The 127,884-nt window shown below is 41.2% G+C and overlaps 10 protein-coding genes across 26 annotated transcripts; 4 read left to right on the top strand and 6 right to left on the bottom strand.

Annotated features, from left to right (window-relative positions):
* Positions 1-14,762: 14,762 nt before the first annotated feature.
* LOC114766512 (F-box and leucine-rich protein 22-like) lies at positions 14,763-15,223 on the bottom strand. The gene has a single exon (XM_028957290.1). It carries the CDS (start codon positions 15,172-15,174, stop codon positions 14,836-14,838), a length of 339 nt encoding a protein of 112 aa, XP_028813123.1. The 5' UTR covers positions 15,175-15,223; the 3' UTR covers positions 14,763-14,835.
* Positions 15,224-20,083: 4,860 nt separating this feature from the next.
* On the bottom strand, positions 20,084-30,357 carry usp3 (ubiquitin specific peptidase 3). Of its 2 annotated transcripts, XM_028957287.1 has the most exons (16): positions 29,394-30,357; positions 29,179-29,315; positions 28,053-28,113; positions 27,688-27,825; positions 27,313-27,396; positions 26,720-26,792; positions 25,789-25,871; positions 25,590-25,703; positions 25,263-25,376; positions 24,941-25,081; positions 23,320-23,426; positions 23,166-23,246; positions 22,969-23,087; positions 22,399-22,512; positions 22,197-22,258; positions 20,084-21,975 (listed from the first exon to the last, which is right to left on the bottom strand). In XM_028957287.1, the coding sequence occupies exons 2-16, from the start codon at positions 29,267-29,269 to the stop codon at positions 21,792-21,794; spliced, it is 1,566 nt and encodes a 521-aa protein (XP_028813120.1). In that variant the 5' UTR covers positions 29,270-29,315; positions 29,394-30,357; the 3' UTR covers positions 20,084-21,791. The 2 variants fall into 2 exon arrangements, with proteins under 2 accessions (XP_028813120.1, XP_028813121.1); XM_028957288.1 differs by having other exon boundaries at positions 28,053-28,839; positions 29,179-30,357.
* LOC114767232 (uncharacterized) lies at positions 30,122-33,220 on the bottom strand. The gene is made up of 4 exons (XM_028958817.1): positions 33,170-33,220; positions 32,521-32,993; positions 32,192-32,289; positions 30,122-30,175 (listed from the first exon to the last, which is right to left on the bottom strand). The coding sequence occupies exons 2-4, from the start codon at positions 32,981-32,983 to the stop codon at positions 30,122-30,124; spliced, it is 615 nt and encodes a 204-aa protein (XP_028814650.1). The 5' UTR covers positions 32,984-32,993; positions 33,170-33,220.
* Positions 33,221-45,903: 12,683 nt separating this feature from the next.
* Positions 45,904-56,280, top strand: ca12 (carbonic anhydrase XII). The gene is made up of 9 exons (XM_028959291.1): positions 45,904-46,281; positions 47,305-47,325; positions 48,992-49,171; positions 51,556-51,698; positions 53,724-53,819; positions 53,896-53,959; positions 54,043-54,200; positions 54,286-54,412; positions 54,953-56,280. Exons 1-9 carry the CDS (start codon positions 46,221-46,223, stop codon positions 55,594-55,596), a joined length of 1,494 nt encoding a protein of 497 aa, XP_028815124.1. The 5' UTR covers positions 45,904-46,220; the 3' UTR covers positions 55,597-56,280.
* A 4,996-nt stretch (positions 56,281-61,276) lies between these two features.
* man2c1 (mannosidase, alpha, class 2C, member 1) lies at positions 61,277-69,759 on the top strand. 3 transcript variants are annotated; one of them, XM_028958113.1, is made up of 26 exons: positions 61,277-61,431; positions 61,528-61,653; positions 61,764-61,887; positions 62,248-62,318; positions 62,418-62,595; positions 62,679-62,868; positions 62,946-63,052; positions 63,129-63,239; positions 63,386-63,478; positions 63,603-63,719; positions 64,109-64,204; positions 64,374-64,519; positions 65,589-65,712; positions 65,843-65,964; positions 66,528-66,613; positions 66,776-66,922; positions 67,023-67,105; positions 67,208-67,302; positions 67,379-67,483; positions 67,988-68,144; positions 68,209-68,352; positions 68,433-68,542; positions 68,629-68,708; positions 68,786-68,928; positions 69,035-69,138; positions 69,540-69,759. In XM_028958113.1, the coding sequence occupies exons 1-26, from the start codon at positions 61,331-61,333 to the stop codon at positions 69,649-69,651; spliced, it is 3,072 nt and encodes a 1,023-aa protein (XP_028813946.1). In that variant the 5' UTR covers positions 61,277-61,330; the 3' UTR covers positions 69,652-69,759. The 3 variants fall into 3 exon arrangements, with proteins under 3 accessions (XP_028813946.1, XP_028813948.1, XP_028813949.1); XM_028958115.1 differs by having other exon boundaries at positions 61,296-61,431; positions 61,528-61,630; XM_028958116.1 differs by lacking the exons at positions 61,277-61,431; positions 61,528-61,653 and having other exon boundaries at positions 62,393-62,595.
* On the bottom strand, positions 66,582-73,172 carry neil1 (nei-like DNA glycosylase 1). 6 transcript variants are annotated; one of them, XM_028958119.1, is made up of 11 exons: positions 73,085-73,172; positions 72,270-72,733; positions 71,859-71,978; positions 71,539-71,623; positions 71,334-71,424; positions 70,653-70,774; positions 70,509-70,536; positions 70,341-70,405; positions 70,117-70,273; positions 69,918-70,031; positions 69,675-69,852 (listed from the first exon to the last, which is right to left on the bottom strand). In XM_028958119.1, exons 2-11 carry the CDS (start codon positions 72,707-72,709, stop codon positions 69,803-69,805), a joined length of 1,272 nt encoding a protein of 423 aa, XP_028813952.1. In that variant the 5' UTR covers positions 72,710-72,733; positions 73,085-73,172; the 3' UTR covers positions 69,675-69,802. The 6 variants fall into 6 exon arrangements, 5 of the variants coding, with proteins under 5 accessions (XP_028813952.1, XP_028813950.1, XP_028813953.1 ...); XR_003742865.1 differs by having other exon boundaries at positions 66,582-69,852; positions 69,918-70,213; XM_028958117.1 differs by having other exon boundaries at positions 69,675-70,031.
* A 627-nt stretch (positions 73,173-73,799) lies between these two features.
* On the bottom strand, positions 73,800-75,677 carry commd4 (COMM domain containing 4). The gene is made up of 8 exons (XM_028958938.1): positions 75,584-75,677; positions 75,291-75,362; positions 75,132-75,197; positions 75,013-75,052; positions 74,819-74,938; positions 74,622-74,702; positions 74,361-74,537; positions 73,800-74,216 (listed from the first exon to the last, which is right to left on the bottom strand). Exons 1-8 carry the CDS (start codon positions 75,584-75,586, stop codon positions 74,176-74,178), a joined length of 600 nt encoding a protein of 199 aa, XP_028814771.1. The 5' UTR covers positions 75,587-75,677; the 3' UTR covers positions 73,800-74,175.
* Positions 75,678-75,722: 45 nt separating this feature from the next.
* On the top strand, positions 75,723-85,819 carry sema7a (semaphorin 7A (JohnMiltonHagen blood group)). Of its 2 annotated transcripts, none has more exons than XM_028958919.1 (13): positions 75,723-76,131; positions 76,714-76,844; positions 77,392-77,433; positions 77,897-77,992; positions 78,150-78,240; positions 79,655-79,765; positions 80,173-80,315; positions 81,307-81,488; positions 82,349-82,457; positions 83,070-83,265; positions 84,031-84,188; positions 84,263-84,378; positions 84,472-85,819. In XM_028958919.1, exons 1-13 carry the CDS (start codon positions 76,050-76,052, stop codon positions 84,881-84,883), a joined length of 1,869 nt encoding a protein of 622 aa, XP_028814752.1. In that variant the 5' UTR covers positions 75,723-76,049; the 3' UTR covers positions 84,884-85,819. The 2 variants fall into 2 exon arrangements, with proteins under 2 accessions (XP_028814752.1, XP_028814753.1); XM_028958920.1 differs by having other exon boundaries at positions 75,961-76,131; positions 84,031-84,143; positions 84,233-84,378.
* Positions 85,820-87,406: 1,587 nt separating this feature from the next.
* On the top strand, positions 87,407-99,948 carry islr2 (immunoglobulin superfamily containing leucine-rich repeat 2). The gene is given in 10 exon segments (XM_028958816.1): positions 87,407-87,768; positions 88,070-89,110; positions 89,690-89,871; positions 90,730-90,838; positions 91,451-91,646; positions 92,412-92,569; positions 92,642-92,757; positions 92,851-93,255; positions 96,262-96,538; positions 97,063-99,948. Coding segments are annotated over 10 exon segments (4,707 nt in total). The 5' UTR covers positions 87,407-87,675; the 3' UTR covers positions 99,193-99,948.
* Positions 99,949-100,558: 610 nt separating this feature from the next.
* Positions 100,559-113,793, bottom strand: stra6 (signaling receptor and transporter of retinol STRA6). 8 transcript variants are annotated; one of them, XM_028958914.1, is made up of 19 exons: positions 113,566-113,793; positions 110,834-112,877; positions 110,563-110,757; positions 110,159-110,225; positions 109,745-109,827; positions 109,436-109,569; positions 108,528-108,694; positions 107,420-107,545; positions 106,579-106,652; positions 105,799-105,875; positions 105,627-105,688; positions 105,372-105,534; positions 104,789-104,864; positions 104,223-104,356; positions 103,813-103,930; positions 103,528-103,629; positions 103,227-103,390; positions 102,126-102,263; positions 101,085-101,326 (listed from the first exon to the last, which is right to left on the bottom strand). In XM_028958914.1, the coding sequence occupies exons 3-19, from the start codon at positions 110,640-110,642 to the stop codon at positions 101,085-101,087; spliced, it is 2,007 nt and encodes a 668-aa protein (XP_028814747.1). In that variant the 5' UTR covers positions 110,643-110,757; positions 110,834-112,877; positions 113,566-113,793. The 8 variants fall into 8 exon arrangements, with proteins under 8 accessions (XP_028814745.1, XP_028814751.1, XP_028814747.1 ...); XM_028958910.1 differs by having other exon boundaries at positions 110,563-110,960; positions 112,738-112,877; XM_028958912.1 differs by having other exon boundaries at positions 100,559-101,326; positions 110,563-112,877; positions 113,566-113,791.
* Between the last annotated feature and the right edge of the window lie 14,091 nt (positions 113,794-127,884).

The following is a 127,884-nucleotide window of genomic DNA, read 5'->3' as shown; positions in this document are numbered from 1 at the left end:
TTCCAGGGGAAATTTTGATGGGCCTGTCCGGGCGTTTTTCGTAGGAGCGCGGGCATGCTAACATCAAAAATGCTAACAGGGCTTGGCCAAGGTGCTTCACATGAAATTTGGGTGACGTTTGGAGCATGTTTAAAAATTAGCATGTTTAGCATGCTAATGCTAGCATGCTAACATCAGAAACGCTAACAGGGCGTGTCCAAGATGCGTGACGTTAAATTTGGTGATGTTTGGAGCATGTTTAACAATTAGCATGTTAGCATGCTAACGCTAACATCAAAAACGGTAACAGGGGCGTGGCCGAGATGCGTCACTGTAAATTTGGTGACATTTGGAGCATGTTTAAAAATTAGCATGTTAGCATGCTAATGCTAGCATGCTAACATCAGAAACACTAACAGGGCGTGTCCAAGATGCGTGACGTTAAATTTGGTGATGTTTGGAGCATGTTTAACAATTAGCATGTTAGCATGCTAACGCTAACATCAAAACGGTAACAGGGCGTGGCCAAGTTGCGTCACTGTAAATTTGGTGACGTTTGGAGCATGTTTAAAAATTAGCATGTTAGCATGCTAATGCTAACATCAAAACCGCTAACAGGGTGTGGCCGAGATGAGTCATGTTAGATTTGGTGATGTTTGGACAATGTCCCTAATAAAGCAGCCAAAGGACCAGGGGGTCTTAATAATGTGGATGATTGTCATCCTAATGAAGCTGCTGGTTTAATCTGCCATTGAATTACAGTGCTGTCGCTGCTGCTGTATCAGTACCCCCTTGTAGGACCCCCTTTGCTGGCAATGACACAGTAGCAGTACCACTTAAAAGGGGCCCCATTTTACCAATGCTACCAGTGCTAAAACTAGCATTCAATACATTTCAATGGGAAATGACCGTGTTTGATCGTTAATAGCTCGGCCACGCCCACTCCGATCGCTTATAAAGTAATAGCACACCTCACACAATAAAGAACTAATTTTTGATATGTAGCACGCCGGTGTGCGTGCTTCGGTACGACCCGCATTAAGTGCCGAAAAAAGGCTGAAATAATAATAATAAATAAATTTTTGTTTTTCCCATTGACACTTTTTTGTTTTTTCAAATTTGTGCATAATCCGTAAATCAGACAGAGACAAACCATACGTCAAAAATTAGATCTTGATGAGATCTACGAGACACCATTAAAAACTTTTTTCTATGTCAAACCATCTGGACACAAAGTCCAAAAAAGTCCAATTTTGGACTAGGATAAGATACGCGTTCCGAAAACGCTTTTTGGCGAATTGCGCGCGGACCGTAAATCCGGCCGAGCCGAGCCATACGTCAAACCGTGCGGAAGGAAAAGCCGCACGACCTGATATGAGACTTGTGTGTGTGCTGTGAAGCGTTTGTTCGCAAATCTTAAGAAACCAAATTTTTTCACACTTTTAATGTTTTGATCACAATTTGTGGCCCTCCTGTAGTCCCCAAACAAGCAATCAATACGTCATTTTGTGCGGAGAGGTCAGGCCTTCGGCCTGACCTCTCCGTTTTTTTTGTGCGTCTGACGGCCTTAGCGTGGCAGCCACAAATGCGAGACATGGCATTTTTGCCCTTCTTCCCTATGTCCCATGTTTTCCTGACCACTGTTGCTGGTAGCAACACATCCAATATGTCAGATTGTGTGTCTCGGCGAGGCCTTCGGCCTCGCCTCGACTCCCGTGTCTCTAGCTTTTACGGCTGGTCACAGGGAGCCAAAAACCTGTTCCCAGAACGATAGTAAACGGTACTTTTTACACTTTGAACCCGATTTGTGGGCGGGCCGTACGAACCTACCAAATAAACAATACGTCATATTGTGCGGAGTGGTCAGGCCTTCGGCCTGACCACTCCGTTGTTTCTGTACGTTTCACGGTTTTTGCGTGGCAGCCTTGAACGTAAGACGTGTCCTTTTTTGCTGGTCCAGCACAATAGTAAGTGGTCTGTCATGCTGACAGGCCCAAACTAGAAGCCAAAATTCCAGGGGAAATTTTGATGGGCCTGTCCGGGCGTTTTTCGTAGGAGCGCGGGCATGCTAACATCAAAAATGCTAACAGGGCTTGGCCAAGGTGCTTCACATGAAATTTGGTGTTGTTTGGAGCATGTTTAAAAATTAGCATGTTAACATGCTAATGCTAGCATGCTAACATCAAAAACGCTAACAGGGCGTGGCCAAGATGAGTCACTGTAAATTTGGTGACGTTTGGAGCATGTTTAAAAATTAGCATGTTAGCATTCTAATGCTAGCATGCTAACATCAGAAACGCTAACAGGGCGTGTCCAAGATGCGTGACGTTAAATTTGGTGATGTTTGGAGCATGTTTAACAATTAGCATGTTAGCATGCTAATGCTAACATCAAAAACGGTAACAGGGCGTGGCCAAGATGCGTCACTGTAAATTTGGTGACGTTTGGAGCATGTTTAAAAATTAGCATGTTAGCATGCTAATGCTAACATCAAAACCGGTAACAGGGCGTGGCCAAGATGCGTCACTGTAAATTTGGTGACGTTTGGAGCATGTTTAAAAATTAGCATGTTAGCATGCTAATGCTAACATCAAAACCGGTAACAGGGCGTGGCCAAGATGCGTCACTGTAAATTTGGTGACGTTTGGAGCATGTTTAAAAATTAGCATGTTAGCATGCTAATGCTAACATCAAAACCGCTAACAGGGTGTGGCCGAGATGAGTCATGTTAGATTTGGTGATGTTTGGACAATGTCCCTAATAAAGCAGCCAAAGGACCAGGTGGTCTTAATAATGTGGATGATTGTCATCCTAATGAAGCTGCTGGTTTAATCTGCCATTGAATTACAGTGCTGTCGCTGCTGCTGTATCAGTACCCCTTGTAGGACCCCCTTTGCTGGCAATGACACAGTAGCAGTACCACTTAAAAGGGGCCCCATTTTACCAATGCTACCAATGCTAAAATTAGCATTCAATGCATTCTAATGCGAAAATGACCCTGTTTGAACGTTAATAGCTCGGCCACGCCCAGTCCGATCGCTTATAAAAGTAATAGCACACCTCACACAATATAGTACTAATTTTTGATATATAGCACGCCGGTGTGCGTGCTTCGGTACGACCCGCATTAAGTGCCGAAAAAGTCTGAAATAATAATAATAATAACTAGAAGCCAAAATTCCAGGGGAAATTTTGATGGGCCTGTCCGGGCGTTTTTCGTAGGAGCGCGGGCATGCTAACATCAAAAATGCTAACAGGGCTTGGCCAAGGTGCTTCACATGAAATTTGGTGACGTTTGGAGCATGTTTAAAAATTAGCATGTTAGCATGCTAATGCTAGCATGCTAACATCAGAAACGCTAACAGGGCGTGTCCAAGATGCGTGACGTTAAATTTGGTGATGTTTGGAGCATGTTTAACAATTAGCATGTTAGCATGCTAACGCTAACATCAAAAACGGTAACAGGGCGTGGCCAAGATGCGTCACTGTAAATTTGGTGACGTTTGGAGCATGTTTAAAAATTAGCATGTTAGCATGCTAATGCTAGCATGCTAACATCAGAAACGCTAACAGGGCGTGTCCAAGATGCGTGACGTTAAATTTGGTGATGTTTGGAGCATGTTTAACAATTAGCATGTTAGCATGCTAACGCTAACATCAAAAACGGTAACAGGGCGTGGCCAAGATGCGTCACTGTAAATTTGGTGACGTTTGGAGCATGTTTAAAAATTAGCATGTTAGCATGCTAATGCTAACATCAAAAACGGTAACAGGGCGTGGCCAAGATGCGTCACTGTAAATTTGGTGACGTTTGGAGCATGTTTAAAAATTAGCATGTTAGCATGCTAATGCTAACATCAAAACCGCTAACAGGGTGTGGCCGAGATGAGTCATGTTAGATTTGGTGATGTTTGGACAATGTCCCTAATAAAGCAGCCAAAGGACCAGGGGGTCTTAATAATGTGGATGATTGTCATCCTAATGAAGCTGCTGGTTTAATCTGCCATTGAATTACAGTGCTGTCGCTGCTGCTGTATCAGTACCCCTTGTAGGACCCCCTTTGCTGGCAATGACACAGTAGCAGTACCACTTAAAAGGGGCCCCATTTTACCAATGCTACCAGTGCTAAAACTAGCATTCAATACATTTCAATGGGAAATGACCGTGTTTGATCGTTAATAGCTCGGCCACGCCCACTCCGATCGCTTATAAAAGTAATAGCACACCTCACACAATAAAGAACTAATTTTTGATATGTAGCACGCCGGTGTGCGTGCTTCGGTACGACCCGCATTAAGTGCCGAAAAAAGGCTGAAATAATAATAATAATAATAAATAAATTTTTGTTTTTCCCATTGACACTTTTTTGTTTTTTCAAATTTGTGCATAATCCGTAAATCAGACAGAGACAAACCATACGTCAAAAATTAGATCTTGATGAGATCTACGAGACACCATTAAAAACTTTTTTCTATGTCAAACCATCTGGACACAAGTCCAAAAAAGTCCAATTTTGGACTAGGATAAGATACGCGTTCCGAAAACGCTTTTTGGCGAATTGCGCGCGGACCGTAAATCCGGCCGAGCCGAGCCATACGTCAAACCGTGCGGAAGGAAAAGCCGCACGACCTGATATGAGACTTGTGTGTGTGCTGTGAAGCGTTTGTTCGCAAATCTTAAGAAACCAAATTTTTTCACACTTTTAATGTTTTGATCACAATTTGTGGCCCTCCTGTAGTCCCCAAACAAGCAATCAATACGTCATTTTGTGCGGAGAGGTCAGGCCTTCGGCCTGACCTCTCCGTTTTTTTTGTGCGTCTGACGGCCTTAGCGTGGCAGCCACAAATGCGAGACATGGCATTTTTGCCCTTCTTCCCTATGTCCCATGTTTTCCTGACCACTGTTGCTGGTAGCAACACATCCAATATGTCAGATTGTGTGTCTCGGCGAGGCCTTCGGCCTCGCCTCGACTCCCGTGTCTCTAGCTTTTACGGCTGGTCGCAGGGAGCCAAAAACCTGTTCCCAGAACGATAGTAAACGGTACTTTTTACACTTTGAACCCGATTTGTGGGCGGGCCGTACGACCTACCAAAATAAACAATACGTCATATTGTGCGGAGTGGTCAGGCCTTCGGCCTGACCACTCCGTTGTTTCTGTACGTTTCACGGTTTTTGCGTGGCAGCCTTGAACGTAAGACGTGTCCTTTTTTGCTGGTCCAGCACAATAGTAAGTGGTCTGTCATGCTGACAGGCCCAACTAGAAGCCAAAATTCCAGGGGAAATTTTGATGGGCCTGTCCGGGCGTTTTTCGTAGGAGCGCGGGCATGGTAACATCAAAAATGCTAACAGGGCTTGGCCAAGGTGCTTCACATGAAATTTGGTGACGTTTGGAGCATGTTTAAAAATTAGCATGTTAGCATGCTAATGCTAGCATGCTAACATCAGAAACGCTAACAGGGCGTGTCCAAGATGCGTGACGTTAAATTTGGTGATGTTTGGAGCATGTTTAACAATTAGCATGTTAGCATGCTAACGCTAACATCAAAAACGGTAACAGGGCGTGGCCGCGATGCGTCACTGTAAATTTGGTGACATTTGGAGCATGTTTAAAAATTAGCATGTTAGCATGCTAATGCTAGCATGCTAACATCAGAAACGCTAACAGGGCGTGTCCAAGATGCGTGACGTTAAATTTGGTGATGTTTGGAGCATGTTTAACAATTAGCATGTTAGCATGCTAACGCTAACATCAAAAACGGTAACAGGGCGTGGCCAAGTTGCGTCACTGTAAATTTGGTGACGTTTGGAGCATGTTTAAAAATTAGCATGTTAGCATGCTAATGCTAACATCAAAACCGCTAACAGGGTGTGGCCGAGATGAGTCATGTTAGATTTGGTGATGTTTGGACAATGTCCCTAATAAAGCAGCCAAAGGACCAGGGGGTCTTAATAATGTGGATGATTGTCATCCTAATGAAGCTGCTGGTTTAATCTGCCATTGAATCACAGTGCTGTCGCTGCTGCTGTATCAGTACCCCTTGTAGGACCCCCTTTGCTGGCAATGACACAGTAGCAGTACCACTTAAAAGGGGCCCCATTTTACCAATGCTACCAGTGCTAAAACTAGCATTCAATACATTTCAATGGGAAATGACCGTGTTTGATCGTTAATAGCTCGGCCACGCCCCACTCCGATCGCTTATAAAAGTAATAGCACACCTCACACAATAAAGAACTAATTTTTGATATGTAGCACGCCGGTGTGCGTGCTTCGGTACGACCCGCATTAAGTGCCGAAAAAAGGCTGAAATAATAATAATAATAATAAATAAATTTTTGTTTTTCCCATTGACACTTTTTTGTTTTTTCAAATTTGTGCATAATCCGTAAATCAGACAGAGACAAACCATACGTCAAAAATTAGATCTTGATGAGATCTACGAGACACCATTAAAAACTTTTTTCTATGTCAAACCATCTGGACACAAAGTCCAAAAAAGTCCAATTTTGGACTAGGATAAGATACGCGTTCCGAAAACGCTTTTTGGCGAATTGCGCGCGGACCGTAAATCCGGCCGAGCCGAGCCATACGTCAAACCGTGCGGAAGGAAAAGCCGCACGACCTGATATGAGACTTGTGTGTGTGCTGTGAAGCGTTTGTTCGCAAATCTTAAGAAACCAAATTTTTTCACACTTTTAATGTTTTGATCACAATTTGTGGCCCTCCTGTAGTCCCCAAACAAGCAATCAATACGTCATTTTGTGCGGAGAGGTCAGGCCTTCGGCCTGACCTCTCCGTTTTTTTTGTGCATCTGACGGCCTTAGCGTGGCAGCCACAAATGCGAGACATGGCATTTTTGCCCTTCTTCCCTATGTCCCATGTTTTCCTGACCACTGTTGCTGGTAGCAACACATCCAATATGTCAGATTGTGTGTCTCGGCGAGGCCTTCGGCCTCGCCTCGACTCCCGTGTCTCTAGCTTTTACGGCTGGTCACAGGGAGCCAAAAACCTGTTCCCAGAACGATAGTAAACGGTACTTTTTACACTTTGAACCCGATTTGTGGGCGGGCCGTACGACCTACCAAAATAAACAATACGTCATATTGTGCGGAGTGGTCAGGCCTTCGGCCTGACCACTCCGTTGTTTCTGTACGTTTCACGGTTTTTGCGTGGCAGCCTTGAACGTAAGACGTGTCCTTTTTTGCTGGTCCAGCACAATAGTAAGTGGTCTGTCATGCTGACAGGCCCAAACTAGAAGCCAAAATTCCAGGGGAAATTTTGATGGGCCTGTCCGGGCGTTTTTCGTAGGAGCGCGGGCATGCTAACATCAAAAATGCTAACAGGGCTTGGCCAAGGTGCTTCACATGAAATTTGGTGACGTTTGGAGCATGTTTAAAAATTAGCATGTTAGCATGCTAATGCTAGCATGCTAACATCAGAAACGCTAACAGGGCGTGTCCAAGATGCGTGACGTTAAATTTGGTGATGTTTGGAGCATGTTTAACAATTAGCATGTTAGCATGCTAACGCTAACATCAAAAATGTTAACAGGGCGTGGCCGAGATGCGTCACTGTAAATTTGGTGACGTTTGGAGCATGTTTTAAAAATTAGCATGTTAGCATGCTAATGCTAGCATGCTAACATCAGAAACGCTAACAGGGCGTGTCCAAGATGCGTGACGTTAAATTTGGTGATGTTTGGAGCATGTTTAACAATTAGCATGTTAGCATGCTAACGCTAACATCAAAAACGGTAACAGGGCGTGGCCGAGATGCGTCACTGTAAATTTGGTGACGTTTGGAGCATGTTTAAAAATTAGCATGTTAGCATGCTAATGCTAACATCAAAACCGCTAACAGGGTGTGGCCGAGATGAGTCATGTTAGATTTGGTGATGTTTGGACAATGTCCCTAATAAAGCAGCCAAAGGACCAGGTGGTCTTAATAATGTGGATGATTGTCATCCTAATGAAGCTGCTGGTTTAATCTGCCATTGAATTACAGTGCTGGCGCTGCTGCTGTATCAGTACCCCTTGTAGGACCCCCTTTGCTGGCAATGACACAGTAGCAGTACCACTTAAAAGGGGCCCCATTTTACCAATGCTACCAATGCTAAAATTAGCATTCAATGCATTCTAATGCGAAAATGACCCTGTTTGAACGTTAATAGCTCGGCCACGCCCAGTCCGATCGCTTATAAAAGTAATAGCACACCTCACACAATATAGTACTAATTTTTGATATATAGCACGCCGGTGTGCGTGCTTCGGTACGACCCGCATTAAGTGCCGAAAAAGTCTGAAATAATAATAATAATAATAAAAAAAAAAATAAAGTTTTTTTTTTTCCATTGACACTTTTTTGTTTTTTCAAATTTGTCAATGATCCGTAAATCAGACATAGATAAACCATACGTCAAAACATCAGTCTTGATGAGATCTACGAGACACCATTAAAAACTTTTTTCTATGTCAAACCATCTGGACACAAAGTCCAAAAAAAGTCCAATTTTGGACTAGGATAATAAACGCGTTCCGAAAACGCTTTTTGCCGAATTGCGCGCGGACCGTAAATCCGGCCGAGCCGAGCCATACGTCAAACCGTGCGGAAGCAAAAGCCGCACGACCTGATATGAGACTTTTGTGTGTGCTGTGAAGCGTTTGATCGCAAATCCTAAGAAACCAAATTTTTTCACACTTTTAATGTTTTGATCACAATTTGTGGCCCTCCTGTAGTCCCCAAACAAGCAATCAATAAGTCATTTTGTGCGGAGAGGTCAGGCCTTCGGCCTGACCTCTCCGTTTTTTTTGTGCGTCTCACGGTCTTAGCGTGGCAGCCACAAATGCGAGACATGGCATTTTTGCCCTTCTTCCCTATTTCCCATGTTTTCCTGACCACTGTTGGTGGTAGCAACACATCCAATATGTCAGATTGTGTGTCTCGGCGAGGCCTTCGGCCTCGCCTCGACTCCCGTGTCTCTAGCTTTTACGGCTGGTCACTGGGAGCCAAAAACGTGTTCCCAGCACGATAGTAAACGGTACTTTTTACACTTTGAACCCGATTTGTGGGCGGGCCGTACGACCTACCAAAATAAACAATACGTCATATTGTGCGGAGTGGTCAGGCCTTCGGCCTGACCACTCCGTTGTTTCTGTACGTTTCACGGTTTTTGCGTGGCAGCCTTGAACGTAAGACGTGTCCTTTTTTGCTGGTCCCAGCACAATAGTAAGTGGTCTGTCATGCTGACAGGCCCAAACTAGAAGCCAAAATTCCAGGGGAAATTTTGATGGGCCTGTCCGGGCGTTTTTCGTAGGAGCGCGGGCATAACCTGCTGAGCTGGTCTCAGCTGTGAAATCAGGCGGTGTTATTAAAGTATCCGATAGAGCAGGCAGTGACGTGAAATCTGTTGACGTATAGAACATGTTAAAAAATAGCATGTTAGCATGTTAATGCTAGCCTGCTAACATCAAAAGTGCTAACAGGGCGTGGCCAAGGTGCTTCACATTAAATTTGGTGTTGTTTGGAGCATGTTTTAAAATTAGCATGTTAACATGCTAATGCTAGCATACTAACATCAAAAACGCTAACAGGGTGTGGCCAAGATGCGTCACTGTAAATTTGGTCACGTTTGGAGCATGTTAAAAAAATTAGCATGTTAGCATGCTAATGCTAGCATGCTAACATAAAAAACGCTAACAGGGCGTGTCCAAGATGCGTCACGTTAAATTTGGGGATGTTTGGAGCATGTTTAACAATTAGCATGTTAGCATGCTAATGCTAACATAAAAAATGCTAACAGGGCGTGGCCAAGATGCGTCATATTAAATTTGGTGACCTTTGGACAATTTTGAAAAAATTTGCATGTTAGCTCAAGGCGTAGCATGTTAATGGCCGTAGGACAGGGCGTCCCTAATAAAGTTGCTGTAGGACAGGGCGTCCCTTATGAAATGGCCAAAGGACAGGGCGTCCCTAATTAAGTGGCCGAAGGACCGGGCGTCCCTAATGAAGTGGTTGTTGGACAGGGCGTCCCTAATGAAGTGGTTGTTGGACAGGGCGTCCCTAATAAAGTGGCTGTAGGACAGGGCGTCCCTACTAAAGTGACTGATGGACCGGGCGTCCCTAATAAAGTGGTTGTTGGACAGGGCGTCCCTAATAAAGGGGCTGTAGGACAGGGTGTCCCTAATAAAGTGGCTGTAGGACAGGGTGTCCCTACTAAAGTGACTGATGGACCGGGCGTCCCTAATAAAGGGGCTGTAGGACCGGGCGTCCCTAATAAAGGGGCTGTAGGACAGGGTGTCCCTAATAAAGTGACTGATGGACCGGGCGTCCCTAATAAAGTGGTTGTTGGACAGGGCGTCCCTAATGAAGTGCCTGAAGGACAGGGCGTCCCTAATGAAGTACCCGAAGGACAGGGTGTCCCCAATAAAGCAGCCAAAGGACCGGGCGGTCTTAATAATGTGTTTGATTGTCATCCTAATGAAGCTGCTGGTTTGAAATTCCATTGAATCACAGTGCTGTCGCTGCTGCTGTATCAGTACCCCTTGTAGGACCCCCTTTGCTGGCAATGACACAGTAGCAGTACCACTTAAAAGGGGCCCCATTTTACCAATGCTACCAATGCTAAAATTAGCATTCAATGCATTCTAATGCGAAAATGACCCTGTTTGAACGTTAATAGCTCGGCCACGCCCAGTCCGATTGCTTATAAAAGTAATAGCACACCTCACACAATATAGTACTAATTTTTGATATATAGTACGCCGGTGTGCGTGCTTCGGTACGACCCGCATTAAGTGCCGAAAAAGTCTGAAATAATAAAAAAAAAAAAAAAATAAAGTTTTTTTTCACCCATTGACACTTTTTTGTTTTTTCAAATTTGTCAATGATCCGTAAATCAGACATAGATAAACCATACGTCAAAACATCAGTCTTGATGAGATCTACGAGACACCATTAAAAACTTTTTTCTATGTCAAACCATCTGGACACAAAGTCCAAAAAAGTCCAATTTTGGACTAGGATAATAAACGCGTTCCGAAAACGCTTTTTGGGGAATTGCGCGCCGACCGTAAATCCGACCGAGCCGAGCCATACGTCAAACCGTGCGGAAGGAAAAGCCGCACGACCTGATATGAGACTTGTGTGTGTGCTGTGAAGCGTTTCATCGCAAATCTTAAGAAACCAATTTTTTTCACACTTTTAATGTTTTGATCACAATTTGTGGCCCTCCTGTATTCCCCAAACAAGCAATCAATATGTCATTTTGTGCGGAGAGGTCAGGCCTTCGGCCTGACCTCTCCGTTTTTTTTGTGCGTCTCACGGTCTTAGCGTGGCAGCCACAGATGCGAGACATGGTCTTTTTGGCCTTCTTCCCTATTTCCCATGTTTTCCTGACCACTGTTGGTGGTAGCAACACATCCAATATGTCAGATTGTGTGTCTCGGCGAGGCCTTCGGCCTCGCCTCGACTCCCGTGTCTCTAGCTTTTACGGCTGGTCACAGGGAGCTGAAAACCTCTTCCTCTGTGCATTAGTAAACCACACTTTTTACACTTTGAACCCGATTTGTGGGCGGGCCGTACGACTTACCAAAATAAACAATACGTCATATTGTGCGGAGTGGTCAGGCCTTCGGCCTGACCACTCCGTTGTTTCTGTACGTTTCACGGTTTTTGCGTGGCAGCCTTGAAAGTGAGACATGTCCTTTTATTGCCTTTTTCCCAGTGTTCCGGATTTATCCGGGTTTTCCAAACCCCCGTTGGTGGCACCGACTCGTCCCATATGTCAGATTGTGTGTCTCGGCGAGGCCTTCGGCCTCGCCTCGACTCCCTTGTCTCTAGCTTTTACGGCTGGTCACAGGGAGCCAAAAACTTGTTCATAGCACGATAGTAAACGGTACTTTTTACACTTTGAACCCGATTTGTGGGCGGGCCGTACGACCTACCAAAATAAACAATACGTCATATTGTGCGGAGTGGTCAGGCCGAAGGCCTGACCACTCCGTTGTTTCTGTACGTTTAACGGTTTTTGCGTGGCAGCCTTGAACGTAAGACGTGTCCTTTTTTGCTGCTCCCAGCACAATAGTAAGTGGTCTGTCATGCTGACAGGCCCAAATAAAAAAAAAAAAAATAAAGTTTTTTTTTTTCCATTGACACTTTTTTGTTTTTTCAAATTTGTCAATGATCCGTAAATCAGACAGAGACAAACCATACGTCAAAAATTAGGTCTTGATGAGATCTACGAGACACCATTAAAAACTTTTTTCTATGTCAAACCATCTGGACACAAAGTCCAAAAAAGTCCAATTTTGGACTAGGATAATAAACGCGTTCCGAAAACGCTTTTTGCCGAATTGCGCGCGGACCGTAAATCCGGCCGAGCCGAGCCATACGTCAAACCGTGCGGAAGGAAAAGCCGCACGACCTGATATGAGACTTTTGTGTGTGCTGTGAAGCGTTTGATCGCAAATCCTAAGAAACCAAATTTTTTCACACTTTTAATGTTTTGATCACAATTTGTGGCCCTCCTGTAGTCCCCAAACAAGCAATCAATACGTCATTTTGTGCGGAGAGGTCAGGCCTTCGGCCTGACCTCTCCGTTTTTTTTGTGCGTCTGACGGCCTTAGCGTGGCAGCCACAAATGCGAGACATGGCATTTTTGCCCTTCTTCCCTATGTCCCATGTTTTCCTGACCACTGTTGCTGGTAGCAACACATCCAATATGTCAGATTGTGTGTCTCGGCGAGGCCTTCGGCCTCGCCTCGACTCCCGTGTCTCTAGCTTTTACGGCTGGTCACTGGGAGCCAAAAACGTGTTCCCAGCACGATAGTAAACGGTACTTTTTACACTTTGAACCCGATTTGTGGGCGGGCCGTACGACCTACCAAAATAAACAATACGTCATATTGTGCGGAGTGGTCAGGCCTTCGGCCTGACCACTCCGTTGTTTCTGTACGTTTCACGGTTTTTGCGTGGCAGCCTTGAACGTAAGACGTGTCCTTTTTTGCTGGTCCAGCACAATAGTAAGTGGTCTGTCATGCTGACAGGCCCAAATAACATTGACACTTTAAGCACAGTTTGGACATTTTGACATTTTGTGTTGAGAAGAGGTTGAGGAACCTATTTCTCATTTAAGTATTTAAGTTTCTGCAGTTTTTAACAAAACAGTCATTTGTCTGACAAGGCCTTTCAAGCTGAAAACTGATATTTATAAAAAAACATTATATTCATTATATTCATAATATATTTAATTATATCATTCATTATATTCATAAAATTATATTCATACAAACTACATACATAGATATTTTATTTTAGTCTGGGTCTTAATTAGTGTTAAAAGGTCTCTGTGTGTCTGTGTGTGAAGACTCCAGATTAGCAGAACAGGCCGGCTGAGGCGCACATGTGCGAGTCCCCCAACAGCAACAAAGAGGCGATTGTAGCTCCACCTGCTTGTATAAATCATGTGGGCTGTCCAGATGTACAAGAGACATTCCCCTCGGCCATTATCCTTTCATAGTGTGAAGCTTGCCTTTATTCATTCATGTATTTTTTCCAGCACTGGTGTTATTAAAATTCTCTGTTTGGATATAATGTCATTTTCATATTCTTAATTAAGTAGGACCCTCCCTCTGGCAGGCTGAACATCCTGAATGTACACATTCAGCATCTGGATCCAGATGCTCTGTGATGGTTGATTCAGCTGCAGTCAATGCCGGCCACCCTGTCTCCAGCCATTACCCTCCTCCAGCGAAACACTGTGCAGAGACCTCCACCCGCCTGGGGAGAGTAATTCATCTCTACAGCTAAGCTGCACATCAGACCCCAAGTCAATTAACTTACGGCCAACCACCAATTCAATCAATGACAAATTTTGAAGCCTTATTAGTGGATATAAAGAGGAGTGGCTGGATTTTTTTGATATCCACCCTGTGTCCAGTCCCAGTATCCTGCCAGGTCCAGAGGAACACTGCAACCCAACTTCAGCTCTTCCTTACACAATTGCCTTTTTGTTTTGTTTTACCAGTGATGCCATGATTTTGTAATAAAACCCTCCATGCTGCTCATTTTTGTATATCAAATTACCATTGTTGGGGAGGTAATGGACATTATTATTTACCTCTGTATTTCTGAGCAATGTATTGGCCCAGATATAATTATTTCCTTAAAATGCCATAAAACGGAATACCACTTGAGGGTACCAGCAGAATATTTCTGTGCTTTAAGTGAGCCAGCTAGCACACCATACTTTTATTTGCATTATTTTACTCACATTAATGAAATGCTAATTCATTTAATTATCTTTAAAAAAAAAAACAACATGCCTTATTACCATTAAGTTGAGATTTAAAAAGTAAAAAATAATTGAGTTCTGCACGTTTCAGGAATGCTCCAAAAGAAACAACAAGTTCCAGTAGCAGATTTCATATCATGAGCAGGACTGCTGATCATTGTCAGCTGGAGGACTGGACTGACAGCACAGGGCTGCTATCACACAAGATTTTGTCAAATTCATCCAGATCAACTGACAAAACCTGATTACACATTTGATCTTTGCACTAGTTTGTCTTATTGGGCAATGTCTTCCAACTGGTGCTAATCACAGCAGTGCACCCTTAGCATGGGTCTGGTTTCCTTGCTGCGTTTAGCACCCATTGGTCCTATTGTCTAAAACGTTAAACAATCTTAAAAAGCAACATTTGAAACAATCAACTAGGCCAAGATGCTACAAGTCATCCGATGTTGAGTGCAGCATGTCCTGCTATAAGAACAGTCTGTCATGGGCATGCATGTCACTCTGGGACGTGACGTGGTGAAAGTGTCGTGAGGTGACACCAATGGGGAGAGCATGAAAACACTCACACGTGACACACGCGGGCCAGAAAGGCGCTGACAACATTCTTGTGTTTCCTGCAGAGGTCCTTCTGGAAGCTGCTCTTCATCCAGTCCTCGATGTTGCACACCTTCACCCGACTGGAGTGCCAGCACACGGCCAGATGCCTGAGGGAGGGGCCCAGGACAAAATTGTCCCTCAGCAGTTCACCCGGGGATCTGAAGCGGAGCAGTGACCATAGCCTGGGCTCCAGGAAGACGTCCCTCAGCCAGTGGCAGGTCAGGGACAGGCTAAGGCGGCTGTCCTTATCCAGGAAGGAGAAGAGGTGGAGCAGGCACTCCCTGTTGAGCTCCGTCAGCTGCATGTTGTGTGTCTGTATTGTGTGGCCTGGTTTACATGCTTCCTCCTCAGGCAGCTCCTGCCACAAACCCCCTTTGCACATATAAGGTCATGATGGAATGGAGGTTATTTTTGGTGGCAGGACAACTTCAGGCACAGTTCAAAAATGGAAATGTGTGAAGACACACAACACTCCTGCTCCATCTGTGTCAGCTCCGGGGGAGCCTGGCCCCAGACAGATGTTGGAGGCAGCGTCCCCCATTTGTCAGAGGAGATAAATATACACAGGATCTACACAAGCTCAGGGTCAGGAATGTAAGCTGTAAGGCTACAGGATAATGTGAAGATCCCCATCTTTAAAAGAACACCGCGAACTGAGCCTAATTGTGTTCATCCTGCACTGTGTGCTGGCACAGGAAGTAAATCTCAGGGAAAAAAGAAACACAATGGAATTTTAGACTGGGGATGACTGTTTAGCCAGAGGCCACTGAGTAAATGTTTATAACAAAGCACTTGGTTGCAGACTGGTTCCGTGTCAGCTTTAAAAAGGAGCGTTGGAATGGTTCCCGGAGGGTTCGCCATCCCAGTTTGTTCCTGATGACTCACCCTGTACTCGGTGATTCATGACGCAGGCGGACTGCGCTGTGCAACGTGAGCTTATCGCTGCTGCCCCCAACCCCCTCTCCTCAGGTGGGGAGTGGCATGGACATGGATGGGTGGGGGCCAAGGAAAAGGCCGACTTCTTTTAATGAGGACAGTGTCACGTTTCCTTCAACAAACACCTGTGTGAGTCGACAGAAAAGACCAGCTGTGCTCCCCCAATCCACAAAATTGAAGGATCTGTCCCACTGCCACCCTCCCACCAAGGAGGCTGAGCCTGTGGCATGTGTCACCAGGCCGGCCCCTGTGTTTGCTCTATGGATAGAGACACAGAGAATGAGTGTGTGGGGGAATGGGGGAGGGGGCCCCCATGAATGAAATTTAAAGAAGCAAAAACAAATTGGATGAGTCATGTCCAAAAGGAAACTTTCCACGTGAGCCGTGTGCTCGCACTCATGTTGTACATTCAGAGGACTGCTTTGACGCAGTCCCTCACCCGCCTGCCCACGCTGTATCTGTCTAATGCTTTGCAGCACTAAAAAAAGGAAGAAAACCATTGTCTTCTGTAGTCTTATACTGTCAAAAACACAGAGAAGCATAATATGGAAATGTGTTGACACACTTTAAGAGGAGCCATTGCTCCGTACCGCCCCAAAACCCTCCACCCCATCCCACCCCCACTGACAGGTGGCCAGTTGCTGCTGTTTGATGTTTCGCTCACATTCAACAGGTTTCAAGCTTCCTTCATTAAGGAAGGTCATGCCCCTAAAAAGGCCCTTGTGTTAGATGCTGTGTTGTAATAAAATATGCAGAATACAACAGTTAATAAACAATAAAAATGGGCTTGTTTGTCATTTACATAAGCATATTGTTCAAAGAAATGGGTTTTAATACAGATGCAAAAAATGAAACACCACACACAAATTGCCGAAGACACCTTAATTATACTTTTCACGTCCCTCCAGGTGATGGTCACCTAAGGGTGTAATCATGGTTATCTGAGATTACAGGAGAACAGGAGTGTCAACAGTGTTTTAGTCGCCTTTCTGTTGCAAAGCTGGGTTGGTGCTCAACTTGCAGTATTTTGGGCACATTTTAACACTTAATTAAAGAATAACATGCAGTGAGGTATTAGCATCTAGAATCACCTGTCATTATTTCACAATTATCCCTTTTATTTTTGTTTATGTCTGTTATTGGTTCATAAAAATTTTTCATTTCACATCCATGATGATGTAGTTCAGCACTGATTCAGATTTTCCTAAGCAAAATGCCTTTTGAGATCTGTTCACTTTTAATTACTGGCTCTCCTGTGTCTAAAACACTAACTCAGTTTTTGTGGGGATATATATATATATATATATTCCAAAATAATTGCTGATTGCAATGCATGTTTAGGCCTCTGGTTTTACAAATGAAACAAATAAATTCCCTTTCATCGCTAGTGGTTAAGGAAGTGGCCCTGTAATCAGAAGGTTGCCAGTTCGAATCCCGATCTGCCAAGGTGCCACTGAGGTGCCACCGAGCAAAGTACTTGTAGTGTAGTCGGAACTTGACATTTACATTTATCAGACGCCCTTATCCAGAGCGACTTACAATCAGTAGTTACAGGGACAGTCTCCCTGGAGCAACTTAGGGTTAAGTGTCTTGCTCAGGGACACAATGGTCTTCTGGTTCATAGCCGAGTGTGTTACCCACTAGGCTACTACCACAGTCCCCATACACTGCTCCCCGGGTGCCTGTCATGGCTGCCCACTGCTCATTCAGGGTGATGGGTTAAATGCAGAGGACAAATTTCACTGTGTGCACCGTGTGCTGTGCTGCTGTGTATCACATGTGACAATCACTTCACTTTAATAAATAAAAATGCTGATCTTAACTTATCTTATGTTGCCCTTATACCTCTGTTGTCACCAGAATAGTATGAACCAACAGATCCTGCTAGTATTGGTTCTTGAAAACCTTAAGAAAATTACAACAAATCAGGTTGGCCAGATTTCCAAGTCAGATTTATCAGAACATAACAAAATATCTGGACCTCACCAGCTGCAGTAAACCTAATCTCAGCTTTACAGTGGTTTCCACAGGTTATGTCTGATATCTTTGCAACACATCATTTATCCTGACTACACTTCCCCGTTGCCGTCATTAGCTTAGCTTTCTCAAATAAAGACAACACACCATAGGTTAACAGTCTCATTTATTTATTTACTTATTGTTAACCATCCTAGCAAAAAGTGAGGTACCCACTGCTTCAGCTTCATTATTCATCCATAGTTCCACACAATTACGCATACACACCGGTTACGTTTTCACCATGGTCTTCCTGGTCCGGCAGCATAAATGGTTGGGGAGCATTAGTGTTGTGAATCTGTATGTTTTGTCATATGTATATTGATGCCTATGATGGCCATTTCTGTTTTTCTTCAGTAAATGAGCACTTCCTGCACAGTACAGTACAGGACATGGATGTTTCATGGGGCCAACAAGCAGAATCCTTGAATGGAACAACAAAGTAGAGCTTGTGTAGAACTGCAGAGGAACTCTTCATATCTTGTTTTTTTGAGGTGGTGCTCTATTCAGACTGAATAGAGTAAGCAGGACAATTGACTGCAATCTTGATTATTAGCAACAATTGTTTCTTGGAGGTCAGTGCTGTTGTCTTGTCTAAATAGGACTTCCCTTACGTTCCCAGAGCACCAAATTGACAGAAATGATGACACTTGATTTTCAGTGTGTTTAACCAGCAGCACCCGGCTGCCAATGTGCTCCGCTGCAGAAACAGTTTGGCTGTCATTAATCATCCCCATGTGGCTCTGCATATACCTTCCTTCAGGCTGAATGAAGATTTACAGGGAGATCAGAGCTGCTGATTGCACCAGTGATGCACTCTAGACCCTAATTTGTATTTGAGAGTGTAAATGCTAAGTGTGGACAGTCATTATTTTCATGGTGCTGTAATAATATCACATCTAGTGTAACATCTTCAGAATTTGTTTCGGATACAAACCATAACTAGCAAAGCAACCATTAACTAGCAGTCCTATCTCGTTTTTGACATGAATTTTTAATAAATAAATAAGTAAATGGGGGAAAAGTCCACAGTGATGGCACTCACTCACACACAGCTCTAATTTCAAACCTGCTCCCATTAATTCATATGTTCATGTAAACAGACAGTGGAGAGAGAACAGAGTGTAAAAAAACTCTCTCTCTACACACAAAAGCACTGTATTCAAACCACTCCAACTTGATGTTACCTGGCAGAAAGAGGCATGACACAATAGAGGTTAAAAAATGAACAGTTTCTAATTTATTAACACCGGAAAATTATTATTGCAGTTACATGTGAATATTGTATGTAAGAAGGTACCAAAGTTACAGAGAAATCAAAAATGAGAAGAAAGAGTAAAGGGAGAGAGGGAGGGAGAGAGAGAGACATGAGAAAAAATTAGATGATAGAGCAGACTTGAAAACCGGAAAATCCGGTTTCGATGGAAAGACAGCTGGGAAAGAAAGTGCCCCTTCCCCACATGTGAACAGATCTTTATACCCTGGCCTACAGGAAGTTGTCACAGACCAATCAGAACCTGTTGTTTCTGACGTCACGCCCTCGGTGCCTCCTGTCTGGGGAAGACAAAGAGAGCAGGCGGTCCCGACGGCCGACATCTCACACGTTTGGCTCGGGGGCCTTCCATCTGGGGAAGACAAAGAGGGTAGGCGGTCCCGACGGCCGGCACCTCACATTTGGTTTGGGGGGTGTTGGAATGCAGTTTGACAAAGGGATGCAAAAACTGAGGTGTTGAATCTCTATGCACAACAAAGGCACAGGAGTATCATGTCTCCAAGACATCCCATCTTACATTCGTTATGAACCTCACAAACACAATCTCTCCACTAACCAACCACACATGCGTCTCTTTAAATATTCACCTTATTGCATTGTTTAAGGACATGTCCAGCATGCTGGACCACAGATGAATTCTTTATTTTGTTGTGGATTCTAAATAGAACGTTTTTCTGTATCATCCATGCACAGTTGAAACCCTATATTTACATAGGGGCTGGTGGTGGCCTATAGGGGCAGTGGTGGCCTAGCGGTTAAGGAAGCGGCCCTGTAATCAGAAGGTTTACGGTTCGAATCCCAATCCACCAAGGTGCCACTGAGCAAAGCACCGTCCCCACACACTGCTCCCAGGGCGCCTGTCATGGCTGCCCACTGCTCACTGCTCACTCAGGATGCAAGGACAAATTTCACTGTGTGCATCGTGTGCTGTGCATCACATGAATATCACTTCACTTTAGACTTCAGAAAGAAAAAAAACTGTCAAACATTTCATCAGAGTAAACTTTATCTGTTTAAAATTGTTGTATTGTTAAATGTCAGCAATTTAGCAAGAGAGACTATATATTTTCTTTATCACTTTCATCAGTCAGACACATACACAAGTTAATTGTGTCTAAACAAACAAAAAAAAAAAATCCAAATGAGTCAATTCTGAGCTTAAGTAGTTTCTGATAGGTTAATTGATTCAACTTAATTTCTGGAACACCTCAAACACAGAGCATATTTCTTTGACATCATGGGGAAATCAAGACAAACCAACCAAGACATCAGGAAAAGAATTGTGCACCTTAGATGCAATTTCCAGATGCCTTGAGGTTCCATGTTCATCCATTCACAGAATGAAAGCATTAAAACATGGGAATGTACAACCATCACACTGCTCAGGAGATGGATTCTTAGATCCAGAGGGGAATGTTTTTTGGCGTGAAATGTGTAAATCAACCCCAAGACCACAGCAAATTTCCTTGTGAAGATGTTAGCTGAAACTGGTAAGAGTCATTATCCACAGTAAAATGAGTCTGAAACTGTACATGGGAACAAAAATCTTAATTTTTTGAGACATGTCCTGTGGTCTGATGAAATGAAAATGAACCTGTTTGGCCATAATGACAAACTGTATATTTAGAGGAAAAAGTGGGAAGCTCTGAATATCTGCCTTCAACTGTACCTGGCTATGTTACACCTCTCCATCACTCTCATATCATGGGGCTAAAATGTTGATGGTGCTTCTGCAGCACCCATTTCACCGTCCAATTGAGTTGGCATAGACGTGCACAGTAATAAGGGAGAGAATGTGATTTTACAATGGGGTGATTTCACAATAGATTCAAGTCTAAAATGAAAAGTAAAAATGTGCCAGATTACCCAAATTCTCCTTACCCTGCAGAGTAAAACTGTGAAATGGACAGATGACTCACTGTTGTACTAAGAATTATTAGTTTTGCATTTCTGTACCAGAAACTAATGTGGTAGGTTACTGATAATTTTTCTAAATGACATTTGGGACAAACAAAAAATACAGCATCAGTAGATCACATTTTACCCAGCACTCCACATCAGTTTTATAATCCCTTACATAATTTCAAGTTTCAGAATGACAACCGAAAATATATAGATTTTTTTTGTAGAAAAAAATTTGGAACAACTTCAGTACTTACAACTTGCTATATATATCTGCATTAGTCAGCATCTGTCCTTTAACCAGTTAATCTTTTACAGGTAGCTGTCAATGGTTACCAGGCATATGTATCATAAGAAACACATGACAGACTGACCATTCTCTCTCTCTCACACACACCTCATTCATCTTTGGAATCACCAGGAAACAAATCTCAGAGAACATCAGCAAAAAAGTGAGGAGCGCTTTTTCATAAAAAATAAAAAAATAAAAAAAAACACACACACACACACACACACACAAACATTACATATGGTAAGCAGAGGTTTGGATTTGGACAGATGATGAAGTGAAAGTTCTTGTGGTGTTGCTTGAAGAGGTAACTAATCCCCTGTGTTTGTGTGTTGTGCTTTTATTCCATTGGCACTTTTAGCAGCACCAGGCTAATCTGCATTTCCATTAGGTGAACTGTGTCACAGAGCATAATCACATAAACCACCTGGGACTCTTCTATATTCACTGAATGACATCGGAAATCCTCTGTTGTGGTGGTTTTTACTATCTGTACAACTTCAGGTCAGTCTGAGCACGACTTAGTTTCTCTTGAGCCTGAGTCGGTCTGTATCTGCTGCACATAGAAGAGGATGTAAGCTTTGGCTTTGACCACAGCAGCCTCGTTGGTAAGGGTGACCGTGCTGTCGTTGAAATGGTACCACTGCTCTTTGTGGCAGCCATATGCGGTGTAATGTCCAGATCCCACCCTGACAAAAGCAGAAACAAATGCTAAACCGCTGATTGCACTTCCTCAGCGTGATCATGTCATCTTAACCCAAGAGGAGGAACATGGTTGATGAAAGCAACTGCTTTAGGCAATGCCCCCACTTACTGCAATATATGTGCATACATGACCAGGTACAAAAGATCAAGGAATGCAGATTAAGGTAATCACTGACTGACGCAGACAGGAGAGAACTCTACTCACCCAGAGCCGTGATGAACCACTACTGCAGCAAGGTCATAGAGGCATTTCTCAGTGTTCTCCGGCTGAATAAAGGGAGAACATCCACATGTCAGACACCATGTGTCAAAATTTACACCAACAACAGTGAAAATGCAAGGTCTTCCACTGTCCACTGCTCCTCTAGGACAAGAGAGGTCTCTCAGCTGTAGTGAACTGTTCTCACCTCCAGTAGGTAACTGCTCATGTCCAGGCCTCGAACTGGAAACTCCACATAGGTGTCAACCTTATTCCTAAGGAACGCAGTCCAGTGGAATCTTTTCAAGTGCAAACACAGGACCTGTCAGTCAAACAGCAGACATTTATGTCAGAGGTAACGTCAGGTAGAAAATGTGCAATAAATCCTTATATTATCAACACTCATTCAGACCAGTGGCTAAATTCATCCAACAGATATCATTTGGGATTTAGATAATTGAAGAATGGAGCAAAGCCTTTTACAAAAACATGCATAATGCTAAAACCAATAACAAACTTATATTCATAAGGATCAAATATATTTTTTATCATCTCGCTGCCAAACAGATTCAGTCTTCAAACTATTTTATGCAGTTGCCATGCAACAGAACATGCTAGCCGGTAGCTAGGAAACCACAGAGAGCTCATTGTGATATACAGGTTTGAGTACAGACAGAGCGAACACCTTGAACTAAACCACTCTTCACTGTGTAACAAGAGACAAATGTAATTACACTGTGACCGTCCACCCTTCTGTCCCTTCCAGTTCAGTTCACACCTTTGGCAGCTTCCGGATCCAGAATTTCTTGGTGGATTTCTGTCTCTTCATACATTTATGGCACATGTAGAGCTCTGTCTCATCCAACTCCTCCAAATCTGTGAAACTGCACAGACAGTCTGAAATAGAAACAGAGTGGGAGAGTGCTGAAAAGCAAGACAGGAACAAGCTGTGCTGGGACCAAGCGTGATACTTACCACGCAGGGTGCAGGTAGGTCCTGGATCCTGGTCCTTGCTTCGCTTGATCCTGAATTGGCTGGGAATGTCCAAGGACAGATCTGTGGACGGGAAATGCCAACCATTAAGACATGGTTGTACTTCACCAATGTGAAAATAGGATAAAGCTCTCACCAAGAAAAGGGTCAAACTTCCGAGACTCTGTACCACAAATCAGGCAGTTGACTTCGTTCTGCAACATACCACTGAATACAGATGTAACAACTGTGCAGGTCCCATTTCTGCCAGACAAACAGACAGTGCTTTTAGTAAGCATTATAAATTGAAAATGAAAACAGTTAGTAATAGCAATGTAGACAATGGACAATATGAAAAGCAAGAAAAATTGAATCCTGAAAGGCTAAAATCCAGCATCAGCATGGTCACATCACGGCAGTTATTATTAGCAACACATGAATCCTGTGTCCAAACATCTAAATGTATAGGTCCACAGAGATCCAATAATCACTAATGAAACAAAGTACAATGTTTTTTCAAGCATGTTTTTGACCATTGTATTGATACAGATCCCAGATAAGTAAATTAAACTGTGGTGCTCATTTAAAGCAAGAAACCAAAATAAGAATATTTAACCCTGACGTTTTTGTGACATCTTAGTTCAAAACAGTATTCTTTACAGAATTCCAAATTTTTATTCAACTGAATTAAACTAAACATCCCATTTCACATGACCCTGATGGGCCTATTTAGACTGTGTACACATGTGAGAACTGTACACTGTGTGGACGCTTTGAATTGCTACAATGAGCAGAAAAACATCTGGTTCAGTAGTCCGTGGTGTCAGGTACGCGTGACTGAACACAGACACAGAAAAAAAAAAGCCGTGTTTTTCTGAACTCCCAGTAAGACAACAATGTGGTGTTGTAGATCTCTGGAAACTTTTCCTCCATTCCTGCTTTGTGTGTGTGTGTGTGTGTGTGTGTGTGTGTTTCGAAGTGGTAGAAAGAAAACTCGCCCGCTTGGATTCTAAAATATGGCCGCTGGTTGACATGCCACGCAGCACCAAACTCAGACCCAGAGCGGCGCTGCACTCTGTAGATCAGGCCGCCAGTCACTACTGGCACAACATTTTAACAAGAATTTTTATGCCGCTGCCAGAAAATCATAACTACTCCCTTGTCCAAATATACAGTATAGAGACTAAGCATACAAACTGCGTAGCAAACTGTGGGAAGGACGTGTGGAGGTATTATAATTAAACAGAAAATTAATAAAACATACTATTAATGGTTCTGTTCTTATCTGCTATTTCATATCAAGATGCCTGTGATTGACAACATTCTACCAAGGCAAATGTTGGACTTGGAGATGGTTTTCAGATTAGTTTAGTGTTCAACCAAATAGATGGAAAAAAGCGTTTTAAAATAAGTTAAGATGTTGTGCCCCCTGCTGTTTGAAAAATCACTGCTGAAAAAGCTGATCGATGCACCTATAAATGTTTAAAATATTTTTTTTCTTTAACAGTATATACATGCTAATAATAAATTTGAATTTTTGAAAGTGACTGTTTTTGTCATTGGGAAAAACTGCAGCACAGCACACGGGGATGACAAAATGTGTCCTCTGCATTTTACAATCACCCTTGGTGAGCAGTGGGCAGCCATGTAAAGCTCCCAGAGAGCAGCATGTGGGGATCAAGGGGACAATTCAGGATTCAAAACTGCAACCTTACTGTTATGAGTCCACTTCATTTAAACCCTGACCTTTGATTATAGAAAGTGTAAACTCATCTTACATGCAACATTTGGCATCTGATGAAAGCCTGTCTTGTGCTGCAGAGGTGCTGAACGCTCCATTATTGCTGCCCTGAAGCTCTCGGTGCAGATGGTCCAGTAAGTAGCGCAGGAACTCATGAGCATCATGCTGCTGGTAACCTCTGTAGAGAGACACAGTCTCTGTGGATTTCTTATCCCGAGTAATGGATCGTTCATTCTGTTGTTCAGGGTCATGACCATAGTAACAGGATTTGTAAATGTGGGGGTCCCATTTATCACCCCTTCAGTGTTCCTGAATGAAACAATCATAATGCATAAAATGGGACCTTCACTGCAGGGTACCTGAAGTTAGGCATGACCTTCCAGATGACATAGAAGAGGGCGTCAGGACTGAAGGCCGTCTGGTTGCCCTGCCAGAGAGAGCACAGGGTCTTCCGGAACTCCTCCACCAACGAGCTATTCCACACAAGTAGAGAACAGGACCAGTCAGAAATGCTACATCTTCTAATTCCTTCAATATACTTGTTGGCTAACGATAAAGAAAATAGAACCATTTATTAAATTCCCCTTGCACAATGTCAAGATTAACTACCACCACATGAAAGGTAAGAGCAAGTCTCTCTATTTAAGCACCGAGCTCACCCCCCCACCACCTTAAGAGGACCTTACACACTGCTGTCCCCTTGGCTGCGTGTGTGGTACATCCGTCTTCCTGCTGTTTTCCCGCTGCGCAGCGCCACCACTGGCAGCTCCTTGAAGTAGCAGCTAAACTGTTCAATGTTACTGTAGAGAGGAAGTGAGGGATGCAGCAGGGATTATATACAGTCTACCAGGGCTACAGCATGGGCACCTACGACCCTGAACTCACCTGAGGGACTGGAGGATGGCATTCATGAAACAAGTGTTGCCAAGGTTACGTAGGCCAGTGGCAAACAGAGATGGCGATCCACTCTGCAATGACAGCAATAAAGAAAAGCCTGACTGAGTGACTGGCTATCACCAAGCATTGAAAACACTACACTATAGAGGTCAGGGGAGTACTGGAGCCCAGAGGGTAAAACCAGGTGACCACAGTGCTGCATGCTCACTGAGCCCCACCTTCTAGCAAGCTGCTCCAATGTGACCGTCTCAGAAACAAATTATTGTAGTTGCTCTGGATAAGAGCCAGACAAAGCCCCCTTATATTACTGCGTAGAAACATCCAGAAACAGCCACACACCCACCTGTTCATGGTGAATTCTCCAGACAATGACCTGCTCCAATGATCTCTCTATGATATAGCTTTCAGCATTTAGTTACAATCTGGCATCAATGATAAATAATATAACGCTTCTGAATCATGTAGAACACGATGAAATCTTTACACACTTGCCCCAAATCCCTTCTTACATAATGGCATACAGAACTGCTGAGACAGAAGAATTCAGTGTTGCAAACCCTTGATAGTATGGTTTGTGTATTTTTTAGTATGTTAGATAGAATGTTTTGATAGTATTTTTGCCAGTCCTTTGTGACTTTACCCCATTTGATCCTATAGAAGCGGTACCTCCCTACCAAATAAACAGCAAAAAAAAAAAAAAAAGCTTCACAGTATCTACATTTATCAGACACACTTATCCAGAGCGACTTACACTGGTGGCAGGGACTGTACCCCTGGAGACACTCAGGGTTAAGAGTCTTGCTCAGGGACACAATGGTAGTAAGTGGGGTTTAAACATGTGACTATGTACAAATACGAATAGAATACGCAAAGACCACCTCATGACATGTTATTTCTATTTAAATCTTACTTCACTTACATCATCTTTCAGCAGCTTACTGTTGAGAGGTGAAATTTCTAGAAGCTTGCGCTTCCTCTCATTCAAATTTGAACTGAAACAAAGCAAGGATTATAATCTTTATAAACTGTACAAGTAGGACAATCAACTCAGAATACTTTTTGAATATCTATTTATTCCCCACAAAGCATTAGATTATTCAAATATTTTAATCTTACAGATGTGCATTAAAAATTATTTAAAAGCAGCAGACACAAAATAATATTAATAATATAGCACTTCATATATTGTTCAAGCAAGGAACAATCCATGACTCACAGCAACAGGGCAGAAAAATAAAAAAATGATTCAATGAAATGCTTACAAATGTCATGGAAAAACTATTTTAGGGCCAGGTAAAATGGGAGCAGCTTGACATCCTCCCTAGTGGCTTCAAAAGCAAATTAATAAATCAACAATGACTACAGGGGGACTCTCTGTTCCAGACAAATCATTAACAAACCAAACAAATTTCCAAACAAAATTTAAAGACAACAAATACAGCATAGAACTGATGATGGTAATTCTAGAACAATTATCATTAAATTCTATATACAAAGACAAAAAGTACTCACTTTTCCAGACTCTGAAGATGCTCCCGTAGCTTCTGTACCTGTCCAAGCTTTGTGTCGTTAACCACAAACTCATCACATCGATAACTATGGAACACAAACGACAGTCAATAAACACAGAGAGAGAGAGAGAGAGAGAGAGAGAGAGAGAGAGAGAGAATCTATTGGCTTTGGCAAACGAATGCACGCAGAACTCAATGGAGACTAAAAATAAATACTGGGATATTTGTGCTCATTATTTTAGAGACTGTAATTTATTTATTAACAGTTCATGATACCCAGCAATTATTAGACTGCATCTATTCCTGGAGACTGGACCACTAAGAGATATTCTACAACATATGAAAAATCTGAACTCTGAATGTAGAAATCCCTCACCAGTATGTACTATAGCTGCTGCAGTCCATACACACAGAATGCTGAGTCCTGGCTTTTTCCAGATTCTCACATCTCTTCTGCCCAGTGGCTACACACTGAACATCTTCAAAATGCTTCTTGGCATGTCCATTAACATATCTTTGAAGTATATAAACAAGTAAATGTCAAGAGATCTCCACAAATCACAATTTTAGTAATCTAGAAAGGATTAACAATAACGTGTAAGAAAAACAGAATAACATGTGTAATTATGCCTTTTATTGCTAGTTAATATAAGTTGAGTAAGCTGAAAAGATGAAGTTCCATCAGGACAGCATTTGGTGTTCCTTAAAGTTTGAGGTCCAAGCAGCCAACTGAACACTTACCTTCCGCAGTGCACACTCAAGCAAGTCAGACACATCCATGTGCTTTTGTTTGATCGACAGACTGCAAAGAAAGATGAGAACACAAGCACTAAATGCACATTCTGGGGAGTTTTCTGTGTAACCCTTTCATCCAAATTGGCTTGACCACATTCTTCCTGAGAACACAACAGGCATCTGAATTAGCTGTTGCTAAGAAACACTGGATTCTCATGAATGCTGTGTCTGTGCAGGAGGGAATAAATGTGGTGGGTTTCATTAAAAAAAAAAAAAATCTATTGAGCCATGCTGTTCATAACAACCTTATCAATGTGCCATTAGGTCATTTTAAAAAGATCTGTTATAATGGCCTGGTGATATGAAACACAAACTACAGATCCCATAATTCAAGTGCTTCAGTTTCCTTGCCATACAGCATGCCTCAATTTCCCTGCTGCCAAGTAATGTTGAACCAAATAGTCACAACCAAATGCTCACTACACTCTGGTGACTTAAAAGCACAAAAAAAGATTTTTGAGCTGTTTCACAACCCATTTGCCACTGATATGGAACCTCCTCCTTTGCAGATGGAGTTGGTTGAGCTGCAGTGTAATGGAACACTACAGGGCCTGCAGATTATTTGCTCCATTCCTGAAAGAGTTTCCCAGCTCCATCTGCATGTTTGGTAGCACATGTCTGAGTGAGAAGCTCGTTCTCAGTGATGAAGATGAACGAAACAGCTCAGAAGTAGTCTCATCATCCTGAGCATCTCCACAATGCAGGAACACACCCCAAACCTAAACAATTAGCTCTGACAAAATGGCATAAGAAAAAAATAATTAACTCATATAAATCTTGAGTTTATGTATTTAGAAAAAATGTTCAGCGTGTTCAATAAATGTTTGTCTTGTTCGTTGCGCTTCGTTGACCTTTGGCCCCTGGATTTGACAACCCTGCATCAGTTCATCCGAATAACATCGTTCACTTCTACGTACAAAATGTCAAGATCAGGGTGAACTTGAACATTGCTTGTAGCCTTGTTAGGTTTAAGAACATGAGGCATCAACTCAGAATGAGTTTCATGTGATAACAGAGGGAAACGTGGTGCATTTCACTTCTGACCCTACGTATCCAAAAAGAACAGACTCACCGCTACAGCACCACGACGACGGGGATCCGCTGGGGAACCTGGCGGGCTCCACAGCGGCGAACACGCTGGTCATGAGGTGCGGGCACTCCATGGACGGGGCCGTTTGTGCCGGTTTAAAGTGCCCACTGTCTGGAGAGCTGATCCCGGGGAGAAAAATTACGAAATACGCAGACTTAAGTCAACTGGAGCTCCTGCTAGCTGGCCGGCTAACTCACCTATTACGAGCCTGCGCAGACTTTATCACTTTATAGTCCGATTTTTTTGTACTCTGCGTTGAACAACTCTTTAGATGGTATATTCGCTCCGTCACATTTCTATCAGCATCAGTTCCAGCTAGAGTGTAAAATTAGCAACGTCCCTCCTGAAATTCAGGTCGAGCTTATCCGCGTTCTGTTTGGAAAGCAATAGAGGACGTGACGTCACGAATACGTAGGCGTTGGCGTCAGAGTTCGCGCCTGTCAGTTTAGGACCGATTTGTGCTGATGTAGGACCAGCTTTTGCTACATACACACTTAGAGCTGTAATACTCGGATCCTTTTTAGGATTCGGCTCCCTCTGAGTCACTCACTAAACTGATCCGGGTGTGTGAGTCACTTGAGTCAGTATTGGCGCTAACCTGCTCTCTGAGCGGTTCAGATTCGGTTACAGGAGTCCGGCTGTTGAGGAAGTTAACCGCCAGGAGCGCTAACCCGCTCTCTAGGCGGTTCAGATTCGGCTGCAGGAGCTACCCGCTACCCGCTCTCTGTTCGGGTGCGTGAGTCACTTGAGTCAGTATTGGCGCTAACCCGCTCTCTGATCCGAGTCCGGTTGTAGAGGAAGTTAACCGCCAGGAGCGCTAACCCGCTCTCTGATCCGGGTGCGTGAGTCACTTGAGTCAGTATTAGGCTGTAAAGGAAGTTAACCGATGGATTCACTCGTGACTCAGGTCTGTGCTACAGGAGCGCTAATTCGTCTGTGAGCGATTCAGATTCGCCTGCAGGGCTATTTTCGGCTCTGACTGACACAAGGAGTCCACTAGGAGGATTCAACTTTGCGGTACGTTTGTAGGATAGACCTCATTTTTAAGTGTGGTCGTGCAAAGAAACAGGAAGTTGTGTAACTTTTATGGTAGTAATTGATGTTTTAATGATTATAAGATGTATTTATGTGATAGAGTTTACAATTTAGACATGGTGTAGTTAGGACTCGAAGGATTCGGTTCAATGGAGACCTCAGATTCGTGACTCATGAGTCATTTAAAGGATCCGGGTGATTAACCCGGGTGAGTCATGAATCGCACAGCTCTATACACACTTGATTATTGACAGACACACAGACACATATATATCTGTCAATAATCTAGTATATTCCAAATATGGAGTGAAAGACTGAATATATGGAATGTAAGTCTGTGTCCAGACAAACTTACCTCCAGGCTGTGTAAGGGCTATTTGACCAAGAAGGAGAGGGATTGAGTGCTGCGGCAGATGACCTGACCTCCACAGTCACCAGACCTGAACCCAATCGAGATGGTTTAGGGTGAAAACCATTGGAAAACCATTTCAGGTGACTACCTCTTGAAGCTCATTGAAAGAATGCAAAGAGTGTGCAAAGCAGTAATCAGAGCAAAGGGTGGCTATATACCACGTAAATGGTCATGAAAATAAAGAAAACTCATTGAATGAGAATGTGTGTCCAAACGTTTGGCCTGTACTGTGTGTGTGTGTGTATGTGTGTGTGTGTGTGTATATATATATATATATATATGTGTTCATTTCACCCTCTCATAGTCAAGGGAATGTTCCTCTTTGAACTGAGTACATTTCAGATTGCGTCTTTCCCTGCACCGTGCAGGGAGGTAGCCCCGGAGCCTCCAGCGACCGTTCCAGGCACCCCAGGCTGGTGCCTTCTGGGACCATGCAGCCCCTCTCACTGGTGCCAAGGGGGGGGCATGGCCAGACCATCCAGCTAGCCCCTTCTGCATCCGTTGGGACAAGCAGGCCCTCTTCCTGCCTGTCCCAGCTGGGTCCTCATGCCTACCAGGGGGCTCTATGGCGCTCCACCCCTCTGGAGGCTACCGGAGGATCCAGCTCTGTCGCTTCCCCACCTACCCTCCCCTCAGGAGGAGCCCCCAACCCAAACTGCACCCCCCCAAAAAATTCTTTGGGGGAGCACCCCCCCTGGCTGGACTTAGGGGTACCATGGGGCTCGTCCACCTCGCCTTGGACCGGTGCAGTCAGGTTGGGAACTCCATCGCTGGGGTTCGGCTCTGCTGCTGAGTCGCCATCTGGTGGACACAAAGAGGGGAAGTGGGGGCAACATACGGACACTAATGCTACGCACGCACACACACACACACACACACACACACAGAGACAGACAGAAGAGAGGGTCGTCTCTCTGGGCACTCCGGGACCTCCTCAGGGGGCACAGCCAGGATCTTGGGAGGCACGGCCTGCTCGTCGCCCGCCAGTGCTGGGTCTTCTTGCCCCAGATCCTGACTGGCACTGGATGTGGTGGAGGGGCAGAGTTCGATCCCTGGCTCAGGCGCTGGCCGATCAAACTCAGTCCTCAGTCTCTGCAGGAAGTCCCGAAAACTCCTTCTGTCTGTCTCTCCCTGCTACCAGAGGGCTGCGCCCCAGCTCCATGCTGACCCAGACAGACACGCGAGGATGGTGGTGATCTCATCCGTGTCTGCTGCCCCACTGAAGGGTCCTGGGGCCATTGGGCTGTCCCACACAGGGCTGGGCACGTCGCTGGAGATGGTGGTGGGTGTGTGGCGTGGAGGGGGGTGGATGTCTTCTCCAGGCGGGGGCACTGGTGATGCGCTGCCGTTCAGCTGGGGAACGTCCGGGCAGAGGGAAGGCAGGTTGGCGACCGGAGCTGCGAGGGCATCTTCCCTGCGAGGCTGTTCCGGCAGTGCAGTTGCTGGCTGGCGACCTCCTGTCGCCCTGTTCCACCAGCTTACCCCCGCATCGCTGTCTTCCTCCTCACTGTTGTCGCACCTCTGGGAGTGACGTGGGTTTCCACGGACCTCACGACGATCCTGGACTGGCACGATGGGCGGAGCCATCCCGGCACCGACTGCCCAATCGGAGTCATCCTCGTCGTAGGCCGTGTCGACCTCGTACCCTCGGAAGTCACGTGGGTCTTCACAAATGTCGCGACAATCTCGGACGTGCGCACTGGGTGGACCAATCCCGGCCCCGATCGGCCAACGAAAATCCACGTCATTGTCGCTCACGTCATCCGTGTCCTCCCACCGGTGACTCTGAGGGTCGTCCACCCTGCGGACATCCTGGACCCAGGGTGCGATCAACTCCCATGGGCAGTACTCGGGCTGGAGCCTGCCCACCTCCTCGCTGGAGGGACGCCGCCGTTGTCGCTTCTCACCCCCCTGGAAGTGACGTGGGTCCCCACGGACCTCGCGACGATCGCGGACTGGCGCGATGGGCGGAGCCCAACTCACGTCTCCAGTGCTTTCGTCATCATCGTCCGTGTCGTCCCAGTCCACGGGGAGCCTTGCCAGAAGAGCGCAGAGTTCCTGGCTCGACATGGTGAAGATCGTGGGGGTCGCATCCTCGCAGCTGTCGACGCCAACGTCTTCGCTCCGCCCACTCACCCGCCGATGTTGTCGCTTCCGGGTTTCGCGAATTTTCCCAGGGGTGCCGCCATCACGCGGCGCCGCGTACCACGGTTTATCGGGGAGAAAACGCTCCACCAGAATGGCCGGCGTGTCTCTCCCCTGGCGTCCGCGTTCGTCGCGCAGGGCTGCGTCCTTCGCGGCATTTCTTCTCCTCTGCGCTTTTGTCGAGAGGGATGACATTCTGTCATGACTACGGATTTACGGGGGAAGCAAGCGCAGAGTGGGAAGTGTTTTTATTATTAAACAAACAATAAACACAAATAAAGAATGGCGCGGTGGCCGAAAACAATTTAACTTCAATAAAGAACATAAATAAACCCGCAGGCATGTGGCAATTGCCAGAACTCAAAACACACATTCACATACGTGCACTCAGGTCCACTAAAATGTCGTCCCTTCCGCACCGTCAGGATTGGCCACCGGTGATGAGCACAGCTGCAGTCAATCCTGACAATTACAGTGAGATTAATCTAGATTAAGACAATTAATCTATGCCCACCTCTAATTAAAATGTGTAACTATTTTGAAGTAAAAGAAGCAAAAAAAAATGGCAGTTTTCTTGTTGTTTTTCCATTTTATTTATTTATGCATCAGTTGTTCACTCAACACACATACATTTACATTTTAAAACTGACTAATACTAAAAGTTTATAAAATATCTAAATTTTAAAAATTTAAGACAAAAGTAGTTTCTTCAAGCATTTTATGTATTTGCTGATCTAGAAAACACTAGAAAACACCAGAACAATAAGAAAATACACAAATACATGCAACAAGAGAAACACAATGCAGTCCAACAGTCATATTATGTGTTAAACCAAATAGTGTGGACATTATCATGATCCTGGTCAATCAAACTTTGCTTTTCATGAATGTTTCTAACATTTCGTGTTTTCAAAAACAGCTGAATAGTGTCTTGTGGAAATTCTCTTCTCTAATGTCTTAGCCAGGACCATCATTAAAAGGTTAATAAAAAATTGTCAATAAAAAAAAGTTTTGAGGCATTTGTCCATATGAGGGTTTTCAAGTTTATTGCATATCATCAGTATTTAAAGAAACCCAAATGCTGAATTTCTATGACATTTCAGTTGCTCTGTCCTTGAGAGGTACTTCAATGCCCGCTCCTTTCCTTCCCTTTGGCTGGTCTTTTTTGGATTTTTTCCTGCAACAGCATAGTAAATAATAGTCAGAGGTAAAAGTTATGGTATGAATTTATATTTGTTGATTCAGCAATGTCCAACTTTTAATACAGTAGGAACAGAGATGCTGGAGATGAAAATAAACCTATGAAAATGATTGAATTTTACATAATTCACATAGTTATAGATGTATAATACTTACTTCTTTACTATCACAACAATTACAACTATGAGAATAATTGCTCCAGTGATGCCCAAGACCACGCCTACAATCAATGCTGTGGGAAATTATCAAAAAATACTACAGTTAGGTTTTTGAACAAGGTTTTAACGCTTACAGTCTGGACTTAAAAATGACATAATCCCAAAATCAAGTTATCTGAAAATGTAGAAAACATTTCCCACCAATCGGAGTGTCTGGTTCATCTTCTTCATCCTCATCTCCTGCATCTAGTGGAAGTAATGTGCTCCATGAATAATGCTTCCCACACAATTAAGTACTTTGCTGAAACAAACTATTTTTTTAGAACATCTACCCAACTCACCATGGATACCAGAGCATGTAGCATTACAAGTGTTATAATCCATAAATCGGTTTCCGTTGCCGACACATCCACTCCAAAGGAATTTTTTACACTTCATATGAACAGAATCATAATAATAGCGCAGGTACTGACTGAAACATTCTCCAGAGACCTTTTTGAAGTGGCAAGCTTCAGAGTCTGTTGTGAGCATAAAAAAATTGTTATAATCAAACTGACATGTATCTGTGAGGTTATTGAAGCATATTATACAATTAGTGTGTAGTTCAGGACACTCCACTAGTTGCACCACATGGTGGCAGAAATGGTCCATGCAATTTCATCAACACGATTCAGAGTGCATTTTTTGATAGTAAAATGTAGCAGAATTGTCTTAAAGCAAGGGTGTAGAGCTAACACGGATGGTGTGGACATGTGACCTCCAATTTCCAGCAATTATTGAATTTTCCCTACCAATAATCTTGAGATAAGATTGCAGCAGCTGGATCTAGCACAGATGCAAAGACAAATGGACTGCATCTATCTCCACCAATGTTAAAAGGAAATCTACACTACAAAATAATATAGAATATGATACAAAAAAATATCTATTTGTGGCATAATTTGTATGTGGAGTTTATGTCATATTTTAGCAGCCTATATATATATTATATATTTTGCCAAGTATGCGTCAGGATCTTATTATGCGTTCTGCATAAATGCAATCCATGCAGACATGACAACATGGCACTTTTAAATAAACAAGACAATCTGCAATAAGCCTGCAATTATAAATGTGTACACAGGACTAGCCAGCCTTATGCTCCCTTCCTTCTCTACCTAGAAATCTTTCCTGCCGGGACAATAATTGCCACAACAGTGAATACATCATGACAAACATGTTGGCAAATTGAAGGTGTGGACCTGCCAAAACTTTATGTGTAATTATAATCCTTGACACAATGTGTATGTAATGTTTACTGTCTGGTCATGTCATGTTTAATAATATAATAATAAATAAAGTGAAGTGATTGTCACATGTGATACACAGCAGCACAGCACACAGTGCACACAGTGAAATTTGTCCTCTGCATTTAACCCATCACCCTGAGTGAGCAGTGGGCAGCCATGACAGGTGCTTGTGCTCAGTGGCACCTTGACGGATCGAGATTCAAACCGGCAACCTTTTGATTACGGGGTCGCTTCCTTAACCGCTAGGCCACCACTGCCCCTGCTGTTTATCCAGATTGGCCTTGTCAATAAACTGGGGCTCACTTAACTTCAAATGTACACTTACCAGGCACAGGATAAAATATCTGAGCATTAACAGAGCAGTTTCTCATGCAATCCTTTTCAGAGAGGAAGCGGTTTCCATTTCCACCATTCCCATAGTATTTGAAGGGCAGGCACTTGTCTGAGTCCCTGTTGTAGTAGAGGTAGATGCGGAAAGCTCCATCATTGTTTATACCCTCATCATAGGGCAGGTTGCAGATGTTCTCATCTGGAATGCAGAATAGGCTAATTATGTACAATCCAAATTCTAAACAGACATTATGCTTCACTATTTAACAATATTTATTTCTCTCTTCTCACTGTCTGGTGGAAGCACAGTGAAGCACATTTCCTCCCTTCTGTGCTGAAACGAATCACACTGAGCTATTTTGTGCATTTAATATTCAACCAGTTTACTGTACAGAGGCTCCCACACCTTGCTTTTATGGCTGCTGTAAACATAATTTACAACACTAACTCCACTCCCCTTACCTGTTTTCTGTTCACTCACTTTCAGTGCAATTTTGAACTAAACCAAAAGTGTGATCTCATTCTATAAAACATTCATAAACTCTATTCCATGAAACCAGTAAAAAATAACGAGATTTAAGTGTTTGGACTCATACAAGAGCTTATAGATGCAATATTGTCTTTTTATTTCTGGCTGTAGATGGGCCACCATGGGTGCTGCCTGACACTGCCAAACCAAGCACCCAGACACTGTTCAAAGCATAAATACAAAATGCTATAAATACAAATACAAACACAAATTGCCAAACCATGGCCTTTCCTGGTTGACACCCACATGCCTGGTAATGAATTACAGATCTCACTTTGAATTATCGTCAAAAACGTACAGCACATCTAATCTATGCATTACATAAATATGCACCACTACCATCTTACAGTGCATCTATCTGGTTATCTAGTAGAAGATGAAAGAGCACTACTATGGGCTGGTTAAGAAGTTCTTTATTTAAAGAAATTAATTCCACTGAAGGTCATTAAAGCACAATAAGAGATATGTCCTTAAAAGATATGTCCTTAAGTAACTTCCTGTATTGTGCCATTTTTACCAACGCCCCTGAATCTCTGTGCTGGAGCCATTAAAAGTTCAAAGGCTATCTTTGTCTTCAAAGTGCAAAATGCATAAATATTTAATATGCCACGTCATTACAACAGAAGTCTTTCTGTATATTCAGAATGAACCTCAAATGATTTATTCTAGTTTTAAATAATTACATATTCAGTACCCTTCACATTGTGTTATATATCCTTTAACTATTTTAACAAAATTGTTTTGTCTTAAAAGATCATTGTAACAAAAGTAGCTGTTTCCTTCTGTTACAGCTTTTTATACTATTCATTATTCAATTAATGGATAAGAGTATAAACATTTCCATTGTTTCTTACCTGGCTCAGCAGACTGAACTTCAGTAGCATATAATGTTGAAAAAATCACCAAAAACGCCACAAGCTGCTTCATGATGTTCTGTTCCACTCCCGCCAAAGAAAGAACAAGAGATCATAAACTTGAGCAGGAGTGGGATGGACATTAACAGTGAACTTTGTCCATTTTGTAGATAAGTTTGATTGGACAGGTGGAGTAACACAGACCATTTTATCTCACAGAGAATGACTGACCGAAATGCAAAGAAAATATATTCCATCCAGGTGTAAGATTTGTAAGTAAATCAAGAGATTAATAGTTCAGGTATTGTGTCAAAATTCTGCATGTGTTGTGCGGCAGAAGTATTTACAGTGATTAGTGACATCGTTGTGCAGTGGGTAGTACTGTGGCCTCACACCTCCAAGGTTGGGCTTCAAGTTTGTCTGTGCAGAGGTTTCATTTTCTCTTGCTAGGTGCTCTGGTGAGCACCTTGCTAGGTGCTCTCTCTAACTTGGCTGTAAGTGTATTGCAAGAAAATTATGTACATAGCCCACAGTGGGCTGGTTCCTTGGCCAGGGAAAGTCCCGTAAGGGAGTATTCTAACCTCCTGTCAGTCATGTTTAAGTGTCATTGTGGCAGGGACAGAGCAGGGAAGAAAGATACATTCGCCCAACTTTCACTGGACAGGGGATTTATTCAGAACAAAAGCACATCATACAAGACAGGGTACAAAAACATACAAACAATGAACCAATGCAGACTTGACATAGTGAGGCTGTGCTTGTACACAAAACCAGGAAATTAAGAAGACGACATAGACACCATGAAACTCCAGACCGGCACAGCTGCCACTGGAACATTAAACACAGACGTACCAGATCTGTGCTATCTGCCCAATCAGTTTGGCAAAAAGGTGTGTTATTTACCAGGATTAAGAAATGTATCAATACTATTCAGGAACAAGGAGGGGGATATGCCTGTTTTTAAATTTACATGGCATTGCACTTTAAACTGGTGCAATCTTGCATCTTACACATTCCAAGAAGCACATTACATATCACATCTTTTCAACTTGGTCTTCGTATAATAATAATTATGATGGCCTAGCGGTTAAGTAAGCGGCCCCATAATCAGAAGGTTGCCAGTTCGAATCCCGGTCCACCAAGGTGCCACTGAGGTGCCACTGAGCAAAGCACCGTCCCCACTCACTGCTCCTCGGGCGCCTGTCATGGCTGCCCACTGCTCACTAAGGGTGATGGGTTAAATACAGAGGACACATTTCACTGCGTGCACCGTGTTCTGTGCTGCTGTGTATCACAATGACAATCACTTCACTTTAAAGAGCTCTGATCAGGGCCAAGGGCCACTTACTACAATTGTGTCCCTGAGCAAGACACTTAACCTGATTGTAAGTCGCTCTGGATAAGGGTGTAAAAAACATGTGTCAAAACACACATATGGATTGGGTAGTAAAATATAATTTTTTCAAGGATTGAGGAAGGTCGCTGTGTGGTTTTAACCTTTCCACTGGGCACTACTTTGAACTGGTACCAAGTGTGGGACTTAGTTGTGGGTCAATGTCAAAGAATGTCCTCGAGATTTAAATAAATAAAAAGATAAAGCAAGAAAGAAACACAGACTTTGGTCTTGCACAAAGTTTGTGACGTACTGATGGGCACTGGTTTAAGTCATGCAGAATGAGGAAGTAGGCACATGAGAGCTGTCAATCATGAGGATCCTCACATTGTAAACTCTTTAAAAAAAAAAAATTTAAAAACATGTGTTTTGGGTGATAGAAATATTGGAAAATATTGACCTTACACAAGTGATCAAACCATTTGAAAATAGTGCCCTCTAATGTCTTCTTTGCACTGCACATTGACATTGGAATGCTTCAGGCATTTATTTTAGTTAAGTGCATTGATCAATCAGTTAAATAGGAATTTCTATAAGAACCATTGCATGACATTGCATGATTGTTCTGTAAAGAATCTGACCTACTCAAATGTGTAGCCATCTTTAAAAATACAGAAAAATCTGATGAACTATCACATGCGTAATAAAAGTTACCTATGCATTGATGTAAACAGCTAACTGACATCCCTATTCCAAGGACTTCTCTTTTTATACTTTTTTATACGCTTTCAGCTCCTACTTCTCTTTTGAGATTACATTTATTTATTTGTCAAATTATGTATTCAGGTGTACAGTTTAAACATTAGAGTAAAGTGAAAGTTAAGTGATTGTCATACACTGTGTGTGGAGAGTGCTTTGCTCAGTGGCACCTCAGTGGCACCTTGGTGAATTGGGATTCAAACCGGGAACCTTCTGATTACTGGGCCGCTTCCTTAACTGCTAGGCCACCACTGCCCCTAAAATACACATACTGCAATAGGTCCAACAGGTAACATATAGCAACATTAAACTATATACATAAACTATATATATTAACGTACAGTATAATGAAGAAATCTAATTTTGAAAAAAGAAGAGTTTAATAAAAAGCATCAGTTATGGAAATAGTGAAATAATTTAATATTGTTAACTTGCACAGTGTAGTATAAAAATCATCACGTACCCTCACCCTTAAAAAGTATTTATGTAAAAATGTAATGAAATTCTAATCATTTGAAGCATGCATTGCTACACAGAAACATTTTAGAAATGTGTTTTTGTCTATCTGGCAAAATTTAAATTCTTTCTTCTTGTTCTCTTTCTTATCACAGAGATGAGGTATGGGTCTTTTAAAGTGTCAGAGGTGTTTGTCAGAGACACAAACTGATTTTTATCAAAAGTCATTAGTTATGGAAGAAACCCGCAGCCACATCAAGTGAAAGAATTGTGACAGAAACTCATCCAGACAGTCTAAATTAAAAGCATGTATGAGAGGTGACTGGAAAAGCAAACACCACTGTTTGTGGAGTCCTACTGAATAATATTTTTCTTGCTTGTGTTAGCTCCAGAATCCTGTGAACATACCAAAGGTAAGTCAAAATGCACCGTTTACAAAAAATGACCCGGGTTCATTTCCTGCTGATGGTTGCAAGCACTTAGTTACATCATATCATTACGGCATTATCATATCATTATTGAGGGTAAATGAGGCCAAAGCTAATTTCATCATTATGAAATTATCACTGTTTTTTTTAGCATCTCAGTACAAATAAATTAAATTGAACTCAGCACAACTGCAAAATAAATGTAATGAATAAGTGCAATTTTATTTTAACTATATAATTGTAACATATTAACACAGTGATGCTGCACTATTAGATATAAAAGCTGCAGCAGATTAGAGAATTTATTCAGGCAGAAAGAATAACAGCAACAGCTTGTCAAAAACAAAGGAAGGGTGGTAGTAGCCTGGTGGGTAACACACTCGCCTATGAACCAGAAGACCCAGGTTAAAAGCCATTGTGTCCCTGAGCAAGACACTTAACCCTAAGTTGCTCCAGGGGGACTGTCCCTGTCGCTCTGGATAAGTGCGTCTGATAAAAATTATTTAAAATAGAAAATGGTTCATGGCTGAAGTCCATCCAGAGGGATGCAATGTGTCAAAGTTAATATTTTTTTTATCAAAAAAAAAAAAAACAGAAAAAATAGAGTACATATATAGGCTCTATAAAATATCTAACATTGACTTCTAACTGCATCATAGATAAAAGTGTTCTGTACAGTATAGGATGTACTTACACAGAAGATAGCTGGAATCTTTTATCACTAGTTTTCTCTGATAGGCATTTCAGTACACTTTTTAACAGCAATGGTGCAGACAATGGCTGAATTGTTTTTTTATATTTAACTATTTTTAGGCAAGGCTAAAGGCTTATAGGCTAAGCTGTAGAAAGATCTCTTCTAAAAATGTAGAAGTTCTCATTGAACAGGCTTTAAAAGCACTGTTTTATAGAATCTTCTAGATTTAGAAAACCGTCAGTGCATCATTGCATCATAGTGTCCTTTTTTTCGCTTTGTTGTGCTGTGTTGTGATTTCACTCCTGTGTTCACCTGTTTTGCACAGTTTTTTTTTACCATTCTCAAGTTTCTTTGTTTAATTGTCATTTTTTCACAGTCTCATCAGTTGATTTCTTGCCATTTCTGTTTTCGAGAACCTTTGTCAATAGTATTCTCCACAGAGGTCATCACTTGGAAAAAGGTTGGGGAGACACCTCCCTAATTTAGGGAGTCACCCTAGAACATATACTCATCAAACTCATACTCGTATTTATGTTGAAGCCTTCATGGTAACACGTCACCACCCCCATTCTTGCTTGGTCTCAGTTTGCACCAGCCCAGGTTTCAGCAATGCCTCTAGGTTAAGAAGATCAGGAATTCAAGGTTCAGCAGAACTTTGAAGTACAACAGGTTTAGGTTGTAGGTCTTGTTCATGGCCCTGATGTATTGTTTAATCTCTCCAGCATCTGTCCTGAGAGTTTTAAACTGGCCTCTACTTTACAACTTTGTTTTTGCACCGTATTATCACTAATATTTCTGCAATGCCGTAAATGCCGTTTTCTGGTTCCTTGACACCTGTGGTTAAACTGTGGATTTTTGCCTGAAGGACTCAATTTAAGGACTACCAATCTGAAATGATCTTGTTCATATTCTTTGGTGAGATTTTTTTGAGGAATTTACTCCAGATAGATTCAGTGAAATATATTGATAGTAATTAAACTGATGTCTGACAGTTTACAGGCATTAACAGCAGACCACAATGTGATGACCTGGAATAACTGGCTAGACAGACATCTGAAATAGCAATGGAGCAGACAAAACAAAAAAAAGCAGCACAAACAAAAAACAAGCAAGCCACCTATTTTAATTGCACTCTTCTTTCTTCATTTATATATTTAAAAACTATTATCGCCAAGTGCATAATATCGCAAATTTATAGTAGCTGATTTATATAAAGAGTACTTTATGTTTTTATACCCTAATAGATATGATTCTCTGATCCATACTTCCTAGAGATGATGGCATCTACTCTGCAATCTCACTGTGATGTTGCATGAACTTTTACCCAAATATTTCACCTAAATATTGTTTTCACTTGATTGACAAGTTGAAGATCAGCAAAAATACTTTGACACACACACTTTGCTATGAATTCCAAATGCTTATTTCTATGCCCAGCCTTCTCTACAAAGTATAACATAACTGCTTATTAACCATGGTTTCATGTTTTCATACCTCTGCACCAATGACAGCTGTGGTGTTGGGCATTGTGTTTTTGCATTGACTGCAATTTACAGGGTTGGGCAAAATAATAGTGGTGGCTGGACACTGAATACATTGCAATAATGTATTTTCAGCATTCCATTCCATTATATAGAAAAGTAAAGTAGAGAAAAGGATATCTTAGAATTTCTGAAATCTGCAGGCATAATGTTCTCTTTTTAAGCACTGTCTATAATGTGGAATAAAAAATATGTCAGTATTTTATTCTGAATCCATTTACAACCCCAAATCAGAAAAAGTAGGGACAGGGTGGAAAATGTGAATAAAAAAAGAAAAAAACAAGTAAGTCAAGCCTCTGCACCCTCTTCTTATGCAGCCATTTCTTTGTTATGCACTCAGTATGTGGTTTGGCATTGTCTAGCTGAAATAAGCATGGGCGTCCCAGGAAAAGATGTCGTCTTGAAAACAACATTTGTTCCTCCAAAACTAAGATATACTTTTCAGCAGTGATGGTGCTATCGCAGAAGTGCAAGTTACCTTTGCCAAAGGCACTGACACAACCCCGTACCATGACACACCCTGGCTTTTGGGCTTGTATCTGGTAACAATCTGGATGGTCCTTTTCCTCTTTGGTCTGCAGCACACAGCATCCATTTCTTCCAAAAAAGATGTGAAAAACCAATTCGGTTTTTAATGCAGTGCCGTCTGAGGGCTCAGAGATCACGGCCATTCAGTTTAGGCTTGCGCCCTTGGCCTTTGAGCACGGTAATTTCAGCAGATTCCCTGATTCTTTTCACTATGTTATGCACTGTAGAGGGAGGAATGCCCAAATCTCTTCCTATCTTTGAGAAACATTTTTTTTCATCATTGCAAAGATTTTTGCCCGCACTGGCAAACTGCGATCCTCTGGCCATCTTTGCTCCTAAAGGAGTAGGCCTTTCCTCGATGCTGCTTTTGTAACGAACATCACCAGTTTCAAATCACAACATTATTTAGTTATTATACCTCATTACTACCACTGAATTGCCCCCATCCCAATGTGGAATGTGTTGCAAGCCTGAATGGCAAGAATAGATGTTTATTTACAAATCAAATGATGTTGTAAAAAAAACATAAATTATCTTGTGTTCATACTGTCTGCAATGAAATAAAACTTAAGGGAAATTTGTAAATTATTGCTTTAGTTTTTTATTCACATTTTCCACCCTGTCCCAACTTTTTCTGATTTGGGGTTGTATAATATAGTCAAGTGATTGTCGTTGTGAAGCACAGCAAGCACAGCAACTGGTGCACACAATGAAATGTGTCCTCTGCATTTAACCCATCACCTTAGTGGGCAGCCATGAACAGTGCCTGAGGAGCGCTGTGTGGGGACGGTGCTTTGCTCAGTGGCACCTTTGGCGGTTTGGGACTTGCAATGCCCTATAGGTAGTATAGTTTTTTTAGTTTATCTAGTCAGTACTAATCACCCAGATGCTGATTCCTGAGTAAAGGCAACTAATAAGTGTCAGTATACAAGATATAAATAAAGGTTGTGAGTACCAGCACAAACATCCATTTTGTCTCATTTCTAGTTTGTAAAGCTTTGTGCAGCTCTCCATTTTGCTCCTTCAGGCAGAACTGGTTGCTTTTGTTGCTTGTGAATAAAGAATAAACTGACAAACTCTTTACATAACTTTTATTTTAGTATGTTGCACATATGTGGCATTTATGGTTAAAAATACATTTAAAAAATATTTTTTTTATTTGTTTCTTTTCCATAACTATTTACATGGACAGCAAAATGGGGTTAGGTGGGGGTGGTAAAAGCCTACAGGGTATGAAAAACCGCCCATGAACCAGAAAAGACCACAAAGTCCCAGGTTCAAACCCCACTTACTACCATTGTGTCCCTGGGCAAGACCCTGAGTCTCCAGGGGGACTGTCCCTGTCACTGATTACAGATTGTAAGTTGCTCTGGATATGGACATCTGCTAAATGCTGGAAATGTAAATCTAGAAAATTACTGCCCATTATGTAGTGTTAAGTTGACTTGACAATTTTTCATTGCCCATAAGGCAAGTTGTGTATAAAACCTGGTATCAATGCTGAGATTCAAAGATGTAATGCTGAGATCCAAAAAGCTGCCGTGTTATGTCATGTTATTTAAAGAGGATACTCAGGTCATCAGGACCTACACACAGGTTAGAATGATCAGTTACATACATGCCATCGAAAGGTGGAAGCAAACTGAAGAACCCCTAGTACACCTATGCCACACAGAGAGAGAGCAAAAAAACTCCACAAACACAAATATTCAAATCCACAGCCTTGGACTGTGGTTTTGGGGCAGGGGGTGAGGCTCTCAAAGTAATTTTCCTCATTTATTATGCAAATACTGGTGGAATTACATGGAATTCTGGCTGGCTTCAGTTTCTCCAGCTAATCAGCCAATACAATTTGCATTCCAGCCAAGCAGACCAGGTCCTATGCAAACAGAAACTCATTCAAAGGCAACAGAAGTGAGGACACAACAAAACCCGCAACCTAGAACAGAGTGACCTGGATGAACTGGTTAGAGATGCGTCATCCTGAAACACAGTGATAATGTGATAATGCACACAATCACAAAAAATAATCACATAAACAAGGACACGTGGGATGAAACACACTGCCTTCACTTTGGCCTCTGTCCTGGTGCCAATATTCATTGTGAAAAAGACAGCACTGAACTTTAAAACGGCACTAAAAAGAAAATAGTGCCCATGCTTACAGAGTGCACAAAGGGCCCATGATGCAGGGGAAGTTCCCCTGTAAGGGTGGTAGTAGCCTAGTGGGTAACACACTCGCCTATGAACCAGAAGACCCGGTTCAAATCCCACTTACTACCATTGTGTCCCTGAGCAAGACACTTAACCCTAAATTGCTCCAGGGGGACTGTCCCCTGTAACTACTGATTGTATGTCGCTCTGGATAAGGGCGTCTGATAAATGCCGTAAATGTAAATGTAAATGTAAGTTCCCGTTTCAGCAGGGATCTACAGGAACCCTTTTAATTGTGATAGTTGGCTCTGGGTCGTCACTGACTGAATGTAGTCATAGTGATGTTCTGGGAGTTCCTACTAAATGAAGACATTCGCTGGTCAGGACTCTCAGTCAAGCTGTGCAATCAGAGGCGCAGTTACTGAACATAAGAAATTAAAAAAGAACAGAACACCAGGATCATGTGATAATACTGCATTTATGGCTAATGTGCCACTTGCAGACTGGCTAGGGAGCAAGAAAAGGAGATGTTCATATGGAATAGGTGGGGGAAAAACAGCTAAGGGTTCTGTATATACCACAAAAGTCACTTTTAATTAAATTTAATAACACGGAATATTTTGCATGTATTTTTCCAAGTGGTCTGTCTAATTGCTGCTAAAAGGTAAACCACTACCTTCCTCACTCAACAGAACACTAGTCAGCAGGTCCTTCACTCAAGTTCTCTTTAACTCTGCTCCTACCTCCCATGGCCATTGCGGACAATGAATACAATGATGGGTGAATTCATTTTAAAGCCAGTTGCGGTTGGTGGTTCTAGCTGCTTGTGTTGGGTAGCAGTGGGTGTTCGAGGAATGGCGGGGTTGAAACGGGGATCACTTTCTCTCCGCGGCCCGGAACGTGATCCGATGCCGGCAGCACGGTCCGACACGCAGCATTCTTACATCCTTATGCCGGAATGGGACTGGACGGGATGTCACACGAGACGCTGGCGCGACGCGAGGCGCGTGTTGGAAAGGTTGTGCGGAGTTTTGCGGGAGGCTTGTCGTGTCGCTGACGTCACGGAACCACAGAAACAACCTGCCACGAGTCCTATAAAAGCCGGCTCGGCCACAACGTTATGATAACGCCTTTCTTGAGTTCAAAAAGTTTGTCGCCGACGTCTCGTCAGCTGGGAAAATGCTGTGCGTTATTATGCCCGCGCTGGTGTTACAATTCAACCTCCTGACGTCTGTCAGAGGTAAGAGGTTTATATATATATATATAATATATTTATAAATGCAATTGTAGCCTATATGTTTTCATTTTTTTTAAATTCTTCTTCTTTATGTTGCGTGATGCACGTATTCATTAAAATGAGTCGTGTGAATGCAAATGTAATCCTGTCGAACTTTTACCTTGTAACTGTAATCGTGCTTTCTAAACGAAATAATAATTAAAATCTGACGCTGATGCACAAACGTTTGCTGAAAAGGTAGCCATGGAAACCGCACACCACCTTTAAATACATGCACATTTAGATTTGTGTGTGGGTGTGTGAGTGAGCGAGCGAGAGAGACAGAATGCGTGTCAGGTCTGCAGTGGTGAGGACAGAAATGTCAATGTCAACTCCGATTAAGTCATTTAAAAAAGTTAACATTTAGCAGTCCATCTTGTGCCTGCATGCCCTGTTCTGTGGGCATATATCAGGGGTGATGTTGGTAATGACTGTCAGATTCCAGCAGTGCTTTTCATGCTTGTCCTGTTTTGAGAGCCTTAAAAATCTGGCTGGCACTTTTATTCATAGTAGTTAAATCTTTCACATGAGTTGACCTTTTTTGTAGTTTATTCTATTTCCTCAGATCTAATTTTTTTGCTTTTCCACTCTCCTTGTTTATTCTTATTTCTGTTATTAATGATGTCCAGGGTCAAGATGTACTGTGTACAAGGTTGGCATGTGTCACCCATGTTATTACTGTGCACTTGCTGCTTAGCATTCCAGATCTGTGTGTGACCTATGACTGTGGACATTAATGGGTTCTTCCCGAACATTTTCAGCATGAACACATTCTGTACACACCACAGGCACTTCGAATGCACGCTGTGATCTCCTGGCGGGCTTGGCACTAGCTGGCACTGCCCAGACGATCCAATCTCCAGCATGTGGCTTTATTTACAGAGATTTATGCCGGCCGTTCATGTATCCGCTGTGGCACTCTCCTAGATATTTCATTTAAGGATAGTTTTAAGTTGACAATGACCTGTTTCTCTTTCTGTTTTTCAGGAGCAAAGTGGACCTACAGTGGTAAGTGCATTTTATTGTAGCGCGTCCCTTTAACTACTACATTTAACCATTATTGCACTGAGAGATCAGTGCAATAACAAAGGCCCACTTTAATTTAGATGCCAGTGGAAAAAAAATGTACTATTGTACTATTCTTGTTGTGTGTGTGTGTGTGTGTGTGTGTGAGTGTCACTTGCTATCCTTTAAGTGTTTCCCCTACATGATGTAACAAACTGCACATTCATTAAATCCCAGAGTAAACAAAGAACTACTTTGTCAGCACCCTTCACTGCGAAGGCATTGTGTATCGAGGCAGCATTAACATCACTGTTTGTACGACAGCACTGTTCGTAATCACTGTTGTCACAGCAGGAGCCTGACACAAGTTGGCCAATCAGCAGGCTGATCTGTAGTCCCTCCGAGTCTGAGGACTCTTCTGAGCCTTGCCAATAGTTCATACCACATACGCACATTGCCCCATGGCGGAAAGGAACTCGTGCCAGAGAGTGACCTCTGTCTGATCCTGTGGCGTCTAATACAGTCAAGCCCCGCCCCCCAACCCTTACTGTGCAGCATAGAGAATTGGTTGAGGGCAGTTTTTAAAGTAGCACCACCTCTTGTGTTGTCACTGCTCCTTTACCCCATGGCTCTTGTGGCCATCTGAGGAGGCATCTTGAGTCACATCTCCGGCTCACTTATGTAAACTCATTGAGTGTAGCGGTATTCAGCTCTCGGCACATGTGCAATACTTGCCACTGCTAGTTTATCTGGAGCCACTGATGTGACAAATGTCTGAGTCAAAATGCCCCTGATCTAATTATTTTTATAATATAACTAGCAGTTAGACCAAGAAGACGTGGTTTTAATACTTACCCATGAAATATGAAGGTTTCATAAGTCAAACTTCTATAACCCCATTGTGAGCTTTATTTAGATTGACGAGTCAAAGACTCTTGGTGACCATTAGAGCCTTAGGACTTCTGGCTTTTTTCAGCTGACTCAGGCAAGCCACTTTATTCTGATCCAACTTGCTGCTCACAGGATGAAATCATGCTCCCTGAATATTTCACATTGTGTTACCTGTCAGTCATTTTCCATATCCATATCACACTGAGACCAGGACAGAATTTTTGGCATGATCTTGGCCAGGGGTTTCGTGTGCCAAGCAGTGCTGAATGTCTGAAGGCTGACCAGCAGCTGCTGAAGGCTCCAATTAAAACTGCAAATGTACTCTAGAGTGAATAATCATGACCAAAAAGATATTTTTTTCTTCTTATAGGAGCGCCTACTCTTTTCCTTTTTTTTTTTCCCTCAGCGAGAGCTTAAGTTTGAATTCTTCTGAAGGTGAAGAATTTTTAGTAGCCTAGATTGTAGTGGCATGTGAAATACTGTGTAGAGAGGCAGACAGTTTTGCATGTGAAGAACTGACTTTTCATTCCATGTCCTTCTAGATTGGTGGCATTGGCTCCATCTTCCCTATGACCCTTGAATATGAATAAATGAGTTGACAGAACCTTGAAAACCTATTTATTTCTTTATATAGGGGTGTGAAAGAACCCTTTTGGAAAGAAGTCCTGATTTCAGGAGTGGAAATGGATAAAAACTCTGTGCCATGAGATTCCTTCGGAATCTTTTTTTCTCAGCCCCCCTCTCTGAGTGTGTGCTGTAATTCTAACTGGTTTTGTAGGACCATATGGAGAACAGAGCTGGTCCAGAAGCTTTCCCTTCTGTGGAGGTGCATTTCAGTCACCCATTGACTTCCAAACTCCTATTTTGAGATATGATCCAGCTCTGTCACCCATTGAAGTGAAGAACTACAACCTGCCACCCAGTGAGCAGCTGACCATGAGCAACAATGGTCATTCTGGTGAGTATAATAATTTAATCATTTAGGAATTAACACGAACCATACGTATAACATAACATTGCAATTGAATATGGCCATTCCAATTAAAGTTTGCACAATGAATTTTGTTTTAGAGGGCTCCACCCTCACCATGAAACATCACCCTGTAATCAGTCTTAATTTGTGTTCTGACATCTTGGTTTCTTTTGAAGTCTTGTACTTTGGGTTTAAAATCATGGGCATTATATAATTAAACCAATAAAAGGACTTTAATCAAATATTAATTTAAATACAAGATAAAGAGATCAGCTGGAGCAAGACTCAAGATCACCTACAAGCTAGAAATTGTGTCCTTGGGTGTCTGTTTTTGATCTTTGCTTCTGGCTCAACACAGAGAAAATGACAGGCGTTTTCTCCATAATGCCGAAACCAGTAATTTTCTATAATCGCCCTCTTATTATGCTCCATGTATGCAGAATGTGGATCTCTTTTCATTCAGAAAATATGAAGAGCCCTTATAATAACTTGTCATGAAGGTAACATGTTAATGAACAATGTGATATATAAGGCAACCTTTTAGGTTAATTATACTTCAAGGAGACAATGTTAAAGGCAGGATATTATATGGGTTGGAACACATGTTTGTACAATCTCTGCTCAACCTTTGTGTCATGCTGTCTACAGTCCCTGCATGTGTACAAATTGACCTCAAGTGCCGTTGAAATACTGTTTGAAGTGCTGTTTGAATATATTCTAATAAGCTTGGTAAAGCCCATTGAGTCAATTTTTGCAAAGACATAAGTGTTGTCGCCTTGTCATATGAGCTTCACCTGTGATTAATAATGGATCAATTAGGTCTCAGTTGTGTATAAAAAGAACCCCAGTACACTAGAGCTTCACATCAACTGCAACTAGACCTCTGCAAACATGCCTAAGAGTCACCCTGAGACTAAAGTGTTGATTATGAAGAGACTGAAGACCAGATCCACTGCTGATGAGGCAGACACCTTAAATGTGTCTCAAGTATAGAGGATAAAAAAAAAAGATTTGAAGAGACTGGAGACATTTTTGACAAGGCCAGGTCAGGCAGACAACTGTTCGAGAGGAACGTTTGTTGGCTTGAAAATCCAAGGCCAGCCCATTTTCCACTGCAGCAGAGCTCCACGAGACCTGATCACCTGAAGACGCTGTGTCAACCAGAACAGTTTGTCGGATTCTGTCTTGAAATGGCCTTCATGGTTGAATCAGTGCCCAGAATGACAATGACAATCACTTCATTTTAAGAAGCCAGCACTAAACAAAAGACAATTGAAAAACCGTGTGGCATTTGCCAAGGCCCACAGCCTGCTAAAAGAATGGACGCTGGAAAATAGGCAGAAAAAAATAATTATATATATATATATATATGTGTGTGTGTGTGTGTGTGTGTGTGTGTGTGTGGATATTTTCAGATGAATCTCCTGTTGAATTACACAGTTGCCACAAATATTGCAGGAGGCCTACTGGAGCTCGCATGGATCTGAAATTCACCCAGAAAACAGTGAAGTTTGGTGGTGGAAAAATCATTGTCTGTGGTTACATTCAGTATGGTGGTGTGCGAGAGATCTGCAGGGTGGAAGGCAACATCAATAGTCTGAAATACCAAGAAATCTTAGCTACCTTTTATATTCCCAACCATAAAAGAGGCCAAATTCTGCAGCAGGATTGTGCTCCATCACATACTTCCATCTCAAAATCAAAGTTCCTCAAGGTGAAGAAGATCAAGATGCACCAGGGTTGGCCAGCCCAGTCACCAGACATGAACATCATTGAGCATGTGGGGTAGGATGAAAGAGGAAGCATGGAAGACGAAATCAAGGAATTTTGAATGATAAAGAACTTAAATGATAAATCTTTTTTCAGTGAAACTAATTCATTTCAATGCTATAAACATAATTTGGTAGGGATTTAGCTTTTAATAAGAGCTATTTCTAACACCAGTTGATTAAGTCAGGTTAATAGCAGGTGTTTCTACAAAATAGATAATTGACAAGACTTTTGTCAGGGAATGTATGCAAATTGCTTTCATGGTCCATTTACTCGTATTTGTCACTCATCTTCAGTCGCAAAGCACATCAGGGAATGATTGGGTGTACAAACCTGGCATGTGCTAATGTCAGTGTGCTGGGTAACAGCCAATGTGTTGAAGGGAGTGTAAATAGAGATGACAGATGGTAGAGCATGGCAGAGGGCTTGCTGAGTTGGCAGCTGTCACAGGTATGCACCCTGCCATGTTTTTGCATGCATCACCATTTCTTAGTACATCACCAGGCAACAGATCTGTCCATCACGTCTGCCAGACAGGGGTTTAGAGAACATTTCTGCAAAGATTAACACTTCCTTTTGTTGTCATTTTGTCTCTGCAGTGAAGCTGTCTCTGCCTAGCAGCATGCACATCTCCAGTATGCCATACCGATACTCTGCCTCCCAGCTGCATCTCCACTGGGGCTCTTCCAGCTTGCTTGAAGGATCTGAGCACACAATCAATGGCAAGCAGTTTCCTGCTGAGGTGCGGAGAATTGACGTGCACACAACTACACATACATATGTGTGAATTCCATTAGCACATCTACCTAACAACATAACTGAGCTAATCATTCATATCATATTTTCAGACACTCAGGCTGTTAATTTCATAACACTTTGTTTTCATGACCACTGTATTCCCCAGTATGATAACAGATGTCACACCTAAAACATATTGCATGTGAAAGATGGTGGAACGGCTATGAGTTGTACTTTGCAGTTTTTTTTAGATTTCAGTTTTTCAGCTGGAAATGTTTTTTATTTCTTAATTGAGCGTTTGCTAAATGCCATAATGCAAATTGGTCCTTTCAGTCACATTAATTGCTTTAAATAATTTTATCTAATTGAATTGTTAATCACCATATGTCTTTCTGTTATGTACATGTGATTAATGGTGCGTGGAATTAGAAGTCAAATTATTTATTGTGTTAATTTTTTTTTTTTTGGCTTTGCTATCCATGTCAGTCGACCCCATTAGAAACAGAATTTACAGTGCATCCGGAAAGACACAACACCCCATAATGACAACATGAAAAAGGTTTACTTGAGGTTTTGGCAGATCTATAAAAAACATGTACATGTACAAGTATTCACAGACTTTGATCAATGCTTGTTGATTCACCTTTGGCAGCAATTATACCCTCAGTCTTTTTTAATATGATGGCACATGCTTGGCACTCTTATCCTTGGTCAGTTTGTCCCATTCTTCTTTGCAGCACCTCTGAAGGATGGGTGCACAGCCATTTTAAGATCTCTCCAGAGATTGTCAATCAGATTCAAGTCTGGGCTTTTTTTATCTTTTGTTTCTTTGTGCTAAAACCTCAAGTAAAGTTTTTTCATGTTGTCATTATGATGTGCTGTGTGTTGAATTCTGAGGAAATAAGGGATTCTCATCTATTTTGGAACAAGGTTGTAACATAACAAAATATGGAAATGTGATTTGCTGTGAATACTTCTCAGATGCACTGTATACAACTGCAGCATGCATCACATTACTTATTTTCTTTTAATTCATATTTGGCCAAATAAAATTTTTTAAGATTATAAAACATTGGACGTTTGCAAAAACGGAACCAATCAGCTCCACATATTCTCTCATTTGATGTATATTTGGATCTGTGATATACATGGATTTGAATGCCTGCAAAAGCCAGCAATATTGTGGTAGTAATTTTTTGAATTGGCATTTGAACTGCTATGTCTGAAGCACACAGTGTGATTCATAAATCTGGATCGCCCATATGATCTTTTGAACATTATTGTAGCTGCTATGATATTCCTAATTGACAACAGGATTTTGTACTCTTTTTGGGTAACTCTCACACAATGTACATAAATTAAATCTAAACACCCTGAACAGAGAGTAGTTTAGTAATTTATTTGTTTATTTAGTGAGTTTTTTAGAATTATTTTAGAAGTAAACAAGGGAGAGGATGTTTCCTCAATAAAAAAAGAATATTACAAAAAGTTTTTAGATGCCTTGCAAATGAATGTAGTTTATAAAAGGCAAGATGAGAAACAAGTAATTGAAAGAATGGAAAATGTCTCATGACAAGATATTTCAACAAGGCATATTTACAAGACCATTGGCTCTCCACAATGGAGCCAGACTCCTCTCTGTGGCTTAACATGCACTTCTAACTGGACTAGCAGTTTTTTTTTTTTTCCCTTTCCCCATCAACCTCTGAAACCACAAGGCTCCCAGTTTGTTCCCCTGAAGACATGCTATAGTGGATGCATTGAATCCTTCAAGATTGTTCCCCATTTAAAATTTTCCCATGGCAAGTCCACACGCATTCTATAAATATGTTTCCAGTACACATTCGCGTCAAACCCAAGCATCTAATGTCTTGTCTTATGTCCATCTAATGGCTGCTAATGTCTTATAAACATTCAAAACCTGATTTGTCGGTAAAAAACCCATAAGCAAGATAACACAGAACGTTCTGAAATGTCATGCATTTATGTAAATAATAACCCTTTGGTGTTTTTTGGTTTTGTTCCCTAGTTGCACATTGTTCATTTCAACTCTGACAAGTATTCAAACATTTCTGTTGCACTGGATAAGTCCGATGGTCTTGCTGTCCTTGGGATTTTGATAGAGGTAAGTCCATAATTATACAAATTATTCTGGACTTTGTCAGTGTTATGTTCATTGTAATGTTGTGTTGTAATTTTAGGTGGGCAACTTCAATCCAGCTTTTGACAGGTTTCTGAAATACCTGAATGGGGTTAAATTCAAGGGTATGGTGTTTTTTTCTTTTCTTTCAGTTTTCTTTCCCTGCGTCCAGCTGTCTTAATAATATGCATTCTCCTGATCTCTTCAGACCAAAAAGTACAGATCGCTGCTTTTAACATCCGTGAGCTGCTACCTGATGGTTTGCATGAGTACTACCGCTACGATGGTTCCCTCACTACTCCACCGTGCTACCCCAGTGTATTGTGGACTGTGTTCAAGAATCCAGTCACTGTCTCCAGACAACAGGTGCATCATGTATTCTTACTGTGACTTATACTACGCATTTATTCTACCGTACATGTTAATGTTTTCTGTACTTTTGTATTTTCAGTTTCTATCACTGGCCACCTCACTGTATTCATCCAGTTCTCAGGAGTCTGCCCCTGAGCCACTGAACAGAAATTTTCGGAAGACTCAGCTTGCAGACAACAGGGTGATCTTGGTGTCCTTCCAGCAGGGTAAGTCCCAGTTTGCATGCATGGTGGGTAATACTGGGTTGTCTGGGTATGGTGAGCTCACTTCAATGGCAGTGCTTGCTGTGGGAATGGGCAGTTTTTGTTCTCTATAGATTCCTTTATTGAAGGAAATGCTACATTTTAGAGAATTTGTTTGCTCTGCTGACATGAAGATGGTCAAAATTACCTTTGCTTGTGAGGCACTACCTGTCCATGGTTTCTACTTAACTGCACTCATACGCATCAATATGAGGTCAATTAGATGCTTTGCTTTGCATATGCCTTTCTGCCAAACCTTGATTTTATTTCTTAGTGGCACACCACATCAACCCAAATGCAGCACTCTGCCATGAAAAGGATCTCTCATGGTTCCATTGTGATTGTTGAACATGCTTGGAACTGTCTGCTTTAAAGTGGAGACCATCTTTCTGCTGCTTTGTTGATGCATGGCTATTTGAAAAGGTCCATGTCGCTGCTTTTGCATGATTTGGAATAGATTTTAATTGAGCCAGATTTATTTTTAAATAAAACTATCTGATTAAGGCCGAGGACCGCATGGCTCTCTTAGAGTGGTGTCTCCTCTCGTGAAGAGGCGAATCATCCAGCAGCTCTTGGCAGGGGATCTGGCTGACCTGGCTGATGAGGAGCTCTACAAGCTCTTGCCAAATATTCGACAGATGCCCTGGGCCAGCAACAAATGGATTAAGACCAAGAGCCAGCAAAGCCATTACCAGGACCGTCAAAAAAACAGGTTGAATGCTGTATTTGCTCCTAAAACATCTCAGGATTGGCAACATTTGGGCAGGTTTGACCTGAATGAAGGAACAATTGACTTCTCAGTCTTGAAGCAGGACGTTGAGCTCCTCACTTACAGAGCTCATGACCAAGACAGCCTGGTCCAGTCTTTGAGGAATGCAGTGTTTCCAGAACTGAATCTCAGGAGTTACCTGAGCTGCAAATCTGAGCTGGATCTGGCGACCATCAGGAAGATACTCAGTGGAAGACGCACGGATGAGGTCAATGAGATGGACCAGTCCCTGACTAAAGCCCTCTTAGGGCAGAGGAGGAACCAGCAACACTCAGTCCTGTCCAAGCAAATGGACTCTTTCAAAGTTGGCATCCTAAAGGACTCTTCTGGCCCAGTCAATAAATACAACAAAAAACAACCAGTTGAGTGGGAGGACTAGAGGTCAATGGTACCACCAGACCTTAGTTGGTCTGGCATCTTATGAGCGAAGGGGAATTCATGGGAACTTCATGCAAAAACAGCTTCCCAAGAAGTCTATCATTAGTGTTCTGAATCTTTATTTTAGGATAAACAGCAAAATTGCTTTTATTTAAGATTTTTCTTAAACACTGTATTTAGTTATTTGGACATTCCAGTAAGACTGCTATGATTTGCATTTAACAAAAGTGGTTTTACCTATCTGTGTGCTTATATTTTGTGTGTGAATTTGTAGAAAGGTTTTCATTATAAGGCTGTTTCTGGGAAAAGTCCCTTTTGTGACAATCATCATGTATGTTGAAGTGAAATAGATTTTCAACCAAGAGTCTATGCTGCTATTTACCATTGTGTGGAAACTAAATTGGTGCACAAGCAAAAAAAAAATTTTTTTTAAGCAAAAATTACTTTGGCTATTACATGAGCGACTTTTAATAAGTGTAACTAATTTCTCCCATTGTTTTATGTGGTTTGGTTTTTATGTCTTTTATTTAATACCTCTGCTGTTTTAGCATTGGACCATAAAAGTATATTTGTTGGTTAACTTGAACTTCAACAGAGACATTTTCCAGCCATACATAGGTGGGGTTACCAGTAGGTGGGATATCCAGGTGCAAAATTATCTTAAATAAAATATACTTTCAATACATTTAAATTGGTCTCTTAAAAGTTGTATATTGAAATTTGCATTTGTAATTTGTGCTCATACACACACAAAGTGGGGGGAAAGTGCCTAGTTCTCCCCTCTGAATGAACTGTTAAATGGCATCATGCTCTAATAAGACTTTCCTTCCTTACTCTCCCACTGTATTTTTTACAAATGCTGATCTTTCATTTTCTTTCTTTCTTTCTTTCTTTCTTTCTTTCTTTCTTTCTTTCTTTCTTTCTTTCTTTCTTTCTTCCTTCCTCCATCTTCTTCGCTCTAAGGTGTCTTTTCTTGGATGGGCTTAGGTATGTTATCTACAACATCAGCTGTGTCTTTCTCATTTCTCTGTGGTGTGTGCATGTTTTTTGTATGATTGATACTCTGACCATTTTAAGATTTATTTTATATATTTATATAATGTGTATATACAGTAGATTCTGTTCTTCATTAATGTACACTCAGCACCCCATATTGACAGAAAAACACAGAATTGTTGACATTTTTTGCAGATTTATTAACAAAATATGCTCAGTATTTAGTAGAAGCATGCTTCCTCTGCCATTCCTCCTTGCAGATCCTCTCCAGTTCTGGCAGGTTTGATGTAAATGTTGGTGGACAGCCATTTTTAGGTCTCTCCAGAGATGCTCATTTGGGTTTAAGTCAGGGCTCTGGCCTGGTCATTCAAGAACAGTCACGCAGTTGTTGTGAAGCGATTCCTTCATTAGTTTAGCTGTGTGCTTAGTGCTCAGTCTGAGGTCCTGAGCACTCTTGAGAAGGTTTTCGTCCCTGTACTTGGCCACATTCATGTTTCCCTTGATTGCAACCAGTCGTCCTGTCCCTGCAGCTGCAAAACACCCCCACAGCATGATGCTGACACCGCCATGCTTCATTGTTGGGACTTTATTGGAATGGTGATGAGCAGTTGCTGGTTTCACCACACATACCACTTAGAATTAAGGACAAAAAGGTCTATCTTGGTCTCATCAGACCAGAGAATATTTTTCTCAACATCTTTGAGAAAGGATGTTGAGAAAAAGAAACATACTTTTGGTGTTTTTAGCAAACTTTCACTGAGAAGAGGATGCTCTGCCATAAAGCTCTGACTGGTCTCTTGACTGCATCTCTGCAGCTCAGCCACTGTGATCTTTGGGTTCTCCTTTAACTCTCTCACCTTCTACCCCAATAGCTCAGATTGGACAGCCCTAGGAAGGGTTCTGGTCGTCCCAAATGTTTTCCATTTAAGGATTATGGAGGCCACTGTGCTCTTGGGAACTTTAAGTGCAGAAGAATTTTTTTGTAACCATGGCCAGATCTGTGCATTGCCACAATTCTGTCTCTGAGCTCTTCAGGCTGTTCCTTGGACCTGATTATTCTCATTTGCTCTGACATGCATTGTGAGCTGTAAGGTCTTACATTGATAGGTGTGTGGCTTTCCTAATGAAGTCCAATCAGTATAATCAAACACAGCTGGACACAAATCAAGGTGTAGAATCATTTCAAGGATGATCAGAAGAAATACATGAGTACCACAGCAAAGGAAATTCTGTGTATTTCTGTCAATACGGTGTGTACATTACATGTGTGTACATTAATGAGGAAAAAAATGAACAATTTATCAAATGGCGGTAATATAAGAGTGTGAAATTTAAGGGATCTGAATACTTTCCGTATCCACTGTATATATATATGTCTGTTACATGTTACATCAGCATAATCAGTTTCTCTTGCCACAGCACAGTTTATCTAGGCGAAAGAATGACTCACTTGTGTTTATGAAACCCCTCTGATGTCTTTTCTGTGACGTATACCTCTAACCACAATGATATTCTGTTTGTGTGTGTTTGAATGCCACCCCAACCACCGCTGTGGTTTTAAGTGAATTTAAGTATTCTCACTCTCCACTACATTGATCCACTTAGCCTTGGGTGCAACCTGGAGGAATAGTCTTGGAGTTAGTCCAGCGCTTGTCCCTGTGCAGTTTATGTTTTTTGGTGTGTACTAGGCCTTCATCAGTGGTCAGTTTTCAGGCCAGAAGAAAGCTTCTTGCTGGATATTTTTGGGTGGTGGAACTCTCCCTAGTCTATAATGAAGCTGATGACGTATTTTAACAAATCCCGTAAACCACTGCTTTTAGTCTGACACTTCTAGCGTCAGCGCTCGCAGTTGGTGAAAATACATGGTAACCAAGTGTAAAATGATCAAGGACTACAGGTATAAGGTGGGTTTTTATTATATATACAGTACAGGCTAAATGTTTGGACACTTCTCATTCAATGTGTTTTCTTTATTTTCATGACCATTTACATTGGTAGATTCTCACTGAAGGCATCAAAACTATGAATGAACACATGTGGAGTTATGTACTTCATCATATCTCTCCTAACATATGATTAATTCCATACTTGTATTATTGGTAAATTGATTGTATCTGCTTAGTCACATTTGACTGCATAGCTAAATATTATAATGTCTTTAATGAAGTTAAATCAGTTTTTGTACTGGTGGTAGTAGCCTAGTGGGTAACACACTCTCCTATGAACCAGATGACACAGGAGCAAGTCTCTGAACCCTGAATTGCTCTAGGGTCAGTCCTGATTGTAAGTCGCTCTGAATTAGGATGTCTGCTAAATGCTGTAAATGTAAAGGATGTTTTGTGCTTAACCTCTCAGTGTCTGTGTCGCACACAGGTATTCTGTTCTCAGTCATCATCCCCACTGTACTTGGGCTCATTGTCCTTGGCCTCATCATAATCCTATTGTTTTGCTTATTTAGAAGAAACAGGTAAGTTTTAACATTTTCTACAATGTGTACTGGTACTGAATGCTCAGCTTAGTATTGTTTGTATTATGGCTTGGTCCACATTTTGAGAGATAAGAGGAGATGATTCAGGATGACAACCACTGTCTTGACCTCCAGTGCCAGCAAGTGTTCTTAAATGATCAGTTAGGTTTGTACATGAGAGAAGAGACAAGTTGCGTAGTTGTTCTGATTAGTCAAGGGTGACTCCAACTCATTGGGTTATATAAATCAAGCTTGTCAACTTTTAGCTAATATTTTTATACTTTGCTCAGGCTTTTTAAGAGATAGCATTTAGCACTGTTACTTTTTTCATATGAAATGATTATAATATTCAGATGTTCCAGCTTGTTGAACATGTTAGTTCATGCTGGAGATTTTGTATTGTTCGATGCAGGCAGATATTCTAGTATACAGTATACAATCCTGTATGAAAACCACTTTAACCCTATTGTACTTGGATGAACCATGACTTCTGCTGTGGGGGGAATTGTGGTTTTTGGCTTAAAACAAACATGTCTTTATGGTTTGAGGAAAATGCCCATGTCTTTAGGTCCTACATCTTAACTCCATAAATTTTTTTGTTCTTTTCTCACAGGTCTAAATCAGAAAAGGCAGTGTATAATGGTGACTCCGTGTACAAGTTTCGAGAGGAAAAGATCACAAAAGTATAGTTCGTCCTGTTTTCCACAGCTCGAGGAAAAAAAAATGCTTTATTCAATTCCACTCCAGAACCTCCTCCATATATCATTAATGTTTATGTAGCTCAGATTTATGTCTTTTATGCATGTGTATATATTCATGATAAACGAGGACTGCTAGTTTTGCCCAATGGATTTTTTCTGAGGTGGGACAAGTGGCCTTTAGGAGGTCTGAGAAATGCAAACCTGCTCTGTACCAACAGGGCAGTATCCCCACCCACCTCCAACTCAAACAACCCTCTCCTTCATATGAGTCCTCACCCTTGGATGTCACGTGATCTAGCCAGCCCTTTGATGATGCAGCCGCTCTGTGGAACGTTGCACAAAAAAAGGCCCTTGTTTCCAGACTTCAAGTGGGCCGACCTTTGATTCCTCACTGCCGGAGCAATCATGAGACAACCGCCTAAGCACCTCCAATTGATCAGACATTCAGCGTGCAGCAGAATGCTCTTGCTTTGCTACAAAGTCTGCACTTTAGTCCGCAAATTATCACTATTCAGAATCCAGAGCAAAACTCATCAATTGGTATTGATAAGAGACTAAAAAAGAAAATATCTAGATTACTAGAAACATAAAAACTGCCATGTCCATGTATAAAATTTTGTTTTTTTGTAAACCTTCCCCTTGAATGAAATGTTTTTACATTTTATGAGGACTTGTGGGAAATGTTTAAAAGCGTAATTTGAGGGAACTGCAGGAAGTGCTTGGCGTGGTGTGTCTAGCGCTTGATTTCCTTCATACTGTATGTTCTAGAAGAATTTTCAGTATTCATGTGGCATATTCCAGTTCGTTGTGTCTGCAGCTTTTGTATTATAGGGCCTTTCAGAGCTTGTAAGGTTTGAGACTGGGGCTAGAACCTTTTTTTTTTTAGGTATACCTTTTAGGTATACTTTTTATTGTCATTATTATATTTCCCCTATTTATGTGCAGGCACACTTTGTGGGATATAACATATCAAATACATCTCTACAAAATTGTACTTTTTGTATTTATTTGCTGTGTATTGTTTAGTGTTTTAGTGATTATGCAAAAAAAAACATTCTGTGATTTTTTTTAATGCCTGTCTGATTTAATAAAATTTGTTTAATCACTGCTATGATTGCCTAGTTTCCTGAATAATTTTGTAAAATTCGAACACAGTTGTCGTTTTTCAAATGACTATGTTAAATAATGAAACGTGACAACTATGCAAAAGCCCTGGTGCATAAAATATAATCTTTGTGTGATGCGATGGTTTTAAAAATAGGGAGTGAGACGCAGTATGGCTTTGGTGTGAAGTCTGCTTTCAGAAGTTGTGTGCAAATTAAACACCGATTTCACCATCATGTTCAATGATCACAATACGAGGAGCAAAGGGATTTTTGGATTGCATTATCATGAAGACATTATCATAATATAAAAGCGCATTTATTTATAGCTAGTGATCGAAGCACTCTTGCTCTCTGGCGCATAATTTCTTCTCATTTGAACTCGCGCGCCCCTCACAGGCCTGGAGAAGCAACAAAACGCAAAAGTTTACTTCCGGGTTCCAGGTCAGTGATCCATTAATCGGTGCCATGTATCATCAGCCGGTGCTGAAAAACCGCCGAACTCTTCTGGAGCGCGCAGAAAAATTCATATCTGACATTTATTTTACTGACTGCAACCTCAGAGGGAGGTGAAGACTCCAATTTGCATTTCAGACATGTATCATATATGGTCAGCTTTGTCGTGTTTTTGCGTAGTGGTAATATGCATGTTCCTCTCGTTCCAGGTTGTATGGTGACACCTGTCCCCTGGAGCGCCTTTCGGTGTTCGTGTCTCCGAAGCGCATGTCCTACTCAGACGCCGTCGGCCAGCAGTTCCAGCCCTGCAAGGTGGGGGACACTTTTGGACCCACGTAAGTAACGTGCGCCCAATATGACTTAAGTTGTGAAATGGTCATGTAATGGAAATAATACTGTAGCCAAAAGTTTACATTGTCTTAAGGACGTTTCCTAAATCGGACAGGTGGTGGACATGCTGGTTCAAGGTGTCCCTAACCATACCAGAGTCCTGGAGAGGGAAAGAAGTCCATCTTCGGTGGGAGAGCGATGGAGAGGGGATGGTGTGGAAAGATGGAGAGGCAGTTCAGGTAGGGCATACATTCAGTTTACTTCTGTCTAAAATTCATTATTGCTTCATAATTATCACTTTCTTGACCTATGACTTCCTGAGAACTGGAAAGATGTCCATTCAGTATATGTCATTTAAAATTGTACAAAATTCACCTTGTCTGGTCCTATTTGTCAGAAGTCAATAGGAAGTGCTGGTATCAAGTATCAAAGTATGCAGACTTAAAACTGTGTGAGAAATCAGTAAGATTAAAACACTTACATTTAACTTTTAGTTTTTAAATGCATTGATTAGTGATCAAAATTTGCGTTGTGCTATTTGAAATTTAGTCTATTGTATTGTTTGAGTGACTGAAGACGTCTCACATGCATTGCTTTAGGGATTAACAAAAGAGGGTGAGAAGACGACATATGTACTGACCGAGTTCCTCAAGGACGATGAACCTCACAGGTCAGCAGATTCCTTATTTCACTTTTTAAAATCTATATTCTTTTTGGGATATTAACGTGACTCAATTTATTCAGGACTTTTGTTGGTCTTCTCCTTTAGCACAACACTTTATGTTGAGCTGGCCTGTAATGGACTCTTCGGGGCTGGACAAGGCTCTATGATTGCGACCCCGGACCCCAACAGGAAGTTTACTGTCCAGATTGCAGAGCTGGTTGTGTTTAACCGCAATGTCAGAGAGCTCCTCACTGACTTCGAGATGCTTGTAGACATTGTGAAGGTGTGTTTATGACAGTCCTAAACGGTCTGATTTTGGTCAGACTCCTGTAAGGTTTTTTATTTTTATTTTCATGGCAACCTCAGCTGCTTGGAGAAGAGGAGCAGCGCAGTTACCAAGCACTGTTCACGGCTAACGAGATGGTGAATCTCTGTGATCCGTCCAATCCCGGCTCTTTTTCTGCAGCCCGAGACTTGGCCCAGAAGTTCTTCAGCCAGCGGAATGGAGAAAGCCAGCATGTGGTCCACGCCATTGCTCACTGCCACATAGACTCAGGTTACAATCCCCCAACATGACCACAGACACCCCAGACATGCCTGGTTTAGTGAAATGTGTCATATTTCTGCTCTTAGCTTGGCTTTGGCCATATGAGGAGACCATCCGGAAATGCGGCCGCAGCTGGGCCACTGTGATTGGCCTCATGGAAAAGAACCCTGAGTTTGTATTCGCCTGTTCCCAGGTAGAATGCTGCACTTTCACAGTGGCTCCAACAAGTTCAGTCGTGGTCTGATGTTACTTTTTCTGTTTTTGTTCAGGCTCAGCAGTTTCAGTGGGTGAAGAACTGGTACCCTGGTCTGTTCTCACAAATCCAGACCTACGTGCAGAAGGGTCGCTTTATCCCAGTTGGAGGAACATGGGTGGAAATGGTAACATTTCTGTGTCTCTTGCTTTTTTTTTTTTTAGCCGCCACAACCTTGTAACAGAGATTGCATTAGAATTTCCTCATCCTTTTAAAATGTCTGCACTCCATTGTTTTCTGTGAAAGCTCTGAAAGTTTCTGCTCTGTAAACAGGATGGAAATTTACCTTCAGGGGAGTCAATGGTCAGGCAGTTTCTGGAGGGTCAGAACTTCTTTAAAACAGAGTTTGGGCACTTCTGCCGAGAGGTACAGTAATTATGAATTATTGGGCATGAAAATGAATAGCATGTAAAAATTCTAATTATCTTTAAACCATTGTGTGTAGTAGCTTTGATTATATCAGTTAATGACTAATGTTTCACCTTTTCAGTTCTGGTTGCCTGACACTTTTGGATACTCTGCCCAGCTGCCTCAGTTAATGGCGGGCTGTGGAATAACTCGGTTTCTAACACAGAAACTGAGCTGGAACCTTGTAAACACATTTCCCGTAAGACTCCGCTAGCCAATCGACGCTCATGATCATGAATATTTTTCACTGTACATTTGCATAAGCAGTAATTAAAGTAGATCAACACAGTGGGGCAGTGGTAAGCAAACAGAATCCTGAGCTGCCAAGGTCCCCATGATCAAGGTACCATCCCCACACGCTGCTCCACTCTGCTTGCCAGTTCACCTAGTGTACGTACCTTTGGGTGGGAGGAAATTGGAGAACCTACAGGAAACCAACTTGGGGAGAGCATGCATGGTCTGTGCCAGGATTTACATTTATCAGACGCCTTTATCCAGAGCGACTTACAATCAGTAGTTAAAGGGACATTGTATTTGTGTTAATATTGTACTGCTGTTCCTAATGCCAGTTTTTGATTGCTTATTTAGCACAATACTTTTTTCTGGGAGGGGCTTGATGGCTCACAAGTCCTCACCCATTTTCCTCCTGGAAACTCGTATGAGATGAAGGGAAAAGTTGAAGATGTGAGTGATTCTCTCAATTGAATGAAATTCCACCAGGTGGTGCTGTAACATGAGATATTATGTTATATTAAAAGGATTCCTCCTTGATTATGTGATGCTAAAACGGTGATGGAAAATCCTCATGGTGGGTGGAGATCCCAGACTGAACCTCTAAACTTCCTATTTACAGCTGATCAAAACAATGAAGAATAACAAGGATAAAGGACGCGCCAATCACAGTGCAGCCCTGTTCGGGTTTGGTGATGGCGGTGGAGGTCCCACACAGCTTATGCTCGACCGCTTCCAGCGGGTGAAAGACACAGACTGCCTTCCCAGGTCAGTTTGGGTGGCCATCAAGTTCATGTCCTGTTATAACAGGATCTGTAAGCCACCATTTTAGCCACAAGGCACTAGATTTCAGCTGCTGAAATCTGAGTCATATACATAATGTTCATATCAATCAAACGATACACCAATACATACTAGTGAAAACAAAACCACTGTTTACCTAAGCTGCAAACCATTCTGTTAATGAAACAAAAACCCCTATGCCAAATATGAATAATTTCCTTGTTTTCATGAAACAGTGAAAATATGTGTTTAGAGAAACTGAGCAGCAATACATTTACATTACATTTACATTTACGGCATTTATCAGACGCCCTTATCCAGAGCGACTTACAATCAGTAGTTACAGGGACAGTCCCCCTGGAGCAATTTAGGGTTAAGTGTCTTGCCAATGGTAGTACACAATGGTAGTAAGCGGGATTTGAACCTGGGTCTTCAGGTTCATAGGCGAGTGTGTTATCCACTAGGCTACTACCACCCTCAATACAATATTGTTCTCCATCTGTAGACTTTTGCTTGTTAGGAGATCATTCATTAGCTTAGAGAGTTGGTGGAGACCAGCACCCAGTTCTTCTAGCACATCTCTAGATACTGTTCATTTTCTAAAATCAAGTGAAATTGTGAATTTTACTTTTTAACAAATTACTATTTGTGTGTTTTACTCCACTGTTCTTAAACCAGTTAAAGGACATGCAGAGGAGACATACTGTAACTAAAAGGTCACTATTTTAAATTTGGCACTAGGGCAAGCACTCAGGATGTATGTAGATATTTGAATAATAAATCAAGAAAGAATCACTTGCTAATTGCCTGTATCTTACTCTTTGTTGGCGTGTAATTATTTCTGTCCCTTCCACGTGCCATTTTTCAAATAGTGCCCAAAGCACCTGATTTGGACTTGGTGGCAACTCTAATGAGCTATTGTCTAAATCTCCTTCTGGATAAAAACAGGAAGGTTATTTTATGCATCATGGAATTTCCACTGATTCATGTATATCCACTCATTTGATTCTCTGTCATTGTCTCGTTTACAGTATGTCTCCTTACTTTTCCCAAGGGTTCAGTTCTCCAGTCCGGATCGACTTTTCTCTGAGCTGGAGGCAGACTCTGGCCTGCTTTGCACGTGGACTGGGGAACTTTTCCTAGAGCTTCACAACGGCACTTATACCACACAGGCTAAGGTGAACTTCCAGCTAGTTGACGACCTTGTGCTTTTAATGTACAGGACTGATCCAACTTTACCAACGTTCTGCTTATTCTTCTCAAAATCTGGAAAACCACTCTTATGTAAAATCTTTATCCTTTTCTCAGATTAAGATGGGGAATCGTCAGTGTGAAGTTTTGTTGCATGACATCGAGGTGGCGAGCTGTTTGGCCTGGTGTCTTAACAAGACTTTCTCATACCCATCTCACCGACTTCAAGAGCTCTGGAGGTGAGCTTGTCCGTTAATGTGGCTGTAGTTACAGTAAAAAAAAAAAAAAAAAAAAGTTAATTGCTGCTGGGTGAGTTGGTGAATAATAAAAAAAAAAAAAAGAATGTTTTTAACGTGCAAATGAACACACCATATCAAAATCCCACCCTCCAGCCCCATAATCCGGGTGGTCTTCTTATGAACCAGAAGACCCAAGTTCAAACCCCACTTACTAGCATTATGTCTCCAGGGGGACTGTCCCGCTAACTACTGATTATAAGTTGCTCTGGAGTAACGGAGTCTGATAAATGCCAGGAGTCATATAAACTAACCTTACTACCCTGCAGATGTGACCCTGAAGCTCTAAATATTAACAGTAACAGTAACACTGTTTTGAGGAGACAGTGTGGGTATGTTCTGTAATTTGTACTCAGGTAGTTGCTGATAATGAAAACCTCCTTGCTTGGAGATATCGAGCTCAGATGTGCTTTGTGCTACTTTCAGAACATTTCTCATGATAAAAGGAGCTCTGTTCCAGATTATTTTTAAACCCTTCTTTAAATTGAGTTTTCTTTGTTACATAGGAAACTGCTTCTCAACCAGTTCCACGATGTGATTCCTGGTAGTTGTATAGAGATGGTGGTAAAAGATGCCCTGGAGTACTATGAGGGTAATATTTTCATATTAAACTTATGTATTAGCAGCAACTTTGACAAAGAATTTTTAATGAATTGTCCATATAACACCCAAATATCATGCCACAGCCATTTTTATTGTTTTGTCCAATAAAGTGTGGTGTGTGCTTTTTTTTTCTTTCTTTTTTCCCCCCCAGAGATCCGGAGCACAGGCAGCAGCCTGCTAAATGTCGCCTGTGAGGCATTAGGCTCTGGTGACTGCACTGCTGTGCTCAACACCCTGCCCTGGGGACGCCGTGAAGTAATTTTACTGACTGGATGTAATGATGTGCAGCCCAGGCTGGGTACTTCCTGAAGGATTTTCACATTTAAAACAAATCTACCACACCACAGGCACAGTTCTTAAATATAGACTATTTTGGTTTTTTTTTATTTATTGTTCAGCTCTGGTTGAAGTACCCAGTGTTGGTTTATCCGTCATCAAAGAGTTGTTGCAGCCCACATGTCCAGTTACAGTCACAACAAAGGTATACAAAATCTGAATATATTACAGATTTTATTTATGACTGATTTATTAAATCTATAACCATCTATTAGATTATTTATTTCTTTATATTTCATCCCTGTAGACAGATGGTACATTTGTTATGGAGAATGGGGTTTTACAAGCAGTTCTGGACCACAAGGGCTGTTTACTGTCTCTCAGTCTAGTGGAAACAAGCCGGTGAGAAAGCACCAGCGGAAACTAGACACCTTGCCTGCCGTCATGTACAAAAAATCCATATTTCACTCTATTTCAGAGAGGCTATTTCAGACAGGTGTGCTGGGAACCAGTTTGTCTTGTTCGATGATGTTCCCCTGTACTGGGATGCATGGGATGTCATGGATTATCATCTTCAAACACGGTGAGAGGACCACTCTTCAGACAGCTCTCCATGTTGAATATAAGCGTGGTACTTAGGCTGGTAGTAGCCTAGTGGGTAACACACTCGCCTATGGACCAGAAGACCCAGGTTCAAATCCCGCCATTGTGTCCCTGAGCAAGACACTTAACCCTGAGTGTCTCCAGGGGGGACTGTCCCTGTAACAACTGATTGTAGGTCGCTCTGGATAAGGGCGTCTGATAAATGCTGTAAATGTAAATGTACTTATCACAACAGATTACGCTGAGCCTTCATTCTAACAAACAGACAACGATGAGTTATTACATAATACACATAATCTTGAATGCTGAGCTGCTTCTGTAGTTTTTTTTTTTTTTTAGTATGAATAATTGTTCAATTTGGAATATTTTAGATTTATGTGAATTAATGCATTCCTCAGATTGGCAATGTTAAAAAGCGTCTGTTAGTACCTGGTGATTGATTTATAAATACATCTCTCTGCTCCTTCCTCTGTGTGTCCTACAGTAAACCTGTAGTGGAAGTTCTAAAGCCTGCTGAGGTGGGCAGTAATGGTGGTCTGAGGGGCAGCATTACCTTCTCTTTGAGAATCAGCAGCCTCAGCACAATCACTCAGGAGGTCGTCCTGGACGCAGACTGTCCTTACCTCAAGTTCAACACACAGGTATGAGATAATAAATAATTTTACATTATTTTCCCAGGTGGCCTGAGATTTCTTCTTCTTCCAGGTGAACTGGGCCGAGGCCCATAAATTCCTAAAGGTGGAGTTCCCAGTACGGGTGCGCAGCTCCAGTGCCACCTACGAGATCCAGTTTGGCCACCTGCAGCGACCCACGCACCGAAACACCTCCTGGGACTGGGCTCGGTTTGAGGCATGGCAGTCATAAGCTGCACTTCCAGACCTACTCCTGGTCAAGGAGTTGGAAAATGATCATGACTTTTGTTCATTCAGGTCTGGGGGCACAAATGGGCGGACCTGTCAGAGCATGGCTTTGGGGTGGCACTGCTGAACGACTGCAAATATGGCTACTCAACTTACCAGAACACGATGACCCTGTCTCTGTGAGGCATTTCAGCATGAAAAACAATATTTTAATAACGTGTTTCTTTTAACAGCTTGCCGTCATTAATGCTTTCTTTATGGTCAGACTCCGGGCGCCAAAAGCCCCTGATGCCAACGCAGATGTTGGAAGGCATGAATTTACTTACGCAGTTATGCCACATATAGGTATGTCCATGGGTGGGGAAACAGTGTTTCGTTTGGCACCTGACCACCCCTGATTTTTGGAAACTCATGTTTGGCAGGATCCTTTCAGGAAGCATCAGTCATCCAGAGCGCCTACAACCTCAACTTCCCGCTGCGCCTGGTGCCTAGTGCTGCTGATAAGGCAAACTGGAGTGCTTTTTCAGTCAGCCCAGCTGCTGTTGTCCTTGAAACTATCAAACAGGTATCCTCCCAGGAAGTGGCCTTGGCCACAGCTGCCATCCCATCACTGCACTCAGTCAGACCAAACAAGAGTCCTGTTTGACAGACTGAGTGACCTTCTGTTTCAGGCTGAGGCAGATGACAACGCTCTGGTGGTTCGCCTCTATGAATCCCACGGGAGCAGCGTGACTGCAACACTCTCCACCTCCCTGGCAGTCCGTGAAGCCTGGTAGTGAGTATTTCCGCCACCATAGTCTGTATTCAGAGTACACAACTCTCAGGGTCATTTTCCAGTTTTAAAAATGGCAACCAACAAAAACCACTTTCTCTGTGCAGTGATTAGTTGAAAAGCCTTCAGAAAAAGTTAAGAAATTGTTTGGTACATGGAGGTAGGATGTTTTTTCTACAGTGCGTTGTAGGGTCTTTGAGGTCCCCACCCCAATGGTGACTTCCCCAAAAATTTACTTTGCCACCATGGGCAGTGGGTCATTGAGCAGCTTAACTAGATTCATAGCTGGCTTATGATCAGGGATTTTGCTCATCTCAAAATAGACCTGTGTCATGCAGTCTGAATTTGCACTTCAGTTCAAAAACTTAAATGAATATTTAACCCAAAACTTTCTCTCTTTCTAGCTGTGATCTACTTGAGTGTCCTGACCCCAAACGGCAGGCAGCAATCACTCCAACTGGGATCTTGTTGGACTTCCGGCCATTCCAGATTGTGTCCCTGCTGCTAATACTGTAGAGTGGGCACAGGTTCAGGAACAGTTACAGAGGAACAAACATACTGTTTTTATTAAATCCAATGCAAATTCACAGAAATAATAATAAAAAAAAAATCCATGGCAGTAAATGCCTCTCAGTCTGTATTTTTAATTGGTCTGGTCTGTCAGGGGTTATGTGGTCACCCTTCCCCTTCTAATTCCATCACTCTTGCACTGTGACTCTGTAACAGATGAGCTTTTCTCATGAGGAAATAAAAGAAATTAATTTTTAGAGCTGCACACTTACCAGCTGCACCTGCTGACCTGCCTTTTCTCGTGGTGCCTGATGTCTTATTGGTCCCCTCTCCAACTCTCAGCAAGCCTTTAGGTCTTTTGGCTCTATCCTGGTTACTCTTTAGCACTATATTCAATATTTACCAGTGTTAAAACCATGTAATAGTGGGCTGCACATTTGGTGGCTTTTACTCTGTAGCTTAAGCTCATACCACTGGCTCTGGTTTTTCTTTGAGCCTTTGTCCTCCCATTTTGCTTGGAAGTCCCCGTTCTCTCCTCGCTCTGTATGTTGTTTGATGTTTTGGATTGCTGCAATTTTTTGGCGACACCCACTTGTTTACCTCTCCTCTGCAGTCTGACTGGCTTTTCCTGTGTGTGTTTAGTCTGTTTTGTTTTATGGAAGGCCTTTGTAGAGAGTGTCCCTACTGTGTCTTACCTTTTTCTCTTCAGTCATGGTGTAGTCCGTTTTCTTTATCCTCTTAGTTTTAGGGGTTTTGGCATCTGTTGAACGGGGTGGGACTGATTCGGCTAATTGATCATTCATACATTTGTTTAATACATTATGTAATGTCTGATGTATACTAAAAACTGACTTCTGGATTACCTTTTGGAGTCATAGGACCAGGAGCTCCCTAAAATGGACACAATTGGAAAACAAAAGAGACCTTGATGTTGAATTTGCTCCGTGCCATGAGCAACATGTGATTCATAGTCACATTCTCAATACAATGACTGGTCAAAAACCTGCCTTAAACCACACAGTCCTTCCATTGCGGTCCCTCAGTGAGTTCATCCCCTCCACATTATAGCACTGCAGCCAGGTTACAAAGCCTGAATAATCCGCATTCTGTGGTTCATAACCTTTCCGATCTAAAAGGAAGCAAGTCATGAGAAATTAAGTGATCTTGATTGTCCACCTTAAAAACATGCATATACATACTTTCAATTGTCTTCAATACATTTAAAGGCCACCTGTTTTTTTGCTTTTAAATCAGACTTGGTGGTCCTCTAATACTGAATCTACAGTCTCTTTTCAAAATTCAGAATTTGGTGCAGAATTACAGACACTGTGAGACAGTCCCACAATGAGAATTACCCAGGATGTGCTGTTTTGGTGACTGTAGCTTTAAATGTTAATGAGAAGTGAGTGGGCATTCGTGGAAATGATGTCATCTACACTATTCACCAACCACTATGTTTGGTGCAGTCAGGAATTCGTTTTGACGTTTTTCCAGAAAAATATTAAATTAACCCACTGGTTCCAGATCAGACCATCTGAGCTGCCACTCTCTGAATGGCAAAGCAGAATGACCAAATAAGGGACCTTTAATAAATCTCTCATTACTAGCCTATTACAAAAGATTCCATCATGGTGGAATGTCTGCAGAAGCACTTCAAGTGAATTAAACAATCCTTTTCAGTAACGTACCCATCTCCACAACCTCCATAGGCACCGTGTGACACAGCCTGAGAAAGTCTGACCTTTCAGACCTACTGCCCTCTCCTGCATGGTCTGTCTTCTATATTTTGTGGACATGAATAGGGCTGTTATTGTACATTTTGGCCACTTGCATATAGAAGAAAACTAGTATTATAGAAGAATATGAGTCGGCAGGATGAAGAGTGGTTTTCACCTCTTTTCCTGTGACCTCTTCTTTGTACTTTGTCTCTAGGGATTCTAGAACAGATCTTGCCTTGACGAATGGGGGGATCTTTGCTCTACAGTAAAACAGAGGAATAGGTAACCTGGTGGATGAGTAAATGTTCCTGGTACCAAAGCTAAGCAAGGAGTGATGAGTGTTAGGATGGGTTAAAGGTAGAGATCATGTTTAGTTTTACATTTCAGTTTTCCAACAGTCACAACGTTAATACAGATTTCCTGAGGCATCACCCAGCTCTAGATTTCTCCCAACAGACCCTGAGACCTGGTAGAAAAGACTCCTTTATGGGTCACCTGTACAGTATCTCTGCCCGCAGGTAATTGCCTATGCCATTGAAGAATTTCTGGTTCAGCAGCATTTCGCAGATAGGCCTATCAAAGGCCTTGTCTGAGAGGTGTGACAAAACGTTCCCCCTGCAGGGACACAGAAAAAACTTAAACATAGGCCATAATCCTGTTTTCAGTCTACTGGAGCTGTTCATGATACACCAATGAGGATCTGTACCATCCAAAGCATCTCAAACCCATAGGATCCTGAGTAATTTTGGGGTATATGTCTATGGTTGATGATTCTGTTGTTTAAAATGTACACAATTTCAATATACAACAGACACAAACTTGCATAACCATGGATTTTTTTGGTAAATCATCCAATGACCTTTGAAAACAACGTTTTGAGCAGGCACAAACTATTTCTTTAAGCACCTGAAGCTTTCGTACTCCAAAATGACACAGGGACCCCGGTCAGGCTGCCAGGAGCCACTGGGATGCCACCTCCCAAACCTTCGAGTGTCCACAAAGCTCAGTACCCTTGGAGGACAGTCAGTGGTGTAGAAGCGTAAGTGGGCATGTTTGGGAAGGTCCGTCACTGATGTGAAACTAAAGTGACCAGACATCCCAAAGCGGAAGACCACATCCATGGGCTCCGCCGTCTGAGCTGCTTTAATCTGGCCCTTGATTGGTGTGAGGGTCAGGCAAACCTCTTTGCCCCTGGACCTGGCTGTTATTCGGTAGGCATCACACCTGAAAGGGACATTTGGGTTTTTGCTGACCTCTGATTTCTCCACATCTCCAGAGAAAACCACACCTGCACACATCCTGTTCACAAACAGGCTGGCCATGTGCAGCTCTGGACCCTCTGGCATGATTCAGCCAGCAGCGTGGAAAACCTGAATGAGCAACACGAGGTTTACAAAATTAGGGGGAAACGCAAGTATCTAAATCAACATTAAAGAGCTAGACTGCTGTTTTACACAAAACCGTGCTGGGATGAAATGGCAGATGAAACCGATTATGCAATACTGACCTTGACCACAGAAAACTTGCAGGCTCTTCTTTTCATATAAATAAATTCGTGCAAAAATATGACCATCAAACTGACTGACTAAAGAAACCGTTCGGTTCGTGTTTTTATAATCCGGTTAAGGAAACTAGAAACTCGCTGCTGTCGTGTCATCGATAGACCAGAAACTGTTGTACAACGGGTAAGATCCCGTTCACAAACACGTTTCAGCACTTACCTGCGCTGCAGAAAATGAAGTTGTAACCGTGGATCTGCAATTCCAGAATTACGACTGTCGTCCTGCTTCCGGCTTGGGTCACGTGTGTAATGCGCAGTATCCGGTTGCCGAAAAGTTTAGTGCGGAATATGGGAATACGAATATGATCAGTGAAGAAGCTGTTATTGATCATTCATACACACACGTGACAGGTTTATTAATAATAAACTACTCCAAAAAACAATAGACTGTCTGCATTATTAACATTTCTAATGGTGGCACTCATCTAATTGTGATACACAATTAAGCTACACACTCTTGACAGTCAAGTGACCTTAAGAATGTTAATTATTACAATAAGATATTTTATCTATATCTAGCCTTTTATTTATATCTAGCCTTATAACAGTAATAAGAGTAATCATAGTAAACCTCACAACCAACTCCTGCATTTCAGATCATGTTAAAGGGGACCAAAGTCAAATCTAATGTCAAATCTAATGTGTTAAGCAAATTTTGTGCTACGCATAAACCTGGGGAAATATATGGATTTCACAGGATACAGCAGGAGCAGATATTATCAAAACCAATTGTCATTCAACAAAGCAATGCATTTTTCCCCAATGGTCCTTCATGTAGTTCTAAATCACAGACTAAACAGGACCTGCAAGTGAATATACGTCCTCGCCCTTCCTTCAGAGTAACGTACAACCAAGGTGAACAGACATACCAGGTATTCCTGTGCAAAACAAATTCCTTTAATGTCAAACTAAATACACCAGCACATATTTGACAAGTACAAATATTGCAGCCAATGGATCACAAATGCTTTAGACAGGCACACATTAGTACTTTATGCCCTTCATGTGGAATTCCACATATTGGGAATGTCAGTGTTTGACCACCAATTATTTCATTTTACTGAATTTTCATCATATATACTAGATAAAGTAGTTATCTATTGTTTTCCCCAGCAGTTAACCTTCAGAAAAATCACAATCAATAATAAGGTCTGTGTTGTTTGTCTTTCTTGAGATTAATTTCATAACATGGCAGATTATTTTATCTGATAAATAGCTGAAGATAAAGGATTTCACCCAGCTCCACCATGGTCAGTGTAGTGCATTCATCATGGTTTGGGCTTGTTTAAGTTCTGGGGGGATAAGAATGATGGACAAGGTAAAAACACAAAATAAAGTATTTACAGTTGTAGAAGACATTTATAGAACCCTAATAAAGACTGTGAATGTGGAATGTTGTATTTTAAATCATGTAATGCCTCTCCTCCATGACTTACCTATCAGCATCACTCTGAATTTGTCTGCAGTCATGGAAACTAAAGTTGTCTCTGCTGCACCAGACTCCAGTCCCTGGGCCTGAATCCGCAGCTGCACCGAGGCCTCATTCACCTCCTTCAGTTCACTCGAGCTCAGTGTGTAATCCACCCTCCATGACACAGACTCCAGCCGCCCAACTTGAGCAGAAGATAATTAATACATTTAAATCATAGTTCAGAACTAGGAACTATTACTGTTACGTTTACCCTAGTGTTACTCACGGCGCAAACTGCTCTCCCTCAGTTTATCCCGAAGGGCAGTGTGCTTGTCCTCATATGATTTACAGAGTCCTGTTGTGTGTTCTGGTAGGTTTACATTAATTTGCATTGTTATATGCTTTACGCAAGTGTTACTGCAACTACGAAACAGTTTAAAACATGCAAATTCTGAACAAGAAGTGCACAGTTTCTATGGTTACCTTTAGGTAGACCTAGCTGTTGAAGCTCACTTGATAAAGATTCACTATCCACATCGTGCTTTGCAGCGCTGGTGAAAATGAAGCTCAACACAGCAATGCAGGCTTTAATGTCTCCACTCTCTGAAATAAATGCATATTAACCACAGGTCAGCCCCAAAAAGAACCTGACAAATCGTAGTTAGAGGTATACGTACCGAATCTTGCATCGGTGGTCAATTTTGCAACTTTGTCATACTGAAAGTAGAAAGTTAACATATGAATCGCCTTGTTTATACGACGCTGAGCTGCAATAGAACGTGCTGTGTGCACTCACATCCATGCCTTCTCCCAGAAGATCTCGTAAGACCTGAGCGCACAGCAGTTTCATTTTTACGCTTGACTGCAAAAGAGAGAGACGTTCAGCTGAGCGAACAGCGCGGCACCATCTGAATTTAAAGAGAAGTTATTCAGCGAAACTAATCTGGCACTTAACTATTTTAGCCAAGGTGCTAATTTCCGCCAGAACCCAGTCCGGACAATCCAGGTCACCACAAAACCGAAACCGCTGCAGGGAAACAACATTCACGAACCGCGCTATTTACTTGCGTTAATATCTAATGTCGACTGGGTCATCATCGTTCAGCATGAGCCACAATAACACAGAACAGCAGATACAGCGAACAGTTTTCATGTCGCATCACTTCCATTTACTAATCATCACTTAAAAAGGAGACCACGGCGAAACATGCAGAACGAAATCCATCAATTTATACTTGTTTAGTTTACCATCTCGCTGTTTCTACTTGCAGGCCACTCTTCTCTTCTTCTGTCCACTAGTCCACTAGTTCACTAGTCTACCCTGCAGACGCACTACCGCCGCTGAAGGCGGGGCGGATATTAGGTGGATCACCTAGTGGGACAACTAGTGGGAAAGCATATCAGGATATAAACACAAAGATTAGTTCCAATTGAGTTTCCATTCATCATTAGTATTCCGACAACTGTAAATGGATGTTTAAAAATCTTTAAATGTATTAGTTATTTTTGCTGATGTTTTTAAATACTGTAAAAAACATAGTTTTTTTTAACAGCAGTCCATAATTTGTGGGAAATGTGCAGAATAGGGCAAAAATTTTGGTGAAAAAAACGTTTGTGTGGTTGTGGCGTGTAGGAGGCGCTTTCTAATCGGCTCACCATAACTCGCCGGTTCTTCATTACATGAGACGCTCTCCTCCTCATAGCATTTATCAAAATGAAGACCTTTTTCTACGTGTCGCATATGTACGCGCTAGCAATGTGTATTGAAGATATTCCGAGAAGGACTTTTCATCAAGGTAAGACGAGCTCGACACTTTATATACGCAGCAGCATGACCGGCGTCCAAAATAGTAACATTTCGATGCCTTAGACCAGCTATAATAACCAGATTGAGAATTATGAGGGTTTTTATTGTTTAATTTGTTACATCTTCATTAAGAAGCTGGATAGCGAACGTGTCTACTTTTGAACATTGGCACAGTGTCTACAGTCTTTGGGAAGCAGATGATGCATTTTTTTGTCTGTTTGAACGAAGTTGACATTTATTTGAGAAGAAAAATCATTTACATTTTCCCCTTTTTTGTTCCTGAGAGGAAGATGACTGTAGCCAACTGTCACATACATAATTCCCGGCTTTTTATGTTCTATTGCTATTCTTGACAATGAACAGTAAGCCGGTTATGTCTGGTATCGAGGTACGCGGCTTTATTTCACTGTGTGTAGACATTTTATCTCTCACCTAACTTCTAGCTACTTGACCAGCTACTCTTTGTGTTGCTAAAAAATTAATAAATCTATGACATTTATAATTGACATACATTTAGCCTCTGTAGAAGAATGTTTATTTTGTGCTTTTTGAGTCTGTAAATGACCTGCAGGTGGTCGTACGCAGTATGAAGCAAATTGGAACCACACTGTATTCTTTTACCATCACATCTCCAACAGCCTTTTTATTGGGGGTACAGGCTCTGTACTTCACATCGACCTAGAGAAGAGCAGAGTTGTAAAGGTAATCTTTGATCCAATGTGCCACAGCCCTCTTCTGTAATAAGCTTTCCTTCTTCAGGAAGGTCAAAAATAGAGCAGCTCTGCTTGGTCTGTCCTTCACACCCATCCTGTTGACATTTTACAGTATTCCTGCCAAAAATACCTTGATGATTTATTTAAATTCACCAAAACATTATTACATTGTTAATAAATTTAACTGTGTTGCACTTTACACACTGTGTGTGTGATATATGCTGAAGTATGTTTGAACGAATCTGTAGAATATTCTATTCAATGTTTTGATACTGTTATAATTGCTTATAATTTCTGGGTAAGGCCTAATTCAATATGGCGGAGAAGCAGCGTGATGTGGGCGTCTCACCTTTCCACTGCTCTGTTCAGCTGAGCCATTATGTGGTACAAGATAAACGGATAACAAGCACAGGTGGCAGATACACAGGCCACCTGTCTACGGGCCTGAATAGCCTGTTATTCTCAAAACTGTTCATACATTCATGATAATATGTATATTGAGACTGATCACAAACATAATGTGCTCTGCTTTTCAGGAGTATCCGTTGGCAACACAAGGAGAAAATAATTGTATTGAGGTTGGTTTCTTTTCAGTTTCCTAGGATATCAGTAGGAAAATGTTTACGTACTTATATCCCATTTGAAGCAATTTTGCCAAGTTTGTCTGTCTGGCATTTACTCCCCATGTGCTACTTTCTTATATAGGATAGTTATAGGTCCTGTAGTTATAGGTCCTGACCACAAGAGCTGCAGCTTTGGAGATGCAATGACTAAGCTGTCTTTGGCCCTTTGACAGACTGTTGCTCAAATAGTTAACCTTGCACATTTTCTATGCTTCAAACATATTGACATATTGTTCACTTACTGTCTAATACCATATTGAGACAAGGTCAGTGTTATTCGTTTTATGACTCATTGGTTTATTTTAAACAAATGCCAAGTCACTGATTTTGTAGTTGCAGACCGAGAGGCTTGTTCTTTCTCTTGTGATGTCACATATATGCACAGTGTGTGTGTGTGTTTATTTTGTAACCTCCACAGGAATCTTGTGAAAATACAATAACGCTTATTGAGCAGTGGAAGGATGGGTTGTTGGTGTGTGGCACTAATGGAGGGAACCCACAGTGCTGGGTCTTGGTAGGTCCTATAAGACACTGTGTGTCTGTGTGTGTCTGTGTGTGTGTGTGTGTGTGTGTGTGTGTGTGTGTGTGTGTGTGTGTGTGTGTGTGTGTGTGTGTGTGTGTGTGAAATGTGGTGCAGTATTAGTCATAATGATGTTTTCCATCTCTGAAAGGATCCCCAAAGTAATTCAGTCAACATGAGCTGTGATGGTTCTGGGATTGCCCCATACATTTCATGTCAGAACTCCCTGTCTCTCACTGTTGGTAAGTGGTGTTACAAATAAAGCCAGTTTCTAATCAAGCTCCTGTTATAAAGCCTCTTAACGCCCGCTCAAGCACTTTACCAGGCTATTTCAAAGCCTGGCATGGTTAGATGAAACAAAGTTGATCATAATAGTGAAAGCATGAAGAGCCTCAATACATGATCCAATGTGAAAGTGAAGTTATTGTCACATGTGATACACAGCAGCACAGCACACGGTGCACACAGTGAAATTTGTCCTCTGCATTTAACCCATCACCCTGAGTGAGCAGTGGGCAGCCATGACAAGTGCCCGGGGAGCGGTGTGTGTGGACGGTGCTTTGCTCAGTGGCACCTCAGTGGCACCTTGGCAGGTCGGCAACCTTCTGATTACGGGGCCGCATCCTTAACCGCTAGGCCACCACTGCCCCCTTTGTGCAGCTTTTTGGAAGTGAAAGCTATTGAAGAGAAGTGATAACAATAAATGCTGATAATTTATAATGCTGAAAGTTGATATTAAAGTTTGTAAAATAGAATAGAGTAAAAAACTCTCTCTACACATAAAAGCACTGTATTCAAACCACTTCAACTTGATGTTACATGGCAGAAAGAGGAATGGCACAATAGAGGTTAAAAGGATGAAAGTTTCTAATTTATTAACCCCAGTAGATTATTATTGCAGTTACATGTAAATATTGTATGTAAAAAAGGTACCGATGTTACAGAGAAAACCAAAATGACAGGAGGATTCCTGGTGCAGAATTAAAGCCGCTTTGACCCAGTCCAACAATGAGATTTTTTCCCGGAGGCGCTGTTTTCTATGTCTTAAGCTTTACATACTAATGAGAAGGAGAGTGGCCTATAGACATTGAACGGGCATTCGCGGAAATGACATCATGAATAATATTCAAACCAACCGCAATGTTTGGCCCAGACATGAAGTCGTGTCAGCATTTTTCCAGAAAAAATTAAATTAACCCACTGGTTCTTCAGAGTCTTGTGTGAAATAAAAACACAAATTTGTGCTCATGTTTACATCCAATCACCAAGCAACAGCAATTCTTCGCACGTTTTCAAGCCATGACGGTCACTGGAGTTTCGACTGTCTGAGCTGCCACTCTCTGAACAGCGAATTAGAATAACCAAATCACTCTACACCCATCTAGCAACTATTTCTACTAACTACTAGCAACTATTTCTAGCAACTGCAGGATCACAGACAGGCTAGGGGAGCTCATATTAATGTTAAATAATCTCGCAAAGTGACATTTTTATAATAGGGGACCTTTAAGCTGTTGGAACAGTTACATTTGCTAATGTTTTTCTATACTTTTTGCTTAGCTTTGTGCTTGCTCCAGTAATTCTACTTTTGCACCATAAGCAACAGCAGGAGCAGAGTGCACTGAAAGCAGTATTCTTTTCTGCTGAATCCTTCAGATGGAGAACTGTACACTGCAGCACCGTTGTTTAAAGATGGAACCTCGTTGCATTTTAGAAGGAAACTTGGCCTCAGAGCCGACGTTTGGATGTATGACAAATGGGTGTCTGGTAAGAAAGCATCTTAGAGACACAGCTCTCTACCTTACACATTCTGTACCATAGGTGTCAACTTTCCGATAATAAGTGCACCGATTATTAATGCATCACGATGTATCCTCTACATTTTTTCAAATACGCCAGTGAGATGAGAGTTAAGGCCTTGTTCACACAGATGTCTGAAACAGTCGTTGTTTGTGGCATCAGGTGAATGCGGACTGAATGCCGATCGTTTCTCTGCTTATTGGAGAAAATCAAAGCGTCCACACAGGCATTCAGCACCAGCAATAATCGATTATGTTCTGCACTATATCGATGCATAATTGTCCACGTCTACATAATGATGCATTAATTATGTGATTTATTCCATACACATGCAAAATTATTTAATCTGTTTTTTAACCCCATCCACACCACAGAGCCCACTTTTATTTCTGCCTTCTGTGCCAAGCGTGAGACTGACCCAGACAATGAAAAGATGTATGTCTTTTTCCGGGAGAAGAACTTGGACAACAGCCCAGAGGCTGACCCCTGGATATCCAGAGTGGCCCGTGTGTGTAAGGTGATTGCTTGAACAGTGTATATATTTCATCTCACCAGGTTATCATTTGAATTCCAGGGTTCCACCACTTGGTTTTTATTATAATAATTACATTTGCAACCTTAATAAAACGGCCTTATCCAGAGTGACTTACAATCAATAGTTACAGGGGCAGTCCCCATGGAGATAATCCGGGTTTAGTGTCTTGCTCAGGGACACAATTGTAGTAAGTGGGGTTTGAACCTGGGACTTTGCGAGTGTGATAACCAGTTCTCCAGTTGAGAACTGGTTTCCCACCCAAAATAAAAACAATCAAAATCATCCCCCTTCTAAAACAAACATCGTTTTAGTGGTCTCTGATCCACCGGCAAACCAGTTCCATAGGAAAATCCATCCAGGCGGTGCCACAAACGAAGTAAAAACTATTTTGTATTAATGTGCCAAGTAATATAAATAATGATACATAACTTTACTATAAGGACACTGCGGCACACCAAATGCAAAATCTAAAGCTCCCCTGTGTGTGGGTGGGGTACTGCTTGGAAAAGGAAATAAGTGCAAGATTGTAAAGAAGATGTAATGGTGCTTATTTAAACAGTTTACAGAAAAGCTTGTCACGCTGCTCTGACGCTGCCTTTAATAATACAGTGCCTCACCATGTTCTTATTTTTTCCTGGGGTGTAAATCCCCGGTGTTAAAATTGTTTTCTTTTTGTGAACTGTCACCCCAAACAATAAAGGACCGCTTGATCGCTGCCTGTATCTGAAGTACTACCCTTTTTAGAAGATGATCAACTTTAATAATCTCCTCATCCTTCATTTCCATCTAATTTCTTTGCTCATAGACACCACATGCAGCACTTTCATCCAAATAATGAACTAGCAAATTTGACATTAATTCGCCACTTTAACATGCTACGTTAAAATAACCCCCAGTGTTAGCACAACACAGAAAGGTCTTTGTGAAGACAACTGCATGGACATCACCTCCTGATGTCCTCTTTACTCCACAGGTGGATGAAGGTGGATCTAAGAGATTTTTCCAGAACATTTGGACATCATTCCTCAAAGCTCGCCTGGTATGTGGCGTGCCTCGTGACTCCCTGTACTTCAATCGACTACAGGATGTTTATGTAATTCAGAACACTTTGGACTGGAGGAAATCTCTTGTCTATGGGCTCTTTTCCAGTAGCTGGTGAGGCTCCACTTTCTGCTGTCAACTGTAAGCTGTTTAAATGAACAAAAAAATAAAAAGAGCTAAAAACAGGATTGGGGTACAGAATACGGGGCACTTTATGTGATAAGAGAAAAGTTAGGAACAAAAGCATACAAAGATCTGGAAACAAGGATCTGGAACTATGATCTAGAAAATCACACCTCAAACCAAGGTATCTGGACAATCTATGAAACAGGACTTTATTTCATTCCAATGGTTGCATTAAGCTGCATTAAAGTTTTTTGTAATACACCCTCACAACCAAAGAAGTCAGTCTGAAAAATGTCATCTGCAGAACATCTGGGGGTCTGTTAACCATGCATCTCTCCACATAGTCATTACTGAACTATATGCCACTTCCTGTGCCTTTTACTTGGGCTCACTGAGCACTACAAAGAGTCCTGACAGTCCTAGATGTGATGGTGTGATTGTAGACCTTGAGAACCTATTACTGCCTCATCCATGAAATAGTGCTATTATTATTCATTGACCTAGCCTATTAATTTCTGCACACAAAACCATATTATTGCCTTAGTTTTTCATGGTATAGCACCCTGTCTTGCACTTTTTGTGTAGTGTGTAGTCCTGTCTCCATGCTGTTTTTGTGTTGCTCTGTGTTGTTGCACCATGGTCCTGATAGGCTGAATTGTAAATGTCATAAAAGTAGCAACAACATTGGAGATCTGATGTGATTTGGTCATGTGTCCCGGGCTATAGGTATTTAGTTTGTGTTTTTTATTAATATGTTTATTACAATTATGTTTTTTATGATTGGAGATTGTGTACAAGTTTAAAATGGCGACACATATCTGTCCTCTCCTATTTATCCTCACCAACAGGAATGCCACTGCAATCTGTATTTATTCACTCGAAGAAATTGATCGCATTTTTGAACAATCCACCTTCAAGGGCTTTAATCAAAACATTCCTCAACCCAGGCCTGGAACGGTAAGGCAGTTATTTGTCATTATTATAATTGTTCCATTTACTAGCAACTTTTTTTGAAAATATTGAATGATTTCTTTATATTATAAAGTTGAATGTAAAGGTACTTTAATTTCCTGTTTTTAAATAAGAAATTCAGCAGACCTCAGGGCATGTGTTCCTGTCTGCCCTATTTTAATAGTTCCAATAAAGTGCCTAGTGGCCAATTAAATCTACACCACTTCCTCTGTCTGCAGAAAGACACCAAACACTCGTGTTTGTTTTTAGATTTTTAAATGTCTGAATAACTTCCTCAATCTATTGTTACCCTGCCCTGTGGTGATTTGTCATTGTATTGTATTCTCTCTGCAAGGAGCAATGCCCTTTGGAATATTATACTCATGACATTGCTAGAGCATAAGGTTGAGATGGAGTACAAACTTGAGGTCTGCAACAGAATTCTGCCTTTTACTGATAATCATTTTCACACTTTTAATATTTCTGATGATCATACACTTTTTTACTTTCTACTGTGGGTGTTACTTCATATTTAAACAAGGCAACAATAATGATATTGTACAATTATAACAATTATAACATAAGGATGATTGTCCATATGTTTATGTCACTGTTCAGTGTGTTAAAGATAGTAAGACCCTCCCAGCTGAAACAATGAATGTCATCAAAGAGCATTCCGAGATGAGTGAGTGGATTCAGCCCATTCATACGGAGCATCCGTTCCACAGCAGCAGGTATCGCTACACCCGCATTCTGGTCGACACAACTGTGGATGCAAACAAAACAACAAGGCATGTGTTGCTGCTTTCCACAGGTATGTTCTCTGTATTGATCTTTCACTGTTATATGGCAAACAATTCATTGGATTTACTTGAATAATGGACATTGGTTTCACATGATTCATTTGATTTAGGCTGTCCTAATTCCTTTGCATTATTACAAACCATACATTTAAAGTAAGTTCAGCTTAAATGATTTTATTAAGTTAATCATGGTAGTATGGTAGTAGCCTAGTGGGTAAGACACTCGCCTGTGAACCAGGAGACCCAGGTTCAAATCCCACTTACTACCATTGTGTCCCTGAGCAAGATACTTAACCCTAAGTTGCTCCAGGGAGACTGTCCCTGTAACTACTGATTGTAAGTCGCTCTGGATAAGGGCGTCTGATAAATGCTGTAAATGTAAATGTAATCAACTGTTATTGAACATATCGAATGTTATCAAAACATATTGATCTTACATGATCAATCTTTTTCTTTTAACTGTGATGTTTTTTATTGGAGACATTAGTCGAATCCATATGATTAATTTAAGTTCATTTAAAAAGGGAACATCCCACATTACACAAAAAATAAGTGCTGTGAACCACTGTACCAGACAAGATTTCATTCCTGTAACCATCACTGTGGCTTTGCAGTTGTTTCTGGACATCTGTCATCCATTCTATTACAGCATGTTTTAATTGTATGTAACAGGCCACAGTACCACATGATGGAATTATGGAATAACAACATGAGAAACATGAAAACAAAACCACTTCAGACAAAAGTGACTGTATGATGTCTGTTCTTTCTCACAGACCAAGGTGTGATCCACAAAATCCTTGAATATGACTTTGAAGCTTTCATTATCTCAGAGACTCGGTTTGATGTCACCGCTCCCATACAGTCCATGGCTCTGGACACACAGAGGGTGCCCTGCGAACATGACACCATTAGTGTCACTAGGAGGATACAGGTGTGTTGAATGTGATTTTTTTTTTTTGTCATTTTTAATTGCAGAGGAGGCTGTTAATTGGATTTCCTGGCCAGGTGTCATACTTGGACCTGCAGAATTGTCAGGGTTATAATAAGACATGTGGAGAATGTGTTCTAGCCCGAGATCCGTATTGTTCTTGGACACAAAACAAGTGCACAAGTGAAATCCCGTGAGTATAAGACATTTCAGAGCTACATGAAAAGCTTCATTATTCTTTTTTAATTAATAACCTGTAAATTATTGTACTGTGTTTTGTGTATAGGCGTGGCATTCAGAACATTGTTGACGGACACACAAATGTTTGTCGAAAACCTGAAAATGCCACAACAAAAAAGCTGTCCATAGAGACACCTCCAGATCACCCAAGAATAGTTTACTCTGTCCCGAGGTACTTCCTGTTCTACCTGTCCTGTCCCATGGACTCTCACCATGCAGAATTTACATGGGAGCACAATGAAAAGAACATCACCTGCCAGAAGACTGGGTCGACATGTCTTCATCTCATTCCTTCCATGACAGAAGGTAGCTATGGGAGCTACAGGTGCATCTCCAGAGAGCTGGACTTTAAGAAAGTGGTGACAGAGTATGAGCTAAAGGACGAGCCCAGGAGCTGTGCATACATGGTGACAGTGTCAATAGTGTGCCTTATGACTGTAATGGGCAGATTCCTCTGATGTGTGAAACTGAAAGAAATTCTGTAGGCCGTTAGCCTCCTGCTTTGTTTCCTAGCAGGGTGACTGTTTCTGAAGGCGTTAGAGCACAATTAACAACACTCCTGTTCAGGAAGATAAGGCAAGGAATTTCCCTTTCATTCTGCACTGAGCTCTGTGTAGTGTAATGGCAAAGTTGAATGTGTATTGTACTTCCTCATGTTTTTTTAACTGAAGACAAACATTCCTTCCCTCACTACTACAGAAGTTTTACATGTGATGGTGATGTGAAGGTTTGCAGAAGTGGAAGAACGTGTCAGTTGCACTCATATAGATTCATTAACACACATTGCATCTTGCTGTTCCTTCAGTAGGCATGGCAACCATGAAATATGTGCTTCACTTAGGAATATTTCTGGACCAGTTTCTTATCTTGTAATTCTACTGTTGCTAGTGATGTATAAACACTGCCTCGGTCAACTTTGGACAATAGCATAGAATAGTGTAATTGCCTAGAAATCTTTATTCTCATCAATTTCTCCAATGCATGTGATTGTGATTGAGCACTGCAGAGAAGATGTCAAATATTGGAGGAAATTCCATTGGCCGTGTACACATAAAAATTCCCCAGCCACTATACCAGATAAGTCTGTTATGAAAGGTGCATTATGTGTTTTTTTTATTGACATATATTAAGGCAGTTAATGGCTATGAAAGTAATGTAATGTGCACAAAAAGACGCATAAGTACATGCAGGTGGTAACTAGACACACTTATACTTGGATAGGAAAATGGAGACAGGGATATGCTTGCCATGGGCACATCAGCACCTTGCTATAGCACTTTTTTTTTCAAAGTTAATAACTGTGTGTCTTTTGAACTGACTTTATTTCATATGCTTATTTAAAATTTCATATGCTTATTTATTTTCGTAAATAAACTATATGATATATTTGTTAAGTGCTTATACATTCCGTTCTTGTAATGATGCCTTCTCTCAGAATCAGTTTCTGCTGATATGAACTTTTTTGGGTTTGACGCTTTCTCTCCCTCATGTACACGAAAATCACCCTGCGACAAGATAATTCTTCTGATTTTAGTTACTTTAAAAAACATATCCATGTAGACACAACTGCTTTAATATGTTTTTGTAAGTTAACAGAAGATAATGATATTATGAATGATATTTATGAAACTAATTTTAACCAGTACTTAATTGTTATGTTCACATTTACAGCATTTATCAGAAGCCCTTATCCAGAGTGACTTACAATCAGTAGTTACAGGGACAGTCCCCCCCACCCCCCCGGAGCAATTTAGTGTTACGTGTCTTGCTCAGGGACACAATGGTAGTAAGTGGGATTTGAACCTGGGTCTTCTGGTTCATAGGCGAGTGTGTTACACACTAGGCTACTACCACCACACTTCACTTTCACTTTTACTTGTACTTGTAGTTAATGTATTCTTATAATTAAGAACCACTCCGTATCATTTAAGGTATGATCATTTTCAGTAGACAAAGCAGCTGCCTTGGATTTCTTGGAAGGTTTGTGGAGCTAATAAAATTCCATATAGAACTGTTTTCCACAGATGAAATCATCTTGATACTTGTGCACATACAGTTCACACCAGTGGTCTCAACTATTCCATATCTGGGTAAAATTATTGAGACACTAATATTCTCTCAGAACAAATACAGGTCTGTAGAGGGAACTATTTTTTTGGTGTTTGGAGATTGTGGAAGAAATCTGTTTGTGTTCAAGTGTAGTGTGTTAGATTTTCACTCCATAAAACGGGGCCAAAAAACAGATTGGACTCTGTTTTTTTTTATTTACATAAAATGTATAGGACAACAGTTGGTTCAGTAAGCCTTCAAATACATTTACACTGGCAGATGTCAATTGTTAATTATCTTAAAATTTGGTATTTTGGTGGGCACGTTAGTTTGGTTTGATAGACATATAGCGATGCCTACTGGACATGATCAATTCTTAATTTAATGCAGGAGATAAAGTAAAAAAGAATTCAACTGTTCTGCCAGTAGATGGCAGCACTTGACTGCGTCATTGTTATTACGGCATCAAATTCGTTCGCGTTGAGTTGGATACATTTTCTACAACTATGTGGAATTATGATGTAATTATTGTTATGACCATTATGACAGAATTGCCCATTGCGATTAGTTTTATCATGAAATCAGTCAAATAAATTTCTCCGCCTGTTTCCCCGTAAATGTTTCGAGTCATTTTATTTTAGATTCTGTGTCATTATTAACATCATTGTGATTGTAACTATTTACAGTATGGCAATCAGAAAACTGATTATGACCAAATTAACAAAAATCAGATCAAAACTTCTTTAGTGTTTTCTGATTATTAGAGTGTAGAGTGGTCTCGTTCAAAATGAAGACGTTACGTCCCTTTAAATCAAGTACCTGGCGACAGACGCAGCATTATCTGGGCAAAGACACACTTGTCACATTTTAAAACGTTTCTCTGAACATGGTTTAAACAGTTTGAGGAGTCCTGGTTATTTCATAAGGTTATTTCAACGAGTTCAGAGATGTTTGACAGAGATGGACGGCAAAAAAAAAGAAGCTATGATGAATTAAACATCGGCATGTAAATTATAGATTTTGGAGTGCGCGCCGCGGTGCCCGTGTGTCTTTAACGCGGCCGCGATGGGGGCGGCAGCGCGTCCACAAGCCCTGCCTTCCCGCCACTGAGGCGGGAGCGTGCATCGAGCCGCACTCAAACTCCGGCAGCATCCGGCCCGGAAAAATATGCGACTCCCTCCGCCGCCTTCCTTCCCATGCCATGCCAGAGGAGTCCTCATCCCACCATCCCGCCGTTAGCAGACATTTCCAGCCCCCTCCCTCCCCGAACACGACCGGACATTTGCACGGCCAGGTAAGTGACAGGCAATCGCAGTTTTCCGAGGGGCTTTATACTTTATTATACATATAAAATAAGCGAGTTGTGGAACGAGTTTAAGAACGGTGGGAGCGCACTTTATTGAAAGAGGGCAGATGCGGCACTTCACTTTGTACAATCTTTATGATTTATAAAATAAAATTAACGATTCCCTGGCGAAACAAATCCCCTGAAATAGGTCTATAGGACTAACACATAAATCGACAGAAATGTTGATTTAATGAAGCAGCATAATAATGCATTAAACCGAATGTTTGTGGGTTTTTTGTCTCCACAGGTGCTGAAAATGGCGACCAGATACCTGCTGCTCCTCTGCTTATGGACTGCGGCCGTTGCTACGGTGCAGTGCTGCCCTGCATCGTGTAGCTGCATGGATAAATATAACCATCAACTTGCTGACTGCGCTTCCAAAGACCTGGAGTCGGTACCGGTGGATCTGCCCGCCAACGTGACAACCCTCAGCCTCTCCGCAAACAACATCAAGGTGCTTAAGTCGAAGAGCTTTGTGAACGTCACCATGATCACGTCACTGTGGCTGGGTCACAATGCCATTGTCACTGTCGAGCGGGACACGCTGGCTACACTTGTCAACCTGAGGAGCCTGGACATCAGCCACAACAAAATTGTCCATTTCCCGTGGGAGGACTTGGCAAACCTCACCGCTCTGCAGCTTCTGAAAATGAACAACAACGAGATGGTCCATCTGCCCAAGGACGCCTTCTCCAACCTCAAAGACCTCCGGTCACTCCGAATCAACAACAACAAGTTCACCACCATTGTGCAGGGGACGTTCGACATCCCTGGCCTGTCTCACCTCCAGATCTACAACAACCCGTTCAGCTGCTCTTGCAACTTGGAGTGGCTGCGGGACTGGATTGCACAAGCCAAAATATCCATTCCTGAGCAGGAAAACACCGCCTGCGATGCCCCTGCACATCTTCAGGGCCTGTCTGTGGTAAAAATGCCCAAACTGGAGTGCAAGGCCCCAACTGTCACCATCACCTAGCAGCCCAACATTGAAAACACAGAGGTCTATGAGGGATTTATGCTCATTTTGAATTGCGAGGCCAAGGGCAGCCCGAGACCAGAGGTCAAGTGGGAGATAACTGCAGGGAAACAGACGATGCAGTTCCTGCTGCCTGAATTCACAGAAAAAAACGACTCACCCATCAACAATGCCAGTACCGTTAACAGGTTCCTTGTATTTCAAAATGGTACCCTGATTATCCCGCACATGAGCAAGAAGGTAGATGGAAACTCTGATCCACCGGCAAACCAGTTCCATAGGAAAATCCATCCAGGCGGTGCCACAAACGAAGTAAAAACTATTTTGTATTAATGTGCCAAGTAGTAATATAAATAATGATACATAACTTTACTATAAGGACACTGCGGCACACCAAATGCAAAATCTACAGCTCCCCTGTGTGTGTGGGGGGTAAATAAGATTATAAAGAAGATGTAATGGTGCTTATTTAAACAGTTTACAGAAAAGCTTGTCACGCTGCTCTGACGCTGCCTTTAATAATACAGTGCCTCACCATGTTCTTATTTTTTCCTGGGGTGTAAATCCCCGGTGTTAAAATTGTTTTCTTTTTGTGAACTGTCACCCCAAACAATAAAGGACCGCTTGATCGCTGCCTGTATCTGAAGTACTACCCTTTTTAGAAGATGATCAACTTTAATAATCTCCTCATCCTTCATTTCCATCTAATTTCTTTGCTCATAGACACCACATGCAGCACTTTCATCCAAATAATGAACTAGCAAATTTGACATTAATTCGCCACTTTAACATGCTACGTTAAAATAACCCCCAGTGTTAGCACAACACAGAAAGGTCTTTGTGAAGACAACTGCATGGACATCACCTCCTGATGTCCTCTTTACTCCACAGGTGGATGAAGGTGGATCTAAGAGATTTTTCCAGAACATTTGGACATCATTCCTCAAAGCTCGCCTGGTATGTGGCGTGCCTCGTGACTCCCTGTACTTCAATCGACTACAGGATGTTTATGTAATTCAGAACACTTTGGACTGGAGGAAATCTCTTGTCTATGGGCTCTTTTCCAGTAGCTGGTGAGGCTCCACTTTCTGCTGTCAACTGTAAGCTGTTTAAATGAACAAAAAAATAAAAAGCTAAAAACAGGATTGGGGTACAGAATACGGGGCACTTTATGTGATAAGAGAAAAGTTAGGAACAAAAGCATACAAAGATCTGGAAACAAGGATCTGGAACTATGATCTAGAAAATCACACCTCAAACCAAGGTATCTGGACAATCTATGAAACAGGACTTTATTTCATTCCAATGGTTGCATTAAGCTGCATTAAAGTTTTTTGTAATACACCCTCACAACCAAAGAAGTCAGTCTGAAAAATGTCATCTGCAGAACATCTGGGGGTCTGTTAACCATGCATCTCTCCACATAGTCATTACTGAACTATATGCCACTTCCTGTGCCTTTTACTTGGGCTCACTGAGCACTACAAAGAGTCCTGACAGTCCTAGATGTGATGGTGTGATTGTAGACCTTGAGAACCTATTACTGCCTCATCCATGAAATAGTGCTATTATTATTCATTGACCTAGCCTATTAATTTCTGCACACAAAACCATATTATTGCCTTAGTTTTTCATGGTATAGCACCCTGTCTTGCACTTTTTGTGTAGTGTGTAGTCCTGTCTCCATGCTGTTTTTGTGTTGCTCTGTGTTGTTGCACCATGGTCCTGATAGGCTGAATTGTAAATGTCATAAAAGTAGCAACAACATTGGAGATCTGATGTGATTTGGTCATGTGTCCCGGGCTATAGGTATTTAGTTTGTGTTTTTTATTAATATGTTTATTACAATTATGTTTTTTATGATTGGAGATTGTGTACAAGTTTAAAATGGCGACACATATCTGTCCTCTCCTATTTATCCTCACCAACAGGAATGCCACTGCAATCTGTATTTATTCACTCGAAGAAATTGATCGCATTTTTGAACAATCCACCTTCAAGGGCTTTAATCAAAACATTCCTCAACCCAGGCCTGGAACGGTAAGGCAGTTATTTGTCATTATTATAATTGTTCCATTTACTAGCAACTTTTTTTGAAAATATTGAATGATTTCTTTATATTATAAAGTTGAATGTAAAGGTACTTTAATTTCCTGTTTTTAAATAAGAAATTCAGCAGACCTCAGGGCATGTGTTCCTGTCTGCCCTATTTTAATAGTTCCAATAAAGTGCCTAGTGGCCAATTAAATCTACACCACTTCCTCTGTCTGCAGAAAGACACCAAACACTCGTGTTTGTTTTTAGATTTTTAAATGTCTGAATAACTTCCTCAATCTATTGTTACCCTGCCCTGTGGTGATTTGTCATTGTATTGTATTCTCTCTGCAAGGAGCAATGCCCTTTGGAATATTATACTCATGACATTGCTAGAGCATAAGGTTGAGATGGAGTACAAACTTGAGGTCTGCAACAGAATTCTGCCTTTTACTGATAATCATTTTCACACTTTTAATATTTCTGATGATCATACACTTTTTTACTTTCTACTGTGGGTGTTACTTCATATTTAAACAAGGCAACAATAATGATATTGTACAATTATAACAATTATAACATAAGGATGATTGTCCATATGTTTATGTCACTGTTCAGTGTGTTAAAGATAGTAAGACCCTCCCAGCTGAAACAATGAATGTCATCAAAGAGCATTCCGAGATGAGTGAGTGGATTCAGCCCATTCATACGGAGCATCCGTTCCACAGCAGCAGGTATCGCTACACCCGCATTCTGGTCGACACAACTGTGGATGCAAACAAAACAACAAGGCATGTGTTGCTGCTTTCCACAGGTATATTCTCTGTATTGATCTTTCACTGTTATATGGCAAACAATTCATTGGATTTACTTGAATAATGGACATTGGTTTCACATGATTCATTTGATTTAGGCTGTCCTAATTCCTTTGCATTATTACAAACCATACATTTAAAGTAAGTTCAGCTTAAATGATTTTATTAAGTTAATCATGGTAGTATGGTAGTAGCCTAGTGGGTCAGACACTCGCCTGTGAACCAGGAGACCCAGGTTCAAATCCCACTTACTACCATTGTGTCCCTGAGCAAGATACTTAACCCTAAGTTGCTCCAGGGAGACTGTCCCTGTAACTACTGATTGTAAGTCGCTCTGGATAAGGGCGTCTGATAAATGCTGTAAATGTAAATGTAATCAACTGTTATTGAACATATCGAATGTTATCAAAACATATTGATCTTACATGATCAATCTTTTTCTTTTAACTGTGATGTTTTTTATTGGAAACGTTAGTCGAATCCATATGATTAATTTAAGTTCATTTAAAAAGGGAACATCCCACATTACACAAAAAATAAGTGCTGTGAACCACTGTACCAGACAAGATTTCATTCCTGTAAACATCACTGTGGCTTTGCAGTTGTTTCTGGACATCTGTCATCCATTCTATTACAGCATGTTTTAATTGTATGTAACAGGCCACAGTACCACATGATGGAATTATGGAATAACAACATGAGAAACATGAAAACAAAACCACTGCAGACAAAAGTGACTGTATGATGTCTGTTCTTTCTCACAGACCAAGGTGTGATCCACAAAATCCTTGAATATGACTTTGAAGCTTTCATTATCTCAGAGACTCGGTTTGATGTCACCGCTCCCATACAGTCCATGGCTCTGGACACACAGAGGGTGCCCTGCGAACATGACACCATTAGTGTCACTAGGAGGATACAGGTGTGTTGAATGTGATTTTTTTTTTGTCATTTTTAATTGCAGAGGAGGCTGTTAATTGGATTTCCTGGCCAGGTGTCATACTTGGACCTGCAGAATTGTCAGGGTTATAATAAGACATGTGGAGAATGTGTTCTAGCCCGAGATCCGTATTGTTCTTGGACACAAAACAAGTGCACAAGTGAAATCCCGTGAGTATAAGACATTTCAGAGCTACATGAAAAGCTTCATTATTATTTTTTAATTAATAACCTGTAAATTATTGTACTGTGTTTTGTGTATAGGCGTGGCATTCAGAACATTGTTGACGGACACACAAATGTTTGTCGAAAACCTGAAAATGCCACAACAAAAAAGCTGTCCATAGAGACACCTCCAGATCACCCAAGAATAGTTTACTCTGTCCCGAGGTACTTCCTGTTCTACCTGTCCTGTCCCATGGACTTTCACAATGCAGAATTTACATGGGAGCACAATGAAAAGAACATCACCTGCCAGAAGACTGGGTCGACATGTCTTCATCTCATTCCTTCCATGACAGAAGGTAGCTATGGGAGCTACAGGTGCATCTCCAGAGAGCTGGACTTTAAGAAAGTGGTGACAGAGTATGAGCTAAAGGACGAGCCCAGGAGCTGTGCATACATGGTGACAGTGTCAATAGTGTGCCTTATGACTGTAATGGGCAGATTCCTCTGATGTGTGAAACTGAAAGAAATTCTGTAGGCCGTTAGCCTCCTGCTTTGTTTCCTAGCAGGGTGACTGTTTCTGAAGGCGTTAGAGCACAATTAACAACACTCCTGTTCAGGAAGATAAGGCAAGGAATTTCCCTTTCATTCTGCACTGAGCTCTGTGTAGTGTAATGGCAAAGTTGAATGTGTATTGTACTTCCTCATGTTTTTTTAACTGAAGTAAAACAAGTTTTACGTGTGATGGTGATGTGAAGGTTTGCAGAAGTGGAAGAACGTGTCAGTTGCACTCGTATAGATTCATTAACACAGACTGCATCTTGCTGTTCCTTCAGTAGGCATGGCAACCATGAAATATGTGCTTCACTTAGGAATATTTCTGGACCAGTTTCTTATCTTGTAATTCTACTGTTGCTAGTGATGTATAAACACTGCCTCGGTCAACTTTGGACAATAGCATAGAATAGTGTAATTGCCTAGAAATCTTTATTCTCATCAATTTCTCCAATGCATGTGATTGTGATTGAGCACTGCAGAGAAGATGTCAAATATTGGAGGAAATTCCATTGGCCGTGTACACATAAAAATGCCCCAGCCACTATACCAGATAAGTCTGTTATGAAAGGTGCATTATGTGTTTTTTTTTTATTGACATATATTAAGGCAGTTAATGGCTATGAAAGTAATGTAATGTGCACAAAAAGACGCATAAGTACATGCAGGTGGTAACTAGACACACTTATACTTGGATAGGGATATGGAGACAGGGATATGCTTGCCATGGGCACCTTGCTATAGCACTTTTTTTTTCAAAGTTAATAACTGTGTGTCTTTTGAACTGACTTTATTTCATATGCTTATTTAAAATTTCATATGCTTATTTATTTTCGTAAATAAACTATATGATATATTTGTTAAGTGCTTATACATTCCGTTCTTGTAATGATGCCTTCTCTCCCACATGCTGATCCCAGACCAGGGACTGATTCACAGTACCTGTCCTACCAATACTCCAGTTCAGTTCACCGTTTCTACAGTATATTACACTGGATTTTTATCCTGGCATTACAAAAGAATAAGAGGTCAAGTAACCAGGGATGGCGTAGTGGGTTAAGAAGAGGATTAAAAGTACAGTTGTACATATCAGCATTACTTTATCATCATTATTGTATTCTATTAACTAATAATTTATTAATAACTGTAATTATATGTATGCTTTTATGTGTGCTTTGTGTTCCTGAGGAACCTAAGTTGACTAAAATTCAAGACCTCCAAGACAAAGTCAATTTGCCAAAACAAAAAAAATAAATCATGTTCTGTCTGTCAAGTGATTGACAGACAGAATTGTAACCCAATTATTATCAACCAAGTAACTTAACAGAATCAGTTTCTGCTGATATGAACTTTTTTGGGTTTGACGCTTTCTCTCCCTCATGTACACGAAAATCACCCTGCGACAAGATAATTCTTCTGATTTTAGTTACTTTAAAAAACATATCCATGTAGACACAACTGCTTTAATATGTTTTTGTAAGTTAACAGAAGATAATGATATTATGAATGATATTTATGAAACTAATTTTAACCAGTACTTAATTGTTATGTTCACATTTACAGCATTTATCAGAAGCCCTTATCCAGAGTGACTTACAATCAGTAGTTACAGGGACAGTCCCCCCCACCCCCCCGGAGCAATTTAGTGTTACGTGTCTTGCTCAGGGACACAATGGTAGTAAGTGGGATTTGAACCTGGGTCTTCTGGTTCATAGGCGAGTGTGTTACACACTAGGCTACTACCACCACACTTCACTTTCACTTTTACTTGTACTTGTAGTTAATGTATTCTTATAATTAAGAACCACTCCGTATCATTTAAGGTATGATCATTTTCAGTAGACAAAGCAGCTGCCTTGGATTTCTTGGAAGGTTTGTGGAGCTAATAAAATTCCATATAGAACTGTTTTCCACAGATGAAATCATCTTGATACTTGTGCACATACAGTTCACACCAGTGGTCTCAACTATTCCATATCTGGGTAAAATTATTGAGACACTAATATTCTCTCAGAACAAATACAGGTCTGTAGAGGGAACTATTTTTTGGTGTTTGGAGATTGTGGAAGAAATCTGTTTGTGTTCAAGTGTAGTGTGTTAGATTTTCACTCCATAAAACGGGGCCAAAAAACAGATTGGACTCTGTTTTTTTTTATTTACATAAAATGTATAGGACAACAGTTGGTTCAGTAAGCCTTCAAATACATTTACACTGGCAGATGTCAATTGTTAATTATCTTAAAATTTGGTATTTTGGTGAGCACGTTAGTTTGGTTTGATAGACATATAGCGATGCCTACTGGACATGATCAATTCTTAATTTAATGCAGGAGATAAAATAAAAAAGAATTCAACTGTTCTGCCAGTAGATGGCAGCACTTGACTGCGTCATTGTTATTACGGCATCAAATTCGTTCGCGTTGATTTGGATATATTTTCTACAACTATGTGGAATTATGATGTAATTATTGTTATGACCATTATGACAAAATTGCCCATTGCGATTAGTTTTATCATGAAATCAGTCAAATAAATTTCTCCGCCTGTTTCCCCGTAAATGTTTCGAGTCATTTTATTTTAGATTCTGTGTCATTATTAACATCATTGTGATTGTAACTATTTACAGTATGGCAATCAGAAAACTGATTATGACCAAATTAACAAAAATCAGATCAAAACTTCTTTAGTGTTTTCTGATTATTAGAGTGTAGAGTGGTCTCGTTCAAAATGAAGACGTTACGTCCCTTTAAATCAAGTACCTGGCGACAGACGCAGCATTATCTGGGCAAAGACACACTTGTCACATTTTAAAACGTTTCTCTGAACATGGTTTAAACAGTTTGAGGAGTCCTGGTTATTTCATAAGGTTATTTCAACGAGTTCAGAGATGTTTGACAGAGATGGACGGCAAAAAAAGAAGCTATGATGAATTAAACATCGGCATGTAAATTATAGATTTTGGAGTGCGCGCCGCGGTGCCCGTGTGTCTTTAACGCGGCCGCGATGGGGGCGGCAGCGCGTCCACAAGCCCTGCCTTCCCGCCACTGAGGCGGGAGCGTGCATCGAGCCGCACTCAAACTCCGGCAGCATCCGGCCCGGAAAAATATGCGACTCCCTCCGCCGCCTTCCTTCCCATGCCATGCCAGAGGAGTCCTCATCCCACCATCCCGCCGTTAGCAGACATTTCCAGCCCCCGCCCTCCCCGAACACGACCGGACATTTGCACGGCCAGGTAAGTGACAGGCAATCGCAGTTTTCCGAGGGGCTTTATACTTTATTATACATATAAAATAAGCGAGTTGTGGAACGAGTTTAAGAACGGTGGGAGCGCACTTTATTGAAAGAGGGCAGATGCGGCACTTCACTTTGTACAATCTGAGCTGATTTCTTTTGCAAAAGATGCCGGTGATGCGCAGAAAACCATCATCTCCAGCAGCGCCTCGTCCTCCGCCCGGCTTCACCAAGAAATGTTATCGGAACTGTCTTTGTCCAGCTTGTAAAAATGAAAGAAGAAGAGACCGGGATGCGTCTTGTTTCGCACATTTTTATGAATAAATTTATATTTCAATAAATCATTTTTTGTAATCAATCATGATCAGTTTATGATTTATAAAATAAAATGAACGATTCCCTGGCGAAACAAATCCCCTGAAATAGGTCTATAGGACTAACACATAAATCGACAGAAATGTTGATTTAATGAAGCAGCATAATAATGCATTAAACCGAATGTTTGTGGGTTTTTTGTCTCCACAGGTGATGAAAATGGCGACCAGATACCTGCTGCTCCTCTGCTTATGGACTGCGGCCGTTGCTACGGTGCAGTGCTGCCCTGCATCGTGTAGCTGCATGGATAAATATAACCATCAACTTGCTGACTGCGCTTCCAAAGACCTGGAGTCGGTACCGGTGGGTCTGCCCGCCAACGTGACAACCCTCAGCCTCTCCGCAAACAACATCAAGGTGCTTAAGTCGAAGAGCTTTGTGAACGTCACCATGATCACGTCACTGTGGCTGGGTCACAATGCCATTGTCACTGTCGTGCGGGACACGCTGGCTACACTTGTCAACCTGAGGAACCTGGACATTAGCCACAACAAAATTGTCCATTTCCCGTGGGAGGACTTGGCAAACCTCACCGCTCTGCAGCTTCTGAAAATGAACAACAACGAGATGGTCCATCTGCCCAAGGACGCCTTCTCCAACCTCAAAGACCTCCGGTCACTCCGAATCAACAACAACAAGTTCACCACCATTGTGCAGGGGACGTTCGACATCCCTGGCCTGTCTCACCTCCAGATCTACAACAACCCGTTCAGCTGCTCTTGCAACTTGGAGTGGCTGCGGGACTGGATTGCACAAGCCAAAATATCCATTCCTGAGCAGGAAAACATCGCCTGCGATGCCCCTGCACATCTTCAGGGCCGGTCTGTGGTAAAAATGCCCAAACTGGAGTGCAAGGCCCCAACTGTCACCATCACCTACCAGCCCAACATTGAAAACACAGAGGTCTATGAGGGATTTATGCTCATTTTGAATTGCGAGGCCAAGGGCAGCCCGAGACCAGAGGTCAAGTGGGAGATAACTGCAGGGAAACAGACGATGCAGTTCCTGCTGCCTGAATTCACAGAAAAAAACGACTCACCCATCAACAATGCCAGTACCGTTAACAGGTTCCTTGTATTTCAAAATGGTACCCTGATTATCCCGCACATGAGCAAGAAGGAAGATGGAAACTACAGCTGCTCTGCTGCCAATGATGTGGGCAAAGTGGAGAAAACTGTGAAAGTTGCGGTGGCCGGCACACAAAAGCACGCCACCAACTCACTGCTGGATGCAACCGCCGGCAAGACCCACCCTGCAGTCAGCAAGCCCGGGCCTAAAAACAGCGTGATCAGCTGGCCAAAGTCTGAGGAAAAGGCAAAAAGCTCGCCGACAGGCTCAAGCTCCTCCGACCTGGATAAGAAGCAGTCTGGAGAAGGTTCCAGTGACTTACCGTTCACCAGCAAGTGTGGGGTTAATGACGGCATGCATTACATCTCCAACCACGCGTTCAACAAGAGTCTGGACGAGCTCAAGCAGTACACGTTTGACTTTGGGGTGATAGCGCTCGAGGTGTCGGAGACCGAGGCGAAGGTTCAACTCAACCCGCTTCAGATAGCCAACAGCAAGTCTAATCTCCACATCACCAACACTCAGGACCAGGAAACTGTGAATAAGGAGCCATTTAGCCTCTACCAGTCACAGTCCCAGAAATCCCCGCTGGACATGTTGTACCTATGTGTGAGCACCGGAAATGGACACTCTGTGGTCCAGTGGTCTAAGATAGAGGACGGCATCAATGCCTATCGGTTTGAGGGCCTGCAGCCGGGCACAAACTACACTCTCTGTCTGACGTATGATGGCCAGGACTGCCACGTCCAAGTGGTTTTCACCACCAGGAAGAAGATTCCGTCTCTGCTGATCATTGTGGTTGTCAGCATCTTCCTGCTGGCTCTGGCCACTGTGCCCCTGTTTGGGGCCACCTGCTGCCACTTGCTCTACAAGTACCAGGGCAAGACATACAAGCTCATCATGAAAGCACAGAACCCAGACCAGATGGAGAAGCACATAGCCTCTGATTTCGACCCCAGGGCCTCCTTTGTGGAGTCGGAGAAAAACTTCAACCCAAGTGAGCTGGGAGAAGGGGAGGCAGACGGCGAGGAGGGGGAAGGCGACGGTGAGGTGGAGGGCAGCGTTGTCACCGAGTCCATCCCTGGCTCCCAGTCCAAAACCCAGGAAGAGTTTGAGGTGGGGTCAGAGTACAGCGACAGGCTGCCGCTGGGGGCCGAGGCAGTGAACATATCTGAGGAAATCAACGGCAACTACAAGCATCCCAGCCGCTGAGGGCCGGCACAGAAAGCCACTTATCAGCCTAGGCAACCAAACTCGTCACTCCCATCCAGTCTCCCTGGTAAAGGTGGGTCACTCATCCTACCTCAGTGGTGTCACCTCATGTATATTCTCTTTTACTAAAGGCAGCGGAAGTCAAAAAAACATGTTGGCTGGAGCAAAGAGATCATCCAAAATTATTCCATATTTGGATCCGGTGCAAAAAGCCATTTGTAGGAATCAGTTTCAACACATACAAGTATCCTCACTGACACATTTGTGGTGTTTGAACTTCCATGAAGCAGAAAATGTCCTTTTAGAACCTAAAACTGTAAAATAAAATAATATTCACTGGAGAAAAAAAGAATAAATCCCAGCAGCAGATGACGTTGTTAAATGTGATGTGTGGGTTTTGGATGGATTCTGTGTCCTTTCTCTTCTCTCAAGATACTCGTTCGTGGCATGTCGCACAGAAGTATTTAACGTGTGTTTTCATTAGAAAAATAGGAAAAATAGGTATCTTGAATGTTGAACGTGATATACGCCCATGGAACTGGAAAAAGTTTCGAAAACCTCTTTTCCTCTCTTTTTAAACAAATCTAGACATTTTTTCCCTCCGTTTCTACTGAATCTGGCGGCTTCGGTGTCTGTGAAACTGGCGCGTAGTGACGTGTTTTGTGATCAGCTGTCCGACGATGTTGTAAAAACTCCGACCTTTTTGATATGATTTTATGTACGTGAACTTAATAAAAATGTTTTAAAGAAACGAAATGATGTCGCTTGGTCATTGATACCTAGAATAAAATTTCAGAGCGCAGCTGTTCATCCAAAAACGAAATAAATTAGACGCCGTAGAATTTATATCTTCACAAATCAGTCAGGTTGAGTAGATATACATTCGTTATCGAGTCCTAAAATAAAAAAATAATGCGCATCTGCGGCTAATTTATTGTTTAATTCATCATAATATGAACATTTATTTCTAAGATAAATTTAATAAATTGCGTTTTAACTGCTGGTTGATTCGAATTTGTCATATTCATATAACAGCCGCAGTTTCCCTTTGTTCTTTATCCGCAGCGCCAATTCACACCATTCCACCCTACAAACATTTAATGACAGAACAATGATCACCGCTGCAGGGGACAAAATCTCAATAAGTCGATTTTAAGTAATTTTAAATAACAGGTGGTTTATAAAAGCCTTTTCTTCAATTATGCATTGTCCTGTACAGTCGGTACAAAATGTAATATTTTTTATTGAGGTTTCCATAAATAATTCTACTTTACTAAGGAACCATTATCATGAAGGAAGAGTTTATCTTTGTTAACTCAGTGTACTACATATGCTGTCATTTGACAGACAGAGCAGGCAAGTCAGATTGCCATTAATATATATTTATTTTAAATCACGAACAAATTCTCTTATTTATAAGAACATATTATACTTATGAGGGAAAGTATATATTAAAACAACCTACAGACAAACAAATACAGTGTTAAAGGAACATTTTCAAATTTCTAAATGGAGAACAGAACAATTACAGCAGACAGGCAGACATGGGCATTAGTGGCTGCATCAGTCAAAACAAGTAATTATATTATTATTAATATTTTAAACCTTGGTGCCAGTTACAACAATAAATGCAAAACTAATGGCACTACAATTGTTGAAATATGCGATAAATCTTCACATGTAAATATCACATTTCTGTACATTCATAAATAGTCACATGTTCCAACCTGGGTGTCAGAGATCAACAAATTCAGTACCACGTGGCTATAAACTGGAATCTCTGAACATGGGAGCCATCTGAAGCACACGTCCTTTATCCATCCACCCGCAGGGTGCCGGCCTGGAAGTCCACTTTCCAAAATGCATACAGTGTAATAAAATGCCCCGCCGGTTCAGTTACAGCTGGCACTTTCCACCTTCTTGCTGGGACTGCTTTCCTTATTGCTCCCTTCATTGGTGGCACAGTTGAGGGTCCCGTTCAGGAAGCTCTCAGAACTCTGGCGCTGGAAGTGTTTTCTGGAGCCCACCAGAGATGGGTTGTTCACTAGGGTGTAGAGGAGCTGCCAGTGACCTCGTGCCCTCTTTGTGCTAGACAACTTGTTCTGCTTTTTCTCCTGTTGGACCAACTGGATACCTATGAATTTCCACAGACATTGGTCATATAAGTCAAAATCAATGGGGTTTCTTTTGCAAACTCCACAAGCCACGTGGGAAAAGTAATTAGGGGTCTGTTTCTATCACTAATGCACATAAAAAAATTGGCATAGAAAAAATCTACTGTTCAAAAACAATAGTAGTTTTTTTGGGGTGCGTTTCTGAAAAATCCCTATTGTCACCTCTGATAGACACAAGAAGATCATAATGTATTGCAATAATTAATTTAACAGAAGGTCACCAGAGTCTCGGTCTTATGAGCACAGTTGGAACTGAGCTTGCCATTGAAAGTGCAAGCCTACACAAATATGAAACAGCCAGTTAGGGAGACCCATCTGTGTAATCCATGGCTAATCTGCATCAAATGACTGACAGTTGTTCGCAAGGCATTAGTGATAACATAAGGGACACCATCCCATTCTATGACAATCTATCATACACAGTGTCAATAATTCATATGATAGACACACTGTCAACATTAGCTAAAATTGTAATTTAATATTTAAAAATTACATTCTTTCTTGAATGTAAATATACCAAAGAAATGCAGAGGAATTCAAATCATGTTCAAGACATGTTCAGTGCCTGCAGGATCTGTATGCAGAATGTTTTAAATTACCAGACAAAATCCCTTACTTCAAAGGACAATATTCATTTTGAAACATTTTTATCAGCTCTGATTAACATCTATCAGCTCGCTGCCTGATGGCAAAGGAACAAACAAGAGGAGTGTGTTTTGAAAGGAACAAAAAGCCAAAATCCTGAAAGGAACAACCAACCTTCCTCAGCATCTCGCACCCTCTGCCCAGAGTCACCATCTTGGCCACTGCACTGCAGCAGCATCCCACAGAATGCCTTCATGACTGGGTGGGACTGGCTGACCTCAATCTTCAGGTAATGAGCGTAACAGCGGTAACCTGCCGAGCAAACCACAGGGGGGTGAGTCAGGCTCACAAAAGCAATCAGCACAGACATGATGGAGGGGGGAAGGGTAGCTATCAAAGGCAATCAAGGGCTATAGTGATTCTGCCTGTGCAGGCTACTTATTCTGCTCAATGCACTCTACGTCCCTGCATCGATGTCATAAATTGTAGGAAAATTGCCTGTCTGGCACTTGCATGAGCAGGAAATGCATGCAAAAAAATAGTCTTTAGAAAGTAGGTACACAGCATCTAAATTTGAGTTTTTACATTGTGTGAGTGGACAGGCCATACAAACAGACAGATAGGTATGAAGATCAAACATGACAATGAAAATAAAACAATTTATGCATGATATGACATATTATTGCCTATGACGTGGTTTTGCCCTTCAAGAAAGGACAGAGTCAGCTTTTCCTACTGAGACGTCTCAGGTCGTTCAATGTGTTTAGGAAATTTCTGACCACGTTCTACCACTCTGTAGTACAGAGTGTGTTGTTCTTTGCAGCTGGCTGATGCCAACAGGCTGAACAAGCTGATAATAAAGGCTGGTTCCTTCCTGGGTGTCAGACAAGAGAGCCTGGCAGAGGTGTCTGAGAAGAGAATGCTAAAAAAGATTCTCAGTATCATGGACAATCCATCGAACCCCATGCACACCTGCCTGATGAACCATCATAGCACACGCAGCAAAAGACTTGTCGCCTCCAAATGCCGAACAGAGCTCCACAGGAAGCCTTTCTTACTCATGGCAATAAGAGTGTACAACTCTTTCCCATCTTGTCGGTAATCTTCTCAGGATCAGTATTAGTATTTTCCACACTGTTACTACTGTTCTCTTCTTAGTTTCTATTGTTGCTTTGAGAATGCTTTTAGGACAAAATAATTTCCTTTGGGATTTATAAAGTTTTTTTCTTATCTTATGAATAACTGGAGATACAGGAGAAAGCAGTCCTGACTCACATGGGTCAAATGCCTCCACATTGCGGTTGAGCAGACTGATGTCCATTCTCCCTAGGTGGACGATGTTAAAGAGGGCTGAGATAATCATCCGCCACATTCCAACCAGCACACCAATCAGCACATTGACTGGGAAGAGCATGTAGGTCAGCAGAAAAAGACTACCCCTGGAAGAAAGGACCCCAAAAAACACTCTTTCTATTCATTATTATATTCACTTTAGGGTAGTCAGTATAAAATAAACCAATATGATGCTACTTATTTACACAAGGAAATGTATAAATCAGCTCCTGATCAACCATACCGGTTTTTCAGGTCTCGTGTTCCGGCATCCTTTGTAATAAACAGAAACCTCGCAGCCAAGTGCTGGACAATTCCAGCTAAGATAAGCATCAACCAGAAGGGCCTGGGATGAAAAAAGGATCAATGTGAGCTTTAGACAAGCATGTGAGAGTGTTTGTTACTGATGGCAGTTTAGTGCTCAGCCAAGATACACAAAACCGAATTAAGACATTGCTTTGCTGGACAACCGAGACAAAGACACCTCTATCAACATCACTCTTGATTCATCTCAAACACATTCACTCACCACATGTTTCTGAGGATGCGGAACAGAATGAGGTTCTGACCATACAGAATCGGGATGATGACCAAGAACACAGCAAACAGGAGGCAGATGAAGAACACCAGTGTCTGGATGATCATGCCTGGACACAGTCCCGAAACAACAGACGTGGGACATTTTTTCAGAACATTTTTAAGAAACCACCATTAATGTATTATTCCTCACATCAATTAATAAATAGTAAATATCCTCTGAAATAAAATGTCACACCAACACCACCATCATACTACACCATCAACTATGTAATGTTGAAATATCGGTGTTATATTTGATCTGTTCATTAATATTAATCTATTGTACGAACACGGAAATATCAATAAAAAACCCACCCTTTCATGGTTTCACAGAATGGGGTAGATGCAAGATGGACTCACTCAAACAGATGACGGCAGCTTGGTAACTGGTGTAGCCCATCCAGCAGACCAGGGCAGGCCTCGATGGTCTAATTATCCTCTGACGATTATACACATTGTAAATGTCTCCTCTATATAAAGCCTTCATATTTGACCTGAACACAGGAAACAAATGTCACTGAAATTGAGATACAAAGATAAGAGACATTTGGACATGAATTGACAACAATTCAGCCTAAAGCTCAATTTGAAATCTGATTATTTTTAATGGGCTATTACTGAGAAAAATGCCCTCATTTTTGTTTAGTGAAATAATTGAGTCCACTCATTTCAAAATAACAGTTATGTCAGTAATAGCAACAGCCCTTTCAGCACTCAATTCCTTATATTTAATGTGTGATTTCAATGAGGGGAGCAGAGGCTCAACCATGACTGACAGAGAATTAACACATTACATTAACACATTGCATGACAAAGACAAATGAGAACCAACAAAATTAAAGTTTGTCTGCTACAGGTGCTGTTCTTTATTTTACTGGCTTTATTCACAGGAAACTTTGAAATATTCCTTTTAAAGTTGGTCATACCTGTGAAGGACCATGGATCTCATGAGCATTGCGAGGTTAACCAGACAGGACAGGGTCATGGCTGAGATGTAGCACACTGTGCCGGGGGAAACAACACAGGTATTGAATTAGAAACACTCAATACTTTCTGGTTTTCCAGAGAGGGAGAGGTAAGAAATCTCTTGGATGATGGAATAAATTGAGAAATAGATTTTAATAAAGGTGAAATATCCAGAACCATCCAATCCAAAACAAATTCATATTATTTTGTGCTGCAAGTATCTCTTTATTACTTTATTACTGGTGGTAGTAGCCTAGTGGGTAACACACTCGCCTATGAACCAGAAGACCCGGGTTCGAATCCCACTTACTACCATTGTGTCCCTGAGCAAGACACTTAACACTAAGTTGCTCCAGGGAGACTGTCCCTGTAACTACTGATTGTAAGTCGCTCTGGATAAGGGCTTCTGAAAATGCTGTAAATGTTGTCATCCTTATATTTCACTCAGTCACTGTGACTAGATCTAATTAATAATTTTGTGTACTTTCTTCAAAATTACAGAAGACGATTGTGGAACACAATTGTGGAAGAATTTAAACATACCCTCCACACACCACATGTAGTACACCACAATCCTGACCACTTCCTGCCGGTCTTCAGACAAAATGATGTTGAATCCAGCCAAGAGGAAAGCAATGTCCTCATCCACTCCTTTACGCACAATGTGTAATGTAGGCACTACTCTGCAGATAAGCAACACCGCCATCTAGGCAAGCACAAGAATTAGTTGTTTCAAGCAAGAGAATTTTCCTCACATGTATGGAAATTAATTGAATTATGAATTATTAACGTAAATACCTGATAAATAGCAATGAATGCCACCACCAAAGAGATCGCAAGTTTTAAAGGAAACTTGAAAACTAGCAGTATGCAAGTGAAAAAATTAGCATTATTCGCATTAGATTATTCACATTACTTACATTAAAAAATTCCAATTATTAATTTTCTATACATTAGGATTATTATTTACCATCCTCTGGTGTGTAAATGTATGACTTCACGGCATCAGTAATCCTTTCAACCACACCAGGTTTAGAAGCATTTGAGCTACAAATGAACAAAGCAACATTTGTTAACACAATAAACTGATACAGGGAACAATAAATTTGATACAGGGAAAGGTAATGTGAGTTCAAAAACAACAAACAAATAAAAGGTTTGGTTAAACCAATTTTTCTGTCATGTCCTATTGTGTGGCATAACACTCACCTGTGGCCTTTAACTGAATTGTAATGGTTTTGTGTTTTTTTTGCAAGCTGTTAGCATTTTTGTAAGCATTTATCTTTCATATTATTGCATTTCTCGAATAATTATTAGGCAAAATTTCCAAAATGCTACAAAATATCAGAGTGTCATATATTTAAGCTTACACGGGCATACACTGATAACCCCCCACCAAAGTCTTCTTCCATGCATTCTGGCAATGACAGCAGTTTCCAACCACTGTATATATCTCTGTAAATTTGCATTTGCAAAGAGCATCTGTACAATGATCCCATTGACAGACAAGGTGTAGTCATAAAATATCTGCCTGAGGGTGACTACCTAATCCACTCATTTGCAGGTGTCAGCATTAGTTTGGAAACCTGGTTTTGATAGCACCAGGGTTCTGGATAGAGAGGGGAATGGTTTGGTTAAGACCAAAACCCCTCGGTTAACCACCCAAATGATGAAAATAGCTGTTTATCCCAAAGCAGTGGCAGTTTTCAAATCCAGAAGGCCGACATTATCTTACAACCAGAAGGCAGACCTGGTCTGGGAGGGCTTTGTTTTCTTCTTCAGGATCTTCTTCACATAATCTGTGTAGTAGTTACTTTTAAGATCCTGGAAGGAAAATATAGATCTAATTGAAATTTCCAGATTTACCTTGACATAGGCTTTAACACAAATGAGCAACAAAGCAGTGTACCCTTCCTACAATTAATTTTTATCTCAAACATCATAATTCATAATTATTATAGATATATTCAATATCATTATAGAAATTCCACATTTTTATAGAAATGCTAAACTGATGTGAAGAAACAGTGGATGTTTCTTAATGTGGGGTACTACATTTCTAACATATGTTCAGAAGTGCATATCCAAGGGGCAGCAACTCAAGGTGCCTTTTGTCAGTTTTCATATCGAAAGAGTGTGAATAATTTCCTGGTCTGTCTGTTGCTCATATTTCACACACAAGCAAAGACACCTGCTTCACCAAGATCAAACAATAAAGTTCCTCGCAATAACTACATTTACACGTATTCGTGTGGTAGATGCTTATACACTAAATTATGTGCATAGATTTTCAGTATATGTCATGTAACCAGGATCTGAGTCCATAGCCACATTGTGATTTGAATCTTCAGTTAAAAAAATACATTCCCTTGTCCTTTAAATGATTATGCAATAAACTATTTCTTCAGAAGAAAAAACTCTTTTCTATTTGTTGTCATGAATTCCAGGATGGATATCTCCCTTCTTTTATCTGGCCAGGTGAATTGTCTCAGTTTTCATCCATGGGCTGCTTTACTTCTAAACATTGATTTGATCATTATTTCAGGCATCAGTGTCCCTGTTTACTCGGTCAGCCGATCTCCCAGACTCACCTCAGAGGCATTGGTTTTGTCTGTACCCTTCAAGCCCTTGAACAGAAGCAGCGGGTACTGGAAACTGAGAAAGGCTAGACAGGCAATCTGAGGTAGACTTGTAAACAGGGAGTAGAATTTATAAATCTGAGAGAAGGATAGAAAGGCACAAAATTAACACAATCCATTCATTCCTTATTCATCTTAGATTTTAGAAATCTAAATATCTCTCCTAATTCTGTGTCTGGATGTGTTGTGCAATCCCTTTGTTGTGAAAATGTTTCCCTTGTATTCCCTTGGAGAGATGAATAATCTTGTTTATACCGTGAACCCTGTGGATTATGCCTCTAGACAGAACAATAGCAGTCCAATCCGACTTGGTTTTACTTTTAAGGCGATAAAAGTTTCACTGTGCATAGCGAAGATATCTTTTTCTCTTTCACTGGCAGACACTAAAGTGATTAACTATGACCAAGCTGCTCTGGCCAACTGCAGAACAAATTGTTTGGAGTCTTCAGCATACGTACAAACATGCCAGCCGTACAGATATCTGTGGCACAAAGCATTGTAGGAAGCATGTGTAGCATACAAGATATCAAAAGAATATCTTCTTCTAAGAGACAAACTACACATAATAAAACACAACTGTAATGATTTCAAACCAGTGGTTTCAAATCTGGGGTCTGCGTCACCCCTGGGGGGGCGCTAGAGCACAATTTCATCTTTGCTGAGGTTACCAGAATTTGTTTATAAAATCCCAATTACACACTCAATAGGAAAAACTAAATTTGGTATAATACTCTTGGCTATATACTGTATACTCTATATAATATGAAATCCCACAACTGCTGCTTATTTTTGGCAATTAAATGTTTGTAATTAATCACTTTATTCTTTTAATGCGAGTATGGGAGAAGAAATTGGGGTTGGGGTGTATTGACTTGTCTTGGACACAGGCAGGTGGGACTTCAGGGAAAAAAGGTTGGGAACCACTGCATTGAACTATACTCCACTTGTATTTATGTTGTCTAAATCACCCTACAGATTCTAGTTAGGATTTCAGAGGTAGAGGTAGGTTGAATTTGGCAATATAACTTACAGAAAGTCACGATGGACATTGGGAATTTACCTCTGGAGTTTTTGAGCAATCCACCTTCTGCCAGACAAGGACCCCAAAATGAGTCCATGACAACAGGCTGCCCAGGACGTATCCCACCTGGTTATGTAGCGTCCCACATGCCAAAAGGGGGTAGTAGAGAGTGGGATAGTAGAAGAGGGACAGAATCATCCAATACTCTGCAGACGACAAGTATTACAAATTATGGTGTTAGGTTGCCACTTCCTCAAAAAAAACAAAAAAACAAAAGAAGAGACCTTCACTGGATATGAAATGCCATTGGACATTTTCCAGAAATCCAGCTGCCTGCCCACCCACACCTCTGGATCTATGCAGCCTAGCCAAGATACACTATACATGATCAATACCCAGGGCTGTGTAAAGCAGTGTTGCCATTGCCATGGGAAAGTGTCCTCAATATACTTCTGGTGCACAACATTATTCCAGTATTAGCATAACTCTTACTAATCCTGCAACCACATGCTCACTAAATCCTTCAAATTGTTGTGTAATAAATATTAAGAAACCACTGCCACTCTTTGCTATTTTCTGCCACCAGACAGGATTTTAATTTCTGTTCTCTGAATTTTGTGTTGTTGCCAAGTACTGAAGGGAAGAACATTCACTTGATAGCTGCAGAGTTGGAGTGAGTCACTATTCTGCTAGTAGAGATCTCTCCAGACAAGACAGCTTCCCAGACACATTGGTTGTCTGGAAAACAATGTTACTGTACACCAAGCTTTGAAAGGTCTCTCTGATGTCACCGGATCCTACTGTAACATCAGACATCTGAGGCTCTCATTTACTACTTAGACATGAAGTCCCTCAAGGACTTCTCCCAGCTGCCACATCTTATAAATTCTTTCATATGCTAAAATCAAAATAGTTTAATATGAATATACTCCAATATCAGCTCTCACCTCGGGTTTTCCCATCCTTTATGAATGGTAAGGGGTTGGGGGAAGTGTTCAGGCTGAACAGTTTACAGAATAGGACTCCGTACACAGCCACTGCTAGGCCTTTATGCTGAGTGTGGTCCAAGAAATTTACTGGGCTGGAGAGGAAACACAGTGTCAAACACCAATGAAGAGTGGCTTTCCCTCTAGCATGAAAAAAAACCTGTGTACCTATGTGCCGTAATGAAAGTGTTTAATTGTGGATGTGTGTGGCATAATTAAATTGTGAACTTCTCTGAGGGGGTTAAAGAAGGAAAGAAAAACCTGGCTAACCTCAGGAGTCCAGAGAGTCCTTTCTGATTGTTACCCAGCTTCTTTCGTCTGGCCAGGACAGCGAGAATCAGCATGACCACCAACTTTAGAGACAAAAGGCATCTTGGTCAGTTCAGCAGATGACCCCTTCGAGACCTTATCCAACCTGAATTATGATAAAATTCCCCAGACTGAATATATGGACCAGACCTCCATTACACAACTGAAGCACAGGTCGGGGACACATGCAATATAGGAGCCATCCAGTTAAACAACTTACTATTACTTCTGTTGCAAAATGGAATTAAAATGGTAGTAAAAGCCCAGATTTACTGCACATAATATCCCAACAATATAGAAACATTTTTCTGGCATTCACTGGGGTAAAATATACATGCTAAGTAAGGATTAGTTGTCAGGGAATAGGAGACTCACAGATATGGCTGCAATGCAGATGTGATAGAGCTTGTCATCGGCCGTGGGGTCACAGGGCAGGATAACTCTGTAAGTTTCACAAACATACAAGGATCATAAGACGTAGAGGTCCAGCCAGATTGCTCACAGAGCACCTACCACCCCCTGACACACACAACACAAACAGTCCATTTGTTGCATAGAAATGTTTGCCTGGGAAAATCCAGTCAGGGGTTATGCATTTAAATGGATTGACCAGGCACAGTTTACATTTCTAGATAGATGTCACCAGAAAAGCAACTATGACCTGCATGACAGGGTTTGTGACCCATAAAATACAAGATTAAGTGTAACCAAGATTAAGTTGATAAATGGGCCACATGAAACATCTCAAAAGGTCAGAAGGTTAGTCCAAGTCTACTCACTCTTTAGGTGGCTTGGTGGGTGGTGCATTGTTCTCATACCACTCTGAATAATCATAGAGGTCCTTCACTTCGGTGCTCATCCTGAACAGTGTGCGTTACGCAGGTCCAAAATCTGATCTGCTGTAAAGGTTTGTCCCGTCCCCCTGCGGAGCCCCCTGTGGTGAACTCTTTTTTCAGGCAACCTGTGGAGTTGAGCTGCGGCAAAACAAGTTTCCTCTCAAAGTTTTGGCACACAGGCCCTTCTCCAGCGTCCCTTGGAATGCCGCCTCACTTTTCTCACTGTGGAGCAGAGCTGAGAATGATGTGAATGGACCAGGTTGAGAGAGTGCCACCCCCACACCCCTCTCTTGTTCATGCACTTTTTCAGATGAGGATTAGTTCCACACTGGGAGGGGGAACTGGTGAGAGATAAAGAGAGAGAGAGAGAGAGAGAGAGAGAGAGAGAGGGGGGAGACAAATGTTCCAGACAGGGGCAGCCAATCTCTTCTGCCACCTGCATCTTACCGGGATTAGGTACACTTCCAGGGGAATGTTACTGCCCACGAGGTTGGCATACAAAACAGGAAGTGAGAGAGTATAGTCAGATAAAATCTATAGTACCTACATGAAATGCTTCCTCTGGGACAACAGGCAAATCATTTCAATACAGTTCCTTGTTGTCACATATAGGGCAATTTAATTTGAACATCACAAAGATCATCAGCACACGGAAATGTGATATGAATCTTGACAAGGTGCAGCAAAGTGTTCCATAAATTCATTGTTGAAACCATGCACCTATTTTAAATGTTGCATGTTTAAAAGTCAGATCACTTACAATATATTACTGTTGTAAATGTATACTTGGGTCTAGAATAAAAGACTGAGATGTTGATCATCCATGAATGGAGAAAGTGAGATGTGTAGCTCCATTTCCCATTTGCCCAGGTTGTCATATTGGGTATTAGGATATATGAATCAGCACATATAACGATTACAATTATTTACTTTGATAATATCCACCCAGGTCTAGTAAGGTAAAGCAAACAGGAAACTGCTGGTTAACACCACTGGTCTACGCAATATGCCAAATGCAAGAAATGCCTCTCTCTGTTTCGCAATATATTATGCTTGGATTAGAGTGGATTTTTTCTTAAGTAACCAAAATCCATTACACTCCTGAGAAAACACAATGGAGGAGGAGCTACCACCCTCTCGATTCACATTCACCTGCAGACAGGGGAAAAAACTGCGGTCGCCGAACAATGCATGCTTTGAAGAGTTATAATCGCATTGCTGCCACGAACATGGGAGGGTGCCAGGCAGCTTGTTTGCTCTAGAACCCAGTTGTGGCTGAGGTTGGGCTGAATTGAACCTTTGTGGCCTGGAGCAGCTTCTTATGACTTTGACTTTATACCACGTCAGAACCACGGATGAAACTCTTTTATCAACATCTATGTCTAAATTCTAATCCAACAAGACCCTGAAGGCTTGATATTATACATCATGGGTTCAGACAAAAGTCATTAAAATATCTGTAAAGAGGACTGATGTTCAAAGATCAAATTTCAGAGTGATAAAACAACTAAAATCCTCAGAAATATAGCGTTTACATGCAGTCGGTGACCTACCAGCCACGAGGCAGGACATAATCGGTTATTCTGACATCAACAGTTAACATGGCATATTGGCTGGTTAGAAATTAATGTCTATCATTAAAAAAGGAAGACTTTGAAGCCGACAGGGAAGAATGTAGAGGAGCCGTGCGAAAGTGAACATGGTAGCGCGATCACAGACCCTGCCCTGGCAGCGCAGAAGGGGATCTCTATCCAGCCCATGTTGGAAAACTAACTGAAGCAAATTAAAGGGATGGCATCCTGGCAGACAGAATAAGATTGATGCTGCATGTAATGACACCACACGCAGTATCGTTGCTCAGGCTCTCTGGGGTGTGCTTTATCCACCAGTTACAAAGGTCAAAAAGAAAAGAAAATTCTCCATGGTGCCCAGACTGGGTTTCCCTTTTGACAGAGTGGATCATTAAATGTGGAAGAAACGGAAATCCATCTCCCACTAGATGCAAGGGAGAGGTTAACTCTTTCGCCTCCATGTCAAAAAAGACTGTGGGTAGTCTGACTCAAAATAAGCACCACTGAGATAAAGTAAATTTGTCAGCAAAAATAGTACTGAAAATACCTTTCAAATAAGAAGATCAATAAAGCGCATCATGATGTGAGCCACCCTGATCCGAAGCGGACTCTAGAATCATGTTGAATGTTTTAAAACTCTACAGATGTCCACATTCTGCTCAGCAGAAGGGTGTCTGATGTTCTGACCTGAAATATCGATTTGCATAGTCAGGAAAGCACAGGAATGGATAACCCAACACTATAAAATAATATATATAATACCGGTGTGTGCACGTTTTATAGCCCCTGATTAGAATAAGAATGTAAATCTACCACCTTTAGCCTAAAATAGAATATTTCCAGAAAATGTGTACACATAATGTATGTGATATATATAGTTTTTTGCACAGTTCATTTCTTTGCCTTTGTAGGCCAGAATACACACACATACATACACACACCACAAACACAACATTGCATTAGCTCTCATGCAAGCCGTTCAGGGGTTATTTATTTACCAGCACGCTCCATCGAGATTATATATTCCGCTGTCGTGGTATTTTACAGTAAACAGTCGCGTTTAAATAACAGTCCAAGCCACCGGCTGTATGCAGGCTTGACTGACTGAAGGGTCAAGGGTGAGGACCAAGCACACGGTGGTGGTGCAAGGTTATAAAGTTTTTATCTGAAGACTTTTCAACGATAAATTAAAATGCTCCATAAAAAGAGAAGATGTATTAATTTGATCAGACACTCTTGTCCATCTGCATACGTTTCTGTAGAATTGAGGGATTGTTTTTTGTAATATTTTATTTTCATATGTACATGAATAAGTTTGAACGACATCAAACCTACTCTATTTAATGGGAATGCATCTAAAAATAAATACAAATACCTTTTATTGTTTTCAGGTCCTCCTGTGTTACCTGTAATGTCCTCCAGAAGTGATAAGGAAATGAAGACATAAAGTTATTGAAGTAAAAGAAAATTCTGCAAGAGTTGCTCAGATCTGTCAAAAGTTCTCCCCTCTGTCCTGGGAACTAAATAAGAGTGTGGAGAGCAAAGGGATGGAAAGAAAGAAAAAAACTCACAGGTGAAAGTACAACAAAGGTTTTTTTCACCCCTCTGTGCTCAAGTTCAAAGTCATTCATAGTTCTTAGTTTTTGATGTGTAACAGGGTTAGAGTAAGGGATGTTTCTCTTGTTGCAGTTTTTTATTCTTTCAAAAAATCTATCTCACATTTGCTTTTAGGTTTCATAAAAACGATTGATTATTTTGAAATGTATCCGTGTGTTTGTAGAATAAGGGGCGTGCACATATCTTATCAAAGAACAAATTGTTTTGTCTTTTTATTGTCTCAGCCTACCTTTGTTCACACTGGGTCTGGGTCTGTGTCCAGTCCATGTTGCATCAACTAGACAAAACGTGAGACGTCCTTGTAATATTCACTCCCTAAACATTACAAGGGCAGTGCTGTAAATGTAGGTTATGAAGCAGAGGAAGTGAACCTGCTTACTACCAACTGACTGTGGAAAAGCTGGACTCCAAGGGTCAAGGTAGGATTAGTCCCTCAGACCTGCTGAGGAAGTACAGAACCCATTTCACCGTGTTGTTCACTTGCCAGACATGTAATTTTTTTTCAGGAGGAAATGGTGAAAATTACATTTTAAATTTGTTTATCTATATTATGTGAGGTATTTCATAAACTGTGAAATAACTGACCTTATGACTAGTATAATAAACAGCATTTATAGTTGAAGGTATCAAATGTACCATGAGGTTGTATTTATTAATTATACAGAGCCAAGCTTTTTTATTGTTTCTTTACTTTTCTTTCGAGCATTTTGCAGAAATGGCAAAAACCATGATAATCATCTCAGAGTGGGAGCGTCTGTCTGCTCATGAGATGCAGAGTGGAAAGAAGTCTGGAGATGGATTCCTTGCCATTTACTCATGCACCATTTTCAATCAAATTGTCAATTTTGATATTATTATAATGTATGATTAATATTATTTTGTGGTGGGATTTCCTGATCCCTCCTTTGTTTTGGTGTGTTTCATTAGTGCATTTTTGCCATGAATGTCTTTTTTCTGTAGATAACCAGCTTGGTTTAGTTTAATATGGTGGACATAAAGTTTCTTCAATATATTTTAAATATTGTAGCGAACGGGCTCCATGATGGAGAGAGAAGAGACGTTGACAGCAAAGTAGCTCAGAAAAAGCTTTTATTAGCCAGCACCTAGCCGGCATTCAGACAAAAGATCACTGTACACCCTCTGCCTGGTCTCATTACTCCCAACTTCAAGGCAACAGCCCACTAATTCCCCACTAGTTTGAAGCATTTTTTAATACTCCTGTTGTGATGTTGGAGAAATTTTCCACCAGTCTGGATGGGTGGCATTATCCCGATGGAGAAGATGGAGAAGATGGAGCAGTGCTTTAATAAGGAGTGGATTGTCTTCGCGCAGAGTCCCGAGCACCAACCCCGTAGAGTAGAATGTGACTCTTTTCTTTCCTGTGTGTCTTTTTGGGCGCATGCTTAACCAGACATATTGAATAATAACGCTAATGTCTGCTAGTCTAGAGCTGGTTCTGAAAAGGTATTTGAAAAGTAGTTTAAACCTCCCACTGCCAGTTCACCCTAATAAGCCCAACATTAGGACCTGTTACCCAGGAGTCTCCAGGGTCATGTGACTAATTTCTGTTGCTGCATTGCCATGTTTTTTTCTATTACTTGTCCACAATTGTAAGCAATGAGCCGTGCAACACTCAATTATGTCATAATTGGATTTGTGTGTGGGCTGTGTATTTTCCTGCTGAAATGCATCTGCTATTCAGGGGAGGAGACGACGCTGCTTATCACTAGTGACAAGCGTACAAAAAGTCTTTCAGACGAATCTAACACTTACACATGCACATGCACACACACTGCACAAAAAAAAAAATCCTCGTCTAGCACTTAACAATTTCCGTACATGTTCTTTTTCTGACAAGTTAGGCCTTATCAGGGCTCTTAGTTTTGTAAAATCAAAATCTATAGAAATCGAATGAGAATTGCTGGTGTCTTCCTCTTGTAAGTCGCTTTGGATAAATGCATCTGCAAAGTAAAGTAAAGTAAAGTAAAGTAAAGTAAAGTAAAGTAAAGTATAATCTTGCTGAATGTGTGCCGCTGCAGGTCAGTTTTGGACTAATGCAGTTCTCCCTCATCGCAGTATCATGCACCAAGCCATCAACATGCTGACCAATGTTCCATTGTGCTGTATGGTGTTCCATTCTGTTACTGTTTCTGTCACGATGGATGGACATGGCGAGGAAGAAGGACGCATACGCACAACGTCACAAAACTGGGATTTAATACATGGTGGACAGGACAAGGGAAACATCACCAAACAATGATCCAATGGCAAACAGACACAAACAGGGCAGCTTTATACAATCATACACAGGTGCATACAATCAGGAAACATAATAATCGCGATTAATCTCATGTTTGCCATAGTTAACTCACAATTAATTGCACATTAATCACACCTTTAAGTCTTTCCTAAACATTCTGTTTTTAATACTCTTATCAACATAGGAGTAGACAAATGTTTGCTTTGTGCAGATTACTGTCTTTTAATTCAAAACTAATCTTGCACTAATCTTGTTTACAATTAACTAAAAATTTACATTTAAACACAAATTTTTATAAATTAAATGGAACATTGCAATACAGAATTACAATTCTGCTGCAGCTTATACTTGAACAAAGCTGTATGTTCCACTGTCTGGCTACTTGTATGAAGTGCTCGGCACACACAAATGTCTCTCCTCCATCTTCATAACGGTCAAAGCGTGTGACCCGAGTTCCTATTGAGAATTTAAATAATGTGCTGTGACCCCAAGATAACTGTGATTACTGACCGATGTCCAGTAATCTCCGGTGAGCACATCCGAGCTGGTTTCTCTCCTCCAGCCTTCTCGCGTTGAAACAAGCAGTGTATTTTCATTACAGTAGTAGTTCTAGAAGGCAATTCATACGTGCAGTCATTGGATGCGATGTGAATTATTTCAAACAGACCCTCATCCTCTACTATGTTAATCGGCCTGCAAGCTATGCTACCCATTTAGCTATGGCTTATTGCGACAAAAATTTCGGCCTGTCTCTCAGACATATCGGCATGGATGTCTGAGCGACACCTCCAACTCAACCTATCCAAAACTGAGATTCTGATCTTTCCTTGCAACAACTCCCCTCAGCAAAACCTTTCAATTCAAATTGGCTCGCTACTGTTAACACCCACGGTGTCTGCAAAAAGCCTTGGAGTTTGGATTGATGACAAACTGAGTCTGAACCATCACGTTGAAAACCCACTTATTCAAAAAGTATTTCAGACAAATCTAACACTTACACACGAACATGCATACACACTGCACAAAACAAAAAATAAATAAATTTCTTTGTCTCCGAGCATCTTCTTTGCTGACAAGTTAGACCTTATCAGGGCTCTTAGTTTTTGTAAAGTCAAAATCTATAGAAATAGAACGAGAATTGCTGGTGTCTTCCTCCTGTAAGTCTCTTTGGATAAAAGCGTCTGCAAAATAAATTAATGTTAAGTAAATGTTGTTGCTTGTAGAGTTGTCCATGTGTTCTCTGCGGAAAACTAGCCAGTGTGGTCTGCCTTTGGCGAGGTGGAGGAGCGCTATTAGCATCAGCTGATTGCTTGGTTAGCAAGTGGTATTTTAGACTCAATGTACTCCGGTGATAGCTTAGTTCACATTGACAATACGTTCAAATCCCTTTAGTTTTGTTGACTGAACCGTCCGGTAGTGCTTTGAATCTGAACTTCTCATTCAAAATACTCTGTGATTTATCCATTTCTGCTAATAAAAAACCTCACTGATGTATAAGAATGTGTAAATTGTTATATTAAAATAATGTATATTAATAATATAATAAATATTATTCTGCACATTTTTGCCATGAATGTAATTTTTCTGCAATGGAGACTGGTCCCAAAGGCAAACATGACATAAAGATTGATTAGATATGCAAAATGTTGGGAGAGGTTAGTGTTGTTTGTATAGCAGGATGAGCATGGAAGATTGATCTGGTTATTATGAGTGTCATGCATCACAGGATGTAGCGGCTAAGCACCTGTGTGACATGTACAAATCTTCCATAGGGTTGTTAAACCCAGCTAATAGAGATGTCAGCCACATTGGCATGTGGCAGAGGAGTTTGAGATTATTCTGGAAATATGAACTGCTGGTGGATATGGGAGATGATTTTTTCTGTGATGTTGAATCTTGCTGCATTCATTCATGCCATCGTTTCATTTTCAATTTTCCTTGTATAAGTAGGGTTGGCATGTTCTTCATAGCTTTCAGATTTCCTATAGAGGATGTTTGTCCCTGGGTTCTGTGTGTGTCTGTCACAATGACTGGTCTGGTTCCCTGGATTTTTCCTGTCTCTAACATGGGCCTTTAGAAGATAGTTGCATGATTCATATTTTGTGAAGCATTTATACCTTGGTCATTATCAATGTTCCTATATCTGATCATTTTTGCACCATGATTTTGTGATTTCTTTCTTTTTGTTGTAATTTTTTTTCCATAAATGACCTGCTGAATTTATACTCTCTAATGTGCTCTCTAATGTGACTTATTAGCACAGGTACAACCTGTTTTATCGATATGATTCAGGGTTGTAGTGTATGTCTATGTGTGTGTTGTACTCTCATAATTAGTCCTTGTGCTGGGTTGTTTGATTAGCAACCCCCCTGCAATGCCCAATATCCTGTTTGTAGTACATGGCTAAGATTTGTATGGTGCTGGCTGCCAAGGTTTGCTGCCAGGAAACACAGAGCAAGTGCATTATGGCAGAAACTGAATTAGTTTAATTAAATTCTCAAGCCCATGACAATAGCAGCTCCTTAAACGAAGTCAAGGAGACATTGCACCAGTGGCAATTGCCGTAATACTTGCAAAATATAGCAATTTACATTACTGTGCATTCTTTCAGCCTCAAGCTGTTACCTGAAGTTGAGAACTGTCTGGTATTTTTATATTCATTTATTTTTTGGCCATATACTCTATTGTTGTGAATATATGCAAGTTAGTTTCAAGTTTATTTTCCCTCCACTCCAGGTCACAGATGACTATTCTATTTAATAGAATATGTCATGTGAGTCTGATGTAACTGTGTATAGTATAGTATAGTAATATCAATGCTAGAAGGATGCAGGACCTCTGTGGTTGTCCACACCCTGTCTCCTCCGTGTTTGGTAATATGATTCCTCGCTCACGGTCAGCTCGACCTTGGCAGCACGACATCATATCCTGCCGTATCTGTGAAAGGCTGCGTGTGTGTGCAATTCTTTGAGATGGACTGCACAGAGGCTGTAAAAACGTACTTGGATAAATGAGAGCTGTAATTAATGGTAGGGATTTATGATGTGTTTGGGAAAGACTCCTCCCCAGGCAGAGGTTCTGTGAACTAATTGTGTGTGGGGGGATGTCTAGGGAATATTCTACAAGCCAGTGATTGATGGTTTCAATGCTCAGGCCAGGCCACCGTTTGAGGCTGTGTGTGTGTATGTGTGTGTGTGTGTGTGTGTGTGCATGCTCCTTCATGTGTGTGTGAGGTGTAAATACTTCTAATACATCTAATTCGAATATAGACCAGTATATTGTAGCTCATCTCGCTGTAGTAACACAATACTTATCATTGCACTCTTGAGTGTGATGAAACACAATTCAATATGAATCAGTGTAATTGTTACAATTACAACATTTAATGTTTGAGTGATTCTCCGGTTTCTTCACGATCTGAATATTACTCATATTCACAGCAGCAAAGAAAATTTAAATTCATTTTATAAATTCATAATTACATTTATGTTTCTGAATAGAATGGATAAGTAGTGTGAATAAAATATTAAGTATGTAATTGTAATATTAGTTTTTTTTTGTGAGATGACACTTTATATGTGAGTTTATCTGAAGATATTCTTGTTTTATTGCTTAGTAAAATATTAATTTTAGCACATCCATATCACAGTGTTTATAACGTTGTTTGCTCTCTTTTTTTTAGCTCTTGTTGCTGGTGCATTATTAGATGCAATATGGGTTTTTGGCTTTTGGTTGCGATACAGATTGCAATAATACTGCCACTCTTCAATGAAATGTATGGTTACTGCTCACAATCATTGTTGGTATTAAGAACTTCACATTATCTGTCAGAAGTAATTTGATCTCAAAATCAAATTAAATTTGGTTAGAGGTGAAGCGCTGAAGCAGATGTTTCCAGAAATATAATACCGTTTATCTATTTCTATTTATTTGAACGATGGAGACTGTCTCTGTCTCAGTCTGCCAGATCACAAGCCCCGAACAAATAAATGTGCAAACGGGTTTCTTTTTACCTCTATAGCAGACATCTGCTCTTAATGTGCAGAAACATGAGGAATCTGTGATTTCTGTGATCACCTTGTGTAACATGTGTTGTTTGGCGCTGAACAGGTGTTTTTGCCTCAGGGAACGAGTTAGTGACAAGGGCGATGCAGATCCAGCACTGTTCAGTTCAATTAGGTGGAATTATGCACTAGACAGAAGTGTTTGTTTTATATATAAATAAATAAATAAATAAATAAATAAATAAATCTGCACTTGTAGGAGTTTTCAAATTACTAAACATGCAGTTAAATGATTACAGTCAATTCTTTTTCCCTGCTGAGTCTCAATGCTGGATGCAGGTATGAGTTATTGGATTTCTGCAGATTGCTCTGTGTCTTGGGGGAAGCAGCATCGCCTTTTTGCCCTTTTATATAACTCAAGACATGGTCTTAACTGAGGTATGGGGGAATGAAATGTTATTTCTCAGGAGGAGAAATATCATTTGTGGACCTGGGCATTGTACAGTTACAGTGAATGATCAAGAGCTTTATTGAGAGTCCATTCACTTCAAACTGGTATTGGCCTAATCCAGTTTAGACAGTGGTTTATTGCTGTTTTATTTTCTTCCTCCCAGTGCCATATAGAACAATCATTTCCCAATTGTTGATTTTGTATATATAGAAAAGGTGTTACAGATTTCATCCCAAACCATGAAACCAAACCATATTCTGTTTTTTTCACCAGAATAAAATGTCATGTAGTGTCGACTGATACTGTGTTTCAAAAGAATTTTGAGCTGTTTGTTGCTCAAATGTCTCATGCTGTCACCCCCATGGAAGGAGCAGGATGGATGGGTCTCAAGCTGGCAGCTTTGAAGACAAATGACTTGGTCACCATGCCTGTTTGTTGAGCCCAACCCCAGTACAAATGAGTTGAATGAACTGTTGTTTCATCTGACAAGTCTCCAGCAGCCCTGGCAAAGACCAGGGGAGAAGAGACCCCACCCACTCATTCAGCCCCAGACCGGGATCATCCCCCATTAGTAGGGGAGTCCCCTCAACTGCCTCACTACAGAAACAAAAGAAGAACACACCCACTTATTCAACAGCAAGCTGTAACTGAGGGTACAGAAAAACACTCACAAATTGTCAGTTTATTTAATTACTTTGTCATTTGTATAGAAATGAATGGGGGTATAAATTGACTGTTTACATAGTCACTTAAAATGCAAAAAATTATAAAAATTTATGAATTCATAAGCAACCATAAAATTGACTCTCAAATTAGCAGGCAAAGGGTTAATGATTTTTATTTAGGTCCCTATCTGGAACTGCATATTGCTTTTTCTCTCTGCTCTGTTTCTGGGATCCTTCTAGGTTACGCTGGCACCGCATCCTCTGTGCCTGTTAGGCTCACATGATTACCACGGCCGCGGGAAACGTTGACTGCTGCTGCTGCAGCTCACAGCCTCCGCGTCCACATTCATTTGTGTAATTAACAGCCATCTGTACATGTAACGATAGGCACTCTTCCACAAACGAAATGTGAAAAAAAACTTCATCATGAGGGAGAAGCAGCAAGATTTTGCTGATTACTTTGGTTACGTTGAAAGGGGCATCGGATGTGTGGTGCAACAATTCAACTGTCAGAGAACCGGTACATTTAAATGATATCAAACACTCTCATGTGAATTAAGATTTCTGGTGGTTAAGCTGTGAGATATATTATGAATACATGTATATGAATATTTATCTGAGGTGTATAGATGGAGTAATATGTTCCCCGGTTTCTAGTACCTTTGTACCATGTTTGTGCTACATCTGCAAATCAAAATCATCAAAATCATTCCGGGGTTTTCTGCATGGCCAGTAAACGTAGTCCCCTAATTGATTATCCCAGCACTTTGCACAGTTTCCGATGCAGATTGCACACATTTAATCAAAAGGGTTTCATGTTCACGTCATTGTTGTTTAATCTTCAGTGGGAGCATTAATCATTCTTTTTTTACTTCCAGCTTTTCATTAACACTGACCAACTGCCCCTCCTGTGCCCAGTAGGAAGACAAATCGGTGTATCCTTCCACACACATTTGTCATTATGCTAATGTATGCTCTTTGATTAATTATGTATGATTTATGTTGATTGTTTCATTTATTAAGATTTAAGCCTAATTCATAAACAGACTAGTATGATCAGACATTGAACATCAAAATAGATTTCAAATAAGTAAAACAAGTGACTGTCTCTGTATGACAGTCACTTATTGTTCAACACTTTTTCAACACCAAGCACAAACAATGGACACTTGCGTTTCTCAGTGATGTCACTCTATTGATTTCTATGGCAACAGATTCAGTGTGATGTCATCGCCTTACTGGATGTGTTCTTGGTGATGACAGGAATTGGGCCCCAGTTGGCACTGGCTAGATGTGGTCAGCTTGACTCCAGTGGGTAATGGCCAAGGGGCAACAGTTAACAGACATTTTTCTCACTTGGTTCCTACTCACGTGGTTCCTAATGTGTATCGACCACTGACCATAAATCCTGGAATCTGCAAAGGGAAGCCATCTCAGGTCTAGTGCACCTGCTGACTGACTGCGTTTAAGAGTATATTTTACACACTCTAACTTAACTAAATATGGATGATCTATATTTTTATCAAGCAAGTATCTGAAAATCAAACTGAATGCCTGTTACTAGCATAGATAAGAAACAGGAAAATACAGTTCTCCCTCTGCCATCGTTTCATTTTCATTCTGTTAATGTTTCCTAATATAACAGCAATCCAGTCTGAAGCAGTGCTATGATTGGTGCATCTCAGATCCCTTACCCACACTGCACCTCTCTGTTGCCTTGCAGGGATTGCCGTTATGTGGCATATCATGTGGCCATGGCTCTTCATTAGTAAAAACAAAGCAACAGATTTTGATTTGCATGCAGGACCCTCTTTATGAGGAGGTGGGAGGTGGTCTTGGTAATAGAGGATTCAGGGCAGGGGGATATATTTGAAATCATATAAAAAACACCCTGAAGAAAAATGCTCTTCCAGTGCTGCTAATTATGGAGGGGGTGGCAGAAATCTCAAGTGGTCCCTTAATGGAGACAGTCATTGTTTTGTGATGAGGTTATAGACTCATTAACTATATTTTATGGGTTGCTTTTATTAATTGCTTTTAATAAACCAGTAAAATAAAACTAAAATGAATGTATGGGTGTCGTTTGTTAATGATGTAAGGCGAACAGTTTATCTTATTTAGTACAAACTAAATGGCTAAATAAGCATGATTGTAATTTCACAATAGATATGTTTTCTCTTACGCTGGAAAATAAAACATAATCCATTACAGTTTGAGTGATTTACTCAATTTGTTTCACTCATTGGGAATTCACTCATTGCTACAGCACCCTGAAAAAATTCCTCTAAGAATTAAGCATATGCATTAGAAGGAGACCCCCAAATGTAGTTCATGAATTTTAAAATAAAAAATGAATGCCCATTGTCTTCGTTTCTATTATGCATTAGTTCTTATTTTTATTCTTTTTAAAAGAATAAAAATGTAGAAGTAAAATTTTTCCAAATTCTTTATTGATCTTTTCATGGTGACTTTAAACTCCTTGTTGGCTGTAACACTTTACCATTTATTATTAAATCAATTGTGCACGCAACTATGGATGTTTTTCAGCAGTGTGTATATGTGTAGAATACACGTATTTACTATTGTTCTAGTTTCTATCAATCATGTGTGGCATCGTTCCCTCAATTCTACAGCCCAGTTCTGATCCAGCTCTGTCATTGTCACGATCCGGTCCAAAATGGGGTTACTCATGTTGTCATGTGAAATGTTCCCTAATCGTTTTCACCTGTGTCAATTGTATAAAGCTGCCCTGTTTGTTTCTGTTCGCTGTCAGGTCTTTAACGTTATGTTCCGTGTTCACTAATGTCAACGTCTCGGATGTCTCCCCTGTCTTGTGTTCCACCATTAAACCCCAGTTTCGTGATGTCAGGTGATAGTGTCCTTCATTCCTCGTCACTCTTCGTTCTGATCTGTGTGCACCTGCCTTGTCATGCCCGCATGGACGTGACAGTCATTAGTGTCCTGATGTTTTAATTATCACACATTAAGATCTCATTCAATACTCCCACCACCAGTCATATCCATAAACTGATTTTTATAGCTGCTTTTTCCCTCAGTTCCAGCTCTGCCTTTTTTTTTTAAACAGAGATCTTCACAGTACTTGCAGTTGAAGGCAAGCTTTTTTTACAAACAATCCTAGTTCTTCCATGTTATATATTTATTTTATCTAAAAGTTGAAACCTTGAGAAATGCCTGATAAAGGATATCTTTTAGATCCTGCTTGGGGATTTTTTTTCATCTTCTTTACTCTTTACCCAATAGTGTATAGCTTCAGTCTCAGGTCTTGAGCCTCTCCAAATGTGACGACCACATGCCGGGCTCTGAACGCTCATGGTGTTTATTCCCTTATCTGAAACTGTGTGAGCCAACTAGCCTTGCTTTTGTTGAAATATGCACATATTTGTTTTTCTGTGCAACAGCATTCAGCTGGACATGGACTTTTGAACAGGACCTTGATGAGGCTCATGGAGAATGGTGACAGATAACAACGGTGTGAAATGACAGATTTCTACTCTGCCTGTTTGAACACTGAACACAGGAATGTTGATTATGCTGATTATATCAGCTCTCATGTGGTGCACAATCATACGTCTTTGCCGAAATGTTTGGTTGTGATGTTTTGTCGTATTACACTACACTCTGGTTATAATATCTGGGAAATAGAGGGAGGAAAACCCAGCTCATCTGTATGAGGTGTACCCCAGCAAGAGGAACAGTTTGGACTACAGATACAACATGCACTGGCTCTACTGTTTTCCTTTATGTAATCAGTTGTGCTTCTTCTCTATAAGAAAATGCTTTAAAATACACATTAAATACACAATAACTTATGCAGTATTTAATTGCTGGAGAACATACCATGCAAATGAGTCTTTTTATGCGTGCAGTAATTATGCACTCATTACACATGCCGAACAACACATGTAACAGGATCCAAATAAATGAAACACTAAGATGGTAATTAGGATGTAACAGATTAGATGTGTTATGACACACATATCTGATTATATGTCGGACCACTCTCATTTCTTTAATCAAGACTGTCCCCTGGTTATTGTTGACACGTATGGGCTCTGATTCATTGTAGTTTCTGGGTTGTGAGCTACTGGAAAAGCAGTAAATACCTACGTTCATAAACCTTACATTAAAAATGAATTGTAAGCTCTAAAATTATTTTAGATTATTTTCAAGCCCTTGTTAAAGGAAGGGAAGGAGCCATGTCATCTTTATCCTAAAGGTTCTCTCAGTCAGACAGACAGAAGACACTGTTGAGGCCATGTGGTGTCACTTCATTGCTTCAGGGCCTTCACTCCTTTTCTTTACTCACCTTTATTCCACCATGCTTTCCTCTCTCTCTTTTTCTTTGTTTCTCCCACATACATGCACATAGCCTGTCTACCCTTTACACTCTCCACCCACATGTCCAGCCCCTCCTCCACATCTCTCTTTTCCCCTCTTTTCAAAATTTCTTCCTCCAAGCACTGAATTATTGACAAGGGTGGGGTCCCAGGAGATTTTGGCTTGTGGCATGTTGAATTTGGGCTCCAGCAGTAAAAAAAAACACCAAGATGCTTCCACATCTTGTAGTCAAGTGAATCTTGTAAATAAAAAGAAAAGCATGTGATTCTTAGAAAAGAACTATAAACTGATTTTACGGCGTATTTTATAATTTATTTAAACCATATGTACTGATCTGATATGTTTGTGTTGTCTCAATATATGTGTTGTCTCAAACTGTATATGTATTTATATAAAATGTGTAGTAAATATTTTCTTTAATTTTAACTATTCCACACTGAGTGCTCTGTTTTAGTGGTTGAAGCACATAGGGAACAGAACACCTTTGTTATTGTAAAGTTTAAAATGAGGCACGAAAATAGTGATGCTCCCTTTTTTTTGTCCAAGTATTTATTTCCAACAACCCAGAATGCACTTCATTGTAATGTTAGCAAAAGGTGGCCTTGTCCTAATAAGTCCAGATATTTTACATAATGAGATGGTATCACATGCTTGGTACCTGCGATTACTACGACGACCTGATGCTTGAGTACTCAGGAAACGTGTATGGAAGAGCTTTTCATTTTAAAGTTCATAATGTCGGCCGCTTCTGAATGCCGTCCTTTATTCAACTATAGAAATGCATCAAGGTTTCCTGTTGATGCCGTTTTTGTTTTCTTTGCCTTGGATGCATGTAAGAGGCTTATATCATTAAGAAGATAAAAAAAAAAAAATGACCCCAGCCTTGAAAGCCTTTTATTCAAAATGACCTTAGCTTTGCGCCTGGAGACCACATTCTGTGTTGGAAAATGTTGATTCGGAATGCGGGCAAAGACCTCGGCTTGAAGATAAATGCCACCTCGTTTTTCAGGGCTGATTATTGGCCTTTTCTTTTGGAACCGTTGGACAGAAGCCTTAGCTTGAATGTTTCAAGGCTGCAGTGTGATGCACTTCTGAATTGACTTTTGGACTAAATGCTTCAGTCCCCATGGTGAAAACCATCTCTGCTGAGACTGATGTAATATTCCCTGCTACTTAGGAATGACAACAATGGCTTCTCTGCTATCAAGGTCTTTATGTTATTCCTCTAGATATACAATTTCACTGTGAATAATTAGTCTGTTGAAACTATTGTCTAGAGTTTATGTAATAATATTTAAAAAGCCCATTAAAGCATTCCACTTACAGGGAAGGGTTTATACACATTCCTGTAATTATTTACACAGTAGGTTGAGAGGATGTTTATGAACCAGAATATCACTTCAGAGTGATACAACTCAGGCAAACAATGCAAACTTTGCTATTCATACAAAGGCAACACATTAAATCTTACATTAAGATTAATATTAGGTTTCATTTGTATTAAGCCTGTTATTAAGCAATTCGTATTAAGCCTGTTATCAATGTGTATTTCATAATAATTTTTATGCTAAAAAGAAAAATGCTTCTAGTGTGTAACACTAATAAGGAATCATTTTGTATTATAAATACTGTTGTGCGTTGCTGTGTGTTTTTTGTCTCATTTACATGTCTCTTTATATGTGCCGTGGAAGAGGACAGATCCTTACTTCTAATGCCTCCCAGTCTGCAAATGCATGTGGAGGCCTAGTGGCTAAGGAAGTGGACCCATATTCATAAGGTTGCCACTGAGGTGCCACTGAGCAAAGTATCATCCCCAAATATTGCTCCCTGGGCGACTTTCATGGCTGCCCACTGCTGAAATACCAAACCGCCAAGGTGCCACTGAGGTGCCGCTGAGCACACACTGCTCCCCAAACGATTTTTCATGGCTGCCCATTGCTCAGCAAGGGTAATGGTTAAATGCAGCGGACACATTTCGTAGGGTGCACCGTGTGGTGTGCTCGCTGTGCATCATAATAATGACAATCACGTCACTTTTATTCTTTCATTTCATTCATGTCTCACCATCCAAATCTATTCCATGATCTGGAACATTATAGAGTACACACTGTGTGTAATGTATATGTATACTGTGTGTGTGCACACTATTCTGTAGTTCAGTCCACGTCTTTCTCTGTTCCCTGTGTGTGTTGTGCTCTGCCTGAGGAGCCATCTGTCGGAGCTGTGCTCAGGAGGCTGTGTATGGAATTACTGAGCCCACTATATATAAGAATGCAGTCGAGACGTGAGATGTCGCTGTGTTTGTATTGCCGCAAAAATATGAACATCATTTTAGTGT

The sequence above is a fragment of the Denticeps clupeoides genome, chromosome 17 (assembly GCF_900700375.1).
Source record: "Denticeps clupeoides chromosome 17, fDenClu1.1, whole genome shotgun sequence".
In the NCBI taxonomy this organism is placed as follows: Eukaryota; Metazoa; Chordata; class Actinopteri; order Clupeiformes; family Denticipitidae; genus Denticeps; species Denticeps clupeoides.
Note: the sequence above shows the minus strand (reverse complement) of the source record. Positions and strands in the feature narration are given on the sequence as shown.

Coding starts and splice junctions, on each gene's coding strand:
- stra6 (XM_028958914.1), bottom strand. CDS start 110,642: ATGAGCACCGAAGTGAAGGACCTCTATGATTATTCAGAGTGGTATGAG. Junction 109,828..110,158: donor TCTGCATTGCAGCCATATCT/GTGAGTCTCCTA, acceptor TTGTCTCTAAAG/TTGGTGGTCATGCTGATTCT. Junction 105,876..106,578: donor ACAAAGCCCTCCCAGACCAG/GTCTGCCTTCTG, acceptor GTTCATTTGTAG/CTCAAATGCTTCTAAACCTG.
- LOC114766512 (XM_028957290.1), bottom strand. CDS start 15,174: ATGCAGCTGACGGAGCTCAACAGGGAGTGCCTGCTCCACCTCTTCTCC.
- ca12 (XM_028959291.1), top strand. CDS start 46,221: ATGCTGTGCGTTATTATGCCCGCGCTGGTGTTACAATTCAACCTCCTG. Junction 51,699..53,723: donor GCAAGCAGTTTCCTGCTGAG/GTGCGGAGAATT, acceptor TTTGTTCCCTAG/TTGCACATTGTTCATTTCAA. Junction 54,201..54,285: donor TCACTGTCTCCAGACAACAG/GTGCATCATGTA, acceptor TTGTATTTTCAG/TTTCTATCACTGGCCACCTC.
- neil1 (XM_028958117.1), bottom strand. CDS start 72,709: ATGCCAGAGGGTCCAGAGCTGCACATGGCCAGCCTGTTTGTGAACAGG. Junction 71,624..71,858: donor CGGGCAGAGATACTGTACAG/GTGACCCATAAA, acceptor GTTTTACTGTAG/AGCAAAGATCCCCCCATTCG. Junction 70,032..70,116: donor AAGAAAAACCAGAGCCAGTG/GTATGAGCTTAA, acceptor TATTGAATATAG/TGCTAAAGAGTAACCAGGAT.
- usp3 (XM_028957287.1), bottom strand. CDS start 29,269: ATGGAGTGCCCGCACCTCATGACCAGCGTGTTCGCCGCTGTGGAGCCC. Junction 23,088..23,165: donor ACCTACCTGCACCCTGCGTG/GTAAGTATCACG, acceptor TTTCTATTTCAG/ACTGTCTGTGCAGTTTCACA. Junction 21,976..22,196: donor GTGGTTCATCACGGCTCTGG/GTGAGTAGAGTT, acceptor TGCTTTTGTCAG/GGTGGGATCTGGACATTACA.
- LOC114767232 (XM_028958817.1), bottom strand. CDS start 32,983: ATGTCATCCCTCTCGACAAAAGCGCAGAGGAGAAGAAATGCCGCGAAG. Junction 32,290..32,520: donor ACAACGGCGGCGTCCCTCCA/GCGAGGAGGTGG, acceptor GTGACTTCCGAG/GGTACGAGGTCGACACGGCC. Junction 30,176..32,191: donor CAGTCCAGGATCGTCGTGAG/GTCCGTGGAAAC, acceptor TCCTTGTGTCAG/TCAGAGCCGAAAATAGCCCT.
- commd4 (XM_028958938.1), bottom strand. Junction 74,939..75,012: donor GACCACCGATGCAAGATTCG/GTACGTATACCT, acceptor CATTTATTTCAG/AGAGTGGAGACATTAAAGCC. Junction 74,538..74,621: donor GAGGGAGAGCAGTTTGCGCC/GTGAGTAACACT, acceptor CTTCTGCTCAAG/TTGGGCGGCTGGAGTCTGTG.
- sema7a (XM_028958919.1), top strand. CDS start 76,050: ATGAAGACCTTTTTCTACGTGTCGCATATGTACGCGCTAGCAATGTGT. Junction 76,132..76,713: donor GAGAAGGACTTTTCATCAAG/GTAAGACGAGCT, acceptor AATGACCTGCAG/GTGGTCGTACGCAGTATGAA. Junction 82,458..83,069: donor CTCAACCCAGGCCTGGAACG/GTAAGGCAGTTA, acceptor GTCACTGTTCAG/TGTGTTAAAGATAGTAAGAC.
- man2c1 (XM_028958113.1), top strand. CDS start 61,331: ATGTATCATCAGCCGGTGCTGAAAAACCGCCGAACTCTTCTGGAGCGC. Junction 63,053..63,128: donor TTGTATTCGCCTGTTCCCAG/GTAGAATGCTGC, acceptor GTTTTTGTTCAG/GCTCAGCAGTTTCAGTGGGT. Junction 68,709..68,785: donor CGCAGTTATGCCACATATAG/GTATGTCCATGG, acceptor CATGTTTGGCAG/GATCCTTTCAGGAAGCATCA.